Raw genomic sequence first — 132,419 nt, 5'->3', positions numbered from 1 at the left:
ACACAAAGACAACAAATCAGGCTTTGTGAAGCGTGAATGTGGTTAAATTGTGCAAGAGGGTTTACCATTTTGATGATCTCAAGGGACGGAGGTGCATGTGCATGCATAGCGCTCTGAGCAGTGGATTCCAGGTCATCAAAGTAAGGCTGACAGGTGTCCAGGAGTTTTTCCACTGCAGTAGCAAGAGCCTCTTTGTCTATATAACTCTGTCTGTCAGAACACACACAGCAACAGTGAAACAGCAGAAAGATTAGGGTGAAATAAGTGTGTTACAGTGGGCTGGGGTCCTACCCATTGACAAGGTCGTGGAGCAGGTCATCGGCAGCTTTCATGCAGTATAGTGCTGCTCTAGTGTACAATGCTACAAGGTTGCTCACTGGTGACAAAGAAATGCACACTAGATTAACCGAGTACACTTACGTTATGTCAAGAATGACAAGAGGAAGAGTTGTACTGTTCTAAGTATGATTTCAGCTCCTGATTCATTGTCATTGTTCACACATTAAGATAAGACAAAATATGACTTTATTGATCCCACCATGGGGAAATTTCAGAGTTAGCAACAAAAAAATACAGGACACAAAGTGCAGAAAAAACAGGCAGAAATATACATGAGGTCAATATAAAATATAAAGGGAAAAACCTGCTATTTATATAAATATTCATACAAATTTAAAAATGATTTACATATTTAAACATAGTTGCACATGCACACGGTGTGATAAGGATATTAAACCTGTTGCTGTCCGTTTTTTTTTTTTCGTCTGCTCCTCAATCTACTATGACAAGAAGTAACACAAGTGATAAAGCACATTTTTTGTGTGATCATTTAAAGAATGCAAAGTGGTACACTGTGGAATCCTACACCCCATAGTGTGCTACTTTAACCTGGTGGGATGGGACAGGAGGTTAAAGTGTGTTGCTGGAAACAGATTACAATGATAAAATAAAAATAATACCAAAGGAAGAATCTGGACCACTGGCTCTATCAGTGCTGCAGGGTTGGGATGTTCCTGAAATGTTATGTTTGGCTCGAAGATGCCCCCACATTGAGGAGGTGTTGTCATTGTATGCCAGCTTTAGCTGGCACAGCGAACATTGTACCTGCAGACAAAGAAAAACACTGAAATATGACCCTGAGCAGGATTGAGCAGGATTAAGCAGTCAGAAAAAATGATTGATCAGTCAATTTAAAAGCAAGAAATGTTCGCACTGATGAATCAGATGTTGATTTGGCACATACACAAAAAGAAATCCCTCTTGGGGCCCCCTGACAGTCATATGGCTCAATAATATAACTCAAAAATGCAATAATGTCATGCATCAGCCAACAATGGGCTGATACAGGATACAAAAGACATGTAAGAGTAAAAAAAGCTGGATTTCAAACTTTACATGATGGCCCTCATGATAGGTAAAGTAATACTTGTGATAATGCAGGTAGTACAATGAATTCACTTTAATACAGGAGGCAGTTGTATATTTATACCAGCAGGTGGCAGTACTCGCTCAGTTATACACCAAACTGCAACATTGGCAGGTTTAGCAGCCTCTTAGGACATACAAATTTTAAGTAAAATTCTGTTAGCTTAAGTTTCTAAAACAGTTGACATGTCACCAATCTGGCAACAAAGCACGTTTATGAAATAGCATCAGTTGATGGTGTTGTCATGGTCAGATACAGGAGAATAAACTGGACCAAGCAGAGTCCAAACCAAAGCCTTGCTGGAAGTGAGATACATATATGAAAACTTAGACACTGGTGGCTGAACCAGAGCGAAAACAAACTGGTATCCGCTGTCACTGCTAGACTAGATCAGACCAATCTGCTGAAAAGGCCATTTTCAAGAAACCCTTTTAGAGACAAAAGAGAAATAGCTGAGAACCAAAGACCTACACCCAAATTAGATTCATTAAGTCTTAAAGACCTGGCACCTTCCAAATGATTTTTTCCTGTATATTTAACTTTTCCTATAAGTGATTTATCTCCGTTTATTATATTATCCTCTGGATTTTTTAGACAAAAGCATTTTCCTGTATTTAATTTGCTGATCATGTAGATGTTCATAAATGCTCAGAGTATATCCAAAGGGTAATTTATCAAAACAGAGAAAACTGAGGAAAACAGGACTTTTTCAGTAAAAGTACATTCATTAACTGAACATAAAAACAAGTGTCTTCAAGCGCTATTCATTAAACTACATAGGTTTTAGTGGTGAATCAATGCTGCGGAACAGGGGTTCCCAAAGTGGGGTACGTGTACCCCCAGGGGTACTTGGAGGAAGCCCAGGGGGCACATTAAATAAGTCATCATGTACTGAAAACAAAATAAACAATGAGAATTAATGCTGAAATATAAAACGTAATAAATGCATTCATATAATAAACCTTACACTCCTGACCTTATGTAATTTCAATATTTTTATTTTCTATATTATTATTATTGTCTGTCATCTTGGTTAAGCTTTGGTAACATTTTAAGAACATTTCTGTATTATATTAATCAAGATGAGCTTATTTGAGTAATTAAGTAATTATTTTTTGTTGATGAAAGGTTCATTTATTCATTCATGACTATTTAATACATTTTTCTTAATCAAAGAGGGCACTTTTCAGTTTATATTTTGCACAAAAATTGCTTAGAAAGATTTATTTTTAATATATTAAAGTTAAATATATGTTTGTTTACAAAGTTCTGAAATAAGATAAAGAAGTGGTAAATGATAAGATGAGGCATAATATTGTTAAAATTGCACTTAAAAAAAACTTCAGGTTGTTCATGTTCTTCATATTTTTGTAAAGAATAGTTTGTAGATGTAAACATTTTCATAATGTAATTTTACTTTTTTCACTCTAAAACGCAGAGGAAAGTTTGGAGTTGACATAATTTACAGGTTATTACCCCGCCCCCCAAAGGGGAGGCAAGGGGTGTTGTTTTTGGTTTTGTTTATTTGTTTATTAACACTCTAGCAGCAAAACTATTGATTGAATTCATATCAAATTTGGTTTATAGATTGCCAGTGACCCAGAAGAGATGTGACTACATTTTGGGAAAAGTAGGTCAAAATTCACATTTTTTATGAATTTTTTAAAAATCTTTTGTCCTCTCCCATTTACTTATAATAGGTGAAATTTCACGTCTATAAAAACTTCAATTTTGTTTCAATTTATTCCAAACTTGGCACATATATAGAGACAGTTGATATGCTGACATCAGCACAGGCATAGACATGATGACATCAGCTGATCGATGCCAAAATAAGCTACAATACGTGAGAGGGGAGGGGCTTGTTGTTTACCTGGTACCACTTATGGTATTACGAGTATTTTAGTTACCTGGCCCACTTGAGATTACATTGGTCTGTATGTGGCCCCTGAACTAAAATGAGTTTGATGCCCCTGATCTATATAGTGTTTTTAAGGCAAATGTTACATTCGTTAGAGGTATTTTAACCATATCACAGAACATACTTACCTCATTGGGGGACACCTTTTTGAAATAGACCCATGCTTGTGATTTCTGCTTTCCACTCCTACTCTCCATCCCAGAGGAGTGGGTGGGTTGCAGCTGCCTTGACTGGGTGCTTCCCTCCATATGACTGACGCCACATGGTCCCACCAATGCAACGACAGCCTGTAAAGTGTTGTCCACACCTGGCATAGTAAAAGACACTGCATTAACAATGTAGCCGCCATGCCTTATGGAAAACAACAGGAAGAAAAAGATACGTTTAATCTTCAGTGTTTTCCTTTTCAATATACAAGTACCAAGAAGCTGTGACAGGATGGATGTGGGGGATTTTACAAAGGGTGCTTCTATCTTCATGTGGTAGATGGTGGATGAAGCCTTGTGTAGCTCTTGAAGCTTGTTGGAGCTTGTGACAAACATGATTGCCACACATTTATACAGACTAAATGTCAAAACTTCATAATTTTTCAAGGACTGGTGACAATTTCCAAGCCTGTGTACAGCCTTTCCAGGGGCTATATGTAATATTTCCACTTTTAAATACTGAAAAATAATTAAAACCAAAAAAAAAAATTACCATTAAAGTATTTAAAATAAAGACCTCTGAAGGTACACATAAGATGTTACTGTATTGGATCATACTGACATGAACTGAATATTTTTCACACCGACAAGCCGACAGATTAATGTGACCACTAGAGGGAGAACTGAGTCACTCTTCTGATCTCCCATGGTGATGAAAACACTTTGAATTGCCTTGTGTGTGAATGGTGCTATATAAATAAATTTGCCTTGCCTTGCCTTTGAGCAAAGCATCAGATAGTGACAAAATGGGATGAGAACTGCTAAGAAAAAACTATTAGAGTCAAATACAGACGCAAAGTGATCAAATCTAGAAGCACTGCTGTTGTTTTCACCCCTGGGATACAGCTGTAAATGAAAAGAATGGAGTTTGATGTTGAAATGGAAGTGTTTCTTTTACACAATTGAGTTTGATTATGAGGCTCATGAAGGTATAAAGTTATTGTGTGATGTTATTAACTTTGGTAACTTCACTGTTTGTCGATCCTCGGTTCAGACTAAACTGTGACAGTTCTGACCTTGTTTAGATGATTCCAAACAGATCTTCAGTGCAACTACTGACAGCACAAACTGTAAAATGGAGGTGATTTGTGGTTTTACTGTGGCTGTTTTCTGTCTGTAAAACAGAGCTAAGCTAACAGAGTTACAATGTAAACTATCAGCTGATGTAGTACGTGAAGATTATAAAACAGTGTTATTTTGATTGACTGTCAGCTATGAGTTTCTTGTTTGAAAAACAAAAGTTCTAGGCTATATTTTATTCAGTGAATGACAGTCTGTAGATATGTGGCATTGATTTGTTGGTGGTTTTGTAGTTCTAAATGTGTTCTGGTCAGGGCGGATCAAGAAAATTTTACATGGGGTGGCAGGAGGTCTTGGCAGGGTGGCATGGGAACTGTCATATCAGTACCTGGACTTTTGTATGTTTTGTCTGTCTTGTGTGTCATTTCCTGTTTTATTTTGTTCAATCCTCCTCTTGTGTCATGTCTGGTGTCTTTGCTTCCTCTCCCTGATTGTTTCACCTGTGTTGATTACCTGTCTCCGCCCTGATTTGTTCCACCTGTGTCTCATTGTCTTCCCTCCCTTCTGTGTATATAAGCCCTGTGTTTCCCCCTGTCCTGTGCCAGTTTGTATTCCTCCCTAGTGGTGTGTCTACCTACCAGCGTTTCGCTGATCCTGTTTGTCCGTCTGCCTGTTTGTTCCTGACCCGGATTGTTCCTCGTTTTTTTCTGAGCCTGCCTGACCCCCTCATCGGTACTTCTGCCTGATTCTGCCACACTGGTGTTCGACCTTTTGCCCGGATTCACGGTTAGTGCTTTTGCTTATCCCCTATGTACCGTTGCCTGAATATTAGACTTCCCGTGTATGACCTGGTCTGTCCCCTGACACTTCTCTGCTCGTTCCTAGTCGGGTTCCCCTCGTGTGCTCCCGACCCGGGCAGAGAGTTCCCTTTACTGGATTCGGACGTCGTGACGAATCCACACAACCTAACCTGCGAGGATTCATTCAAGAAACCTTTTTGTGAACTGTCTTTCCTGTCCGTGTTAAATAAACACTCATTAACTGTATTCCTGTCTGTGGGTTGTGCATTTGGGTCCAAACCTTGTGTCACTGGTTCTAACAGGAACGTCCTCAGTGCGGTATGCTCATCCCTCAGTTTTTTTTCTCCAAAATACTAGTAATGATGTTACTTTTTCTTTTCCTTGCAGCCTGCAAGTGTCAAGATGTGAACATTTCAGGGTTAAAATGTATTTTTCTCACTGTATTAGTTATTTTCCCAGTTTGCCAGTAAAGATGTAACTGGCTTTAACTGTTCAGGCTTATTACTACAATATTGATCACACTGTCACTAAAACTTCACCTCCTAAGACCCAGGAGATGTCAGCAAAGTACAAGCTTTTTTTGTTTTTTATTAAATAAGTACCTATATTGGAAACATCATGATGCAACAGTTTTTTTCAGATGCAGTTTTGTACATTTTTATGGAATGTCATTTGTGGTGGACAGTTGTGTTTTTTTTTTTTTTTTTTTTTTTTTTTATAAAGTTGTGAAACTCTTGACCACAAATGTGGACAGAAAACCCATAGCTGGGTCTTAGGAGGTTAAAGACTCTGTTTCCAGACACACACTGTGTGTGTGCAGCACAGCTGACTCAATCATTATACAGGCTCTGTGCGTTTTATGCAGGGGCATAGCTAAGTATTGAAGGGGTCCAGATTGTTTTTCTAATTATAATTTTTGAGTGAATTCACCTTTTATGTCAATACATTGAGAGGCTTTTGGGAATAATGCTGATTTGTTTTTTAGAACATAAAGTTGGGGGGGGGGGGGGGGTCACAAATTGTATTTGACTATAGTGTCTGTTGGTAGCTCAGTCAAACACTTAGTAAACACTTGTGTGTTAGCCACAAGGCTAGCTCTGTGACATGGTTAATCTGTTTTATTTGGAACATTGTTTCAGTCCTAAACTAAGGGCTTTGGAAGGTGAGACTGAAATGGTTCTGTATGGAGTTGAATGTTCATGCCGGGGCCTGGATACTAAACTGTCCTTCCGGAACAAGACCATTCGAACAGTAGAATACTGTGAATGCACAAGGCTGAAGCAGCCAGAGCTGAACTGCTAATGCAGAATAATGAAGATGGTGAATGACTGAAGGAATTTATGAAAATGACTGAATACTTTGTGGAAAACCTAGTGCAAATGTATATTATTGGGACACGTTTTAGAACACCGTTCTGTGAGTAACACTTAGGAGCTCCGGAGTCAAATAGAGGCATGGAAGCAGGAGTCAGACATCCAAAGTTAGGTTTCATTTTCGTTTTCACATCAGTTACTACAAACGGACTTTATGAAGTTTGTTGTCTCGTTTCAAACGTCACTTTGCACATGTTGCCATCTTGACAAAAGAAATGCAGAGTTGTAAAGAGGATCCGCTCTTCAGTCATTAGCCTCTGAACGCCTTGGCCGTAGTTATGCCCTTACGACAGTAGGTGCTAGTGCTCATGGGAAGCAGAGTCTTTGTCCCTTAAAAACACTACTGATTCTGGCCGAAGGTGTCGCTGCAATCCACTTTAAACAAATTCTCTGTACAGGACCTTTAAAGTGTGTTGTTGCGTTAAGATTACAAACGTTAAATACAACTATACCAAAGGAAGGGCCTGCAGCACCGGCTTGATCAGTGTTGAGGGGTTTGGATGCTCCAGCATTTTCATGTTTGGCTCGAATGTGCCTCAGCATTGAAGAGGTGTTGTCGTTGTACGCCAATTCTTGACCACACAGCAAACATTTTACCTAAAAATAAAAAAAAACAAAAAAACATTGAAATATGATGATGAGCAAGAGTAAGCAGTCAAGACAATAATATAATCATGAAGAATAGCAGTAATAATAAATGGCAATAAATGTTAATATGTGGCATACTTTCTGGTTATGGTTGAGTTTCCTATTTAACAGCAGCTTTTGTGTAAAGTATTCAGGACAATTTTTATTACATTACCAGGAAAACCAAGTAATATGTTGAGGACTTGCTTGTTCCTTTCCTGTCTTGTTATGGATAAATATGTTGCCAAGTAAAATACTTTTACTTAGTCAGATGACATGTTCACATAAAATGAGACGAATAACCGTATACATCCATGATTCTTAAACATTACCATCCATGAAATTTTCATTAAAATGAATGTTAAACATTAAAATATTTTTTGACTGAGTCAAACAAAAAATAGAACATTATATCTAAGAGCATTTTTTGATGTTACCACCTTGTTATTTTGACATCTATAGTAACAATACAATAACACATTTAGTGATTGGGGGTAGCATATATGGTTCATTTTCACTGTCACTTCACAGTGCAAATGCTCCAGACTTGAAACTAGGGACTGGCCAGCTGGAGTCTTTGGGTGGAATGTGTCTGTGTGGGTTTTCTCTGGGTACTCTGGCTTACTCCCACAGTCCAACACCATGTACCTTAAATTGCCCCTATAACTACTGCACACAATGATTTTCCCAACCATTTTAAGCCTGAAGTGCATCACTAACATTCTGCTTCCTCCTAGGTCAAATGACTGTAGAATCAATGTGGGGTGCATAATGATTACAGTTGGCTGAGTTTTTAGCAAGTCTATTACAGCTCTTTTAAATACTGTTCATTTATTATCTGCTGTAGCTTTTGCATCATGTTGTTGACAGATATGATAATAACTGCAATTTCCCAGTTTGGGATAAATAAAGTCCATCCATCCATCTGTCTTCTCACAAGAGACAACACTCCTGTGTCTTTGACAAAGGTGCTGATGCAAACACCAATAGAGTTTTGGAGAGAACAATGAATGCTGCCAGCTTTCACTTTTCAGTTGTGGTCTACATTATCAGAATCACCACAGTTTATTAATTGCAGGGGAAATTATTGTGTGATATAGTTTCTCTGTGTGTTACATGGATGTATAATTTGGAATTTGAAGTGATAGTATACAATGTACATTATAGCAATTAACATGGTTAACAATTAATAATTATACACCCATGTAAATGACAGTAACAAAATGTTGTAAATGTATATTGATATATAATGCCTTTATTTTTTATGTTCGATTTTTCAACAAAATATAGCCTTTTCATTTTTAACAGTGCCTCTGTGCTTCATCTTCAAACTATGATGACAAGTAACTTTGAGCAAAACACTGGTGTAGACACAGGCAATACAAACATATTACATGTTAATACAAACATATTATGATTGTATATTGACAGCTGAAAAGTGTGTTTGGCGTTCAACAAAACAGAAACATTTGGTGATATGTTAATATGATAAAACTTCAGTAAAGGTAAGAGAAAAAATGCTCACGAAAACCCACGACTTTTACTGTGCCACCAGTGATAATAATATCCAATGTGAGATGATCTCTGATTTAGACAAATTGGCAACATTTTTTTTTTTTACATGAAAATAGAGTCCTCCACTTAAACCGTTAATAAACAGGGAATAAGGGTGTATTCACACCAGGAAAGTCCGATAGTCCACTTGCTTTAGTCAGGACCAAATGTGTTTTTTTTTTTTTTTTTTTTTTTTGTGCGGTTCAGTTTCACATTGTACATTTTTGTAAGTGGACCAAAATCTGTAAAAAAACACAAAACAAAAAAAACATGTGCTGAGGTCGTTCAGCCATTGGACAGAAATGAGCAGTGTCGATTAAAGTGCTCAGTCCAAAGTGAAAGGAGAGAATCATGGACATTTTGCGTGCTGTTTTTATTATCGTCATAGCAATATGTTTTTTACAGATGCAGACGTTAGCTCAAATGTTTGCGCAACGTCAGGTTTACAGTATTGTCGAACTCATTTCTCAAAGACAAAGACACAGACAGACGTCTACGGAGGACAGCGCTCATGTGCACACATGTTGTGACTGTTGTTCTTATTCACGCAAGACGTAACAGGTATGTAGTGTATCAAAATACTGTTCTCCAAAAGCATTAGTGCTCCGTACTGCTTACCTATGTGCATCTATCCTATAGCACCGTTCAGTTTAGCCAGGGACAGAATTTCTCAATGCAGGTTAAGTTTGCTATGGGTGATAAAGTCGTTTATTATTTTTCTTTTCAAGCACAACAGACAAATCTAACTGAAGTTCTGAAAATGAAATGTCCGCATGTGACTCTTTTGCATAAGCACTAGTGATGGGACTTTTGGTTCTTTGAAGGGTGCCGTTCAATCAGGAGCCGTTCATTTCAAAGAGCCGTTCAAGAGATTCCATTCGTTCATGAACGTCACATCACTAGCGGTCGACAGAACACCGGGCTGCTTTCACACCTCAAACGAACCGCACCAGGGTTCGTATGGTACCGCGCCGAGACCACCTCTTCAGCTGGGTCTCGGTTCGCTTGTTTGGTCCGGAACAGTGTTCGGTGGTTTTTATTCACACCAGCCCAAAAGGTCCGAACCAAGGGAGCAAACGAACTTTAGTCCGTTTTAAACGGACCAAACAAGGCAGGCGTGAGAACACCCTAGTCTGACCTGACCTTATACTATCTGGAAACTTTTAGCCCAGACGGAAAACAGTGTTTATCCCATAATACCTGCAGTCACAAATGACTTAATTTCATCCTACTTGACGTGCTTAAATATATGTACTGTATTTTTACCTTACTGAGGTTTTTTAATTCCCTGAAGTGTTGCCAAACGGGCGATCTCCTTTTTCCGTCTCCTTCCTTGTTCTCCATCCGTCTCCTTGTGCACTCATCTCCTAGGATTACTTCCAGAATCTGCCGCTGTCCTCAGTCGTTCCCTCATTTAGGTGGTGAGCCTTCAGACACAGACCGGACAGATGGGGCGTGCTTGTGCGAGTCAACTCAGAGAGACAACTGAGCGCCGCTGTTTGTAAAGACTCTGGTGGCGCTCGCCGGAGTAGGATTTTGCTCAGGATGCACAGTTCCTCCTAGCAGCACCCAAGTTAAGGCAGAGGGTTGGGTTTACACTTGATGGGCGTGTGAAGCTTCAGACGTCATTTACAAAAACTGACTCAAATGTTGTCTTGGACTTCTAGCAGGCTGCGCTGCAGGGGCCTCATGTATAAAGCGTGCGTACGCACAAAAACCTGGCGTACGCCCTTTTCCACGCTCATGTTCAGATGTATAAAGACTGAAATGACCGTGGAAATGTGCGGTCCTTCACGCCAAGTCCACAGCTGGCGTACGCATGTTTCTAGTGCTTTGGAACCATTGGCGACACTTAGAGGTGACACTGGGAAACTGTTAATAATGTGAAAAAGGTTATTCCTCCGATTGGTGTGCACATCGGAGATACACAGAAGAACAATGAACACACCGGCACGTCATCCTACTGTCAGAGCAGCACATCCACCACCAGAACCAATTAGACCCTGTATCTATCAATGCCAATCCTGCCCGGATGGACATTCAGCAACAGCCATATAAAGAGACAAGGACATAAAATTCATTGGTTGATAAATATAGTGTTCATGTCTGTGAGAACATTTATTAGTCGGTCCAGTCGCTCATTGACTCCACCGATTGTCCTCACGATGTCCTCTGGTGACTCGGGTCAGTACAGACCCATGCCGGTCAGACGGGCATCAGCAGTGGGCTGTGGTGGACCGGAGGACCGGCTAACGCTGGGGAGTCAACAAGAAACCTTTGTGACAGGAGGATGGTACTGCGTCTGACCGTCTTCTGCCTCATTGTTGGAAAATAATAATTTGAGTGATTAAACATGAGTCAAAGTCATTGATTTCCTCTTTGATATCCTGACATGATCACACATGAACCTTTATCTAGTTTGTCTGTGATCAGACTGTTGTATGACCCGTAGAATGAACTAATGTGTGAGATACACAAATACTAAATATATATTCATCTTGGGGGTGATCCGCATCAGCCCTGTAAGAAAAGTGTCACAATATCAGCGACTCTTTCCTCAAACGGTCTCAGTTCGTCTCTTTTCTCCTTCCGCCTGTTTCGGCCTCCGCTTCCACCTTGACGTCATCGTCTGATCCTGCAGACAGGGGAATCCCAGAGGGAATCCCACCTGCAGACCCCGTTTATACTGATTTGCATATTTAAATGTGGGCGTGGAGAGGGAGGAGTCAGGTACTTCAACATATGCGCTCAATTCCACACTGATTGGGATGAATAAAGGAAGTGTACTTGGATTCGGGCGTACGCACAGTTTTATACATCTGGATTTTTTTGTGCGTTCGGACTTTTCTGGATTTGGGCGTACGGCGGGTTTCAGTATGAAATCCACGCAAGTCTTTGTACATGAGGCCTTATAAGGCTTTATAATTTGACATGAGGCTTATAACATGAGGCTTTATAGTTTATTACTAATGTGCAATCATTTATAACTGTTTTTACAGCTGTTTTATAGTTATTGTTATTATATTCTTATTTCCTTTTTCATATTTAATTTTTCTTATATGGGTATATACAGTGCTGTGCTGCTACTGGAACCGGAGCCTTTAGTTTCCCAGAGAGTTCATTTTCAGTATTTGCTGATTATTTGCATAATACTTCATTTTTCTGCTTCACTTTTATTATATTTTACTTTTATATTTACCCCCCCACACACACACACACTTGTCCATGTTTAATAATAACAATAAGAACAACAACAACAGGTGCTTCCAGGTACAACAAACCCAACCCTTTACACATACTGTAGCTTATTTTGGCATCAATCCAGCTGATGTCATCATGTCTATGCATGTACTGATGTCAGCATATCAGTTGCCTCTATATGTGTGCCAAGTTTGAAGTAAATTGAAACACAATTGATGTTTTTATAAACATTTGAAATTTTGCCCATTATCAGTAAATGGGAGAAGAAAAATATTTTATTTATTTATTTATTTATTTCATTTAAAAATTTGAACTTTGACCTACTTCTCCCTAAATGTAATCACATCTATTCTAGGTCACTGGCAATCTATAAACCAAATTTGGTATAAATTGCTGCTACAGACATGTGAATTTTCACCCATTGTAAGTAATTGTGTGTGTGTGTGTGTGTGGGGGGTGAATTCAACCAATAGTTTTGCTGCTACAGATCTCTGAAATGTTGCCCATTAGAAGTACATTGAAAAAAAAAAATTAAATTCATTAAAAAATTTTACCTTTGACCTACTTTCCCAAAATGTAATCACATCTATTCTGGGCCACTGGCAATCTATAAACCCAATTTGGTATGAATTCATCCAATAGTTTTGCTGCTAGAGTGTTAACAAACAAACCGAACCAAAAATACCCCTTGCCTCCCCTTCACGGGGTGGGGTAATAATTAAATTAATGGCAATACATTGTACGTGTATAACACTTTTTAAGACACTCAAAGAAGCTGTATCAAAAATGACAAAGGTTACATGTTTCTGGAGGATTGCCATGTGTCTGCTTACTAAAATGAAGCTTCACCACAGCTGCTGTGAAGCACAGACCCACATGTGTCCTGCCTAGTCCTGCCTCGCGCCGGAGTAATCCCGACAGCAACCCAACTAGGGCAAAACAGAGGGATGTCACAAAACAGGCCAGGTCATACACGGGAGAGCAAAACAGAAAGCAACAGGACATGAGGGACCGGCTTAACTCACGGTCAAAATCCTGGCGAGGGTCAAAACACACAGGTAATCGTTGGAGGCTGAGGTATCAAAGGGAGTAGGCAGAATCAGAAGTCAGATAAACGAACCAGGTCACAAACAGACGAGCAGGCAGATCAGGAACGGGCAGAATCGGTGGTCGGTAGACAAAACGGGTCACAATGGGCAGACAGACTGACAGAGACTGATCCAAAAACGCTGGTGAGTAAGCACACGAGTGTAGCAAACAAACTGGCATAGAAACAGGGGAAGACACAGGGTTTAAATACACAAGAGGGCGGGAAGACAATTAGACACAGGTGGAACACATCAGGGTGGAGTCAGGTAATCAGGAACAGGTGACACAATCAAGGAGGGGAAGTAAAGACACCAGACATGACACATGAGGGAAACTTAACAAAATAAAACAGGAAATGACAGACAAAACAGAAAAGACAGGCAAAATCCAGACACTGTCTGGAAGCCGACATGACATGGGAAAAGGACAAATGTGGATGTAGATATTTTTCTAATTGACTGAATTGGGTTTGGCTTTGAGATGCTTTTAAGGAACATTATTATACTTTTGGTACCTTTTAAAATAATGGTGATGTTTTATATGTAGGTTCTTATCAGTTTTAAGTTCGTTTTTAGTACTGACTTTCATTGTACTTATGTATATTTGTGTGGATGTGTGGTTGTGATTTCCATTTTGTGTAAGTACTGCTGCTGCTGCTGCTGCTGTCTTGGCCAAGACACTCGTGAAAAAGAGATTTTTAATCTCAATGAGCTTTTTTCCTGGTTAAATAAAGGTTATAATAATAATAATAATAATAATAATAATAATAATAATAATAATAATAATGAACTTGGTGGTCTTTTGTTTGTTTTTTTATTAGTTTGAGGGACAGGAATTTACATTTTTGCACCTCAATAGAGCAATCAGCCCAATAAATTATATTTTAAAGATACAAATACACTGGACAAAATGTATTCTACATATAACTACTGAAAAGTGTCCTTACCACAACAGGGGCTGTTAAAAAAAAAAAAAAAAAAAAAAAACGGCCTAAAGGTGCATCTGACCTGACTGGGACCTTTTTGAAAAACAGAGCCTGGAAGTCTACACAGTGACTGACTGACTGACCTGCGCACTGTCATAGTGGACCAGCACATCTGGGTTTATCCCACCATAGATGCTGCTCCTCAGACTACTGTAACCCCCTAAGTAGCAGTAGGTGGGCTGCTCCAGGTAGACTTTAGTTCTACATCTAACCTCACAGAACAACCAGACAAGTCAGATCTGGGTCTGCTACACTATCTGCCTCAGGATGAAGGACTTCTTGTCAGATAGCTCACACAGGGTCAGTGAAAGCAGCAGCAAACAGACTCATAAACAGTTTATACTACAGTTTATATATCTTATTCACATGTAGCTTTATTTCTAGGTTGCATCTTAAAAAATGCATTTTAAAATGTTGTACAATGGCAATAATCTAACGTATTCTGTTTTAAAAGCTTGCAACATCAGGCATCTTTTGCTGTTTACAATGGTTTAACTGTATTGTTATTGTTTTAATACATATTTTTTTTAACTTCCCGTATTTGTTTCTGAAAACATGCCTCATACAGAGGTAAAATAAAAAGAAAAGGAGCCATTTAAGGCTGTAGTGTCATTCAAAAAGTAAACTGTATGAATTAAATATGATTACTCAACATTGTGGTCATTCCTATTAATGAAGCTAAAATAATGGTGGCTTGGAAAAATGCTATTTTGTTTTCAAGTAATTTTTTTTTATTTAATAAAATTAAAAGTCTGATTGTGTGTACTTATTCCAAAGACAATGTTTAATGTACATAAAAATGTTTTTATTAACATTTGTCATTTCTTTTAGAACAAAACACAATGGTTTAAGAAAACGTGTTAGAAAAAATACCTTACAAAATATTTGCAAACCCACACAACCCTTTTGAACCTAGAGCATCATCAACATATTTAACAAAACAAATGGCAGCAAACAGAAGAGCTCAGTATTAAGTAACATTATAAGTAGTATTTTCACTTCACCTGACAGTCAAATGTTTACATTGTGAACACGCTCCAATGAAAAGCAAGACTTTGACTTTAATTCAAATGAAACTGTATTACAACCAACAGTTTCACAGTGCCCAAAGTCATATGAAGTGCTCTAAGGTCAGGAACATTTAAAACCAACTGTTTATCCATAAAACTTGGTACAAGACTCACAAAACAACTGGACCTTATACCTGAGGGATTCATCTTGAACATCTCTTCAACATCATCATCTTTTCTGAAACAGGTGTATTCCAGATACAGATGTCCTTCTCCTATGTCAGATCACTCTGCTGTCTGATAACAGGAGCTGCTGCAGAAAGTCTGTAGCAGTGCAGCAGGACGGTTCATCAGTCCCTAGTAAGAGCAGTGTCTGATAGTTGGCCTTGGGAACCTCACACAAGATCCTGTAAACCAGATCCCAAGAACACATACATGCATGAGTCTGACAGCGTATATTACACCAACAGAGAAATAAACAGATAGACAGAAGTCCACTTACCATTCATATATGTCTTCTGTGTCAGGGTTAGGGTCCACTTGGACCCACTTACCAATAGACCACATTCTGACCATGTTGCTTTGAGGAACACCTTGGATGTTTCTGTCAGATTCTGCATGGCGGACCAGAACATCTTCGTAACACAGGAAGAAACTGAAACCCATCAAGGCAACAGTTAGAACAGATGTGATACCAGACAAAAAGTGTTTTATCTGCTGTCAAAGCTACAAGCTAAAGAGCTCTTAGATTAACTCACTACTCTGTGTTGTTGTCACTCTCTCCACACTGCTCTTTATCCGTCTGCAGCTCCATTTCGTACTCAAGTCTCTGTACATTCCAGCGCATGCGTTTGTACAGTCCTGTGTTGACCCGGGCCAGGTATGGCGTTGGCTTACAATAACGGAACGTGGTCACCCTGATCTGGCCTAGGCAGAACTGGCCGATGTAGAAGTGAGACACACTGGTAGAATGATAGGATGAAACTGTGAGCACGGAACTGACAACTGCCTTCCCATTGTTGAATAAACATATTTCTTTCATGTACTGAGATGTTACTGAAAATGTGGCAGAAGTATGAACATGCAAATCCTATGAGGAAATAAAGGAAGTCACTCCTTCAGTCTTGGTGGAGGCACAGGTTCCATTTCACTTTAAATTACTCTGAGCAGAAGGCTATTTTACCATAGTATTAAACATATTAATCATAGAAAAATCCTTTAGAAAAATACGTATTAAGTATTATAATACTCATCTCATGTTCCATATTTCATGTCAGTATTTAATGGACTTTTTTCCCCCAAAATGTTATTATCAAACAAATGTATCAAAATGTATCAAACATGCAGCACAGCATTATATTGCTCTGTCATCATTTTTAGAAACATGGAGTTTTGCATTACAAGCAGACATAAGGACAATAATGAACAAACAGCATCTGTAACAGATGAATAAACATAGTCCAACCTGTTGAAAATGTCTTTGATAAATATAATAGACAGTGCAAGATTCAAAGTGCATCAAATTGAACACATGTACATAAAAGTGCCTAAATACACAAGAAATATCAAACAAAATTAGGAACCAGTGTCCACATCCACTGGTTATTTCAATTTCAGTTCCAGATGCCCTTGAACATTTGCTGTTTACCCTTCCATGTACAGGTGATCTTTACTAACAAGACTTCACAACACATGCATGATCCAAAGAATGGCACTTTTCCAAAATAATGCTGTCCATTATTTGGCAGCAATCACGCTGAGGTAAATAAACTAATTATTATTACTTATTTTTAACTGTTTACTTAATTTCTGTGTAAACCCATTCACTTCCTGGCACCTGCCAAATGAGCGTGTAGATCCTTAAACTTTTGGCAACAGGTAACATGAGGCTGTGCTCAGAGTGAAAATATTTTCCACAGGTAACAAAGTTTTATCCTGTTCTGCCTGTCACACCTATGTTTACTGCTGCCCACCTCTGTGTTTTACACAAGAATTAAATTATGAAGCAAAACACTAAAATGCAGGTAGAGTTTGGCTGAACATTAAAATCAAAGGCTTATTACATGTCAACACACATATTACCATCTGATAAGCACAACCACCACTGTTTAGTCTAACAAACACAAAGCTGAATGTCCTTATCTAGGTGTCTGAGTTTGTGTGTGTGTGTGTGTGTGTGTGTGTGTGTGTGTGTGTGTGTGTGTGTGCGTGTGTATACCATTTCAGCTCACTCTCATCCAAGCACAGCACGCCATAGCTGGTGTAGGTCAACACAAGATTCTCCAACTTGTCACACAGCTGCTGAGAAAGGTCCAACAGCTGCACATGCTTCACACACACATTCAGCAAAAAATAGTATACTGTGGATCTAAATAAAGACCAAATACCTCACACACCAGCTATTAAGGTAAATTATTGTATGAATAACAGTGTTTATTACTAATACAGTAATCATGTAAGACAAAAAAGAGACAATGTATGACAAACCATAGCTGTTTCTCAAAGTCAAGGGTCCTTCCTTGGCAGTCACTTCCTTTAAGGTGTGACAACCCCTGCCGTCCTGCCTGTAGGGCGGACCTGTTAATCAGGGTCACCTGGGCCAAGTGTCCCTGCCCTATAAATTGGGCTGCCTCTCATGCTTCTCTCTCTCTGCTTGCTGCTCTCTGCTGCTTCTCCTTCCCTCCCTTTGTCCCCAGATGCCTTGAGACCCTGGCGCATATGGGTGAGGTCACGGACCTTCTTTGCCATAAGGACAACTTCAAATTATCAAGTTGATATATAATGTTCAAATAGTCTACTTTTGTAAATAAATGACATCTATTATTGTAACTCCTTGTGTCTTCTCTACCTTGTTGTGGTCCCCATGAGCCAGGAGGCATAACAAAGGTTACTTCCTTCATAGGTCATAACAGTGTCCTTCCTACCTTACAGTATACAAAGGAATGGACCAGTCTAGCAAAATACTGACCCCAGTTCAGAGGTTCAGTGATACACTCATGACAGCAGTATTTGACATAACACTAATTAATACATTTAAACAGAAAATAACAAGGATAGAGAAGCATTCTGCTGCAACAGAAAACAAACTTATCTTAATTTTAGCCTATATGTTGATCTTTCAAATTCAATTATTTTTTTCACAATTGTTACACTCTTAATCAATGCTTATTTTATTGTATGACTTACTGTTTAGTTCTAGAGTGTTTTTTTTATTATTTTACTCCATTTTACTATGGTTCTATTTTCTTCTGGATGTTATGTATTTATACACACATTAAACAACTTTTATTTATGAAGCGTGCTGTATAATAAAAATAAACTAGCCTTGTCTTGCTTAATAAGATAAGTAAATAATTAGATATAGATGTATTTTGTACTCGTGAAGGAACTGGCTCTTTATTCTTATTACTGAGGTTTTATTTGCAGTTGAGGTTGGCTCTTTCAACAGCATTTCTAAAAGACTCGCGCAAAGAATTGCGGAGGCTTCAACAGCACAGAGGATCCACATGAGCAATCTTTAAAATTCTCCAAACCAAGGACTCAGATCCAGGATATTGTAGCAGTTATCCAGTGAAATCTGAAGACATAGCATCATGTAAATGAATCCTGGAAGGACCCCTCCTTGATTCTGAGAAACACCCCATGCTGTTCTGAAATCTGGATGAGATTTAATTCCTTGAAAACATTTACCCTTGCGTAGGCGTCAGTGGACAGAGGTGTGCACACATGCACAGTGCTTCGAGCAGAGGACTCCAGGTGAATAAAATAAGGCTGACAGGTGTACAGGAAACTTTGCAGTGCAGCAGTAAGAGACTCTTTGTCAAAATGGCTCTGTCTGCCAGAACACAGAAACAGTGAGACAGCAGAATAACAGGTGAAGTTGGGGCCTAACTGTGGACTAGGCTCCTACCCATTCACGAGGCAGTTATGCAGGTCATCGGCTTTTCTCATGAGGACCTGGAGTATCGACTGTTTTGACTGGACGCTGCTCTCCATCCCTTTGACCTCCATGGAGCTGCAGTCGTTTAAGTTACAGCTGCGGGACGTACAGTCACCACATGGTGGCGCCAGTGCAGCGTTAGCCAGTATTACCAGTGGGTCGTCCACCTCTGACAAAGTAATGGATAATGTACAGGGGTTGGACAAAATAATGGAAACGCCTTAAAAAATCAACAAAATATAATTTAATATGGTGTAGGTCCGCCTTTTGCGGCAATTACAGCCTCAATTCTCCGAGGTATTGATTCATACAACTTGTGAATTGTTTCCAAAGGAATTTTAAGCCATTCTTCAGTTAGAATACCCTCCAACTCTTTTAGAGACGATGGCGGTGGAAATCGACGTCTTACTTGAATCTCTAAAACTGACCATAAATGCTCAATAATGTTGAGGTCTGGGGACTGTGCCGGCCATATGAGATGCTCAACTTCATTAGAATGTTCCTCATGCCATTCTTTAACAGTTCTAGCTGTATGGATTGGGGCATTATCATCTTGAGGTGAAGGTGTTTCCATTATTTTGTCCAACCCCTGTATTTACAAAGTGGCTGTCAAACCTTATAAAAAGTAAAGGAACGTAAGGATATATTGTCCTTTTATTTAACGTTTTTCTTTTTCAGATATTTAGAGACATATCTCACGATGCTGTGGCTTGTTTGTGGTGATTGTATTTATTTTACTAAATGAATATTACCAGATATAATGTAAGAGTAAATGTTATCTCGAAATGTTGTCATGGTCTGACCTGTCTGGGGGTCGTTTGGGAGCTCCTCTCCACAGCAGATCTCCTCTCCACAGCAGATCTCCCTCACCTCCAGACAAACCTCGGATCCTGATGTTGAGTTTGAGGTGAGCTGGACCTCCACCTGACCTTCATTATCTGTCATCCCTCCTGCTGTCGGTTACATGTTTTTTCATTAAAACACATTTTTTTAAACTTCGGTTGAAAGCTAAACGTTACATTAGTGATTATTTATAGACCGCTGAACTTTCCACAGTAACTTTTTTTTTTATATTAATGCTAATGAATGCTGAAGCTAATTTAGCGACGCTAGCAACCGGCGCTATATTTTGACTGAAAAACAAGCTACAAACAACTACAGATGATTAGATTAATATGTAAATTGTTTTATGAAATCTTTACAACGTTTATTACAATACAGCCTCACCAATATGAAGTTATTTTTGAGGAAGTGGCTGAAATATCTGCAGTAAAAGTCCAAGTTAACAGTTTTCATCCGGGACTCCTAGTTTTTAGGACCATTCGCACCGGGGGCGGGGCTACGTCCTGCGTCACTGATGTGCTTGATGCGGGTCTCTGCCGGTTGGGTGTCATAACCCGGTTATCCCCTGACCTTTAACCCTAAAGCCCGGGCGAAGCACGTATGGCATAATGCCCTGAAAAATAAAAGTCCTGTTTTCTTCCTTAACATGTGAAAGGTCAAAGGTTGGGGGCCCGCAGAAACAACAACGAGCATTAAAAATGTTTAAAGTTAAATTTTCAAATAAAAAAAATATGTGTGTTCTATTTGTTGTTGTGTTTGAAGTGTAGAAGTTACAGTAGTCGTTTTAAAGCTATACCGTATGATGTGGCATTTTTACACTTTTCTTTTGTCATCTTAAAATGCTCCTAATAAGTGTGTGTCAAACTAAAATGTAAAAGAAATCCACCAGGTATTGAAACTCAAAAATGTTTAATTTTCATATATTTCTGATAAAAGTCTGACCAATCATTTTAGTTGGTCCGAATAAAATATTTGGCCGAACCTGACTGAGCCTCCTGTCAATCATCCATTATGGCCGTCCAGCATCCGATCCATTATCACCGTCTCACATCCGATATGTGTCCCTCTGAATCTGACGCTTCACTGGTGCTGCTTCTCCTGTCACTGACCACAGCTACTGTCTAGGATGTGTTTGGATAGAACTGACATGCACATGTGGAAGGGAAAAAACGGATTTATTAACAGAAACAACAACTGAGGGGCACAAACGGGAGTCTGATGAATGAAGGATGGAGATAAAAGTCCGGAAGTCAGCTGTACTGGACTGAACAGGTCTGCATAAAGCTCAGCTTTTATGACGGTGGGACTCATACAGGTGCATGTACATGGTGTCACACAATGTAAGATGATGTAGGATGATAATTGTATGGACTATGAAACCTCAAATGTCCACAGAAAATTCGTGGAGTTCACAGTGCACGCGCCCATCCCCTGGGCACTGCAGTGAAAACACTGACCCAGTACTGCACAGACCAGGTCTACTGATGGAACAGGGGTCGCGGGCCCGCGGCAGGTGGATGATGCATCTGATTACTGAGGGAGGGGTCCGCGGACACGCCAAAACGGACCAGACCTCCACCTCTGCTTCCTCCTCCGTTTCCATCGCGCATCAGGTGAGAGGAGGAGAGAGGAGGAGGAGCCTCAGAGCTCAGGCAGAGGGAAGGGGGCAGGGCTTTGGAGGGAGGCGGGTTGTTCATGTTCAAACTTTTACTAAGTGCTGTGAGAAATGCCACATCGGTAGGTATAGCTTTAATGCATTTTTGTGCTCTCCGATGATTTCAGTTAAATTGAGCTAGCTAGCTAAATGTTACGGAGCCCCTTTGGTGACTTTAGAAAACAACAAATAATGCGTGTTAGTAATACGAGTTACTAATGCGTGGCCATGGGTTACTTATCTTGTGGCCACACATTAGCGTAGCACACAGATTTGATGTTCTTACCAACATGGAACACCTCCATTTCATTTCATTTTATTTTAGCCTTGTAATGAACAACCGTGACATACTTTAGACACTTGTGGTAAGGCATGGGGTTTTAATATGGGGCCTTAGTAAGACATGGCCACGCATTACTTATCTCGTGGCTATGCATTAGTAACTCGTGGCCATGCGTTACTTATCTCGAGGCCGGCCACACATTACTAACATGTAGCCACGCATTACTAACTCCTGGCCACACATAATTCGTAGCCACGCATTAGTATTTTTTTCCTCACGTCACCAAAGGGGCTCTGTAAAATGTAGCTAAAAGTGGTGACAATTTCAACTAGCAAAATTGTAAAGCATGTTTAGCTAAAAAGAGAGAAAGCTGTTGTTTCCTTTCTCCTTAGCATTTTTTTTTTTTCTAAAGACACTATAGCAATTATTTAGGGAATATATAAGAACCTCTGCTCTAACTGTTTTACATATTGTTTCATTGCATAATTGCCTATGTTGCATTTTTGGCCAAATTGTGATATCTGCATAACGTTACTGTCCTACCACTTCTATTTTGCATCATGGGCTATGTCCCGAAAGGCAATTATACTATGAGTCTAACGATATGGACTAATTGTGACATTCTAAGCCAATATTGTTTTCTGATAGACAATACAGATGTTTTCTCTTTTAATTTTCTTTTGTATCATTTATTCCCCCTTTTGTACCAAGAAGCGAAGAAATCTACATTAAAATAAATCATGCTGTTTTTAAGTCATTCAGGCCTTCATCATACTATCCTTGACTGAAATTGAGTCCTAAAATATTATGAATCAATCAGTGAATGTCAGTCAGGAAAGCTGATGTTCACCAATATTGATGTTAGGTCACGATGTCTGTAAATTCCTAGTTACCTCCGCCAAGGAGGTTATGTTTTTGCCAGGGTTTGTTTGTTTGTCTGTCCGTTAGTGTGCAACATAACTCAAAAAGTTATGGACAGATTTGGATGAAATTTTCAGGGTTTGTTGGAAGTGGGATAAGGAAGAAATGATTAAATTTTGGTGGTGATCGGGGGTGGGGGGGCCCACGGGGGGGGCACTGATCGTTAGTGTGCAACATAACTCAAAAAGTTATGGACAGATTTGGATGAAATTTTCAGGGTTTGTTGGAAGTGGGATAAGGAAGAAATGATTAAATTTTGGTGGTGATCGGGGTGGGGGGGCCCACGGGGGGGGCCACTGATCAGCCTTGGCGGAGGTCTGCGCTCTCCGAGTGCTTCTAGTTTAATATAGCCATAGCTTATGCAGGACATTTTCTGTTTGTCTCAACTGTGGTTTTACATCAACATTAACATTTTAATAGTGAAATTTCTGTGGGATATTAAGCTCTGTATATAGATAGAAAAGGTAGCGGCAGTGGATATGCCTGATAAGATGACTGCACATCTTATCTTATTGCATGTCTAATTGCATGTATAGCAGCCATTCTTTATCAAACAACATGTTTGCCAATCTTCAATATCAGTGTTATCAGAAAAGGTTGGCATAAGAGACACTGTTGTCAGTTGTTTACTCTCATCTCTTTTTCTGCTCACACCTTTAACTTCACAATCAATAACTCACTGCTTTTCATCTAACGTCTTGAGAATACAGATTTTCATTATTTCATGGATAAAAGATGCGTTGTAGGTATACAGCAGCAGCATACTCTCTGTTCCTGCCACTCTCTTATCTTTTGGTGAGAGGCAAATTTTCATCATGCAAATAGTTTATGCAAACGCAGCCCAGTTCGTGACACCCACTCACACTACTATAACATCACCTGAGAAAACTATTGGTTTTCAACTCTACTAATCTTCTTTTCATTCCCTCCCACACATCGACTCAGACTTACATTATTACTGTATTATCTATTAGTTTTCCATGAACAAATGCCGTGACACAACTGAAAGACTCAACATAAATATCCAGATCCTTTATTCAAATAAAAGCACTAATACCATACTGTAAAAATACTGCAAAAATACAAGTAAAGGTTTGACATCCAAAGCCAGTATATGTCACAAAAGGGAAAATGAGGACTCAAATGCACAGTACTGAAGGGAAAAAATAACAAGTTTATTTAACAAAAAATGAAAACCAGACAACGAAAAACCTAATACAAAAACTAAAGTAGAGTCCATAGGAAAAAAACATACAAAACCTGAGTCAGAGTCCGTGGATGAATATGATCAAATGTCCGGGCTATGGAAAGGAGTGAGGAGTAATGGACCAGCGCTGCATGGCTGCAAACCAAAGCCTTAAATAGGCTGAAGGTAATTGGCTGCAGCCATGCAGCGCCAGCAGGTGAATCTGATGATGAAAATGAAAAGGTGGAGCTGAGGGTCGCACAGGTCCATAACCAAAAGGGAGGAGCAAAGAGTCACAAGCACAGATCCTGACAGTATAAGTATCAGCAAAATATAGTTTAAATATGAAAATTAAAACTAGTCATTGTGGAATACATTGGTTCCTGTCAGTGTTTCACTATTATATGATGTTTCTGGATTCATATTACATAATGTATTTGCTGTATTTCACATCTATATGAGTTTTCTTTTAAGCTCACTTCAACTAGATTTTGTGCTTCTGAATAAGTTTAATCTACAAAAGTGTTTCCCAAACTTCCACTGTCAAAACAATATTGAACTACACTGACTTTGTTGAAATGTCAGATGCTTCAATGTTATAATGACAACAACTACTTGTAAAACTGACAAGTCGCCAGTATTATTGTCTTTTATATTGTTTTTATGTTTCCACCTTGTAACATGATTTATGTTCTTATTTGTCTTTGCATCTTTTACATGGTTTTCATTTGACTGCATCTTTTACAGTGTTTTCATTTTGTTTTTCTTTATAAATTTTTCTAGAGAAATGTCATATTCTATAGGAAAAGTAAATTGGATCATATTCCTGCCATGTATTTCAGTCTACCAACTGCTAACTTGATAACAGCTCTACGACTGATTTTGGGTCCAGACCTAAATACTCTCTAATATTGTCATATATTTATAGTCAACTTTTCATGAGCTCAGAAAAACAGTCTTGTTTTAATCTTTGGTACAATGTATTTCCAGCAAATCCATAAGGGCTTTTTAAAGAATGTACCTAGTTTAAGATGGAGGAGAATTTTCTTAACCCATAAAGAAACACTTCACACTTTCATAATCCAATTTCCACTGGGTAGGAAAAGAATGAAAATCTGTTAGTCTGAAAACTAAAGCTGTCAGACAAATGAAGTGGAGTATGAAGTACAGCCTTTGCCTCTGAGGGGAACAATGCTCATGCTCTATACAGTTTACCAAGGAGGCACTGAGGATTATTATGAATGTTAAGGCTGTCGTTCTTCACTGTTTGTGGTATGTTTGTGTCAGTTGGTCTGAATTGTCCACATGCAGGCTGAAGCATTGCTGTCTTCTCACCTATTAACATATCTTTGGTTTGCTTCCATCTGATCTTCAAAACTAGCCTACCTCCTATAACTATAACTATAACTATAACTATAACCAACTGCCTGACAAAAAAGTGCAGGTATTTGCTTTCTTTAGACCTAGGCTGTGTTAAAAGCTTGAAGCACTGTTGTTTTCACCACTGGACACAGCTCTAAATTAAAAGCATGGAGTTTTATGCTGAAATCACAATGTTACTTCTAGACAGGTGAGTTTGTTCATGAAGCTTATTTAATGTTATTATCTGAGTCTGAGTTATGTCTAAGTGTGTCATTTCATGGTTCTAACTAAACTGTTCTGACCAGTTCTGACCTTGTTTGGATGATTACATGGGTCTCTATTGCAGCTACTATCACAAAGTGTACAGAAAACTGAGGAGATGTGTAGTTTTACTGTTGTCGTTTTCTGTCTAAAAGTTAAGCTAATAGAGAATGAAACCAAAACTCTTCAGTAAAATTAGTGCAATTTTAACAATATTTTACTTGTTCCTAAATGTTTTGTGCATTTATAGAGTTGCTGTGATCTGTAAGTTGTAATGCACATGTGTAAATGAGAAGCTAAGACCTAATTATTAAAATTGCACACATTTTTCTTAAGAAATTTCAGGTTCATTGTTGTTCATGTTATTCCCATTTTCTAAAGGATAGTTTGTAGTTGCAAACATTTTCATAATGTAATTTTACATTTTTAATTACCCCGCTCCCCAAAGGCGAAGCAAGGGGTATTGTTTTTGGTTTGGTTTTTTTGTTTGTTAACATTCTAGCAGTAAAATTATAGATTGAATTCATACCAAATTGGGTTTCTAGATTACCAGTGACCCAGAATAGATCTGATTACATTTTGGGAACAGTAGGTCTGAGTAAAAAATTTTTTATGAATTTCTAAAATCTTTTAATCCCCATTTACTTATAATGGCCGAAATTTCACATGTCTGTTGCAGCAAAGCTATTGGGTGAATTCATACTAAATTTGGTTTATAGATTGCCAGTGACCCAGAATAGATGTCATTATATTTTGGGAAAGGTAGGTCAAACTTAATATTTTTTATGAATTTTTAAAAATCTTTTTTTCCCCCATTTACTTATAATGGGCAACATTTCACATGTCTGTAGCAGCAAAACTATTGGTTGAATTCATACCAAATTGGGTTTATAGATTGCCAGTGACCCAGAATAGATTTGGTTACATTTTGGGAAAAGTAAGTCAAAGCTCACATTTTTTTATGAATTTTTTTTTTTTTTTTTAATTTCTTCTCCCATTCACTTATAATGGGTGAAATTTCAAATATCTATAAAACATCAATTTTGTTTCAATTTACTTCAGACTTGGCACATATATAGAGGCAATTGATATGCTGACATCAGCACACATATAGACATGATGACATCAGCTGGATGGATGCCAAAATAAGCTACAATATGTAGGAGGGGTGGAGTTTGTTGTGCTTGGCACCATTTAGTTTTAACTTTTTTCACTGGAGTTATCATTATTTACAAGTTATTATGTTATTATTTCACTGCTCTGGCCCATTTGAAATCAAATAGGACTGTATGTTGCCCCTAAACTAAAATGAGTTGAACACCTCTGTTTTAACCCTTAAAGACCCAAACATCCTCCTTTACCCTAAACCATCTACTGAGCTAAACTGTTTAATTCCTGGTAATTTGTTGAACACCTCTGTTTTAACCCTTAAAGACCCAAACATCCTCCTTTACCCTAAACCATCTACTGAGCTAAACTGTTTAATTCCTGTTGATCCACTAATCCTATCAATCCATGTCAATAATTGGTGTAAAATACAGTTCTTTATCTTGTCATGGTCATCAGATATGACCATATTTGGTCGTTCAGAGGCTCCGTAGTTACCGTGGAAACACCGTTATCTTCTCCAACATTGATTCACTAGTAAAACCCATGGAGTTGGATCAGTGACAGTGGATTGACACACTGGGTTTATGTTCATATTTTGCATAAAAAGTCCCTTTTTCTTCAGTTTTCTCTGTTTCTGATATAAAAACCCTCAACTTTAATCTGAGCTTTTATGAACATCTACATGATCAATAAATTAAATATAGGAAAATACCTGATGTTCACTGAAAAAAAAAAAAACACAAAATACAGAGGATCATGTCATAATAAATTGTGATCAATGACTTCAGAAAACTTAAATATATAGAAAACCATATATTGGAAGTGCCACTCCAGTAACACTGGGTCTTTATGGGTTAAAGTTTCATTAATATTTTGAACATTTTTCTTCGCATATTTGAGGCACATTGAGGTTGTACAGCCTTTAGTATGTATTTCCCCTCAGGTTTGATGAGGGTCAGTCTTTACATTCAACAGTTGGTTGGCTAGTTGACGACAGTTGACAACGGTTGTTACTGCGGAGTCACATGACATATCCGGGCGCGCCCCCGCCGCCCAGCCCTGGACCAATGACTGCCCTAGCGGCGGGGACGCGCGCGGTGACTGGTGTACAAGTGTTTAGTGAGCGGCTCCGTAGTCAGTTAACCGCAGCAGTTTGGATGAGGAGAAACGCTCTGTGCACTCAGCACGTCGACCACAAAGCCCAACCACGTTTTTTGTGGGACTTTTGACGGGACATTCACCGTATATGTCCCCCTCCTGTTGCTGTTGGGACTTCAGGAGCGGCTTATGAAGGGCTGACAGGCGGCTTTTTTGTGGCATGTGATACGGACAAGAGACTGAGGCGTGTTCACGATACACGGATGTGACCGGAGGAAACACAGACAAGGGGCTTTCTCTCATTTGTCTTTGGGTGTGCGTTCTCCGTGGATGTGGATGAAGGACGTGACGGAGCAGCTCTGCCAGTGGTGGGTTTTAGGGAGCTCTTGCTAGCTGTTGAATGGAATGAACACCCCGAGAAAAAAAAGCAACAATATCCACAAAGGAGCCCAGTGGATGTGCTCGGATGCTCTGATGCATTCGTATGTCTCTTTATAAATGTGTGTAATGCATTTTACTGTTTAAAGTGAGGGCTAAGGTTGGTTAAAACACAAACTCATTGGGAGAGGATCAATTCAGGCGCGGTCAGACAAGCCAACAATGCGGATTACCCATTGACTGTTTGCCTTTGTGTCAACAGACTGGATAAAGTTGAGATAACGCCTGCTGTAAGAATAGCCCTTCTTTACAAATTATCCCATTTTCTCATCCGAGAAAGGAGGCGATACGTTGATCTGAGGGATAAACCCCACATGTGCACAGGTTGTTGGTGAAACTGCACAGACTGACAACAGAGCAACAGGGACAACGATGGCAAACGACTCTGTTCAAGTAAGTTGATGAAGCTGATCTGCATCCTGCAAAACACAGGCTCATTTAGAGGAGCCCTCATGTCCTGCTGACAAACCCTTTGTCATGTGTAGGATCTTTAGGGGCCCCAACCACAGAGGTCTTCTTGAATTTCACATGGTAATGACCCCCAGATACATTCTTCAAGCCAGTGTTCCAGCATATTCACAGTTTGAACTCTTATAATTAAACAGATGAGGTGCTATCCACATTATTTTGAATGGACTTAAGTTAGGAAGATTTTAACTAGTAGCTTTTTAAAGATGAAGGAATTTCACACCGAAAATGCTTTGATGACACTTAAAAACAACAGGTTAAAGGATGTTAAATGTTAAAAGTCCATTTTGATGACAAGTGGGACAAAGTAATTGTTTGAAATAACCTCCCTAAATGACTACAAGTGAAGGAAAATGACTTAACTTTTTTGATCTGCTCAGAGACAACAAATTTACCTGCTCAATATATAATAAAGTAATAAAAATTCACTTATAATTTAACAGTGCTTTGCAGTAGTGACTGTTAATACATGAATAAAAAAAAGTACCAGATTATGAAGTCACTGAACTGTGTTAACTCATGAAGACCCAGTGTTACTTTTGTGGCAGTTTCCAAATATATTTTTCTTTAGATTTGACCTTACTTAAGTGATTTATCACCATTTATTATAATATTTTCCTCTGTATTTTGTGTTTTTCAATGAATATCATGCATTTTTCTATATTTAATTCACTGATCATGTAGAACTTAGATTAAAGTTGGGGGTTATTATATCAGAAACAGAGAAAACTGAAGAAAAAGTGTCTTTTTCAATCCAATCTCTCATTAACTGAACATAAACCCAGAGTCTCCATCCACTGTCATTGATCCAACTCTGTGTTTTACTGGTGAATCAATGTTGTAGAAGATGACTGAGTTTCCACGTTCACTACGGAGCCTCTGAACGTCCAAATGGGTCATATCTGATGACCATGAAAAGATGAATAACTGTATGTTACACCAATTATTTACATGGATTGATAGGATTAGTGGATCACAAGTTATTAAATGTTTAGATCAGTGGATGGTTTTAGTCGCCAGTTGCTGTTTGGGTTTTTAGGGGTTAATTGTGGATTGGATATTTCTTCTCCAAGACCTGTGGTGGCCCCTCACACCTCACTTTGAGGAACCACCAACCACTCACCTCAATTAGAAATGGATAGTTTGTCACTAATCAATAATGTATAGATGGGACACGTTCCGTTTTTGGATTGGGCTTGTGCAGAGCTCTGTCACGTTGGTGTTATACTGTAAAATCTTGTTACCCATGATGTGTTGTGGGTGTTTTGGTTCTATGGAGGGTTCTTCAATGTGCTATTTTGGAGATGCACAGGGTAAGAGCATTTGTTAGAAAACACACATAACCCAAGCACTTGTCTGATTTGGTGTTACTTGTTCATGAAGGCATTAGCAAGCAAGGAGGCGTCTTTGCATTTTAAAGAAAGTATGTGTTCTGATACATATACATGGTTCCCTGATGCTACCGTGAGTCTTAGTTCACTTACAACAAACACTGAGGTAAAGGCTGAAACTGGAATATTATGTGCATGTAAACATAGACATTGTTTCAGTGGAGCCTCTGACATTTAACTCCAAGTTGTATATCTATCAACTGACATGCAAGTGTGGAGTTGCATGTGCGTCTGAAATACAGGTGCCGGGACTGTCATGCAGGTATATCAGGTGAATTTGTCTCCTCACATGTTCTGCGGGTATACCATCTTGTTAACTTTTTAGGGACTCTGATGTCATTTGACGGAGAAGTAATTGCTGCCAGTGCAACACTAGACACATGCATGAGTATATCAAATAATTAGAAGTAGTTTAGTAGGGAACAGGTGCATGTAGACATGAAGTGGTGACAACTACAGCATGAAGACAATCTGCTGATCAAGAATATAGTGGTATCAGAAAATGCAGACTAAATGCTGACAGTCTTTCTTTTCTACTACTCTCCTTTGTTTTGTTTTGTTTTTTTCCCATATTTATTTCTGCTTTTGTGACATGTGAGAATTGTGCTTCTCATGTTCCCTTGACTTGTCGTGTGCTGTCAGCGTAGTTCGTTGTATGCTATTCAGTCAGTTACGAAGCAAACTCATTACTTAACATGAAGGTATAAAGCGGCGTTTATTTGAGGTTTGTTAAATATTTGTCTTCTGGTGTGTTCGCAGCTAGAGCCTGGTCAGAAATTCAACATTCATTTCTGTCTTGTCTGTGTTGCACAATGTGTCTGCTGACTGTTTTATCTTTATCTTATCCTTTTCCTCTTTTAATTTGTGTCAGGAAGTTCAGCATGTGTCAGTAGTAAAATAAGCCAAAGCATGTGTTTAATTATGCAGCTGAAATGCAACATGTTATCAGACTGCTTTTAAAAGCTTTGTGCATGGTTAGTTTGCCACTTCAACCAAGCCTAATTCTATCCTCGGCGCCTTTATGTCCCCACGCCTGACAATATAGTTTCTTAACAGATGTAAACTGTGGATGATGTACAGCTTGCATTACATGGTTTAAATCTGACTACACATTGATGCGGGATTATCTATTCGAAGCCGAAAGCTACCTCTCATGATTGTGAATTCCTAAAAAATATTGTTCATCTGTAGTTGTAAGAAGACAGTCATCAATGCCTTGAATATTTTTTTCCATGTACAGTACTATTACTGTGTTGTTTTTGGCCAAACCCTCAGGAGGATCATGGACAATGGGGAGAGTTGTTAAAGGGAACAGGGGAGGCAGCGATGAACAGAGATCAAGGTCTCCCTTTGGTCTTTGTTGTAAGGGTGAAAAAGGGAGAAGGAACTCCCAGTGACTGCTGGGCTAAAACACTGGAAACCATTATTCCCTGCTATGTCCAGAGGACTTTGCATCAGAGTCTTGATACAGGAAGAGAAAGAAGTGAGTCACGCATTCATGTTTGTTGTATTTTTGATAAGCATCAATGATCATTGATTAAAAGAAGACCTGGTTGATCTGGCCAAAACATCATATGACAGGCTTTTGAGGTAGAATCACAGTCCATGATCTGAGTCATAATTTCCACACTCCTTATAAAATGTAGGCGAGGTACATCCCAACTAAAACTGGTCTAGTTTTCTCTGGTTTCTGGAGGCTCAGACTGTGTGTGGTAGCTTTTTGTTGGTGTTGTTGTCTGGCTGGGGTCTCTGCTTGTTTGCACAATTTTGAATTGATATTTTAACAATATTGACAATATCTATATGACATAAACACTAAAGACTAGGGAAGGGCATTTTTAAAATCTTTCTTTAAGTTGAATAATCAAACCAATTTATGGAGATTAGTCAAGATGTCATCATCAAAACACAATCTCGTTATAATAATAACTAGCACGTTGACTTGTGGGGATCCACTGGTTTAGATGTGGTAGCTTTTATGCTGTGGTGTATTCGTGCCACATTTGTCCAGCAGTCACCGCCAAAGCGTTCTGGGCATAGCAACATGATTGTAAAGCTACTGTATTCCAAAATTACTAATATCTCCTAAAATATTGGTCCTATCAACTTGCCATTTTCGCTACTGTCTTCCTTGACCAAAAATACATTAGAGTGCCAAACTGGAGCAGTCAGCTCTTTCCAGATTTTGTTTGATTCCTGAGACACACACACACAGAGGCCACTTGGCTTTATAATGTAGATAATCATAATAATGATAATGAATAACAATAATTATAATAAAAAATAAACTAACCAGCCACTCCTTGTTTGGTTGTGGTACCAAGTATTCCATTTTAATTTTTGCATCTCTACGAACCAAAATATTAGTTTAGAGTCCTCAAAGTATTGCTATGAACAAACTGAAATAAGCTCACTAGCCTGGTGACCCCTGCCAGCAACATTAATGCTGCAGACCTATAGGTTAGTGCAACATCTACTACAATTTTCTGTCTAAAATACCAGAAATACAGTGGAATGCGCCATTTAAAATGAAATGGGACAAACTGTACAATCCCTCTGGAAAGTACCTCATTGGACAAATTGAGATCAGTCATGACATAAAATTGTGAAAGTGCTCAGCCTGAATTTGCTCTAAATTAAGGCGACATGCTTAAACTAAAGCTGCTGGTACTGAATTTCATCAAGGAACAAACCTTTGCTTGTAGTTTACTGCTCATCTACATTTTTCTACTCTTCGCAATTTTACACTATTTCACACAATCTCAAATTCTAAAATCAAGAAATTAAATGTACACAAGCTGTTAACGCATGCACTATGTACTGACCAAGATGAGATTTACTCCTGTCAGATATTGATATTTAGTATCAAATGATATTTTTGCCATAGGAGTATATCCTTTTTAATTCAGAGATGAACTCCTCTGAGAATAATGCCTATTTTTCAGTGCAAATCTGAACACTGAAAATGGCGAACGAGTGAGTATAGTTGAGTATATTATTCTGTAGTTTCATCATTGCAAATATGAGGCAGACAGTGGAGCTCTACACCCTTCCCATGGCATGCCATTTGCCCCCCCCCCCCACACACACACACACAGGAAGGCAATATTAAACAGCCCCAATAGAGGTCTGAACCGAACTGCGTCACACTTCCTCATAAAGGTTAGAGGGCAGACGAGAATGGAATTGGGAGGGGAGGAGCTGTGACACTTTTCTGTATATGCTGGCGTTTCTGTGATGGGTTTCACTTATGTGACATATTTTGCCCAGACTAAGTTCAAGAGAAAGACCCATACACGCTTCAGTGCCTCCACAAAATGTTCCTGAACACAAATGGTTGCTTGCCGAACTCACGCACAGATATAACAACTGACACACATACAGTCAGACACTCAAGGGAATGCATAGGAGTACTTCCCATAAGTCTTACCGTGACGTAAGGAGACAGTTATGCACACAAAGTAGGCTTTTCTCAGCACTGCCCTGTGGCCATGTAGGCAGACAGAATCCACAATAGTGCATCAAAAAACAGCAGAGCATCAGGAGAGTTAATATTCTCTGTTTTTTTTTTTTGTCAGGATTTTCAGCTTAAAACAATATGGTTGAATGGGACGTTGCACTCCCTATCGTGACAGAATCTCTCACATGAATAAAGCTATAATTGGGCTTGTAAACACATGATCATAACCTCCTATTGATGCAGCTGACTGTCTGCTTTATTCTGTCTGACGTTAACAGTTGGACAGTTCTTAAGAACATAGTCGCTCTGTGTATAATGGATTTACAAGCAACTGAATAATCAAGAGAAAATAAAAGTCATTACAACTACACTGTGCTTACCTGCAATGTGGGCAAATGAAACAATTTAGAGACAAAATGTATTAAATGAATACAATAACAAATAAACTTTTTGCCCATGTCAGAAAAAAATATTCAGATATATCATATATCTCCCTTCTGACAAAATATTTTGAGTAATTTTTTATCCATATAACCCAGCCCTGTGTCTCATTGTGTACTTCCATGACTTGGTGATTGCAAAGCACAGCTGTAGTTGGATCAGTACTAGTCTGACAGGAGCTGTTCAGATGTGGGCAAGGTCTGCTAGAGCCTGAGGGCGGAGGGTAGAGGGAAGGGGAGGTCTAAAGGGCAATATGCTTATGATGGGGCTCTACAGCCGTGGCCTTACAATAGCTTGTATTGTCTAACCCCAGCAGCCTAGATCACATTCAGTTCACTGTGAGTTCATTTTCCTCATCCTGGTCAGAGCGTGTTGGTGACCACACCCTCACCACCCAACCAACCAGCAAACCACCAACCCAGCTGCCCTACCCCAGGCTGGGTAGCACTGTGAGGCTGTTTAGGCTGAGGTGCCATTTGTGTTTGAGTCTAAACTGAAATCCCTTGTGTATTTAAAGCCTTTGAGGCAGTATTAACACAGCCTACGCTTCATGGTTGGTATGAGCCCCAGCAGCTGTTGGAAGCGGACATTTCTCTCCACGGGTTTTTGCCTCCTTTCTTTATCTCTCTTTCACATCTCGCCTTTCTGCTGTGCAAACATCCTATAATTCTCATGACCTCATGGTGTTGTACCCCTGCATTCCAGCTTCAGATGGACCCCTCCTTCCTCCTGAACATACACAAACACACACATACACAGAGGCCAGTACCGTGAACTCACACACTGTCATGACGTCACCTCGTACTCTTGACCAGTGATCCTTTCCAGCCCTGTGTATGAGCACTGGACCGACTGGAAAAAACCAACAGGATGGACAGGAGCAAGTAGGTCAGGGAGGGTTAGTCAGCCAAAGCATAACTGTGACACTTTACTGTTGTTTTCACTTTTCATCCTATGAGGTAAAGTAAGTTGGCCATGCTGAAGTAGCCTCCCTGTGTTTGTATCAATGCACATAACTTACCTCCCCTTTTCACCAGTGTTTTAGCCTCAGGATTTTATTCTGGAACAGCATTAATTGCTTCACTTTTACTCTCACATGGGCCCTGTCCTGACTTGTCAACACCAGCAGCCTTGTATTCTGACATACCTTGACCCGTGACCCCTCCTCATTATGGCAGTGCCCAGGGCCCCCAGGCCACATCCATTGATCCCATTCCTGCCCCATCGCTCAGCGCTGCTGTGTTGTTTAAACAGCCTCTCCGTTTGGTTAACGATCTCTGGAGCTGCTACAGGCTGTTGTATGAAGTGATGGCTCGATGTGATGAAAAATGATCTGATTTGTTTAAAGCAGAAATCTGACAAACCTTAAAGCAACACAATGTACAGAATTTGATGTTCTCGCAGTAAACCAGCTTTCCATTGCCGGTATCTTTTATCAGCTAACTCTGAAGACTAGAAATACTAAGGGCCTGATTTACTAAAGGTTTGCGCATATAAATACGTCCACAAACTTGACTTCATATGCAAAAACACATTGAAGTTTATCTACTAAATGGATGTTCCCAGGGTTGCGTCTCTCAAATGGACAAAATAGCTTGCGCAACCCATTTAGCGTGTTTGCCTTGATGAATATGTAATATGGGTATTTCTGCCAGAATGCACAAAATTATTGGGAGGAGTAGATCCAAATATTTATTTAGTATGCAAAATGTGATTTACCAAACCTGAAACTGACTGAGGTGGCTGATTTTACATCTATATTTAGGACGTCTGAAAGGCAGGTTTAAACTGGCACAGCATCGCACAAAACTGGCTGCAGTTGTCGTGGCGAGAAGGTGGCATAGGCACAACCAAAGACAACACAGAGTACGAATCTTTTCTGCTCACATCAACATTTTTGGCATGACGGATGAAAAAATAATTGAGATGTATGGCCTACCCAGTAATGCCATTTTAGAACTTCTAGATGAACAATGGGATGATTTGAGGTCAGTCACAAAGAGGAGTCATGCAATACCTTCAATGATAAAACTCCTCACAATGTTACACTTATGTGTGTCTGGATCATTCCTGCATGCTGTTGCCCTTAGTGCTGGCATAGCAGATTTCGAGCATAATGTCTCCATGACGATAACCCGTAGCACACGCAAAATCCTCATTTAAATAGAGTGGTCTCCAAGACCAGGCCTGTTGTCATTTACGCAGGCAGTCTTAGTTGATCACCTGTGACACGCAAATCAATAGCACGCACATGTTTTAGCGCAAGCAAGTAAACTTGCACCTGTTATTTGCGATCTTAGTAAGTCACGCCCTAAGACTACTATGATTAAATTTGTAATAATATGCCATTTATTTAACAATTTGCACTACATCATTTGCCCTTCAATGGGGTTCCTCATGACCTGTTATAAACAAAGTGTCGTTAATAATTTTTTTTCCAATTCACGTCAAAGCTTTGCAAATAAAATCCACCATAAACCAATCACATGCTTTCAGTTCTGGCTTTTAAAGGTCAAAGATGTTATTTAGTAAAATGAAATCACTGTATGAACACAGGGCATTATGCTCTCATCTCTGGGAGAGCTTATGTCTTTGGGGGGAAATGTGCTCTTCCTCTGATAGGACAAGTATTTAAGGATACAGAAGTTGAAGCAGAATGAAAAAACACCATTTTTAATCTTGGTGTCAAACATTTTTTCCTCATAGCTGAAAATAAGTTTATTTTTTTCCTACTCTGCCATGCTTTACATGTATACCTTCATCCTTTTACACACACTATTAGTAATTCAAGCTTGGTGAATTTCTCCACAGCAGGGGGTCAGCTGGTTAACGGTGGTTGGACAAAGCGGTATATCATCCAACTTAATGGGATAAACTATGCACGGGTCTTAGGAGCTCATACTTGAAATCAGAAGGCACAAGTGTGGATATGTGTTAGACCAATCAGGCACCTTAAGTGTTTCCTTTTATATTAAGTCCCTTTTTTTTGTCCTCATAAATTGATGATGTTTTTATCCTATGAGACAGAGGGAGTCACACTGGACACAACACAGCTGCTATCTTTTTTTTTTAGCATGTAATAAATTGTAATCCCACTCTCTAGTGAAAGAAAATATAAAGCCATCAGACAGCCGTCTCAGCCAATGTTTCCAGTGGGTACAAAGATGATCTTGACTTTTAAAACAGTTTGTAGAATATTAGAAAGAAAGGTTCATGATTTTGCACCATTTCTTGGGATAATGTCCAAAGCTGGGGTGAGCAAATAGTGGAAGCAAGTAGCAAAAATTAGACTGACAGAGAAAGCTGTTGGTGGTGGAGGAATGCAGTTTTATCTTATTGCATGTCCACAGAACATACCAAAATGGACATATGATTGACAACTTAATAAGTGGTACATTAATGCAGTGAACAAATAACCTGTAATAAAGTAAAGGCATCAAGGACTAAAGTTGTACAATCTGCTGCATGATAAGGTCAGAGCTGTTAAGCCAGTCAGTAGGAGCTGTTAGTAACACTTTATTTGTGCAGATGACTAAGATTTATTGCATTACCCAGAGAATATTTCCTAATCTTGTAGTTCAGTCTTTTTCTTTTAGATATGTGATTTCCATGGCGTGCACATTGTTTTGTAGTGCATTACGCCAAGCCACTTGAACAGCGGCACTGTCATTTACCAAGCATATTCTTCAGTGAGGGTGAAGCTGTGGATGTTTCTAGCAAAAAACGTAGTTGCAAATAAAACCAAAGAAAGTGGCAGCTATTGTCCAAAATCTAGTTACCAGTGGCAACCGTGCACATTTGTGTATGAATGGCAGGTCTGTGGCTAAGCTTCACAGCACCGGTGTGACGTGCAGAAGGTTTAACACGGTCACTTGTATGTACAGACATAGTAATGCACATGTAGCAGTGTCAAACAAGCAGCTAGAGACTTATAAGAGGGTTAAATCTAACCTCTTGTAGTTTTTCTTGTTTCTGGTGCTGTGTCAGAGTCCTCCTTACATTTTCAGCCTCTGTAGTGCAACCTGACCAAAGTTACTGTGATGAATGCTTCTGCACCAGCAACAGTCATGAATGTAAAATGATCTACCATGTTGCCCTTCTGTTATCTTGCTCCCCCTTCTCCTCCCACTATTTCTCCCTCCTTCCTGTCCAGGCTGCACACCAGCTGCTGCCCCCTACTCCTCCTCCTACTCCTCCTCCTCCTCCTTCTCTTCCACCTCCTTGTTTTCATCCCCTTCTCTTTCCATTTGTTTTCTTGTTTGGCTACAGTTGAACCTCAAGAGCATATCCTCCAGTGGAGATGATTAGAACGTTTTAAGAACTTTTTAATAAGAAGTGTTACTGCTGCTAACCAGCCTAGAACCAACTCTGCAGCCTAAACATGATAAGCTTGCTAAATAATTTCACACTTCAAACCATTACTGTCTGCACTCTTGGAGACCCCAGCCTGCTGAAGACTGTTGGAGAATATGTCACTAATAGAACTGTATTGTTGTTTTAAGCTTTGGTTCAGTTAAATAAATAATACATTTTAGCCAATATTTGACATTTCATTTGATAAGATCATGCTTTTCATTATAACACATGTAGTCTTTGATACGTGTGGTCTGTTTTTGTGCGTCATCCACAAAGGGTGTGACTTATGAGATATAAATAGGCTGTGGGAGTTATTAAAGTCTCCCCACAAACAATCCCTCTCATTAGACCAACTTGGAGATCAAGTTACACTGATAACATTTGGCCTACTGGGAAGTTCACCAGCCTGGACTGAAAACAAAGGTCTGGATGGATGCTTAGTCAAATCATTAAAAAGAATGTGTTAGTTATTTAGCACATATACTGTATCATAATTGTGACACTTCTGCTAAGTATGAAGAAGGCAAAGAAATGGGTGGTCAAATCAAAAAGTGAACGTGAAAAATGTTTAGTGAGTTAGCAACTGTGGATCCAGAATGCAGAAAATGTGTGATTTTCATAGAGTATGTGATAAAATAAAGGAATCAAGTGAGCTAACTGCAATAAATTGCTAAAATAGTTATCTACTAATGCCGTAGTTCTACTTTGTAACACACTTAAACAGGGCGTCTTGCCAAACACAAATAGTGTTTGCAAACCTTTGCAGGTTCAGACAGGCTTGGTTGTAAATAAATGTCATCTGGTAACACTATTACACAATAGCACACAGGTGTATGTTGGGACAGTTCCATCTCTTTTAGTTTTTTTTCAATGAAATATGAGCTACCCTCAGTCATTTATCAGTCTGTCACTGTGATATCTGGCTGACTCGACTCCTGCTTGTTCCAGTGTTGGTGAGTCTGAACACAGAAGGAGACCTGGACCAGTAGACAGCTGAGGGCAAGCCAGAGACGGGTGTTTAGTGGTGTGTTACCTGGAGGCAGGGCTGTCATAGAAACAGCTGGCAACAGGATGAAGTCAGTGTTTACTACCTAATGATCTGCAAACACACACCTGGCTATTGCCACCAACATGACTCTGTATAAGGAGAAGTAGGTGTCTTCTGTTGCATCAGAGCTGAGATGGAGTTTTCTCCTCCTGGCGTACAGGGCTGCACATGTCAATTCATGTTTTTAATGAGAGAGGACAATTAACTAAGTGTAGGCAGGAAAATTATATTTGAGTGTGTAATTTGTAAATGAATTGTGATGCTTTTGCTTTGCCATTTCATTATACTATTGCTTGCATAAAGCTGTGATTACCCAATGAGGCCCTAACCTTCCCATCATCCCCAAATACATTATATAACTGATCCAAAGTCGCCCAAACATGACCTTTAACTCATCTGAATTTTAATATCGTTTGGAAGGTCTCTACCTCACTTGTTTATAATACTTTATACTTGGCTCCTAAAAATAACTAACACTTCATTTGAAGCCGAACCTTTTTAATTTTCTGTCTAAAGCGCTTGCACAAAGCTGAAAGCTTTTAACAATATTAAACAAGGACATTTTGACAGATTTATCCGATTAACGTTGAATAATGCAACAGATTAATTTTAACATGAAAACAGCTGCTTGTTTATTATACTCAAAAAGTTAACCAAGAGAGCATTAGGTAGCTGAAATATTATTAACATTCAAAGCTGTCATGATTGTGTGCTTCATTGCAAAGCTATAGATGGCAAACTGTTGTGCCAAAAGCAATTACAGACGTAGTATTACACAATCCAGTTTTGTAATGTTCCCCCTGCTGTGACCATAGAACTGAACTTGTTTCTACAGGTAAACACACTCAGACCTGCTGCACTGGTCTCTACCATCACCACACCTGAGCTCACATGTTGTAACTGCAAATACTGCGACACAAACACACAGAAACTCACACACTCTGCATTGAATCCCCAAGGGAGTACTTTCAGCACATTAGCATGCACTTTCATGCCCCATTTTTCTCTGTTAGATTCACCTTAAGTGTCCTCAGTGTCCCGAGGGTCCTCTCAAAAACAAATGTGATGTACCAGTTTCTGTTTTTCTACCCAAATGGTCACATTTGCAATTATTCCATTTTTCACAGAGATCCAAGCATACATTTGAACATTTTTTTTTTTTTAACATTTTACTACCACTCAGACAGCTGTTTTTGTTTTCCTTATTTTATGGTTAATTGTTGCTTGTATGAATAATGCGTTTAGATTTGAAGAGTTTAATGTATATTGGAATGAACATCAGTCAATCCTTTTTATACTGCTTTTTAATGTTCCTATTATGTTCTGCCATTGTGTTGTTTGGTCCAGTTCCGTCTTTTCTCCAAGACAAAAACATGTCAATGATAGCATGGACTGCTGTGAGGTAGATGATAAATTTCAAATTGTAGAGACACTGTGAGTTTTTCTACAGTGATGATCTTGATACAATGTGGGATGAACTTGCATATCTCTGACAGTATTATATGACATGACTAGTTAGTTTTGAGTTATAATTAGTTAGGTTTTAATGATTTATGACAGTGGTTTATGACCAGGTATGTATATAGTTAGCCTGTACTTTGTGATTTATGCTAATTATCATCATGTCAAACAAAAGTGGTGAATACTGTAAAAATTATGCTTTCCAAACCCTAGTGCAGTAGAAGTAATACAGGGTGACACAAAAAAACGGGAACTTTTTAACAATCCAATAAAACCAAGAGTGATGGAAGAAAAATATTTTATTCATAGTAATTGAAACCTTAAAACATGCCATTTAAGAAACAATGATGGAATTTTCATTTCTTAAAAATTACTTCCTGTAGATGGCGTTCTCCTGTACGAATGCATTCTTGAAATCTGCTGTTGAGATTCCTCATTGACCGCTGCAACATCTCAGCTGGGATACTGTGAATTTCATCCTGAATTCTCTGTTTTAACTCATCCAGAGTTCTTGGTCGAGTCGTGTACACTTTACTCTTGAGATAGCCCCGCAAGAAAAAATCACAAACGGACAAATCTGGCGATCTAGGGGGCCAGGGAACGTTACCGAATCTTGAGATCACACGGTTACTGAAAATTCTCGTACAGCCGCCAATGGTAACTAAAATCGGGGTTTGTGCTCAAGGTCACTGTCTCGCAGTGCTGCCACTTGCTCATGTCTGCCAATACGCACTTCAAAAACTCCCGTTTTTTTGGGTCACCCTGTAATTTTTAAAAAATGAAAATTCCATCATTGTTTCTTAAATGGCGTGTTTTAAGGTTTCAGTTACTATGAATAAAATATTTTTCTTCCATCACTCTTGGTTTAATTGGATTGTTAAAAAGTTCCCATTTTTTTGTGTCACCCTGTATATGGTGCTTTGAGCTAATAGCTAATACTTTATTGCAACACTGCTTCTTTGTACAAATCTGAGCATGGCTAGCTTGGCTCTAGATGCTTATTTTGACTAAAATCAAGATTCCAGTCATGTCAGTTTCACTGTTGATGAAAACGTAGATGCTAATCTGCAAATTAGCTTATGTTCCAATCGTGTATTACTGTAAGATAATTGCATCTTTTCCCAGATGTCATCAAATGTTCTCCTAATGTTAACAATAGTCTTGCAGTACTACAGAGTGGATTTCTTAACTGTTGATGGTTGAGATTAGTGACATTTGGTGAGTTGGGTGATTTCAACCGTTGGTTTTGACGTTTTAAGAGAGACGAGAAACATCAAAATGCATGTGTTTGGTCCAAGGCAGACTGTAGAGTTGCTGTAAATGAGCCTCTCCTGTCGCAAAATCTGAATCTATCAATTGTCTTTCAGAATGATCCTTCTGTTAATATTTTCTTATCAGGTGGTATCATTATTTGCTAGTATATGGGTAAGATGTAACAGATCAGTACAAAAGTCATCTGATTGTTATAAAACTAACAGTTTTCACCAAAAGTTTATGATATTCAGGGAATAGAGCCACTTTTTCTATAGGATTCCATTCACACAGATCAGCCTCTGGTCTTTCCAGAAATTCTGCATCTGTGATGTGGTTACACCTGAAGATTGGAGTCTGTACATGTTTGGTTTTAGTTAACATACAAATTCATATTGACACTATAGAACAGATTATACAGACAGTATGTGACACTATACAGGGCATAAAAACATAACTTCCCTGAGAGGAAATGCAGTTCCATCGTCTTGTGATGAAGGAAAAACCACAGAACACATGCCTCCAGAGAAGAACACAGTGCCATGTAGCTTAGCGTGTCCCCCTGGTGAAATGCTCTCTTGATAGTTTGGGTTTTACCTTCTTCATATTAACAACTCCTCCTCTAAAAATGGAAGGAACTTTTATCTGAATATGCTCTTGATTTTTGTGTTTTTGACATTTCATCCATAGTAGAAACACAAAAATACTCCCTTTCTCTAACTCTAACACAACAAATTATACCCCCATTTCCACCTACAAAAACGCTATACACCATCTTCTCTTGCTGTATTAATGTGAACTGGCAGATTACCAGAATGTGGCAGACCGGCACTTTGCGAGTAGCTGCAAGATTTCAGTTTGTCTCATTGGGAATGTTTGGTCTGAACTGGGCTTAACACATCAGCCCAGAATCTCCCATAGGTTCTCAGTAGGGTCGAATTTTGGTAACTGTAAAGGCCATAGCATTTGACAGCCGTCACTGAACCCTTTAGCTCTATAGATTGGGGCATTGTCATCCTGGAAGTACTGTACAACGGAACAGCCTGTCACATGCTCTTGCTTTGTGTTTTTTTTGTTTTGGTTCATTCTGTGTTTGTTGGTGTTGTGTGTCTGTGTGTCTAGTCATCAGACAGCTTAATGTGCTTATCTCTGCAGCTAAACCCACTGCTTCACCACCACTTCATCTTTTCTTACACACACCCTCACATTTATACAAACACATGTCATGGTCCATGTGTCTGTGCCTATACTTAACTACAGAAACACTCCATGAGCACATATCTCTACTAGACTCGTCACAATAATTACACAACTGCCTTATCACGGTTGTTTGAACTAACCAAAATTATTTTACATAATTGTAATGATCATAGAGATGCAACCATATGAAAATTTCATATCATGGTTATTGTGACCAAAATTATCACGGTTATCATTATTATCTCAGTATTGTGGAAATGTGATCAAAATGTTCAGAAAGTACTTATACACACACTGAAATAATTTAACCAAGTTTTATTTTGAAAAAAAAAACAACAACAAATAAAATAACATACACAATGTATTTTCTGTTGGCAGAAACATTAAAATATTAACATAAGAAGTTGTGCAAATTGTAGATAAAATAGTTTTCTTAACATTCATTGCTTATGTATAAGATCTAGCCTTACAGATTTCAGAAGAACTGGTACAGAGAGGACACTTTGACTCGTTAGTGGACCTTAGGTAGAAATCAAATGTGCATACACTAATATATTAAACAAAGCGCTGTCCATGTGGCTGCCTTCTGCCATTTTTTCAGAGGCCAAACATTGCAAACTGTGCATGTGTGCCTCCAGTGTTGCTGCTTCTCCAGGAAAGGAGCAGTATCACCATGAGTTTTTCAAAGCACAGTAATTAAACACAGTTTTAATGATAATTACAATCTGAAACAGCAATACTGACTTTTGAGAATTTTACCGCGTAATATATATACCGGTAATCGTTATATCCCTAAATGATCATTTCCTGTCACCTGTATAAAAACAGCTGCATGAAACTAACAGAAATGTCATAGAATCATCTGTATTTCCATTTCATTTCTGTGTTAAGCTTTGACTGTCAGTGTTTTTCATGACATCATTTCATGACTAATAATGTTTCAGCTAAAGGATTTGTTTATTTCAAATCTGCTTTTCAGTAGTTGTTTTCACTGCCTAAAAGACAAATCAAAATGCACTTTTTATTTCTATTCCAGTATTCAGTGTCTATGAGTGAGTCTTCATTGTTCTGGATGTGTATAAATTATTATTTGACATAGTTATTTTTTGTGACACTTAATCTTTACTCAAATGTAATTTTTGTGCTAAAACAGAATTCTGCTAAGGCCCCACAGTCCTGTAATTTAATCATTTGGCAATTTTATGCACAATGTGATGTGAAGTACAAACTCTGCCACTTTGTTTGGATTTGCTCCAAATTTTAAAGGGTTAGTCTTACTCTTAATTAGTGCTGGGCAGCGATTTAAAATTTTTAATCGCATGGATTTCTGTGATTAATCACAATTAATCGCATAGTTATATGGAGGGGGGGGTTGCCGGCATCAACAGCATGTATTGCCTTTAAGTGATATTTCAGACTCGAAGTACTCCGGTGATAAAAAAAAAAAAAAAATTCCACATTGCAGTGTTTCCAAACAACTTTGGCCTTATCAACCCCACCATCTGAAGACATTTAAAATGAAAATGTCCATGGAACAGATCGGTACTTTTCTCCATGTTTATGTCCCCACCAGTTTATTTCCGGTTGTGAGTGACTGACAGGAGTCTTAAGCCCACTAATAAGTACTAATACTAATAAACCCAATAATATGTGATGTTGAGTTGTTAAAAGCAAGCAAAGGGGGCCCTCTAGTGGTCAGAATAAGTTGCACTAACGTATGTTTTGTATTTGCGGTGTTACCGTAGCCAGTTCGGACATAAGAAGGAACTAACAGACACGTTTCTTTCACTCTGTATGGCCCGAAAATCATTTGCCTGTGAGTATTTTATGTTCAGCTGTTGTAAGAATGAATAGTATCAAATATCTCTGATGTGAACCTTTGTTGCTGGATAAAAAGACATTGTAAATCTTAAATTAATCTATAAATGCTAATCATTAGCGTGTCTATGGATTTTCCCATTCAAGTTAGCATCGAGCTAGCGATCTTTTTCCCATTCATTTAAATGTATAATGCCATGTAAATGTACTAAGGCAATGAACATAACTGAGACATATTTTATATGTATGTTGCAGTTTTACAGTGAGTCTCAAAAGATTTGGAGAGAAGTTTTCGGCGTTCGGCTTTCCTTGGGAAACCTGTTGTCTATCAGCCGAGCTAATCGCTACACGCACACAAGCAGGGGCAGGATAATATGAGTTATAATAAAATGGCATTAACGTAAGATAAAAAAAAATTGGTGGCGTTATTTAATGAATGCGTTACCGTGGTAATAGCGCGTTAACTTGCCCAGCCCTACTCTTAATATGTTTTGAACAAGCTTACTGATAAATAGACCATAGCAGAGGTAATGGTGTGAAATGCTTAATTTACAGTTACCCACTTAAATCATTAACTTAGACATCCTCTAATAACATTTGCGTCTATTTATTATTCATTCTGCCCTGGATGATTAAAGTTGCTCATTCTCTTATGCCTCTTGGTTACTGCTGTTTAACTGTGAACCCATGGCCCCCGTCTTCCTCCACCCTCCTCTTTCTCCGCTTTTCCACTTTCACACCCAACCATATTGACTTAGTTTGGAGTTGCAGGATGTCTAGAGGCTGAAGTCAGAAGTGTGTTAAAAAAGACAATATTATGATGGTGATAATGAAGTGCAATATGCTGGTGAGGGTCAAATATGGTTAAAAACAGCGCAGGGTTTCCAGGAGAGCACCTTTTGGAATTAGAAACAGATTGGGATGTGTCAGAAGGCAATTCAGAGTGCAGTTCTCTATTGTGTGTCGTCTACAGCAGGAGGACGGGGCCAAATGTGCTCTCAGTGAACTCTCAAGCACAAGCTCTGCCTCTCATCCTCCTCCTCCTTCCCCTCATGTGTCTGATGTCTGTGTGTTTGGCAGTGAGTCTGGCCTCCCAGCATGCTCTCACATGCTCTTTTATCCATCAATGGCCTCTGGCACCACGGGCCCACCCTCCCTTCCTCCTCCACCTGCTTCTTTATCATTTTTTGGCCGACCATCTCTCTTCTACCCCCTTCCTCCCTCCCTGTCCTTTCTGTCTCTGTCTCTCTGGCTGTCCACCTCCTCTCTGTCTCTCGTGTTTTTTCCCTGCTCTGAGGCTTTTTTGGCCTTCGTATGCCTCATGAGGAAGGGTGGTGGCAGGCTCTCTCCTCCTCCTCCTCCTCCTCTCTGTACTTGCATCACTCCTTCTGTTGGAGGACTGTCAGCAGGGCAAACTGAGATGGCTCCAAACAAAATGCAAATCAGAGTTGATATTTTCCCCTGAAAGGGTTTTTTTAATATTATCAATGGGAGTAGCTTTGAGTTCACTGAATACAGGAAGGTTTGTGTTCCAATAAAATGTGTATATTTTAGTTACCCTACTTTTATATTGTCTGATTGAATATTGTAGCCCATTTGTAAACTCATTGCTCATGTTTTTAGCCAGTTAATGTGCAGTTTCTCACATATTTCTAACTTGACTGACAATTTGTTTAAACAATATTTTTATTGAACTTTGGTATACATATTAAACATTCAGCATTCATTTGTATAGTGTTGTTTTGAAATCTTCAGTGTAAAGGAAATAAATGGACAAATAAATGTTACATGGGATAAATAAAAATATCATGGATATTCAAATACAAATATATATGGTACTCTAATTTTTATACTTTATACCAACAATTTGTTTAGAGGGTTGCATTAGTATTATTACCTCCGCCAAGGAATGGTGGAGGTTGTGTTTTCATCGGTTTGTCTGTCTGTTAGCAAGCACTCAAAAAGTTACGGATGGATTTGGATGAAATTTTCAGGAAATGTTGATACTGGCATAAGGAACAAATGATTAAATTTTGGTGGTGATTGGGGGGAGGGGCTGATCTGCCTTTGCAGAAGTCTGTGCTCTCTGAGTGCTTTTCTACTAGCGTGCTATACCATGGGGATCCATGGGTTCTAGATGTGGTAGTTTTTATGCTGTTGTGTATTTGTGCATGATGTACCGCATTTGTCCAGCAGTCACCACCAAAGCATTCTGGCCATAGCAATGTGATTGTAAGGCTATTGTATAACAAAATTTCTAATATCTCCCAAATTATTGGTCATATCAACTTGCCGTTTTCACTAGTCTCTTCTGTGACCAAAAATACGTAAGTATCCCAAACTGTAGCAGACAGCTCTTTACGGATTTTGTGTGAATCCGTGGACACATACATGCATGCACATAGAGGGCACTTGGCTTTTACAATATAGATTCGTATTAGCAGGCCTGATGAGGTGCTAACAGAAGAAAGAATAAATTAAAACTAAGAGGTCTTTGGGTTAAGACCATCCATGGCCTTCTAGTCAGAGTATTTTACTACAGATACAAATAAATATGGCATTAGGCTAATGCTTAAGAAATGGGACATGACAACATCAACACATCAAACAAATGTGTTGTTACAGAGAATAAATCATGGATTTCTCTGAATTTCTACATCTTTGGAAAAATGTGATATGATGTATCTACAGAAGTCATAAAAATACCATATGTAGACCATAATGCAGACCAAGCAACTTTTTAAACTATTTTAGTGTGGAAATGTTGCATATTGTAGGTTTAACGCCATTATATGCAGTCTGCCATGGAAGCATGTAAAGAACACAGTTCATTTCAGTACAAACTGAGCAAGCCTCTTGTGTGTTTCCTGTCTTACTCATGAACACATAATGATATCCCTTGGTAGTAGAGTGTGCTCTGAAGGACACAGCCAATTATCTAACAGGTATGCTGCTATACCAGTGAATAGTAAAGTCTCCCATTGAAGGACAGATGTTCACTGGAACATTTTAGTGGGGCTTTTGCAACTTTACCTGACAGTCAGTTTATAAATGCCATGTAAGTTAGTAAAACTGCACTTACTATATGGTTTGATTGTGGATATTAGAATGGTGACCAGGACAGTGAGATGGGAAACGAGGTCATGCTGAGCAGGAGTTAAGGAACATTTTGGTTCATGGTCATTGCCCTCATTCACTCTACTGCTTAGCCTGCACTGTTACAGGGATGAGCAAACCTCACATTCATGCCCACTCTCAACTGTATCTGTGTTGGATCTAAAGCATTTATATATAGGTCACATTACATTTTTACCTGACAGCCCTTTTCGAACAGTTCTTTGCATATATTGCTTAAAATCCCCTTCACACCCTGATTACAACCAATTAATGAAATGCTCTAACAAAAAATTAAAAAAAATGTAGTCACCTGTGGAACGGACTGGACTGAAAAAACACCATCCAATCATTTTAACCGGCTGATTGAAATGATTGAATGGTGATATGTCTATCAAACTCGACTTCCATTTGTCCCTCCCCCCTCTGCGCATACCCCTCTTCGTGCATGAATTGTGTGTTCTCAGAGGTTTGGAGCACTTGTACAGGAAACGAAGCCAGAGCCAGAGCTTGGCTATATTAGATATACAGTACAGGCCAAAAGTTTGGACACACCTTCTCATTCTTTGCATTTTCTTTATTTTCATGAGTATTTACATTGTAGATTCTCACTGAAGGCATCAAAACTATGAATGAACACATGTGGAATTATGTACTTAACAAAAAAGTGTGAAATAACTGAAAACATATCTTATATTCTAGTTTCTTCAAAGTAGCCACCCTTTGCTCTGATGACTGTTTTGCACACTCTTGGCATTCTCTTGATGAGCATCAAGAGGTAGTCACCTGAAATGGTTTCCTAACAGTCTTGAAGAAGTTTCCAGAGATGCTTAGTACTTGTTGGCCCTTTTGCCTTCACTCTGCGGTCCAGCTCACCCCAAACCATCTCGATTGGGTTCAGGTCCGGTGACTGTGGAGGCCAGGTCATCTGGCGCAGCACTCCATCACTCTCCTTCTTGGTCAAATATCCCTCACACAGCCTGGAGGTGTGTTTGGGGTCATTGTCCTGTTGAAACATAAATGATGGTCCAACTAAACGCAAACCGGATGGAATGGCATGTCACTTCAGGATGCTGTGGTAGCCATGCTGATTCAGGTTGCCTTCAGTCTTGAATAAATCCCCAACAGCGTCACCAGCAAAGCACCCCCACACCATCACACCTCCCCCTCCATGCTTCACGGTGGGAACCAGGCATGTAGCATCCATCCGTTCACCTTTTCTGCGTCGCACAAAGACACGGCGGTTGGATCCAAAGATCTCAAATTTGGACTCATCAGACCAAAGCACAGATTTCCACTGGTCTAAGGTCCATTCCTTGGGTTTCTTGGCCCAAATAAATCTCTTCTGTTTGTTGCCTCTCCTGAGCAGTGGTTTCCTAGCAGCTATTTGACCATGAAGGCCTGATTCACGCAGTCTCCTCTTAACAGTTGTTGTAGAGATGTGTCTGCTGCTAGAGCTCTGTGTGGCATTCATCTGGTCTCTAATCTGAGCTGCTGTTAATTTGCGATTTCTGAGGCTGGTGACTCAGATGAACTTATCTTCAGCATCAGAGGTGACTCTTGGTCTTCCTTTCCTAGGGTGGTCCTCATGTGAGCCAGTTTCGTTGGAGCGCTTGATGGTTTTTGCGACTGCACTTGGGGACACATTCAAAGTTTTTGAAATTTTCTAGACTGACTGACCTTCATTTCTTAAAGTAATGATGGCCACTCGTTTGTCTTTACTTAGCTGATTGGTTCTCGCCATAATATGCATTCTAACAGTTGTCCAATAGGGCTGTCAGCTGTGCATCAACCTGACTTCTGCACAACACAACTGATGGTCCCAACCCCATCAATAAGGCAAGAAATTCCACTAAGTAACCCTGACAAGGCACAGCTATAAGTGAAAACCATTTCAGGTGACTACCTCTTGATGCTCATCAAGAGAATGCCAAGAGTGTGCAAGGCAGTCATCAGAGCAAAGGGTGGCTACTTTGAAGAAACTAGAATATAAGAGATGTTTTCAGTAATTTCACACTTTTTTGTTAAGTACATAATTCCACATGTGTTCATTCATAGTTTTGATGCCTTCAGTGAGAATCTACAATGTAAATACTCATGAAAATAAAGAAAATGCAAAGAATGAGAAGGTGTGTCCAAACTTTTGGCCTGTACTGTATTAGGATGGAAAGTTAACAGACTGTTTTTGTTACTAACATAAATCACTAAGGAATGTAATGTTAGTTCGATAGGTATGAATTGGGGCTGTTCTGTAAGAGCGGGGGTGTTGGAGGAGACCGAATGAGGTACACATGGATCCGCAAGCCGGAGCCGGGCAAATTGATGCTGTGCAGCGCTTGTCAACCCTTGGGAACAAGCATTGAGCTTGCCAGTACTCTGAAGGCATGGCTTCGGGGGGATAAGGGGTTTGGACTTTTGAATTGTGTATTTTCAAAATGTGTAGCTTGCTTGAACCGTTTTTACAATATCTCCTATGCCACCTGTCATGCAACACAGAACATTACAACTCGGTTTCTTGGCCATTTTCCACACTCATGTTTTCTTGGTTTGTTTATTTTTCTGGATCAACCTGGTGACGTCCACTCATGTCGTCATGGTCCACTTAGAAAAGCCAAGCTTTACTTGGTGTCCATTGGGAACGAAATTTTTGGTGCCCGAACGCTCTGACTTTTGGTGTGAACATGTTGGCCGGTTAGAGATTGCGTGTGGAAACCAGCACCGGCGTGGTTCTCTGACGGTCTACAGTATATGCCTGGTTCTACACTGTTTCTTTTCCATTCTATATGGATTTCAGATCGTTTGCTTCAGTAACGTAGGCAGAGAGGGGAGGGAGGGAGGAGGTTGTGTTATGATGCCTAAACAATAGCCAAGTTGGTTAACTAGTGGCTAACAACTTGTAATAAAATTTTGTACATCACATTACTTCAAAGTCATTGTTTTTTGGAGTTTTTTTTTGCAGCGGTGCTGAGAATTCAGCAGCAGCACGGCGCTGTTGCTGAGTGTATATAGGGGAAACCCTGCGTTTATACTCGTGTGACTCTATTGCTTTGCTGCTACTCTGTCTTTATATCTGCTTTTCATTTACCTTTCCTTTCCCTACTTCCCTTTCTCCTCCCTCCTCCCATCCTACTCTCCTGCCAGGTTGGCTGTTGTCACCACTCAAGCGTTTAAGGAATGCCTCCAGATGTTTTCTTTATATGACTCAGCCACACACACTTCCATAGACACATTTCCTTTTCAATCCACATAAACATGAAACAGAAATCGTTTTGACTTCAGGTGGAAGTCTGTACATAACCTTTGCTCTTAGTTGTGCAGTGAACAGATCCAGGAGTACTTGTAGTCACTTCCTATTTGCATGGAAGGACAAAATACAAACTGACATCAGATCAGCACTTCACAGCAGTTCAGCCATGCAGGCCAATCTCCATCCACTCAGTTAACACACAGAGAAAAATGCAGTGATACTGTGGTCAGTGCAGCTCTACTGTGCTGTCTTTCCTTGTATATCATGTAGGAGATACTCAAGACAGAGGTATCTGGGGCACTTACACTCACTGACAGAGTGAAGATAAGGCCTCCACGGTATCAGGAGGATCTGCAATATGTAATAATATTATTCATTGCAGATTCTAAAACCATAAGATCTCTTTTAAATCATCATATTTCTTAGCTTATTGAATTCTTTTCTAAGTGGTGTGTACTGAGCAGAGTAATCTACACCTAACCAGTCATTGTTAGCCATAGCTTTGCTTTAAAATTATTATGCTGTTAACATACACCTCAAACACAACTGTTTAACATATATCAGTTTTTATAACTTCTCTCCTGAAGCCAAAATGATTCTAAACAAAATAAATGCTTTTATTTTTTTTTACCAACAGGGTTTAAATCAACTGCATTTTCCACTTCATTTTCTCTTTCAGTCATTGTGCTACCTAACTTAACAGTAGTCAATCTTTACTGCAACGTTACTGAAAATCAACACAAATTACACTATATGAATGAGACCAAATCAGTGTATTCAGACAAGTTTACCAGGCTCTTTATTTCTTTCCCTCTTATTCTCTAAAGCAAACCATATGCACACCCCAAAGTCTCCAAAACTAGAAAAATAAGCTTTAATAGAGAATGCTGCACTGGGTTAAGAGCAAAAAAGTGTATAAAACCATAATATATTATATGCCAAAAAAAAAAAAAGAAAGTTGCTCATCAAGGAGAGAACTGGGCTGAATGAAACCAAAAAAAGACATGACATTATTTTTTTGGTTTCCAACAGAATGCATGGCAGCCTTTCATACTAAATTTAATGTTATAAGAACTCTGAAAAATATGTACAAACCAACACCAATTAGTGTGAGTGTAACTGACAGTCTGGCTCACAGGATGTACGCCGTTGGAATAATCCTGCCACAGGACAATTATTTTGGTCGGCATTCTTCTCCCTTCTACTCACTGCACGTTACAGTTTTTCCAAGCTCCTTTTACTGTTTGAAAAATAATCTTTGAGCTGAAAATGGCAAGAAACACATCTTCTTTATGAGTATGATCCACATACTTCGCAAACTGTGTCAGTTGTGTCAGCTGCACCTAAAGGTGTTTTCACACTGGGTATCCAAGTCCGTATCAGAGTACATTGGACCCCGAAGTCCTCTTAATTTTATCATTGTGAATGCAAACGTTCTGTGCACAAGTACCATACCAGAGTCCAGCTGAGAAGGTAGTTCTGGGTAAGGACTGCGTGGATTCCAGTACGGTATGTTGCCGTGAAAGCGATCCGTACCCGAGACCGGAAGTGGCCTAATCACCACTCCGATTATAGAAATGACGTAATCACTACAAGACCATAGACGGCGCTCCTGTTGTCTCCTGACAAAGCATTGGATCCGCACAGCACAGGCTTGCCTTATTGACCAAACCACTCGGTGATATATCGGGGACAACGAAGGTCGCTCTTCTTCATTTTGCCTCAAACAGGCTAACAGATAGAATAGTATTGCCTGCCTTGTCGCCATTGTAGACAAATAAACAGAACAGTCGCTCAGTTGACGACGCAAGGGTTTGTATTCTTCTGACTTCTGCGTTTGTTGGATAGCGACACAATTCCTTCCACATCGCCACCTTCTGTTTCAGCCCTGTAACAGCCACTCCTACCTGGGCACGGACCGCGGTACATGCATATGAATGCAACATCTGTAGGAAAGGTCTCCGCATATCCGGGTACGGCACAGATCCGGATACGCAGTGTGAAAACACCTTTAATCACCACCCAAGATGAGGATGATTTGTATGTCATAAAATATAAACCATCTAAACAACCCAGAGAGTTTTTACTCCTTATCACAGTCTGATAGTAGTTCAGCCAGATCTACCTGCAATGTTGTCACAGCCTTAATGTGAGACTACATGTTAGCTGGGGCTTCATCTGATTGTAAAAATGCTGTGAATATGTGGCCTGTGTGTCCAGAGTTCTACCTGTGCACACTCTGAGTGTACATGTATGTATTAAGAGTGATATTTCTTACTCGACAGCACGTCATAGTCTTTTTTTAATGTGTTTATTTAGTATGTGTTGTAAGTGAAAATGCTTGTCATTTCTTTTGCCAACATCTGCGTGACATCTTACAGTTGGACAACTGCTTCTGTTCAACCACTGAAACGACTATTGATTATCACATTCTTCATCTTTAGGCTGTTAAATGCATCAGCAAAGTAGAGAGGCTGCCCACTGACTGAAAGATATGCTCGTTTCCGTTGAAGATCTATAAATACAAGTGTACTTTTTTTGGGTTACATTTTTCATTTTTATTTAAAGTGGCTCTTTAAGTCATGGTGTATGACATGACTGTTTCCCTGAACCATATGATGCCCACAGTGAATTTACACACACTGAGGTATAACTTTTGGGGGTGTGGGGTTTCTATTGTATGCTATGCATTGATTTTAGAATATTATACAGCAGGTAAGAATTAGAGTATATGGTTGATCTTTTTGTTGATGCCTTGATGCTCTTTGTAACACCACAGGAGAGTATACAGGGTGTCCCATAAGTCTCCATACATAGGAGACATAATACATTCCATACATATATGGTTCTAACATGTATTTCTTTATATTTCTTCTTTATAGTTCTTCAGCAGACACGCATTGAAATGTGTTCCCGACAAAATGGCAGTCATATAGAGCATATTATATAAATAAAAATGGTTTATGTCAAGAAACGTTTATTTTTCCTATGTATGGAGACTTATGGGACACCCTGTATATTCAGTATAACAGTATTTTTTATCTTCTATTTAGAATAAATGTTTTGATAACAATTATAACAAACTGATAGCTAATGAACACCAGTCGACGGGGGTGGGACCTTTCTGTGTGGAGTTTGCATATTCTCCCCGTGTCTGTGTGGGTTCTCTCCGGGTACTCCAGCTTCCTCCCACCATCCAAAGACATGCACTGATAGGTTAATTGGTTAATCTAAATTGCCCATAGGTGTGAATGTGAGAGTAATTGTTTGTCTCTATATGTTCAGCCCTGCGATGAACTGGCGAAATGTCCAGGGTGTACCCCGCCTTCGCCCATAAGTAGCTGGGATAGGATCCAAGCGACCCCCGTGACCCTAGTGAGGATAAAGTGGGTTTAGATAATGAATGAATGAATGATAGCTAATGAAACTTAATTTGCCTCCAATATGTATCTAGAGCAGCCCAATATGATCTCAAATGGATCGGACCACTAAAATAATAACATAATAACCTGTCAATAATGTCAACTCCAAACATTTCTCCATGTTTTAGAGAGAAAATAGTAAAATTACATAATGAAAATGTTTACATCTACAAACTATCCTTTAAAAAATTGTGAATGACTTGAACAACCTTAAATTTCTTAAGAAAAATAAGTGTTATTTTAACAATATTATGTCTCAGCTTATCATGTACACATGCAGATCACGGTGGATCTACAAAGGCAGAAAACGGTAACAGACATAATATTGTTAAAATTCCACGTACTTCTCTTAAGACAGTTCAAGTTGTTTATATTTGTTCAGGTAATTCACATTTTTTGTGAAAGGATAGTTTGTAAATGTAAACATTACCCCCCCAGAGGACGGAGGTGTATAGATATACCAGGTATTCTATCTGTCCTTCTGTCTGAGATTTTTGTCCAACCCATTTCTCGTACACTATTCACCCGATTCTTTTCAAATTTCACACACATCTTCTTCACGTGTGCCTTTCTCTCAATTTTTGCATTTTTCCAAATTTTTTGAAAAGATTGAAAGTCAAGTCTCAAAATTCATTCCTGAATAGGCAGGATATCAGTGAGCAGGAAGGGCAAAGTGTTGTGTGACCCGGCGGAGATGTTGGTAAACTCCACTTACTTTTTCACTTGTTTGTGTTTTTTTTTTTTTTTTGTAATTTTACAGTAAAACAAAGAGAAAATTTTGAGTTTTCTTTATAGGTTATTAAGGTACATTTGATATATGATGTATTTTACTCATGTGACCTACTTGAGATCATACTGCACTATATGTGGCCCCTGAATGACCTTTAACTGTTAATATCTCAGTGTAATTTTTGCATTTCACAGACTCATCCCATGGGCTGAATAGGACCTTTTAGTGGGCAGATTTTGGCCCACAGGTCATATGTTTGACACTCAAGTTTTGTATATCTGAGACAAACATGTCTGTTGATTGTAAAATAATTGCAAATCTGTGGAACTGCCTTTCCTCTTTCACCTGTCTATGTTTAAAGGGCACACAGACACCACCAGTCTGTTTTTTTACCAATGGAGATTGATTACACCAGTGAGTTTTGTTTATAGGGAAGTCATTGAGAGCATCTTGACTTAACCTAGATTATCCCTCCTGCCACAGTGGATTGTTTGGCCAAAATAAACGGCTGTTTTTTCTGCCAGTATGGACCTTATGAAGAAGACATGGAGTCATTATTAAAAATGTGGACATGTCATACACCCAGTCTACGTTTATATTCCCCACCTGGATTGTTTTAAACTATTACTGGAAAAGTTTACATCTGTGCTCTCTCCGTTCTGCAGAATAGTAACTTTTTTTTTCGCGAATGACAGGTCTGGGATTGTCACTGACTCAGCAGGACAGTGATTGGACAGTGATTGATAGGTTTCTGGGCTGGTCACTGAGCATGTCAGCAGAAAATGGTGATTGACAGACCTGCCGTGTTGAACGTCCCCCACCTGCTGATGAGGAAGAGTGTTGTGAATGCCAGTGAAAGCAGAGGCACTGTTTGCTCTGTCCTTTGCCTTCTGTCATACGTCAGTAATGTTGGATAGGGAGTCATTCCACCCTGACCAGACTGTTTACATTCCCACCTGGAGATGTTTGTCATTTAAACATGACTCTCTCTCTGTTTCTTAGCTCTTTTTGTCCAAACATTTGATCTGTTTTGAAGATTACTGTTTAATATGTCGCTCGCTGTGTCTGTTCTCGACAGAAATTATTGTAGTAAAGTCTGTTTACTTTTTACCTGTTAAATTTCCCACATTTTACATATCTTTCTATCTTCTTCCACAACGGAATATAATATTTAAAATGTTAATGTTTGAGTTTGACCTACATTGGATGTTATATTATTACTTTTGATATCAGAACAGTTATGGAAGTGTTCCAATTGCGTTTTCTGAAGACCCTGGTATGTAAAATGACTAACCAAAGTGACTGAATTTACAATAGTCCAAACCATTTTTACTGCCATTTCTGCACTGCTTTGTAGTATTATCTTGAATAAGTAAACCAGCCATTTGAAAAATATTTTGTTGACGTTACTGACAATGGAAAATACACTTACACACACCAGTAACCGAAGGGTTGGCGGTTTGAATCCCAATCTGTCCATGTGCTGTTGTGTCCTTGGGCAAGACACTTTACCCTCCTTGCCTCCAGTGTTGCTACTCACACTGGTGTATGAATGTGTATGAATGTTTGGTGGTGGTCGGAGGGGCCGTAGGCGCGAATTGGCAGCCACACTTCCGTCAGTCTGCCCCAGGGCAGCTGTGGCTACATATGTAGTTTACCACCACCAGAGGGGGAATGTGAGAGTGAATGAATAATGGATCCTCTGTACGCGCTTTGAGTATGCATTCATAGAAAAGCGCTATATAAATCTAATCCATTATTATTATTATTAGTAGTAGTAGTAGTAGTAGTAGTAGTAGTAGTAGTACATTAGGCCAAATCAATGTGTATAGACAGGGTTACCAGGCTCTTGAAGAAGCTTTAATAATGAGTACTGCACTAGGTTAAAAACAAAATAGTAATGGAAGCAATAATGGATACTTTAAAGTTCCATTCAGTGTTCTTGCATGAGTTGATCCTCTGATAAGTTTGAGAAGCTGAAGGGCCAAAATAACAAGGACAAGGCAGACTGTCATCTTACATTGTGCAGATTAGGTTTTATAGCAGATATTTTTGAGTGAATTAATGCTAACGTGAAGGCCTTTGTGTAAACTCAAACAAAACGTCACTTATTAGAAGCTGTCGTATACCACAATGACACTTAATGCGTCTAACACACAAAAACAGCAGTTATTAGTATTTAATGTGCCATTTATGATGACGTTAAGAGGATTAAATACATATTTTTTGAGGAAAAATTACATCCCATTGTATTTCCGTAGTGGTTTTGTGTGTTTCAGCAATAAGGCTGTTGAGAATCAAATACTAATACCCATATTTTGCATAACAAAACAGCAATGCTCTGATATGTGTTGTCCAGAGAGACAGGAAAAGAAACTCAGAAATGTTTTCAAAGGAATACTCAACAATGACATTTTATGCATTGGCTGTGAAATATATACAGAGCAGTTTTGTTTTGTTGGTGTGTTTTTCTTTTCTGTCCTCCTCTGATGTTTAAGTAGCCTTCAGGACAACCCTGTCTCTCCCTCTGGTGCATGTATTTGTTACAGTAGTTCCTAAACAGTCAGTCAGTTGAATGAGTTTGGCACTCAGGTTTGTCCTGTCACTGAAAAATTGAATAGAGTTCAAAGAATAGAGTTTCCTCCACAACTGCCAAGATGTCAGAGTGAAGTGGCCAGTCTGTGAAAACAATAGGCTTTGACAAATAATTTATAATGACGTTATATAGGCAGGCAATTAAAAACAATAGATCCAGCTGCACTGAGGTTGGACAAGGATGATCTAAAATGAGTGGAGTCACTGCTTGTTTTGCTTGATTTTCCTTTTAATATGGATTAGTCAGACTGCAGTCTAAACCTGAATCTTCATCACAAAGGTTTACAAAATAATGAACAACTAGGCCATTCAGTCAGGGGGGGATATGAAGAGGAAGGAAAAAGGGTGAAGAGAAGAGAGGAGGACAGTCAAGGAGTCAGAGGAGGTGATGTAGGAAGGCCCTGTAAGTGTTGGACATGTCTACGGGGGTGAGAGGTCAAACACTGCCCTCATTCCCACCAGTGTGTTTGTGTTATGTGGGTGTGTTTATGGAGGGTCAGGTCACTCTGCCCTGGTTTTAGTGATTGTAGACATTTTCTTTGTCCCATTGTGTGCTCTTTTATTCTCCCCTCCACCCCTTCATGCTTTCTACCACTTCTTACTGGTGTATGATGCATTATAGTGTGGAAACCATGTTCCCATGATTCTGGTTAATACTTGTGACAGGCTTGATACAGCACAAAATGAAGAGGTGGAATTAGTTGAATCCAAACTGTCTGCGTTCCAAGTTGCTGCATCAGTATGGTGTGTGACACTGACATGGTTTTCTTGGACCTTTAAATTGAACAAGCCAGAATGTCTGATCTGGAAAAGGGCCTGTTTAGTTAAAGTTAAGTCACTTTATTGTCCCTGAGGGGAAGTTCAGTTTCTGTATTGTACCCATCCTAAAGCACAAACAGCCCCTAACATTAATACTTACCACATTAGGAGCAGTGAGATGCCACTGAAGGCATTCTGGGATCAACTCCAGATTTGTGTCAGTACCCTGGTCAAGGGTACTGAGAGGAGAATTAACCAACCCATACCTGGTATGATGGTGGGGGAAACTGGAGCACCCAGAAGAAACCTGCATGGGTCCAAGAATACAAGCAACCTCAGCGCAGAAAGGCCCCATTTTGACTCAGAATGTAATACATAACCTTAGAGCTGTAAGATTTAGGTGCTAATCACTAGATTATGGAAGACACACAGCTTTACTACTTTAACAGCTGAAGAAATGTCAGTGTTTTTCTTTTTTCCTCCATACTTGGAAATCTGAGGGGCTTTGTCAGTAACTGCTTCTTTCCTTCTTGGTGGTTTTATTGGGGCACACTTGTTGCAGTTTGAGTATGCAGTCTCCCTCTGCCCCATTTTCATCTCCGTTGTCCCATGCTTGTTTGTCTGCTCCAACCCTGCGACCCTCTCAGCTGTGCCTCATTCGTCTCTCTCCTCCCTCTCTTCCTGTCCTCACGCTGCCTTGTCTTTGTTTGCCTCGGCTGTCTGTCGCTCTCTCTAGCGACTTCTCTTGCCGTCTTGGTCATGAGCATGACTGAGCAAACTGCCTTTCGCTGTTGCCAGTGTATTATTTTTTTCCCTGACTCTGTTACAGATGGTCCACTTGCTATTTATTGCCCATTTGTGTTCAAGTAATACTACACTGCTCCAATCAGACATGTACTGTACCCTTATTGTTTTTACTGTTTTTACATATAGCAGCATTTGCCTTGATGACTTATAGTCTCATAAGTGCTTTTCCAACCTTTAGGGCCTTGTGGACCAACCTTTCCCTTGAAAGAGGGAAAAGGTTTTCATTTCCCTATCTTTCCTCTTCTTCTCTGCTCTGCACTCAGACTGTTGGACAAGAAAAGGAAATGGTAATAGCCCAGCAGCTCGGTCTGTTTCAGCAGAATAACATGTGGCCCCTGTGGCAGTGGAACATGTCTACAGGAAGTGATCTTCAACTTGCTGTAAATCCATGTGGGAAATCACTTTGCAGACTCATGCATCTGTCTCTGCTGATATGTGTGTGGGTCAGTAGTTTTACCAAGTAAAGAATCTGAGTACTTCTTCCACCACTAATTCCACACTGTAAAAGTACTATATATAAGCACTGTAAGTTATACTTCAAAACCTCTCTTTAGTAAAAGTTCAAAGACCACACTGTGAAGATATTTCACAAGTATTAGTTTTGCATTCAGAAATTTCATGTATTTATATACAATCAGTAAATGTAAAAAACAAAACAAAACAAAAAACAAAGAAAAGTAAAAGTTACTGTCCTGTAAATTGTCTCTGTGAAGGTTTTTTTTTTTTATTAAATATTTTGGTTATCATATTAACAGGGTGGCTGTATTTTAGTGCTGTAGATATATTACTATATATCACATATAGTAATAATTCATATTCTATAAAATCATATGTATGAAGTTGATGTCCTGTGAGAGCTTCATATTTTTAAAAAGTAAACATTTCATGGTAGTTCATTTAGTTTAAAAAGGTTAAATGTAGTATTGATATTCTCGACTCTCAATATTAGGGGGAAGTTGTGTATGAGAACACAGTTAAGACTACTTATAAAGTATAAATAATGTCAAGTATATATGTATTATTGTATCAAGGTTTCTTCAAGCAAAAACTCATAGTCAATTACTTTTATACTGGTCACATTACCAGTATGTCTTAGAATCCTCACATGCTGTGTCAGTTAATCATTTAAAACCACAAATCACCTTCACTTTCTGTACAGTTTTGTGTTGCCAATAGCTGCGCTGTAGTTGAGTAGAAATAAATGTGTTTTATGTACATTTAGTGCCTCAAATTGTACTTCAGTGAAAGCAGTTGTTTATATTCAGCCACTGATGTTTGTATGTTGGTGTGAAAGACCTCAGCGGCTTTCCCTTTGCTAAATATAAACTGCCTTTGACAGTGTTTGTATATCATCCATCTCAGTCATGGTCTGTATGTAATTATGGAATGCTGTAAAATATAGATTTTATACAGATTTCATTCTTTAAAATATAAAAGCCTGACTGTGACAGTTTATTGTCAGTATGAACAAATCCTTTCTGAACATAAATTTGTACAAATGAATGGCTTTGTGATGTAGCTATCGATTCTTTTTGAAGCTGAGTATTCTACCAAATATTTCAGAGATTAATCAAGTAATTGGATTTCATCATCGAAAGCCGTCATCGAGACTCATTGTTATAGACTACAACAAATGCATAGCCCATGTTCTAACCAGCACTGTTGCGTTTCTCAGTTAGCAATCACATTAAATCAGCTAATGTTAGGTTACTGTTGACTGGAAGATGGGCATTTACCTTGAGCTGGCTTCGGATGTGTACTCACACACATTGCATGAGATTCTCAGTTTTTTTAAGTTTGGAGTGATCCCAGACTTGGGACATCTTTTGCCTTTTCCGGATGGTCTCCTTGCTCTCTTCCATGGCACCAACTTTTAACTTTTTGACTCTGTTGCGTGCATCACTGTTTACTGTCTGTGTAAAACATGATCCCCGGGGCGGAACGCAAGTGACTAGGCTACTTAAACAAAATTGATAATTAATTTTATTTAAAGATCTTTTGTACTCTAATTACTCAAGTACTCGTTGCAGCTCTAGATGGAAATGTCAGATTTTGGACAGTCACTAAACATTCATGCTTCCAGATGTGGGTAGTCTTTTTCTCCTGTGTCCTTACTGATTGTAGAGAAGAACTAAACATACCATTTATCTATTTTTTTTTTCAATCCAGAACTGGTTCTTGTCTCTTCCTCTTCTGTCTCATTCCTCGTGTATTATTAGCTCTGACTTTTAGCTCAGTCAGTCCTTCCTCTGTTCAGACATAATGCTCTTTGTGTTTTTTGTCATCAGCTGTAAACAATGAAACTGAATTTTATTTTTGTAGAGCTCTAAAAGACCAGACAAATTACACCCTGCACAATAACACAGTCCATGAGGCTGAGCTCAGCACCCCCACCCACATCCACCCATGAGACGCGTCCTCATGTTTCACCAGAGTGAGTGTCATTTTGTGTGTCTGCATATCTATCTATCTCTCTCTTTTTTTTTTTTTTACATCTCATGCACGCTTGCTCATCCACGCCTTTCCGTGACCTCTGTGTGGACATTATCTGTGCACTGCGTGGTTATCAGTGGGAAAACTCCAGGCCTGGTCTGCATAGTGAACACGCACACTTTGTACCATGTTCACTCTTGTCTCACTCTGTCCAGCCCTAGGCTCCTCCACGTTGCTCACACAGTCTGATTGAATTAGCCTCGCTTGGCGCCGTTATCTATTGAATTAGCCCGTCATTACTTCCCCGGACACCGCCGCCGAATGTTCCTCCCTAGGCCAGTTCACTAATGAGCTGCACGAGATGACTCACTCTGGCCCGGTAGCTGTTGCCTTCTTTGTGGTATTGCACCGGATAAACAACTGTATGATGACAATTTTCAGTATTTTACTGAATGATGCCTTCGACTTTTATGAGTCAACTCAACAGATTGCTGATCAGTGACAGCTTGGTGATTATCTGCATCATATACAGATCAATAGATTGTCCAACTTCTGGGCAGGAACTGACAGGAAGTATACTACAGCCAGTTGGCCAGGTGACAAAACTTCAGGAAGTAAACAGGGGATATTTCTACCTTCACCACATTATGCAGTTAGTGTCTCTTGATAACTGTTGATACCATATCCCTGGTTTATTTTACCATATTTCCTCAAATTGTGACCAAGGACTTTATTTACCTTAGTTGCAGAAGTTATTACCCCTGTTTTTTTAAGGAAAAGTTGTAGAAGTAAGACTTCCTCTGTTTAATACTAGAAATGGTTATATATAGTATGAATCTTTATTTTCATCTGTTCCTGTTTGCAATGTTAAAAGTCACAGCCCCAAATGTGTGATCAGTTTGGTTTGCAGATTCCTGAATGGGTCACACTAAGTAATTCTACATCCTAAAAAGTATAAACTACCCATTTTTCCTGAGTGCTGATGTTGACTTGTTTCAGGCAAAGTGCGGTTTTGTTTTACATATATCCTTAAAAATGCAGTATATAGAGTTGATGTTACTATATTTAACAGTGATTTAGTCAGAAGCTGGATGAGACGAGAGGGAGCAGAACAACGGAAATGACCTCTTGAAAGCAGTGACTGATGCTGGAAGTGGAAGGCAAAAGGCTAAACATTTCTTAAGTGTCTTTTTCTTCAGCTGGTGTCGATCTTATGCAGTTTTTTTTTGTCTTGTCAGTGTATGTTTCATCGATATTTTACACTTAAAATCTTGCTATAGAATGACTGCTAGCAACTCATTTGTAAATTGTTGGAGTTCATGCTGTGGCTCTGATGGTGTGTCACAGTAATTACATAATCATGTGATTGTGAGTATTTGAACTGACCTCAGTCATTTTGCATAAATGTTAGTTTCCATTCCCCTGTAAAAAAAAATTGGCCAAATGAAACAACAGAAAAGCATATTTTTTCACCGTTTGATGCATCTGTTAATGGCACCTGAGTGGGAAACTGGTTTATCTCAAGGTGCTTAAGTTGTAATCTTCAATCAATGGCATTCTGCAGATCATCAGTTGACATTAGTACAGGTTTAGTTCATATGTCCCAGTGTTCAATGCCAGTATATACACTAACTCTTCTTCACAAGATGGATGTGTGTCATTATTAACTATTACCACCTACATACTATAATAGCTCCATAAAATGAACAGACAAACTGTAAATTGCAATCATTGTTATGACAATTAATTATGAGTTAAAATTTCCTGATCATGGCAGCCCTAGCCTCTGGTTGTCTCGCACGATCATTTCACATTAGTTGGAGTCACATTTCATTTCTTATCTTCACTCACACAGATCAGTTGAGGAGCAGAGAGATGAGTCACTTTCATGAGAAGAGAGATTAACCACAAACATCCCAGACTTCATGCACATAACTAGTCCACTTTCTGACTGCACAGTGAAACTTTTCACCAACCTGCACTTTTTTCTCAGTATCAGCAGGTGTAGATTCATGAATTTCTGTGTAGTCTTCATATTTTTTCACTGTCTCATTGCATACCTCCACCATATTCATTAGAGACATAAAAGATTCATGTCAAAGCCCATCATCAAGGACTTCCTGCATTTTGTCATTTTTGGTGATAACACTGGCTGCTGTCTTCCTCTTCAGAGGCCCAAACACACAGGTGTAAAGATTACCAAAGTAATTTACTCAACTAAAAGTAGTTATATTTGGTGACTTAAGTTTAAAAAAAAAAGTGCAAAAAATATATACAGGGTGGGGAAGCAAAATTTACAATATTTTGAGGCAGGGATTGAAAGACAGTGTATGACCAATTAGTTTATTGAAAATCATGAGAATTTATTTGCCACAAGAAAATTTACATAATAGAAAATGTTTTTATTTTATGTGTCCTCCTTCTCTCTCAATAACTGCCTTCACACGCTTCCTGAAACTTGCGCAAGTGTTCCTCAAATATTTGGGTGACAACTTCTCCCATTCTTCTTTAATAGTATCTTCCAGGCTTTCTTGTAATAGTTTTGCTCATAGTCATTCTCTTCTTTACATTATAAACAGTCTTTATGGACACTCCAACTATTTTTGAAATCTCCTTTGGTGTGACGAGTGCATTCAGCAAATCACACACTCTTTGACGTTTGCTTTCCTGATTACTCATATGGGCAAAAGTTTCTGAAAAGGTATGGATAATAGTGTTAGGTATGATTATGACATCAATATATGTTTGGTTTCAAAACAATTGATGTAGTGCCTGCTGAGAAAAAACAACTAAATGTTCATTGTAAATTTTGCTTCCCCACCCTGTATAAAGTGAATTATTAAAGATTTAGTGCAGTTAAAAGTTTAAAATTTGATATATTCATATTTTCTGATTATATGAAATATGAACTTTAATCCTTTTCCAGTCCTAAATGGCACAGTATACATCAGGTTTGAGGTCAAATAAATAAAGAAATATTTGAGACAGGATAATACTAATGTCTGTCATGAGGGTGTAGTTTTGAGATTAAAAAAGCAAAACTATGTGCAGTACCACCAGATTTACACAAAACATTTATGGACATATGTAAAATTCTCTTGTGCAGAATGCATTTGGACTTTTTTCAACCAACTTCACGTCTCTGGGCAAACAAAGGTCATCATAAATAACGCCAAAGTTTTTCTTCATCATCATCTTCAGCCTTGGTGATTGGAATTTTTGTTCATTAGGTCTCATATATCATGTTTTAACTTCTGTTGCATTTCATCTCGACTGCCTGACATGGAATGAGCAGCTGACTCTGTCTTGGTGCAGGAGATCAAGTCGTTTCGTGGCACATACAGGAGTTCATGGCGATTTTTTTCTTTTCTTTTCTTTTCTTTTCTTTAAAATTATTACTCTGTACCAGAGACTGAATTGAAATGAACTAAGTAAAATAACTCCAAATAAAGATACTATAAGTTAAAGTTAAACTATAATTCTTAAAGTAGAATTGTACCACACGAAGTCTACTTTGTCAAGTCTAATTTGTTACTTTCATTCCTGAACAAGCATCAGTCAAACTGTCAGCGAACTCTATCATTAATTCTCTGATAGTTTGTTTTGTTTTTTTTTATCAGCTGCCTGCAGTGTAGTGCTGTCATCTGAATTAGCCATTCTCGCACCTGTGCATTAGGCTACCCATTAAATATTAAATATTTATAGAATTAAATATGACAAGAATTTTGACATATCACCTTCGTAGTATTTGATGATTTCAGCAAAAAAAAGAAAAAGTGATGGGATTTGTTATGCAGTCTGACAGATTATAAGACAATACTAAGTTTAGGGCTTATGGTACCCTGTGCAGCTTACAAAGACATATAACCATATTTTCAGATGTCCCATAGGCGTTGTATAGGGTAAAGCGACTCCCTGCTAGGTCTGGAGGTGTGGGGCTGAAGGAAATACAAGGTTGAGCAAAGAGCAGAAATTCATCCCATCCTTCTTCTCTGGCTTTGATCCAATGCTTAGAAAACGCATCCTTCCGTTGTTTCCGTACCGAAGATTGTCAGCGGTGTAAGTGAGAGCAGAGTGAGAGTCGTCACAAAGTAAGTCGGATATAATTAAGAGGCGAGAACAAGAAGACGAGGAAGACATGGCGTTTTAGAATCGAGAATGATTTAGGAGGATTACGGAGGATGTGTCGGTGTGTAGAGTCTCTGTCCCTCTTTTTCTCACTCTCCACTGACAGCAGCAGAATCGGGGAGGAAACAGGAAAGGCCTGAGCAGCTTGGTGTTGGGACGGATATCCTCTCTCAGAGGCGTTCCCCCTCCTCCCTCACTTAACTCACGGTCTCTTTATCTGTTTTTATCGTCTCCCCCTCAAAAACACACATTTTGCTCTCAGTGTGGCACTAGCTCAGGAGTGTACCAAAGCTTTCTGCATCTCTCTCTGGGTTTTGGGTCGTCGTATCTGGGTGAACTATGTGTTGGCATGGAGACGAGGAGGATGAGGACAGCTTGGAGGTGAAGTGTTGTTTGTTTGCGTTGTGTGTTCCTGTAATAGTGAGTGAGTGGTTATGATTTCAAGTGATTAACTCCTGCTGTGTTCCTGATTGTGTGTCTGGCTGATGTTCTCTCGTCTCTAAATCTCTCAGCGAGCAAGTTTTAGTTCTGCTAGTTGTGATTTTTGCAAAGACAAGTTTACCACGCTTGCGTCGAAGCAAAGGAGGCAGGAAAAACTTTTATCAAGAGTTTCCCATTCGGGTAGTTGCACTCCAGGCTTGAAAAAAGTGTTTGTCCTTTCAGGTTAAAGACTACATAGCAAGGACTGGATATTGTTCAAAAACATTCCATAGCAGTACTAATACTGATACTGTAGCTTTGATACTGACCCCTAAATGATATTTTTCTGTACAAATGTTCCATTTTAACAAAATAAATTACAATAAACATACAGTACAAATCTTAGTTTCATGTGTCAGCACCTTAGTAGTTTTCCACTAAAGATAGTTTTATCACATAAAAAATAATTTCCTTTATTCATGCTGTAGCTAACTGTTACTTTCAGTGCCCATTAATCTCCAGATTATTTTCTTCATTAATGGATTGTTTAGTCTTCAAAATGTCAAACAATGGAGTGACTGTATCTCAAACCCAAGATGTCGTCCTCAGATTATAACCCAAAGATATATTCAGTTGATGAATGGAAACCAGAATGTAATAGAATTTTACAACTGAATCACTCAAATTACTCAAACTAATTATCGATTAATAACATATTTATTCATTAATAAAGATAAGTTGCCTTAATTATGGCAGCTCATCTGTTTCCCACAACTTGAACTGGTCTGTTCACATGTTCTCAGCAGTAAGAATGTGTAAAAGCCATGTCTGCATACACTTATGAGACTTACTTCTTATACTAATAATTGGAAGTTTGGTATCAAACGACATTTTTCTATCCTCAATAGTCTCGCTCAGTCATCACCAGGCAGTAACTGACCATAATACGGCTGAGGTGCAGAACCAGAACCAGCTCTGGCCACCACCTTGCTACCACCAGCTAAAGTAATGTAAAATCAATGTCAAAGTCAATGTGGAGAGCATCAATACATGCTAAATGACTTTTCCCAGATCTGATGGTTGCAGCTGGTCAGTAGTAGACTTATTTAGCAAGTTTTGTTGCTTATTTACCATTTTCTTTTCCTAGTTTTTGTATATGGTAATAGCAGTTCTCCAAAATTCCAATTTCTATGGAACATCACACTCACCACCTGTGTGCCCTAAGACTTTCTCGGACTAGTCTAAATTTATGTGACAATGAATCCATGTTTCCTGGAGCAGAACCCTCAAATCCCACATCCACCCACCGCAACCACAGGGCTTAAGCTGCCCAGAAACCTAGGGAATACCCCGATAACATTTCTCACACAGTGGAGAAGGGCTCAATTCTGCCATGAACATGAAAGAGGACAATGGAGAACACCAGGTCATGGGAGAGCTTTGTAACTGACTCTGATATTTGTACACAGTTTGAGTTTTGGCAAGCACAGCTTTTCCTGAAACTGGCATCTCTAATGGTATTCAGTAAATATATGGAAGTCGTGTAAACAGGTTCAGTGTTGCAGATTTGTTTTGGGATATTGTAAACACTGGTTGAAGAAGATTTTTGTCATTCCTCTCTGCTCCTCCTGCCTCCTTTCCCATCCTCCAGCTTCCTTTTCTAGCATTTTCATTTTTGCTCAGCTTCGCTCTTTTCCTCTACTCCCCTTACTTTCGTCTCCCCCCTCTATCTCTTTCCTCCCATTACTGCCTGTCTTATCACACTCACCATCTCTTCCTCTTAAGTCTGCCTCACATTTAACACCTCCCTTTACCGGGAATAAGCTGGAAATAATAGTCACGTATTCTGATGAAACACTGTGTTCTCTCCATAATAGTCTAATTCTTTTGCTTTCTTCCCTCTTTTCCTTCCTTTTTTCTCAACCCTCCCACTACGTCTGACCCATCCAGAGTGACCCAGGTGGGCTGTCGGTTCTAGAGCAGCTTGGCCTGGACCAGAACTCCGATTTCTCTGACTCCAGTGTACAGCAGCTTCTGGATGAGCAGCGTGAAAGGATCCGAAGGGAGATCCGCAAGGAGCTGAAGATCAAGGAGGGTGCAGAGAACCTACGCAGAGCAACCACTGACAAGAGGAACGCTCAACAGGTCAACCAGATTCATGATTATCTCCCAGCTCAGTGTTTACTATTAACCTAAAGTCTAGTCTACACACACATAGGTCTGTTTTAAAAGGGAGTTTTTTCTCATTCTTTCAAAAAGAAAATTCAATCTCCACAGGCAAAAAAAAACTGCATACCTTTGTGTAAACATACAAAATATCCTAATAGCAAGGTTAGGGGCGGAATATTTTTATTTATCAATTCAATAATTTCTGTAAAGCCTTGTTAGGTGACTTTGTTGTGATTTTGGGCTCTATAAATAAAATTGAATTGAACTGAATTACAACTGTTTCATATAAAGTAGTGATAACGATGCACATATTACATGCCAAAAATAAAGTTTTCTCATACTCTAACAGTTTCCAACTAGTGTCAGCCTAGGATGGTTTTTCTACAAGGTTTCAGTCACCTGAAACTGCACTCGTGTGAATGAAAGGACAAAAAAGGCTTAGAAACTACCTGTAAATGTGTGCATACAGATATTTTGCCTGTTTGATTTGTTTAAGATCTGTATTTTTGTTGAACAGTATCAACATGATCAATATCAACAGGGAGGGTCAGAGATTTACCAAGAAAACATATCGAAAGTTTATGGGAGAGCATATCTAAAATGTTCTTGTCCATAGCAGACAAAACATCAGTGACCACCAAGGCAGGGTTTGATGATAAGATCGGGGAAACATGGAAATTTTACATCACTGCCACAACCAGGAAACCAGTGTAATGACTGTTATTTGGAAAAGTCTTTAGTGAGTCAGACAGAAGATACTTCACTTGAACTTGGTGGAGCGGCTCGTAAATCATGTTCTCTTTTTTTGTTTTCACTTTTGGAATGAAACTAATATGTTTTTAAACCACAAGCAGCATTTTTGGCACTTTGAGGAAATTATGTACTGTAGTTATATTTAGATTCAGATCAGATTTAGATCACTTTACTGTCATTCAGGCAAATTACATCAGAGATGCACTGCAGAACGAAATGACAATGCAGGGTGAGCAGTAAAAACACATAGTTAAAAACACAGAAAAAAGAAGTTATAAAATACTGGTGTGGTAGTGCAGTGAGTGAAATAAATATATGCAAAACGAGAGAATAAATAGGTAATTATTGCACAAATAAGTAAAAAATTATACGCAATTTTTCAGAGGTAATTACACATCCTCTGTTTACAGTCTATTCATATCACTGCTGAACTTACTACTAAATGCTACCAAAGTTTAGAGCTTTATTCTAGGGCATAAATAATTAAACAGATTACTTGTTAAATCCTGTACAGTACAAGAGAAAACATAAGCATAAATAAACTATAAATAAAAATGTCTCTCTGTGTCCAGGTGGACAGTCAGCTGCGGAGTTCAAACCGCAGACTGGATGATCTGCACGCTCAACTGCAGGAACTGGACGCTCACATTGTGGTGAAAGGAGGGGATGAGAATAAAGGTATGTTTAAGAGGAATTCACTCCTGTTTTCATCCCCCTCCCCCTGACATGTGGCCAGATATAATGCCAGATATAAGAATTTTTTGATTTGTAATTCACTGGTCTTTCTGTCTTATCTTGTTTTCTTTTTCTATTCCAATTATCACTACCTGCTATAACCACTGGCACAGTGGAAAAATTCATGTGAAATTAAGAAATATTAGATTCTAAATGATCTTTTTAATTTTAAATTAAAATGATCATTTAGTTCCTTAATATAGAGGTATGTAAATAATTAACTAAATGAGGCTATTCACAGGTGTTTGTCACAGATCTGATGACTAATAGCCTAATTTTAATCCTTTATGACAATAATTACATTAACTTTCAAACATTCTTAGACACTTTGAGATCAAGACTGTGAAGGGTTTACCCCCACTCTGAGTACGGTGATGATTTGTGAGACATCAATAGTCCAGGGACAGTCTTCTCTGCAGATCCACTTGCCAGTCTGAAAGGGTTAGGTGTGGGTTTTGTATTGCTGTTCTACCTGAAAGGGCCCCTAAAAAACAATGAGTATCACTTCAAGTCTGGACCATATCACTACACTTACATTTTCACTACTTTACCTTGACGTGATGTATCCCTTTCTTTCTGTGAACTGAAGCCATTTAAGCGTTTGTTATTTATATCTGACAATAACAGCAATTATGTGGTAAAGTTAGGGTTCTATGTTTTTTTAAGCTAATCTGGTGTTTTTGGATACTATGGATCCAAATGGAGTAGTATGACAGCTAGGAAATGAATGAGGTTTGACACCCAGTGAAGGGAGGGGGAGCCACACACCTCTGATTTGAAGGTATTAATATTGGATTTCTCTTTTACTTAAGCAAATTGTATGATGTAGAGCAGGGCTGTCCATCTCAGGCGCTGTCCATACAAAGATGGTTTCGGTCGTATCCGCAAAAGTTTTGTATCGGATGGGCTTTTTGTCCACACAAAACCGGCATTTTCAGTCACTGAACCTGCAGCTTTTTGAAACGAAGTCCCAGAGTAGATAAATTTGAAAATGGCGGTTTTGCATCTTTGTCTATGCAACCAAACTGCAACTTTTCTAAAACGATGATGTCATAGCCCCACCTCTCTAACCTTCCACCTAACCTTTGGTGGACTACGGATTAGTGCTCGTGCTACAACAGTTTTTGAGTTTATTGGAAATATTAAATCAAAATCTTGGGCTACTCTTTCATTACAATGAGCAACAAACAACCATAGCTAACAATATTCACTACATGCTCTTGGATCTACCGCAGAGAGTTGTTGTTGTTTTTCTTCTTCTTTTGTAGTCTATGGTTTGTATACAGCGTGCAAGCTTTATGTGCGTGCTCCTGCTCCATGTCATCTTCTCTATTTTTTGCGAGGGCATTACAACGCCACATACAGGCCTGGCATTTGGATTACATCGTTTTCAGTCATTTTCAATGGTTTCGTGTGGATGCAGATATTTCCTGAGATGACTCTGTGTTTACGGAGCACTTTTTTGAAAACGACAAAGAAAAAGATCGGCCAGGACAAGATGCAGTTTTGTGTGGACGTGGCTTCATTGTAGTTCAGGGGCCACATTCAGCCCAATTTGATCTCAAGTGGGTGGAACCAGTAAAGTAACAGCACAAAAACCTCGGAAAATGTGACAACTCCAAATTTTCTCTTTGTTTTAGTGATAAAAAAGGCAAATTGCTTTCTGAAAATGTTTATATTTACAAAGTATCCTCTCCAAAAAAGAAAAAGGTGGAACAACCTGAAATTTCTTAAGAACTATATTATGTCTCATCTTAGCATTTACACATATGGATTACACTTCACAGATCACAGTGGATCAACAAAAGCACAAGACATTTTAGTAACAGGCATAACATTGTTAGAACTGCACTTATTTTTCTTGAGAAATTTCAGGTTGTTCATAGGTTATTCCCAATTTTTGTGAAAGGATAGTTTGTAAATGTAAACATCTTCATTATGACAAAAATTTGGAGTTGTCATTATTTATATTTTTTATGCCATCACTGTACTGGTCTGACCGCTGGAGTTTAAATTGGGTTTTATGTAGCTGTTGAAAACCCTTAGCTGTTAATATCTTTGGTGTAATTTTTGCTCTTCGTAAATTCACTCTGCAGGCAGGATCGAACCCTTTGGTGGGTCGAATTTGGCCCATGGACTGTATGTTTGACGCCCCTGGTGTAGAGTTATCCCAAATCCAAATGGTTGACAATACATCACCATCAGCTGGAAGGCTCATAATGACTTTCTTAATTTACTTTTCTTAAATCATCCACTGTATTGCCACCTTTCTAGTGTCATAGGGCTATGAATGTGTGATGTGACCAACTTATCACATCTGTTCTGTTATTACAGCATGTTTACTCCATAATAGGCGAAGACAGAAAATCAGGAGTGCAATAATATTATCTGAAACTCCCCAAACAGTATTCTCTCTCCAGGCCTCTCTATGTGAACTCTTGTCTTGTTCCTTTTTATATCATGTCCAACCTTCCCCATTGCTCCACAGATGAGTGTCCTCAGTCTCCCGGGGCCGAGAGCCGAACGTCAGCCCACAAAGAACGCATCGCTGCCCTGGAGAGGCAGCTCAACATCGAGCTCAAAGTCAAACAAGGAGTGGAGAATATGATCCCCATCTACGCTAATGGGTCCACCAAGGTATACAACATCTGTTAAATCCATGCCACATATACACACTGCTCAGGAACACACAATTCCATTTTGTTTCAAAAATATTTAATTACCTCATTTCGGTTTCTGTAAAGGACATGCCTGTTTGTAGGATACAGTACGAACACAATGTACTCATCCTCCATTTTGCTGACGATAACAGCATTTACCTTCATGATCCATAATTTTGCTGACTCAGGTTTGTACTTAATGTATATAGCTGATGACAAACACAAACCCTGAGCCTGCCCCGTCTCATGATTACTTCACCATTCCCCTCCCCCTCTTTTATTGTTTGCAGCATCTCTTTCACCTTCTCATGTGACCTTACTCTCATGCAACCACATCCCTTTTTTATTTTACTGCTCCAAGCCCAGAGAAATTAACCCGCAAGAATTTGTAGGCATTTAATTTCCTACTTGTAAACTGCTCATACTGGACCTGATCTTTAAAGGTCCAGATTTCAAGGGATGAAATTTCAGAAATATATTTATAACTATATTTTCTTTAGTGTATATTCACATCAAAATATTGATCATGGTATTTTTGTTACCTTAGAATGAGTTCTCCTCTCCATTTTCTTCATTCTTCTTTGTGTTCTTTGTCTACTTCTTTTTCTGTGTCTTCTTCATGTCCTTTTTTTCTTCTCTTTCTCTTTCTCCTTCTCCTTCCTCTTCCTCCTCCTCCTTCAGACTACCAACTAGTCACCTTTTTTTGTGTTTGAGTGTGAACCGCAGTTAATATTCTCTTGATAAAATAATCCCACCAACAGACAAAACAAACAGGGCTTTTAGGCAGCCACCATAGGGGATGGTGGGGGGGGTGAAGGGAGTGGTACTGAATTGGTCGCCCCTTATAATTTGCACACTGAACCTTTTCTTTCAACCATTTTTACTTTTCAAATTTCCCTTATTGTATCATTTTCTTCTACCTCATTCAGGATAAGAAGATGCTGCAGACAGCCCAGCAGATGCTGCAGGACAGTAAGACTAAAATTGACATCATCCGTATGCAAATCCGCAAGGCTGTACAGGCCACAGAGCACAATGACGACACACCGGGTAGGTTTAATTTTACATGCTACTTGCAGAGATGTAATTTAAGTTACGGAATGATGCACTGTGAAACACGTTGAGCTGTATAGTGATGTAAATCTAGAAAAATATTAAAGTCCAATCCCAATTCACCCCTTGGCCATCCCCCTTACCCCGACCCCTCCATCTTGCGTGTTCATGTGAAGGGGTAGGGGAGTCCCGATTCTCGATGAGTCGAAGGGGAAGGGCTAAGGGGGAGGAATGTTTGGCCCTCAAAGCAGAGATTTTTCAGGACCACACTACAAACAGAGGGGTATGAGAAATCTCCCATAATTCTGTTTGAATCATCAGCATGGAGGTAAACACAGCAAAAAAGGGCAGCAGTGTGATGAAAGAAACACACAAATGTACGTATTTTCTTCATAAATGACTTAATCATTTGATCGACCATGTAATAGCGTTTCAATGTGTTATGGATCGCATTTCTGCGGTTTGCGGTTGATAGCCGAAAAAGATGCCCAAAGCCCATGCAACAGAGACAGTTACAGCTGCTGAGGAAATGGTGAATTATTTTGCAAACAAAGTTGTTGCATCTGTTTATAGCAGCATCGATAACTGCTGATGACGTAACAAGTCTCGAAGGGTTGTCCCATTTCACAGGGGAATGTTTCAACCCTGACCCCTTGCAACTCCCTTTCAAGGGGTAGTGCCAAGTGCAAGGGCCAAGGGGTAGGGGTAAGGGGGAGGGCCAAGGGGTGATTGGGGATTGGGCCTAGGTTTTACACAGGTGGGTTTCATATCTGTATCGGCAGATTTGCTCCAGTCTTTTTTCTCATGTGGTTTATGACTACAGGCAGCTGCCACTGACATGTGTTTTTGCACTCTGGCTTTCTGCGCGGTTTTATTTTCTCTCCGTATGATACAGTGTTTTACTGCCTGTTTATTGATCTGTGTATGCTACTGTGTTGTTGCTGTCTGGAGCTCCTGTGCAGAACAGTGTGTTCACATGTCTTTGCCTTCTCGGTCTGTTTGAGGAAGAGCAAAGGACAGATGGGCTTAAAATACAGAGGACTGATACTGTGTTGAGTGTGAATGGCAGATTGTCATACTTTATGAAGACATAATGTTATTGTGTCATAGGAAAAAGGCCCAAATGCAGACTAAGGGACAGATAGACATACAGGCAGGGTTAATGAATATGTCACCTAAAACCAAAACAAAGCTAAGTAGGAGGTAGAGATGGACTGGTTTACAAATGATCAGTAACAGCAAAAATGATAACAAAAAAATAATAATATAAGCCACACCCACAATCAACTCGATGTTTGTCAGTTTAATCATCGGTGTTCCAGATGTGTTTTACTGATTTAGTTAGTTAGGGATTCATCATTTCGATTTGGATGTTCAGTTCAATCATTGAGCAAAAAATGGTACACGTCTACCAGGGTGACGCTGGGCGATTAACTGACTAGTTGTTGTCATCATAAGGGTGTGACTATACACTTTGACCCTCAGGTATTCAAAGCACTTGAGGTTCCAAAAACAAAAGCAAGTGCAGCAGACAGGCTTCAGATAGCAACAGGGAAGACGGATTACACTGTGGAACTAGTCAAAGAAAACAGGTGAGCATCATACACAAATACAAACCATGATAAGACCAGAGGCAAGTAAAAAGGAACAGGCAATACAGTACATAGGGGCAGGAAATGAAAAAAAAGATTTCAGAAAAAAAAAAAAACAGAAATATGGTCAAAATATAGGTCTCTATGATGCAAGTTATTACATTTGAGGATTAAGACTTGTTTGTATTAAAGCTGTATTAAAGTGATGGAGACATGACTATGTGTGTTTGGGGGTGGACAAATAGAACTAGAGATTTAAAGCCTGTAAAATGGCCCACCTGGCACATTATTACAATCAATCAAATTCACACACAGAGGGACACACAAATAAAATTACCCTGCAACAAAGGAAGCGGCATGTACAAAAGTCTCTTTCACACACATATTACAGTTGTATGGTGATGTGTATAAAAGCAGTACAGAAACAGGGTCTTAGCAGGTGTTTGCAATTTTGAATCGAATATTTTGCACAAAATATGCACTGTAAGCACGCATTCTGTTTCAACTGCACTTTAAAGGTGCAATTATATGAACAAATAAGAACTCGCAGACTGTGTCAGGGTGATCAATTCAGGGCAGGTGCACAGGAGTGTAAAGGGCAATATGTGTTATGGACCATTACAGCCCCTCCACCAAAACGTCCACCTCTAGTCATCAGTCTGCAGTTTTCCAGGCAAAGTGTAGCAGGGACTGATGGGAGGGGGAAAACTAAAAAACAGATTTTAAGGTTGCTGTATTCCCTTTGGGGCCATCTGTTTCTTTCTGCTTATATCAGACTGAGAGCCGATGGCTGTGAGCAGAGTGGGTGTCTTTTAAGGCAAAGAAGATAATGGCTGTTTGGAAGGATTGTTTAAGGGCCTTTTAAGGCCATATTTTATGGCCCTCTATCTCCTTATTGACATAAATCATAAAGCTGAAATCCTTTATCTTTGTATGTAATGCATTTTGGTTTCACAAATTCTCAACTATGTTTAAGCACAAATATGGAGCAAGTTTTCATGATAGATTGTATGCCTGTCTGTATGTGGCTTAAGACTAAAACTAGTGGTAAAAAGAAACTTGTTATCTGAAATTGAAATAAAAAAAAGCAGTTATAAAGGCAGAAGAGAAATGATAGAGTAATGCAACACAAGCAAAAATAGAATATAAATGCACGTGAAATAATTTTTATTTTTAATGTCTCCCAATGTTTCATGTCGCACAAGATTAAAATTGACCTTTTTAATAAATGCTGTTCAAAAAACTGCTTATGCAACTAAAACTAAAATCAAAAAAAGATTAAGTACAAATCCAATGAAAATTTCTCATTAGTCTGACCTACACTTACCTGCTCTGTTGGTATTTTATTACCTGTACTGGTAACAAATATAATTTGTGCTTTCATTTTGACAGTTAATTTTTTTCCTCTCTTATTCCGTGTCCAACATTCAGTCAAAACCTCGGTCTCCTGGTTCTAGGCCTGTCTTCTTTCCACACACACAGAGCTGTGTGTATAGTGTACACAGACAGACAGTCTCCAGGCACCACACCCGCTGGAGGGGTCATCTAGCAGGGCCTGGGCTCCAGGCAGAGCACCTTATTAGGAGATAAAAGCATCCACATCCATCTCCTCCACAGCCCCCACTTTTCCCTTTCTTTCTGCTTCAGTCTCACACAGTGTTTTGAACAGCTCATAAGTCATAAAAATCATATTTAATGACTCCTCGCTGCCCTGTTGTCCTTTTCCTCACTAACCTAACATTTGAAAGTCAAATGAATCTTTTGAAATGAAGCTCATTCATTGCTCTGTATTATCTCAAACATTGTGACGTCTTCCAGGTATTTGTGCCGCTACTATGCCATTAAAATCACCACTCGGATATAATCATCCATCATGAGTGCTGCTCTGTGGCTGACCTGTCTGTGTCTCTCAGTGAGGGAGCGCGTGTGCGTGTGCGTGTGCGTGTGCGTGTGCGTGTGCGTGTGCGTGTGTGTGTGTGTGTGTGTGTGTGTGTGTGTGTGTGTTTAGTTTAATTGAGAGTAGTGCACCTAATTTTCTGCTTTAATCTGTTTTATCATGATCAGGGGTTTCCATTTCAGGGTTGCAATGAATAATTGTTAGTGTTTCATTACAGCCTCTTCTGCATCTTGAAGAGGCAATTAGCTTTGAATGAAGAATAACTAAAAATGAAAGTGTATAGCTTGTCAAATAGTGAACATCCTTGAATTTTGTGTATGTATTCAGTGAGAATTGTAGCCTATTTTTCTTTAGTTAATCTAGTCAAAAAGCATGTGAAGAAGAATTAATTTTCAACTATTTGTAATGATTCCAAAATGTTTTTTTGTTATATTTCTCACTTTTTCATCAGATGGGTGGTCCAAAAAATGTCTTTTTCTATTATTATTATTATTATTATTATTATTTAAAAAAAAACAACAACTACTGATTTCTATATCTTAGCATTTAAAAATGAGCACTATTTGGAAACAAAGGTTGGGGGTGAAGTTAATGTTGAGAAGACAGGCATTGCTCACCTCCCTCCAGGCACCGCTAATGCTTTGTCTGTCTTACTCTTGTGTAATGCATGACATGCATTAAGGCATTACCCTAAGTTAGTATGCCCTAGAGAGTTACCTACAACAAACTGATGCCAAAACATCAGACTATAGTCTCAACAGCAGCTGCCAGGATAAAATTATCACTGAATAAAAGATGAAAGGATGTTAAAATAGCATCTAATGCAATGCCTTATGCTGGTGTATAATATAATTTTTCTGCCACTGCTACAGGTAACCAGGACCTGTGTGGGGTCGAGCTGCGCATTGAAGAGCTGAGGCATCACTACAGGGTGGAGCATGCTGTCGCTGAGGGGGCTAAAAATGTTCTTCGGCTTCTGGGGGCCAGTAAGGTCCAGGACAAGAAAGCCCTGTCAGAGGTTAGACTAAACAATCACACAAACCACACAGAGATCCTTCTTTAGAGACGCCCACACACACATATCATATAACATTAAAGGGGTCTATGTAGGATTTATATTCCAAACTCTCAACAGCAGGGTGAAGTTACATACCAGAACACACTTATGACTACCAAAACTGTCATCTTTCCACAGACTGTATCACTCACTGAGAAAAGTATAAAGCTCATTGTTCACACACACCTGTATGATGGTATCATCAAGTTTTCTTCTCCAAAATAAAATTCCTAGACGTTATTTTGACAGTCAAAATAACACTGTGTCTTTTAATTTGCATTTGGTACATCAGCTGATGGTTTACATTATAGCTCTGTTAGCTTTGGTTTGTTTTTAGACTGAAAACAGCCACAATAAAACCAAAAATCACCCGTTTTTAATACAGTTTGTGTTTTCAGGAGGAACACTAAAGTTCTGTTTGGAATCGAACAAGGTCAAAACTGTCACAGTTTAGTCTGAACCATGAATCAACAAACATCACATAATAACTTTGTACCTTCATAAGCCTCATAATAAAACTCACCTGTGTGGTAGAAACACTGCAATTTCAGCATCAAACTACATTCTTTTCATTTAGTGTGTTCAGTGGTGAAAATGACAGCAGAGGTTCTAGTTTTTGTCACTTTGTCACATTATTTGACTATAAAAGTTGTTTCTTAGTGGTTCTCATCCCATCTCCTCACTATCTGATGCTTTGGTCAAAGGTCAAAGGTCAATGGTGCTAGTTTTCCTCACCATGGAAGGCATAGTGACTCATTACTTCCTCTAGTGGTCACAAAATCTGATGAAATGTATTCAGTTCATATCCTAACAATTGATACACTGGTGTCTTTGGCATAACTTCACAGCTATTTATTCTAAACACTCAAATGATAATTTTAGGTAATTTTTAATATTGCAAAATAGAAATACTGCATATAGCCTTTTAACTGATGTGTTTGGGTTAGGTTCCATTAGGACATGTTAATTTATGCTGCATCTGTCATGGTTCAAACACATATAGAATATCTGAATATTAGAATATTCTCTTACATCACTTTCACTTAAAGCATGAGTGATTTTGTCTTGAGTGTGATCATCTTTCACTTCATTAGTTGAACATCGATCCATCATTTATACTTGCAGAACAGCTTCGACTACTGAGCACCATGGAATCTTACTAAAAAACACATTTACCCTATAAAACTCACCTATACTGCAGTTAAAACTTTTATCCCACACACCCCATTCCTTAGTCATGAAACATTATAAGCAAATCTCAAATCATGAACTCTAATGAAGTTAAGTGTGAAAATGTGATTAAAGTGAGCTAGGGGGACCAGCTTATATGGGCTTTTAGACTCAATTTCTTACCATTTTAAAGTTAGATTTTGGATGTAGACCTGGCAGTGCGTATAAATCTGCTCTGTGTCTCTGCTCTGCAGGCTCAGTCTCGTCTAAGCGAGGCGTCTCAGAGATTGGACCTGCTGAGGGACTCGTTGGACCAGCGTCTGGCGGAGCTGCCAGAGGACCATCCCAAGTCCAGCGTCATCAAAGAGGAGCTGGTCCTGGCTTCGTCACCTGCCTTCAGCTCTCGCCATGGTGCACCCTATCTCCACAACCAGTACAGCACCCTTAACAAGCCCTCACCTCTGACTGGTATGTTCCAAATAGTATGATAATGCAGGCCAGAATCAAAGCAAATGCATTGTACAGTATGAGTTTAGAAGAGAGAAATGAGAAAAGAAGTCACAAATATTTGCATGATCTTCACATTAACAACCTCAGATCTTCTGCAAATAATCTGCATAGACATACAACTGCTCAAACACAAACACTTATTGCACAATTACAAAATGAACCAGCTAAAGAAGTAAATTAGAAAAGTAATCGGAGAGCGCAGACCTCCACCAAGGCAGATCACCCCCCCACCCCACCCCAATCACCACCACAATGTAATCATGTGTTCCTTGTGCCAGTATCAACATTTCATGAAAATTTCATGAAAATCCGTCCATAACTTTTTTAATTATCTTGCTAACAGACAAACAAACAAACAGACAAACCCCGATGAAAACATAACCTCCTTGGTGGAGGCCATAAAAATATATTACCTTCACAACACAGTAACCAGTAAAACAATGGAGGTATTGGTACTGACATGTTCATCAGCTGCCGGTGCTTAACTCAACCTATGACTGAGTTTGGTTTTATAAACTTTTCCTGTGCTGAAACATTAACATGGCATATGTCACTTTGTTGTTAACGGTAGGTTTAAGTGGCAGCAATAAGTTTAAGACAGCAAAAACATAATTTCAAAACACTTTAATGTGCTCTAAAAATTATGGGTAGATGTCTTTTTATTTGCCTGTTTTTAATTATTTCTAGTGTAAGGGTGTTTGCTTTGCTATGATACAGAAGAATAGGAATTACGACCCATGTGTGTTCAATTATCCCATTCAGCTCTGCATGATGGGTTCTGTTCATCTCAAAAGAATCCATTTATGGCTATTTGTGGAAGCATGTGTGCATTAGGCTAATGCACACAGTTCAACAATATATGTAAGACAGCAATATAATACCATGCAACTGGTATAGATTTATAGTCTGGACTTGAGACCAATTTATTTATTTCAGCTCCAGTGACTGAAATCTATGGTTAAACATGCCTAAACTGTTTGCGTTTGTCTTCAGGTACCTTACAGGTGCAGCTGCTGGGCTGTGTGGGTCTGTTGGAGGTGGTCCCAGGACGCAATAGAGGCATAGCAGTTATGCTGCCATGTTACAGCCCTGGAGACACCAGGTCCTTCATGAGGGGCAGCAAAGGACTTTATGGACGTAGCGGCTCAGTCAGCGGAAAGACGCCTAGCAAAACAGACGAACTCTGCTGTAAGTGTCCATATATGGTAACAATATCTTAAACACAATATCAGAATTCTCACAATTAACAAGATAATGTCATTTATTAAGTTTCATTCATTTCAGGCTCACTTTTAAATGTGTTTTTGAGAGAATTTTTTATTTATCACATGACTTAGATAACCCACTTGGCACTCCACAACAAGGCCTAAGCCAGTCAAGTAAATTTCAAACCAAATTACCTGATTGGGAAATGATTGAAAAACAGTTTTTATACATATGTTTTTCTGGAGGTGATGGTTAAACTTGCTAAAGAGTGAAATAAGATACGTCCTTTTTTTATTATTAAGTACAAGTAAATAAAACAATTTGCATGAGAGCTAATAAAAATGTACTTTTTTCATTTCTGACCAACTTACTCAAATTATCAGTAGGAGAGAGCATTAAGACTAAACCCTGTTAGTAAAACTAAAAACAAATCAATAGCCACCAACATGAAATGTGCAGCTTCTTCAGAATGTCAGAGCATACCCAGCTAGTGTGTCACATTTCGTGAGTTGTCTAATGTATCCTTGCATTAAAGTCTAACACTTAAAAAAAAAGTCTTATATTTAAATCTGTTGAAACCTGCAGAGACCCTGTCTATTCATGGGGAGTTGAGCAGTCATAGTGATGTTACTTAAACTGCAGCATCAGCAAACTAAGCATTTCATAAGTAAATACACTGAGTAGGCAATTTACTAACAGCTTTTTAGTTTGTGCACTTTTCTGCAGAGCTTCAAGAGACATTAATGAAATGCCTCAATCAATACTTCCATTGTTGCATATTCTGTTAGTAGCTTTTATTTTACACAGCTCACTGCTCTCACAGGTCAACAAATTTCTTGCACACTGTTTTCGCCTCATGTATTTACTGTACATATCTGTGTATCAATAACTTCTATTAAGGAAATATAATTGCTTTGTGTGTAGCTGAGGTGAGTGCAGTATTAAAGCTGGATAACACAGTGGTTGGACAGACAGCGTGGAGGACAGTGGGAGAACAGGCCTGGGACCAGACCTTCACTCTGGAGCTGGAGAGGGTCTGTACACACAAGAACTCCTACAACTCATAAAGGTAACCAGAGCCATCAGAAAAACAGGGTGTGACTAGATTTGTGTGTGTTTTTAGGCGAGGGAGATGGAGATCGCTGTTTACTGGAAAGACTACCGCTCTCTGTGTGCTCTGAAGTACGTGAAGCTGGAAGAGTTCCTCGACAACCAGAAACACAGAGTTCAGCTGGAGCTGGAGCCTCAGGGCCTACTGCTGGCTGAGGTACACACCAACACACACATTTGACTATCACTAAATTACTCACAGCGATGGAAAAAATAGAAAAAGGAACCGCTACACATAAAGCTGCAAACAGATGTCCATGCTATATGAGTGCTATAAATACACACAGATATTCAGATGTGTGCACCTGCCTACACACAAGCTGTCACACACACCTGTGCTGAAAAACATCACTTTGATATTTCGCACTTGAAAGCTGCAGCTGCTTCAGTGTGCTATGTTAAAATGAAATCTGTGTGTGTCTGTGCTTTCATGCTTTGTGTGTGTTTTCCAGGTGACCTTCTTTAACCCTGTCATTGAGAGAGTTCCTCGCCTCCAGAGACAGAAGAAGGTGTTTTCTAAGCAGCAAGGTGAGAAAGATAAACGGAAAAATATGACAACATGAAGGGTAACTTTTCATTCTCTACATAAAGTTATGTATCAACAAGCTGACCAGAGACCACTTGTTCCTCTGGCAGCCTCTATTTTTATTTAAACAGCACCCCCTAGTGGTAAATAGTTTTGTATGAAAATCTTATCTGAGTATGAACCACTGTTGCTCATAAAGTTGGAATAAAATATCTTTACCTCTTCTGATGAAATAATTGTGATAGTGTGATTTATTCTTGATTGATTAGGAGTAACTGTCACTCAGTATGTAAATCATTGCACCAGGTCAAAGGGCATTACTGATGTGTACAATTAGGAATAAATAGGAAAGAGGAATGTGTCTGAAAACAAAATTATTCCAACTGTATAGACAACAGTGTATGTAGAGCACTTACTAAAAGTGTTAAACAGAGCTCTTAAAATAAGACAAAAATCAAGCATATTAGAAAAGAAATTACCTTTCAGCTAATTGTAATTCAAGTGTTCTGAGAGGATGCAAGACTCTCTATTCAGCTTATTATGTGTCTGTGCTTGGTGAAATTAGACCATAGCAGGCTGTGTTGGATAACCTCCATAGCAAAGGTAAAACTGTGTCATCATCAGTAACTATGAACTAAATCTACTGTGTCAGCTGTTAATATCTTTTGACGTCCACTAAAGTCTGTTGGTTAAAACACTGTGACACACTGCCTGTCTCACCTCTGTGTGTGTTCAGGCCTTATGTTGATAGGTCCCTGGTCACTATGGTGATGGAACAGACATCCATAAATAGTGTCAGACGCAGATCATACAACTGTGAGCAGAAGGATTTTAATATGATATTGTCCATGAGTTACCAGCCTATTCATTATAGTTTAGAATAACTTAAAGAAGTGATAATTTGCTTTTTTAAATGGAATTATGGATTTAAAACATTTCCCTGTGGCCTACAGGGTGGGGAAGCAAAATTTACAATGAACATTTAGTTGTTTTTCCTCAGCAGGCCCTATGTCAATTGTTTTGAAACCAAACATATATTGATGTCATAATCATACCTAACACTATTATCCATACCTTTTCAGAAACTTTTGCCCATATGAATAATCAGGAAAGCAAACGTCAGAGTGTGTGATTTGCTGAATGCACTCGTCACACCAAAGGAGATTTCAAAAATAGTTGGAGTGTCCATAAAGACTGTTTATAATGTAAAGAAGAGAATGACTATGAGCAAAACTATTACGAGAAAGTCTGGAAGCGGAGGAAGCAACAAAAAACGTACCAAAACTTTTATTAAAGCTCTCAAATCCAAAATCCTAAAGGATCCAACCAAATCCATGAGAAAAATGGCAATTGAACTTGAGGTAGACAACAAGACCGTTAGATATGCAGTAAAATATGATTTGAAGTTAAAATTTTACACAAGAACACCAAAACACTTGTTGACAACAGCAACAAATCCAACTTTAGCAATTTTTGGGAATCATGTTTATGGCCGCCTTCTAGCCCAGATCTAAACCCTCTGGATTCTGCTATTTGGGGCGTTTTAGAACATGCTACCAATAGAACATCACACAGCAATGTCGACTTTCTTAAAGATACTATTAAAGAAGAATGGGAGAAGTTGTCTCCCGAATATTTGAGGAACACTTGCGCAAGTTTCCGGAAGCGTGTGAAGGCAATTATTGAGAAACAAGGAGGACACATAGAATAAAAACATTTTCTATTATGTAAATTTTCTTGTGGCAAATAAATTCTCGTGACTTTCAATAAACTAATTGGTCATACACTGTCTTTCAATCCCTGCCTCAAAATATTGTAAATTTTGCTTCCCCACCCTGTACATAAACTGTAAATGCTATGCTTGGGTCTGAATTCTTCATTAATTCAACTCCACAGGTCCATCTTCAACCCTATTACTGACTGACACCAGAAAGGTCATTTTGAGAGCTGGCCCTTTAAATGCAAATGAGCCACTTCACACCCCACCTCTCAGTGACAGTTATATGTAACTAACTTTAAGTGTGCATTTGCGTTTCCAGGAAAGGCATTCCTCCGGGCTCGACAGATGAACGTAGATATCGGGACATGGGTGAGGTTGCTTCGAAACGCCATTCCTACAGTCAACAACTCAGGAACCTACAGTCCCAACGCACACAGCCTAACACTCAACACTGGGTGAGACATGCACACATTCACAAAATACACACAACAATTGTACACAAATGCACTGATTCATACATGGAGATTGTCACATTTTGCATCAGTAGAACCTAAATCTGAGCATCTGTTTGTGATGTTTGATAGCCGTCAGTCAGTCTTTGCTATCAAACTCAGCAGCATTCCTGGAACCTTTTTTCCTTGTGTTTTCCTGGTGAAGGATAAAGCACAAGTTGCTTTCTCTGCCCCTATGTTTAACAACCCTTCTGTGTTTTTGTGTGTGTCCATTTGTCTGTCTGCATCACCACGGTGGTTTGTGTGTGCGTCTGTGTGGATTTTTCAGGGAGATCTCTGTGGAGAAGTTGAGTCTGGACAGCGACTCTCCAATAAGAGGCGATTACAAGAGAGACGTGGAAACACACACTCCGGTGAGACAGACAGAAGGATAGAGAGGGAGTGTGAGGAGGTGGTGTCTGGATCTACTGTAGTAAATCCACGTAGTAACAGAACAGAGTCACTGCTTGGTGTTAAAACGTAACACCTCAATTATGCCCTTGTGAGTAAAAATAGTTATGAGGCCATAGTGATAAGTTTAGACATTGTGAGGCTACACATCCTTATTTTCATTATATTTTTGAGTTTTCCATCCATCCGTCACATTCCAAATTCAACGTTACAGGAACACTTTGAGGCAGTCTCTTGGAATCAATTTTCCACCTTATCTCTGGGATGAGCAGATGTTACTGATACTATAATTTAATGGTCAGAAGTCACTGTGACCTCATAAAACATATTTACGGCCATGAGTCAAGAGTTTTGCAGTAATGATGAGAAAATTTCACATAAACATGTAACGTAAAAAGATGAAGTGATGGCATTTTTCATATTTCAAAGGTCAAAGATGAGCTAAACTTCAACATGATAATGTTCTGTCTCTTTAGTGGATGCTGTGTTTCTCACTGAGGTCATACGTATCAATATACTGACAACTTCCGCTTTCCATTTTACTATGCATGAACCTATTGTGAAATGCTTTAAAATCACAGATTAGTTGATAACCAGTGCTGAGAGGTTGTTTGTTTTTTGTTTTTTTTTTTTTTTTTTGTCCCTTTCTTGTACCATGGAAAATCTAGAAATCTTAACTGTTTCTCTCATGTTTCTTTTGGGTTTTTTTTTTCTTTTTTTAATATTATAAATTACAGGATGAAAAAATTACGAAAAAGTTCACATTTTTGTTTAGCGCAATTAAAACTAACAAATTAATAATAAAAACATTACAAAATAATTATAGATTGTGGTTGTGATGGAAAATAATAATGAAAACAAGGCTAAATGTGCACAATGAGTCCAGTAAAGGTTATTCAGTAGCGGACAAAAAAGATGCCACCTTTAAATGAGCCCAAATTGTATAAATTTACTGAACGGCATGTTAAGGTTACAGGTTATCCATAGGAAAATTTGGTCTCTGCACAACACAAAAATATCAACCACTGCCTTCAGTCAGATGACTCTTACTTGATGACTCTTATTCCAAAAAATCTTACCAAGATAATTTTCACTTGTTCCATTGACAGATTTTTGGGTTGAATTAAGCAAAAAAATCTTGAATTAAGCAAAAAAAAATCTGCCAATGGAACCAGTGAAAATTATCCTGGTAAGATTTCTTGAAAAAAGTTTTTCAAGATCTATTGTCTAAAAATAAGTTCTTATATCTTACTGAAAAGTTACTCTTTTGGTGATTATGATTTATTTTGAGTGTGATGAGATATTTTGACTAGAAAGGAGAAAAATACACTTGGTAGGATTTAGATTTTTTCCAGTGTACCAAAAAGAAATGTAGACTTTTCTTTGGAGCATGTATATTTATTTAAGTTGATCTGACTCTTTTTCAGGGATAGCATGCCTCAACCTGTGGTTAAACCTACAAATGAACCACACATTCTGAATGCACTATATACAAGTCCAGTGACTCCTCGTAAAACTGGAATAATCTAAATATATCCTATGTTTTAGTTGAAGAATCTTGTATATGTTTTTTTTTTTTTTAAGTGTAATTCAGAATATCCAAACAGAATATGCAGTTTACATGACACTTGACTCACTGACTTTTGTCATATTCAAAATAATAGTGAAACATTAGTGTGCAAGCTAATGTACTACATCAACACTGGCCTCTTTTATAATATTGCAGTCTTTAACACTGCTGCCCAATTAGCAGCCAGAAAAAAAACTCAATTAGGCCCTGGAACACCAAACAGCATTGTCTGAAATTATTACTTTCATTGTTTTCCCATAATTTCCCACCATACATTAACATTCTTTATGCCTACAAAGGTCATATCTAAACACAGGTGACACATTGACCTGTAAAGACTTGTATGAAACCTTGTTGACAACAGAAAGTGACTTGAATGACTGTAAAGGTTCACTTTGACTAATAACTACAGAAGAATGGAAACTGACATGTGGAAAACATGTACCTGACAGAGTGAGTCCGTTTGTCATGTTCAAACTGTTGCCATAAAACCACGTCTTGTCATCTGTCCTGTGTCCTCTTGTCTTTCTGTCTCTGTCTATATGACTCTGTGTGTTTTCCTCTGTGTCTCCTTCCTCGTATGTCCCCCATCAGGACCGACTGCAAGTCATTGAGCCTTTCTCCCCCCCAGACCTCACCCCCGAGTGCCCCGTTCAAACCCCATCTGTCAGCAGGTACAACCACACGCAGAAACATGACGTCCTTATACTTTTATTTGGTATATTCTGTTGTTTTTCTATCATTCCTAGAATATTTTAGGCTACAAGCATGAGTAAATTAGATTGTCACTCACAGCTCCATTTCTCATTATGTTGTATTTGTCGGTTTGTTTATCATATTATAGTTTAGTCTGGTAGTTTTACTAAAATGACGACCGTCTTTCCTGCTCACTGTGTCCATTCGTCTTCAGTAAGCAGAAGAAAGGTCCTCTGTCCCTCCAGGACTTCAGGCTCATAGCTGTGCTCGGCAGAGGACACTTTGGGAAGGTACACTCTCATTAATGGGGCTTTTTGAAATGACGGTACTATTTTGTCACTTTCACGTTACTGAACAAACACAGTCACAAGGGAGCCAGTCTGAACCTGTCCGTCTGTCTCCAGGTGTTGTTGTCAGAATACAAGAAAACAGGAACAATGTACGCCATCAAGGCACTAAAGAAAGGGGATATCGTTGCTCGGGATGAGGTCGAAAGGTGGGTTTTTCTGTGTTTATCACCAAACATTCTCCTGTTTTTATTTTTTAAATTGAGCTTTCTACTCTGTCATTTCATTTTAGTATAGTTCTAATTTATTTCATGTGCTGCTGTGTCTTGAATAACCATGATCACAGATTATCTGTGGGTTGAGTGTGGGTGTCTCATCTACTAAAATATATGCTGTGTAATTAGGTGTATACATCTTTTATTTATTTATTTTTTCTCTTCCTTTTCCAGTCTGATGTGCGAGAAGCGCATCTTTGAGATCGTCAATATGTCTCACCATCCATTCCTGGTCAACCTCTTTGCATGTTTCCAGACGCCAGAGCATGTGTGTTTTGTTATGGAGTACACAGCTGGAGGTGACCTGATGATGCACATTCACACAGACGTCTTCACAGAACCACGAGCTGTGTACGTAACGTGGACATTGTAAAGTGAATGTGAGGGGGACAGAGGAAGCCAAAGGGAGAATGAAACATTTTTTTTATGTTGTTCATTTTTGTTTTATCAGGTGTGGTAAGTCTGTAAAAACACATGTGCACAGGTTTGGGACATGTTAAAGGGGATATATGTAGTATTTCTACTTTAGGGCTGCACGATTAATCAATTTTAAATTAAAATCAGATTTTTTTAATTTGGATGATTTTTAAAAAACAGAAAACGTCAAATCGATTTCATCTCTTTCGTATCTCCAGGCCACGCGCCTCTGGGCTACCATAGGCTCCTCCTCCTCCTAACTGTGAGAGCGGGTTAGCCAATAACCAATACTTTGGAATTTCTTAAGTGAATTTAGTAAATATGTAAATGAATAAATCTGCATGAACCGTAAAACAAACCTAGGCAGGAGCAGATTGTACCTTTTTAGGACAGATTTTCCCTCAAATTCATTAACCATCAATATGTGCAGGATTGTATGAATGTGCTATTGGTGGTGCTTTATTAATCTATCTGTAATTGGAAATGATTCTGCTACTGAATTAATGACAAATTGTTGTTCAGTACATAGTATAAAAACATATTACTTATTACAGAATAACTTATTAGTAAGTTTGTAAAATCATACAAAAACATTACAAATCATTCCATTAGTTTAATGAGTCATAACAGTGGTTCAACCACACGTCACTGATGACGTGAAAATCACATTTGACACATGTTCATTGCAGAAATCTAATAATAATAATCCTTTGGTTTGTCTTCAGGTTTTATGCAGCCTGTGTGGTTCTAGGACTTCAGTTTCTCCACGACCATAAGATTGTGTACAGGTGAGTGAAACATGGTGGATGTATTTATTATTTTCTTTTACTTTGTTATTGATTGATTGATTGACGAAGTTCATACCTGGCCAGACAAACATATGAAAATTACGCTATTACATGTTTTAGTTTTGGTCAAACACATGAATAAAGTTTTTTTTTTTTTCCTCCTATTCATTTTGTACTACAGTTTTTGTCAGTAGTATAAATATAAGTCTTCTTAAACTGTCATTTGGTGTCATATATAACATATCTGACTTCTCTCTTTCAGAGACCTGAAGCTCGACAACCTGCTGCTAGACACAGATGGTTATGTAAAAATCGCTGACTTCGGACTGTGTAAAGAAGGTAAACATATTTACTCACATGAGAGTTAGGTTTAGGGTGCATTCATTTGATTTTTCAGATATACAGGGGTTGGACAAAATAATGGAAACACCTTCACCTCAAGATAATAATGCCCCAATCCATACAGCTAGAATTGTTAAAGAATGGCATGAGGAACATTCTAATGAAGTTGAGCATCTCGTATGGCCGGCACAGTCCCCAGACCTCAACATTATTGAGCATTTATGGTCAGTTTTAGAGATTCAAGTAAGACGTCGATTTCCACCGCCATCGTCTCTAAAAGAGTTGGAGGGTATTCTAACTGAAGAATGGCTTAAAATTCCTTTGGAAACAATTCACAAGTTGTATGAATCAATACCTCGGAGAATTGAGGCTGTAATTGCCGCAAAAGGCGGACCTACACCATATTAAATTATATTTTGTTGATGTTTTAAGGTGTTTCCATTATTTTGTCCAACCCCTGTATAATGGGATCTTTTTCTCTTACCACATCATCACAACATCATCATCTCTTCAGGAATGGGTTATGGAGACAGGACCAGCACTTTCTGTGGGACTCCAGAGTTTTTGGCCCCTGAGGTCCTAACAGACACATCGTACACCAGAGCTGTAGACTGGTGGGGGCTGGGGGTCCTCATCTATGAAATGTTGGTGGGAGAGGTGAGAATTAATACATAATTAATACTAATTAATACTCTTAGATTTTGAATGGATGATAGACCAAAAAAAAGATGTAAAGAAATAGTTATAAAAATACAGTAATGAATCAGTTGAACCATTTGCTATGATCCATTGCTTTGTTCTTGTAATAATGGGTATTTTAATGTAAAATTACTGTATTAATCTAGAAGGGATGTATATGTACTGTTCAGATAGTATTAAAATATGACAAAAGTAAGCATTACTGACACATTTTCTGTGATTAAAGTGTCGACCTGCATCACAAGTGTTGTTTTTTTTTCTGTTGTGTGTGTGTAGTCTCCGTTCCCAGGAGACGATGAGGAGGAGGTGTTTGACAGCATTGTGAATGATGAAGTCCGCTACCCACGCTTCCTCACCACTGAAGCTATTGGCATCATGAGAAGAGTACGAACACACACACATGCTCTTATCCATCGTCATCACTCTTGAACAATGCACAACTCTGGTTCTATATATGACACACTTATTCACACTCATTAGACACCCAGCATTTACTCAGTCACAGACATAACTGCGCACTGTGGCCTAATTTGCCATTTTTGTGTGTGTTTTTACATCAGCTGTTACGGAGGAACCCAGAGAGGCGACTGGGTTCTGGTGAGAAGGATGCAGAGGAGGTGAAGAAGCAGCCATTTTTCAGGGTGAGGACACATTTCCATCTTTCTTTACATTTGAGGGAAATTAAAACCAGCCCCATGGTCTGGATCAGGGGTGTCGAACTCATTTCAGTTCAGAGGCCACATACAGCCCAATATGATCTGAAGTGGGCCGGACCAGTAAAATACTAACCTATAAATAATGTCCACTCCAAAGTTTTCTCTATGTTTTGAGTGAAAAATTAAAATTACGGGATGAAAATGTTTACATCTACAAATTATCTGTTTAAAAAATGTGAATAACATGAACAACCATGAAAAAACTGAAATTTCTAAAGGGAAAAAAGTGGAATTTTAACAATATTATGTCTCAGCTTCTCATTTGCACATTTACATTACAATGTACAGATCACAATGGGTCTACCAATACAGAAAACATTTAGTAACAGGCAGAATGCTGATAAAATTTCACATACTTTTCTTAAGACTTTTCAGGTTGTTCATATTTGTTCAGGTTATTCACATTGCTTGTAAAAAGATAGTTTGTAAATGTAAAGGTTTTCATGAAATTTTACGTTTTTATGCTAAAACAAACTAAACTAAATTTGCCTGTATGTGGCCACCAGGGCTGGGTGATTTAACTATGTATATATATATTATTTCTTTTTGTTTATCAATATCAATATAACTTTTCCTTGATCAAAATATGAGACATGTTCGATACAATTTTGATAGAATTCATTCGTCCATGTTTTGACAGAAATAAGAACAGCCAATCATAATTAAGTAGCGCCGCACTGAACCAATCACGCTGAAGCCTTCCTTGTGAAGTTAGGCTGATGCACACAGCACAAGTGTAAGAGCAGCCGCAGCACACACACTAATGTTTGGGCTGCAGTGGGAGGTAATGAGTGTTCCCTAGGGAGAAAACATGACAGAGAACTTGGGTGACTGGGTTACTGAAAAGTAGGGTGTGAACCGTTTCGGTACCGGTGTACAACAGAGGCATAGAAGCTGGGAATCGGACGTTCAAAGCATGTTAAGTTCCGTTTTCAGTTTACGCCAGTTATGTCAGCTAAGGAACACACCCCCTTGTATATACCCCCAGTATTGTTTGGTGAAGATGGTCTGTTTTGTTTGTGTTCTCTTTTAAAACTTGAGATCTTTTTCCTGTTGGTCAGACTTTTAGTTAGGTTTTAAATATACATGCCTGTTTTATTGATCTGAAACAATTGTATAATATTCTTTAGCACATCTGTCTTGTTCAAGCTCTGACAGAAAATAAATCATATTTATATCAAAAATAACCTTCTGATGTCTTCACAACTACAGTCTACTCTCGTTATACCGCCAACTTCCGTTCATGGCCAAATTGGCGGTATGGCGAAAATGGCGTTACAATGGGTTGCGTCCATAATGTGCATGTCTTTACTATATGATGTCTATGCTGCCTCTGTTAACCCGTTCTAATTGCGACTCTAAATAAATCTTGATTCTGTTATGTTTTAAGGGATCATTTAAAGTGGGGAAACATTTTAAGCATTATTATACCGTGTCGGGAAACGACACCCCATCATCTTGAGGCTTTGGCTTAATCCCACGTCCTCTTCCCGACATCCTGACCTATTGAGTGTTCTGCGATAAATGAACGGTGGCCGTTCCGTAGACCTACTCGTAGCTTGTCGCGATCAGCGTCTGGCGCGTTTGTTTCAGTGCATTGTTAAAATTTATGTGTACTCGATGGCAATCACGCTGGCGGTATAACGGTCGGGAAATCAATGGTATAAGTGTTGTTTGTGCATGGAACTGGGCTGGCGGATGGCAATAGGCGGAAATGGCGGTAGCTAATGGAATAATGCATTGGGGATTTTTGTGCAATGGTTTTGGTCGGCGATGAGCGAAAATGGTGGTATAACGGCGGGCGGTTTAACGAGAGTAGACTGTAACTTATGAGTAACAGAAAATTTAAGATCAACAAAAATAGTGATTTGATTTATATCGTGAAACATATGAATATCGTCCGATATGGAAAAAAATTATTGTGATATGATTTTTTTCCATATTGCCTAGCCCTAGTGGCCACTGAACTAAAATGACTTTAACGTCCTTGATTGTTAATATCTTCAGCGTAATTTTTGTATTTCACTAATTCATCCCGTGGGCTGGATTGGATCCTTTGACTGGCTGGTTTTGGCCCACGGACCGCAGGTTTGACACCTGTGATCTAGATTCTTTAAGTTTTAATTTCCTTTTCTTTGTCTTGTTTACCTCCAGAATGTGGACTGGGAGGCCCTGCTCCAAAGGAAAGTGCCCCCGCCCTTCGTTCCCTCCATCGGCGGCAAGGAGGACGTCAGCAACTTTGATGAGGAGTTCACCACCGAACCACCGACCCTCACGCCGCCACGTGAGCCGCGCATGCTCTCCCGCAAAGACCAGGAGAGCTTCAGAGACTTTGACTATGTCTCTGACCTCTGCTAGTGGGCCAGGAGCTCGCAGACCTCAAGGAATGTTTGACTTACGAAGGCTTCAGAACGTCTGTTTGGAGCAGATTGATCGTCACGTCTGACTGTTTGTCTACGTTACTTACACTGTGAATGAATGCGCAGACTGAAGTGTTTTGTGTGACTGTGAAGACTGTGGAAAATAAAATATCATGTTAAAAAAACAACAACTTTAAATTGAAGAAACAAAAGGTAAATGTGCGACATTCGATGCACCCCCTGTCCAATCATTGTAGACATAATGTGTTTTTTAACGAACATTAGCCTTTAAAACACTTCTCCTTTGTGTCACCTGTGCAGCTGTGAAGGAGGAGCTCGCTGTATCTTCGTACTGTTTGGGAACCGATCGACGGTCTCTCATACCGATGCCTTACATTTGTACTTGTACTGATTCACAGAGGACCATCTTGTTTTTTATTTTGTGGCCCTTTGTGTACAGCAGCACCTCCATGAAAGATTTGTACTGGGAAACAACCTTAGCATTCAAGCAAAGTGTGAGAGGACTACAGGGTGAAGAACCACTGTGTTGTTTTTATTGCAGTTAATTCTACCAAAAGCTCTGTGACAACTTCTACCAATTAATTTGTTGTTTGGGTTTTAATCTTTGTGATTTAAATCCCACAATAGCAACTTAAAATTATACATTTGGCCTTAAACAGAATTATTATTGAGATGTAATTAGTTCTCAAGCAGACACTGAACCATCAGCACTAATATGACATGGAGGTTATTATTTGATTTAAACTGAAGAAATCATAACACTAAAACTACACAGGAAGCATCAGAAAACAGTTTTACAGACACAAAGTAAGCAGATGATATATCTGTCTGGTTTTCAGAATTTAATCCACCTCAGTGGAATAAATCTGTAATCGGTTTCAGTTTCCATCATCTGTTCCAGTAAAAACTGGCCGATATCTTAGAAAAGCTTCGTCAACAACCAAACATGGATCATTAGTCTTTTATCCAATCAGAGTTTACTGCTGTCACGTTGCTGCACTCCCTTGACAATACATTTCACAATAAATAATATCATTCGAAGGAAGTTGATCAAATGGAAAAAGTATGAACTACTAGTGTAAGTTGTAGTAGCCCATAAAGTTGAGGACCATCACCATCTCTGAGAACAGGAGGGTTTTGTTGTGAAGCTGTATGTACGGTGGTGTGGATTTGACTTATTTTATGTACAACAATACAAAACCCTGTGTGTGTGTATGATGTATTTTATAAAAAACAAAACAAAACTGGAGTGAATATGACGATGTCTGTGTGTTTGTGTACGATCCTGATTCAGTCCAGGGAAGAGTCACTGACTTTAGACCAGGGGTGTCAAACATGCGGCCCGGGGGCCAAATCCGGCCCGCCAAAGGGTCCAATCTGGCTGGCGGGATGAATTTGTGAAATGCAAAAATTACACTGAAGATAATAACAATCAGTGGTGTCAAAATCCTTTTAATTCAGGTTCCACATACACACACATACAGTCCAATTAGATTTCAAGTGGGTCAGAACCAGTAAAATATTATCAGAATAACCTATAAATAATGACAACCCCAAATTTTCTCTTTGTTTTTTGGTGTAAAAAAAGTATAATTACATAAAAATGTTTACATTACCAAACTATACTTTTACAAAAAAATGTGAATAACCTGAACAAATATGAACAAAAGGAAATGTCTTAAGGAAAGTAAATGCAATTTGACCAATATTCTGCCTGTTACTAAATGTTTTGTAATTGTAATGCACATGTGTAAATGATAAACTGATAAACTGAGGCATAATATTGTTAAAATTGCACTTGTTTTTCTTAAGACAATTTAAGTGGTTTGTGTTATTCAGATTTTTAAGGAAACTTTGTAGATGTAAACCTGATCATAATATCATTTTACTTTTTTCACTGTTATTATTTTACTGGTCCGGCCCACTGGAGATCAAATTGGGGCGAATGTGGACCCTGAACTAAAATGAGTTTGACACCCCTGTTTTAGACCACACAAAATTTTGGAAAATGTAAAATCAAGTCAAAACATCTGAATATTACGAACTGAAAATGAAGTCGTTTAAGACTAAACAGATTCATCTGACACAAGCTAATCATGTCATCTTAATATAAAGGTACAGTAAAGGAAACAGTGGAGAAGTTATTAGTTTGACTCCTGATTGTGTATCTGTGGAAGAAAATTTCTATTTGGTTTTTAGAGCAACTTTCATAAGCATATGTACTTATTCTGTGAAATGTGCACAAACCTGACTTTGTACTTATAGTAATGCGTCATTTTGATCTCTATAAATCTACAAATGCTTCTTTTCAGATTAAGTGCATAATGATTGGTGTCAAGGTAGGAAAATATGACATCTAAATCTATGAAAAACACTGACTTCACATCACTTTTATAGGATCGGATTGCTTAAAGGGGTCATATTTTGCTAAACTCACTTTATTTATGTATGTATTTGGACCCTAATAGTTCATGAAGTTTGAATTTGAACCCTCCAGGTGCTGCAAAGCTATCTTTATATTTATTTTGGCAAAGAATAGAGTTGATTTCTACAACCTGTTTCAATTCCTGCTTAATTTGTTACGTCTATAACTAGTTACATCATGACATTTGCACATACAAGGTCAAGACTTCTGGCAAATATGTCTCTAAGTACGACAGAATTGTTTGTCAGCAGCGACGGTAGTAGTCCATACTGAAAGTATGTCCAAACTCTGAGCCGATTACCTAAAATGTTCAGTTGTTGGTTGTATTAACAAACACAAGTGGTTGAACAGGACAGAGCAGCACGGTCAACAGCCCGGAGGGGGCGGGATGTGAAGTGGCTCATGTGCATTTAAAGGGCCAGCGCTCAAAACGACCTTTCTGATGTCATTACTCAGAAATAGGGTTGAAGATGGACCAGTGGAGTTGAATTAATGAAGAATTCAGACCCAAGCATAGCATTTACAATTTATGTAGACCACAGGGAAATGTTTTAAAATGTATAATTCCATTTAAAAAACAAAAAATCACTCCTTTAACAAACACCTCATTCATCATAATTTCAGCTCAAACACACGTTGATTTCCAATATATTCCTGAGCTCTTATAAATGAACTGGAATTAATTGGGGTTCAGGTTTGGCTGGATGGTCCTGTTGTCGTAAGGGGGATGTACTTTATATGAAAATAACTTTTACCTCAAATGGCACTTGCTTAAGTTTAATAAAAGGAGTGAGCAAATTTAGTTAAATTCAGTGTTTTGTAGCAAATGAAATAGTTCGGACCACAGTTCTCAAATGTACTAAAGACATGTTATGTGACACACTGAAGACTTACAGCCCAGTGTTCTAGCATTTTTGAGACGCCTGCATGTGTCTTTGTTTATATGCAACAATCTAAGTGATTTCAACAGTATGAAGACTTATTTTGAACAAACAAATATATCAATACACAAATTAATCTTGATTGAAAAATCCACCTTTAGCAGTTATTACAGTGTTTACACACACCTGGCATTTTACTTTATCTGCTATCAAATTTGCCAGAAGTGTTGTTGGCTTGTCAGATATTAATTTCTAACTTTGAAAACTAGTTTATAAACCAATAACCCTCCAGCCAAGTGTTTTATCTATAAACAAGTGTTCAGAGAACGCAAACCTCCGCCAAGCACCCCAAACGGTGTGCATGTGTGGATCAACTATTTCTTTTTAAATTAAACATTTTCAAGGTTGTTCCATTCAGCAGAAGAAGTTGAAGCTTGGTACCAGTCGTGTATGTCAAATTATATTAAATTCCAATCAATATTTGTTGAGTTATAATGAAAAATGTGTCGGAAATGGGATTTTCAATGTTAAATTGAAATGTCCACAGAGTCCACATTCCACAGTGGATGTTGACAATTTTGTGCCAGATACAAGATATTGTTATAAGCTACGGGTGGATCAAATTGGAGGCTAATCTGAGTTGTTTTGAATTTTTTATGAATTTTCAAAAATTGCTCAATGATGAGAGATAGGAAAATGTAAGATTTTGTGACCTTGCTGTGACCTTGAACTTTGGCCTACTTGGCCCAAAATTTAATGGGTTGGTCCCAGGGCCTAGGCCTATCTGTGGGTACAATTTGGTAAAGATGGTTGGAATAGTTTTCCCGTGAAGTTGCTAACAAACAAACACGCAAAGCAAAGCGATCACAATACGTCCTGGTGGAGGTAATAAAGATTGATTGATTGATTGATTGATTGATACTGAAACGTGACAACTCTTGTTTCATCCAACTATTTTTTTATAATTGTTGAATAGTAGCAACTCTAAAAACTATGTAAAACAAGAAAAGCACTCGGAGAGCGCAGACCTCCGCCAAGACAGATCTGTCATCCCACCCCCGATCACTACCAAAATTTAATCATTTCTTCCTTGTGCCAGTAGCAACATTTCCTGAAAATTTCATGAAAATCCGTCCTTAACTTTTTGAGTTATCCTGCTAACAAACAAACACGCAAACACACAAAGCAAAGCGATCACAATACCTCCTGGCGGAGGGAATAACCCTTGTAGAGTTTATATGTTTCACGTCTTGTTGCTGGTGAAGATGTTAAAGTATGAAGTGGATTGGAATGGAAACCATGCCTCATATACTCACCTGCAACAATGCTGAACCATCAAACTGTCTTTTAGTTTTTTTCATGCATCTGCACTCAGTCATGGTCTACAGCAGGGGTTCCCAAAGTGGGGTATGTGTACCCCCAGGGGTACTCGGAAGAAGCCCAGGGGGTACTTGAAATTTTTTAGGAAAAATACATTAAACAAATCATCATATACTGAATACAAAATAAATAATGAGAATTAATGCTGGAATATAAAACACAATAATTACATTCATATAATAGTTTTATTGTCAGTCATCTTGTTTAAGCTTTGGTAACATTTTAAGAACATTTCTATTTAATATTATTCAAAATTAGTTTATTTGAGTAGCTAAGTAATTATTTTTTGTGGATGAAAGGTTCATTTATTAATTAATGATCAATTTATTTATTTTTCTTATCAATGAAAGAGGGCTTTTTTCAGTTTATATTTTGCACACAAATTACTAAAAAAAAAAGTGTTATTTTTTTATGTATTACAGGTCAGTATATGTTGCCGTAAATATTAACAGACACCTTTGGCACAGGAACAAATTTTGCCAAATATTTTAAAAATCAAAAATGCTGAAGAGAGTTGGGAGTACTTGGCTAAAAAGGTATATTTCAGTGGGTACTCCACTGTAAAAAGTTTGAGAACTACTGGTCTACAGGATATTAAACCTGCATATTTATAATAAATTAGCGTGTTCTCCAAACCTGTTGCAAACACAAATTTCTGTGACATAGCTACATTTCATCCAAAATTTGCCTAATATGACAGTTTGATGCACCAATATCGAGACATTTATATTATTTGTTCGGTCTAAATAAATCCTGATGCTGTTACATTTGTTAGTTTGTTTCTCATAAATGAAAGAACATGCATGAGTCTCAAAAAATATACCAGGTCTTACTGCAGGCTGCAAATGCAAAACACACATTGTCAAATTATTATTTTTTAAATCAAAAGATCCTATGAATGTCCTAATGTCAGAAAATGTGAAGTAAATGTACAGTAATTTCCTCAAAAATGCACAAAGTAGCAGAATATGGGAATACTCATGTACAAGTGGGCAACTTGAGTAAATGTGCAGATGCATTCCACAGCTGCATGATCTTTTTGCAGGTGTTTTACTGACTAAATTTTGCTGACTTTATTATTATATTAAAGAAAACAGGAGGGCATTTGAAAGGTAAGTGGAAGAACAGTGATAACAATTAATGATGGGCCAAAGACTGACAGGGGCTTACAAAGTAGAACAGTCAATTTTTTAAATGTAAAAATGAATCTATCACCATAAAATAATAATTGTTTCACAAGGTAATGAGGAACATTTGTTCCTTTACATTAGTTTTGTTTTGATTCGGGAAAAAAAATTTAAATCCAGTCAGTCTCCATCATGTGTAGGTGGCATTGTTCTGTTAAGTGTGAAAGTGGAGGGAGCACTGAAAGACAGCACCACTAATACCAGTGCAGATGATGAGGAAGACGCATACAGTAGTGGAAAAAAGTTTTTGGATACCCTGGAAACTGTGTGTGATTTATTGCATTAAGCAGTCCCTCAAGGAATTCGCAATGTTGCGATTGCAACTATTAACGCAAATTCAGCTAATCACCGCAAATTCTGCGCGGTGCTGCAATTTCGTCTAATCACTGCGAATTTTCCGCAAATTTGACAAATCACCTTAGCCCCCTTTCGCCCACCCATGTCTACGTGACATGTACGTCATCACGTTCACTTCCTTGTTGACGGTTGAGAAGATGAAGACGTGCGATTCACAACACTCGTATTTACCGACAAATATCACTGCCAAAGTTCGTGCAAGTCAGTTTCCAGATGTGTTACACAAAAGTGGAAGTATACTATTCTGCACTGCCTGCAATACTGTGGTGGAACACGAACAAAAGTGGCTGCTCCACAGACACTTTTCAACCACAAAACATGCAGGAGAACGGCTGAAACTGGAAGAGGACAGACGAGACAAGTCCCAATGACAGAGGCTGTTGGATCCAGAACAACAGCAGGAGCTGAAAGGGTCAAGGTTAGCGCAGATATACTCTATAAGGCAACAGAAGAGAAGAAGAAAGAACCTGTGGAGGCATGCTTTCCTTTCTGTGGATTGTGCGTGTGTGTGTGTGTGCGTGTGTGTGTGTGTGTGTGTGTGTGTGTGTGTGTATGTGTGTGTGTGCATGTAACCCATCTAACCCTAAATATACTACTATATCATTAAGGAAGCAAAAGTCATGTGTTGTGTTGTATAAATGTGAGATGGGGGTGGGATTTAATCAGTTTTCTTCTACCCACTCCTTTTTGAGCAGAACATGTTGAATTTATTTTGTTATTACTAGTGTACATGGCAATTGTTATTTTGTCTTGATCATTTTTATTGATGTACTTGCTCTGATATTAGTTCTTTGTACACAAAAATGTTTAAATTTTTCTTCTGCTCAAAACAAATAAATGAATGAATGAAAAAAAGCCTGTTTTGTTTAAAATCATTGCTTCCTGGTGCTTTTTAAGGCTAAAAACTCAAAAAGTCTGTTCTAGGTAATGTGCAAATGCCCATGTTCCTGTGACTTTAATAAAAGAAGCCTCAAATCATCGCAACTTTCACCGCAATTTTTTGGAAAAGCTGCCACAAAATCAGGCATTTTAGGCAGCAATAATAAACAAAAAATCCTGCAAAATCCTGGAGGGACTGATTAATAACGTACTGCATGTATTTGGATGAAAGTGATGTGGTTCTACATTGTATTTGTTTATATAAATTATTTATTACAAAGAATGTTTGTTATAACTGTGTAACAGCACAACAGGAAAGAGAAAAACTAAGGATCAGGCTCTCAGGTTGTGTGACCCTATGATCTCATTGGCTGATGTTCTGTGACGCTCCGCTCTGATTGGTTGACGTTCTGGGACGCTCCGCTCTGATTGGCTGGTGTTCTGTGACGCTGCGTTCTCATTGGCTGAGGTTCTGTGACGCTGCGCTCTCATTGGCTGGCGTTCTGTGACGCTCCGCTCTGATTGGCTGACGTTCTGTGACGCTGTGCTCTGATTGACTGGCATTCTGTGACGCTCCGCTCTGATTGGCTGGCGTTCTGTGACGCTCCGCTCTGATTGGCTGACGTACTGTGACGCTGTGCTCTGATTGGCTGGCATTCTGTGACGCTCCGCTCTGATTGGCTGGCGTTATGTGACGCTCCGCTCTGATTGGCTGGCGTTCTGTGACGCTGCATTCTCATTGGCTGGCGTTCTGTGACGCTGCGTTCTCATTGGCTGAGGTTCTGTGACGCTGCGCTCTGATTGGCTGGCGTTCTGTGACGCTGCGCTCTGATTGGCTGGCGTTCTGTGACGCTGCGTTCTCATTGGCTGAGGTTCTGTGATGCTGCGCTCTGATTGGCTGGCGTTCTGTGACGCTCCGCTCTGATTGGCTGGCGTTCTGTGATGCTACGTTCTCATTGGCTGGGGTTCTGTGACGCTGCGCTCTCATTGGCTAGCGTTCTGTGACGCTCCACTCTGATTGGCTGACGTTCTGTGACGCTGTGCTCTGATTGGCTGGCATTCTGTGACGCTCCGCTCTGATTGGCTGACGTTCTGTGACGCTGCGCTCTCATTGGCTGAGGTTCTGTGACGCTCCGCTCTGATTGGCTGGCGTTCTGTGACGCTGCGCTCTGATTGGCTAGCGTTCTGTGACTCTGCGTTCTCATTGGCTGAGGTTCTGTGACGCTGCGCTCTCATTGGCTGGCGTTCTGTGACGCTGCGCTCTCATTGGCTGGCGTTCTGTGACGCTGCGCTCTGATTGGCTGGCGTTCTGTGACGCTGCGCTCTCATTGGCTGACGTTCTGTGACGCTGCGCTCTCATTGGCTGGCGTTTTGTGACGCTCCGCTCTGATTGGCTGGCGTTCTGTGACGCTGCGTTCTCATTGGCTGACGTTTTTTGATGCTCCGCTCTGATTGGCTGGCGTTTTGTGATGCTCCTCTCTCATTGGCTGCTCAAAACAAATAAATGAATGAATGAAAAAAAGCCTGTTTTGTTTAAAATCATTGCTTCCTGGTGCTTTTTAAGGCTAAAAACTCAGAAAAGACTGTTCTATGTAATTTGCAAATGCCCATGTTCCTGTGACTTTAATAAAAGAAGCTTCAAATCATTGCAACATTCACCGCAATTTTTTGGAAATGCTGCCGCAAAATTAGGCATTTTGGCCGCAACAATCAAAAAAAAAAAATCTCGCGAAATCCTGGAGGGACTGATTAAGAATTGCTGTTAAGTCATTGAACTCTGTGAAGTTTTGTTCCATTCTCCAAACCCACATGCTCCCTTCTGCACATACTCTGTTCCATTAAGGTCAAAAATGGATGTTTCAGAAAAAATCTACGACATGACATGTTGTAACTGTCAGGAATGTAGTTTGTAATGTTTGTTGTTGTTAATAAGAAGCAAACCAAAAAAAATAAAATCCTTTGCATTTGTTTGTGTCCGTCTGCAGCCACACCCATTGAATACAGAAAAGATTTTTACACAAATATTTCATGATAATATTTGAGATTGCGTGAAATTTTATAGGTGCCTGGAAATGTTCTTTGCCTACTATAATAACAAAATCAATAAATCCATTGTAAGTAGTTTATTTATCCATGCCTGCACAGGATGGTACTTTTAGGGTTTGCATGGTCTGGGGCAGTAAAATGTTGGGGCCCAAAGTTGTATTTTTTACAGGGCGCCATAAGAGGGAGAAAAGGGATGATGATTCTAATGCCCATGACTGACAGGGGCTCTAGAAAATAGTACAACATTAGTAATTGTTTTTAGGCAATGGCCACTGCCACAGTACTGTGGCACGAAATATAGGTTTGTCTATTGCTGCAGAGCCAATCAAATGTTAGCATTTGTACTGTGACAATAACCAGTAAAAACATTTTGTTGCCACACATCCAGTCATGAATACTATTACATGAACTCATTAGCCTCTTGTGGCCACAGTACTGTGGTGATATATGGTGTATACGCCCAATACACACAACAACAAAATGATGTCAATCCACAAAAGTGTAACATCATTTCAGCCTTTTGTCCTCATGACACCGCGTTGTCAGTACCTGAAACAGTATTTTTGGAGAACAGGTCCCTGAGTGGAAAAATCCAAGAGGATCTAGCTGCAGAAGCTGGAAAGCAGAGATCCACACCTCCACTTCCATTCACAACACGTGACCACTTCTCCATTAGGTTTAGGCTTAGGTTTCATCTTAGGTTTAGGATTAGGGTTCGGTTTAGGCTTAGGTTTAGGGTTGGGGTTAGTCTTAGATTTAGGCTTAGGTTTAGGGTTAGGTTTAGGGTTAAGGTCAGGGTTAGGTTTAGGTTTAGGCTTAGGGTTTGACTTAGGTTAGGGGTTAGCGTGAGGTTTAGGTTTAGGCTTAGGGTGCCGTTTCTATGGAAGTGGAGCTCACATAAATGGAGCTCCAGTTCCTCCAGCCTTCTGCTGCTAGAATCATCTTGAAAAACCTCACAAAGCTACCCTCTCATTGCCGTATGGATAGGCAAAACACCACTTTTTTGGGAAACAATGAGGCCATAGTACCACGTGACCAGAAGAAGAAAACCCCAGACCTCATGCACATGCTCACTGCATTTTTCTGTGAGTTTAGGAGATAATTCACCCTAACCCTAAACCTAAGCCTAAACCTAAGCCTAGCCCTAGCTCCACTTACGTGAGCTCCACTTCTGGAGAAATGTCACCCTAACCTTAAGCCTAAAGCCTAAACCTACACTTAAGCCTAAACCTAATCCTAAATGGAGGTCACGTGTTGTGAATGGAAGTGGAGGTGTGGAACTCTACTCTCCATCTTCCGCAGCTGTATCCTATCAGATTTTAGTGTATGCTGTGGCTGTGGCTGTGTACAGCGCCACATATAGGTGTGGCATACGTATTACACTGTTTTAACCCAGTTTTCCTGCGTCCATGTGACCCAGACATTTCTTGAAATGGTACATACATGGATGTGAAATTTTTAGAATCCGCAAAAGAAAAATACCATGATGATATCTGGATGTAGCCTCCAGTAACAGGTACCCTAGCCTTTTCCTGTAACCAGATAGACACATGGCATATACAATGCTTATTGCCACAGTACTGAGGCAGCAGGGTGACAGGCTACCATCCTACACATGATATAATGAGGGGGCTGATTGGCTTGTTTTTTGTTTGTTTGTTTGTTTGTTTTTAGATAAGATAAGATAAGATAAGATAAGATAAGATAAGATAAGATAAGATAAGATAAGATAAGATAAGACTTTCTTGATCCCACCATGGGGAAACTGCAGTGTTCACAGTAGCAAAATTCAGAAAATAAAGTGCAGAAGGCAGGCCGATCACTCATGTATTTTATTTGTATTTGTATATCAATAGGGAAACCCTACTACTGCTATCAATAAAGTAATTATTAAAGAATCCTTGCACCTTTCTCATCAATCTCGCATGAAATTGTGAAATCTATTGTAAGCAGAATATTGAGGTGTTATATTTTAGGATTTGCATTGGAGTGTTATGCTTAAAGTTGTGTTTTTTTCACGGGCCCCCTGATAATTGGTGATGAAAATAATTATTAGCTGCAGCCCTGGTCCTCCAATCGTTGGCGTGTGCCCGTGTACGTGTCCGTGCGTGCGTATCCGTCCACGCAGTGTGTTCGTGTGCTGCTGCCGACCAGAGAGGGGAGTCGAGAGCTCTGCTGGGAACTACATGGTGCTCAATTTTTCAAGATGTCGTCGTTGGAACAGAGACTCTCGCGAATCGAGGAGAAACTAAAGCAGGAAAATGAAGAAGCTCGCCGGAGAATCGACCTCAACATCGACATGAGTCCGCAGCGATCACGTCCCAGGCCAAGTGAGTGTCCACCGTTGGGGACCGGGGCGTCGGTAACAGCCAGAATAGCGGGGGGGAAATATCGAAGAGGCGGAGGGAGGGAAGGAGCAGAGGTGTTGTGCTGCTCTTAGCTACTACAAGCTAGCAGGCTAGCTACATAAACAAACACCGACTCTGCTTCGTCGGCTGGTTTTATTGTGAAGTCGTTCACACAACAAGTGAGCTTATATCTACAGTGACCAAGCCTAACTGTTTAAAACTGAACCGCTGTCATTAAATAATACGCCGACACTGAAGTCCCCGATCTGTTTTGATCCTGTCCTGTCAAACATGCTAGGCTAACAGGCTAGCGCTTTGAGTGATAGTCGGTGGCAGGCCCAGCGTGATGCAGTTTTGGGTCAGTTTATTAAATTAGACGGTCATGCCATTTATCCGCAGCTTATCCGCATTTTAATGTGTCCATTAACCGGTGACATGGTGTTGATTTATTCGCCAGGAAGCGTTTTTATTACTAGTTTTGACCCTTGACTGTAGACATGCTAATTCGTGCAGGCTATCAGATTGTTCTTGCTAGCGTACAGCAGACGTCAACTAGCTCAATTCTTAAACTGTCAACGTGTAAATTGGACTTTTTTTTTTTTTTTTTTTTTAATTTCGGTAACAACTGGCCTTCCAGTCACTGAGTAAAACCTTTCACAGTTTACGGTGGAGTCGGTACTTTGGTGTGGGCTGGGCCCTTGAACCCGTCTGAAGCAGAAAACTGAGCTACTGTAATAGAGCAGAGAAGTCTACAACACGACCCACCGAGGAAAAACACAGTGGGAGAAATCAAAAGAAACGAATCTCATGTCCTTCCAATGTGACAGCATTTCGTAACTCCAGTAATTTATGAGACGAGAGGCTGCAGAGCACTCTTTCCTATAGATCACCGTCCTGTCCATATCAGGTTCAGAAACACTCACCTGCTTTATCATGCTCTCTTCTTTCCAACATGTTTTGTGGAGTTACATTTTCCTGGTAAGGAAAATGTCACAGTGTAACAGAGTGGACTGTGGGAGAAGGTTGGTGGTATTCTGTACTTTACTTTCCTGTCAGCAAATCCTAGCAAAGCAAGGAACATGAATTCGAATCAACAGTGACAAGATCTGGCTGTTAATGAAGACAGAGCCTGATCACACCTGTATGTAACACACTCAGACACTAGGAATGCAGGGATATATGTGGACCTGTGGGTCTGAATCAGTGGAATACATATGGTATCATATTATATTATTTAAATGAATGCAGTAAACCTGCAGTAAAAGGAGAGCATTGATAGATTTGTCTGTTTGTTAAATTTTTGTGAAAGATATTAACTGTGATTTTCTACACTTATTATGACTTTAGAGACTATTGCATAGTCTTAAACTTGAATTTGTGAGTTCTGAATTGTCACAAACATTATATTTCTTTAAATTATGCACCTGTATGTCCATTTCCTTTGCATGAAAGTCCATAGTTATCACATAACAAAGTCTCAACCCTACCACTGAACCTAGTGTTTTTTAAACTTCATACTTGCTCTAATGGTTTGGCAAAATGTAAGAATTTTAATTTATTAATAATCTTTATTTGTCAGTAGCCTATATTGTATATATGGACATGCAACACACACTGAAATTGATTGTCTGCTTTTACCCCATCACTAGCTAAACATGTAGGATCTGACCACACACACGACCTACTAGGAGCAGTGGGCTGTCACGTCAGGTGTACGGGAAGCAAAAGGTGGAGAAAGTGCCTTGTGCAAGGGCACATCAGCCAACAAGATAAACATTTCCTGCAACCTCCATTTCTACAGCAACCACCAGCAACCTATACTTACTTTTAGATTTACCTGTACCTGTTTGAAAGGAACTGATGATTTATCTTGTGTTAGGAGTTCAGGTTGTTAAAACTGATCACAAAGAACCTAAAAAGAATGATATATATGTGCCTTTTCATATCACCTGTAGGTACAAACACATCAGATTCTGGTGCCTTAAACACTCATTAGAGCACCAAAATGTATATGTTTGATTATAGTCTGGATTATTTAAAAAGAAAAACAAAGACGGAACAATGCTCCGTATTTCTTAGCCATTTTACAGGTTACATTCAGCAGTATATATCATACGTTTCTGGATAAGAGCCACAGACAGTGTAGGGAATTCTGGAAATATTTAAGAAGTGATTATTATAATAGTTTTCAGCTTCGGTTAGGATTTGTTGACAGTTGAAAAACTGGATTCGCAACACCTTTATATGTGACAAGTAGTGTCTGTCAACAAGAACAAGTTATTTGTTTTTTTTTTTCTGATTTTAATTATGTGCCTGTGTGAATGTGTGTGTGATTGCCTCAGTGGTACAGTGCAGTAATGTGCGTGTGTGTGTATATTTTCTTTCCTCCGTCTAGTCATCGTGATCCAACTCAGTCCTGCTCCAGCCCCTTCCCAGCGTGCAGGTATCATTCAATCCATCGCTCTCTCTGCCACTGCACCTTTCTACCCCCTTCCCCATGTCACATCCCACCCCCAGCTCCCTTCCCTCATCCTCTTTTTATCACCATTATATCAGACACCTGTGCATCCTGTTTTCTTCCTCTGTATCGAAAGCCTTTATTAGGTTCTCACCTCCCCAACTTTCCTCACTTTTGACCTTTTAACACTGTTAAAAACATTGTTTTTAAAAATGTTGATTTAATTTTTTATCTAAAAAGAATAGACTAAGTAAAAACAAGATGTAGGGTCATTTCAAGGGAACATGCACATCTAGGACAAAAATCTAAGTTTCTCTTATCCTATTCTGTATGCACTCATTATCTTATTACTGTGATGTATAATACATGCTTGTATTAAAAATATTTGACCTGTTTTCTAGACACATTGGTCCTTACATCATAAAAGGACCAAGAATTGAAACTGTGTCACTATACCCATTGAAACCATGTTATTTTAACTCTGTGTCAATGAGTCTAAAAGTTTCCAATATATTTTCCTAAATTTTGATATCAGTGTAGCTTAATATGTTATTTAACACATCATCATCAAATTCAGTTGAATTTCCTGCGGGAACCGCATGTTAAGCACTTTGGCGTAAACCATGTTAAAATCAGTGACATTTTGATGAAAGCATGTTACCGAGCACATTTTAAAATATTTTTGGTCAAAAATGTTATTTTATGCAACCATCATCCTTACTATGTTTAAGTACTTACAAATACCTACTGAAATATGTAACACACATTGATATAGGTTGTCTGTGTACAAAGTTAGAGCCCATTGAACACCGTGTCACTGCTTGACCTTACCCTGTAACTTATTTTAGACCTGCCTGTAAAAGCCAGTATAGGGATGTATTGAGCCAGACTGACCAGTGATTACATCATCTTCATTATGATATTGGATGCAGTAATTTATGTTAGCACCAGTTGACAAAGTGTACTTGTGTTTCACTGACACAGAATAACCATATATCTTGTAGGCCCAAATATCAGAACATTTCAGTCATCAGTATAAAGTACAATATAACTTTTCTTGCCTCAGGTTACTTGTATTCATCAGTAGTCACTTTTCCATTGACCCTCAAATTACGTGAATATAACTTGCGCATAAAAATTTGCCTAATGTAAAATGACAATTTCGCCAAAACTGTTGTTTTTTGATTTAAAGTTTTTGCGCTGGCAAGAGGTGGTTTTCGGGCATAGCACAAATGGTATATCACACAAAACTACAACGGAAAGACCTTTTTTCGCAACTAGAGTCACATGAATAAAAAAACAAAACAAAACAAAAAAAAAACGGATGTTGACAGATGTTACAATAAGTAAAGAAGAAGAGTTTTAACAGAAACATGGTGCAGTATGTGTGGACACACCAGGAAACTGAATCATTTTTTAATTTAGTACAGGATAGAGGGGTAATATGTAATAATAATAATAATAATAATAATTAATAATTTTGAATATATCTGTAAATCAACATGATAATTACATTTGTCGTCATGTTTATGGCATGACCTCTTGAGTCATCTCGCGATACAAATCATCGCATTTGTGATTTAATGGAAAAACTGACATTACGCACTTCTGTTTTTTCGACATTTAGTAAATATTTGTAAAGTTTTGTGCATATGTCCAATGGAAAAGCAACTACTGGCAACACTTTCCATTTCGTCAATATTGTGCATTTTTAGTGACACACTACTTGTATTAAAAATTGTTTTGTTTTTTTTTCTATTTTAGTTGGCTTATTTTTATATATCTATAATTTGTCCGTACTGTTACAATTTGCATTTACTGTTTTTTAAATGATTATTTGGTTCCTATTTTATATTATTAATGGTCTCTACAAGCAGCATATAGCACCAGAACATCACCATACCTCATGTCTGTGTAAATTTAATTCATTTCAAGCTCCCAAACTTTTGACCCATACTTTGTTTCACCCTCACAGACACAGTTTCTTGCTTTCTTGCACTGTGTCTCTCACTAACTTTTGGTTATTCTACAACTAAATAATACGTTTCAAAGCGTTGATCTGTGTTTCTGAAACTGGTCCTTGGCCAGCGCTCATATTTCAGCCCCATAGTTATTTGCACCTCCGCTCAAATCACATCCTCTCTCCATGTTTCCAGCCCCACTCCTCTCTTTGTCTGTATGTGTCTGTGCCAGTGGCAGGGCAGTGTTGGTGTGTGTTGATATTGACGGTGTAAGTGTGTGGACGTGTGTCAGATAATTAACCCTCGTTTTGCTGGAGGCAGAGAATCACGGTGCATGTGGCTTCTGTGCACGGCACGATGTTTTGGGTTGTGTTTTTGTTTGACACAGTCTCTAATTGAGCATCCCCCTGGTCCATCTGCAGGAGTGCTGTGAACACTCTTGGCTTCTGTCTTTCTATGCCTTCATCCCTTTGACAACTTAAGACTCGCCTTCTTGTCCAAGACTGACTGACTGACTGTCTGATTTCCAGCTTATTCTGTGCTGTGCGGTTTTGGCTGAATTTCTCCACTCTGTTTCTCACACCAGACTGTTTGATGTTGTCCAGTATTTATCTTTTTGCATCCCCTCCTCCTCCTTCCTTTTTGCAGCGGCACTGTTTGAGCAGGAGGCGGTGCAGCAGTGCCTGCGAGTATGTGTGTTTCTGAGTTTCCCCTCGTCCTCGCTCTGCCTGCCCGTTTATCCTCCAATCCGTCCATCTGGAGCCAGCCGAATTATGGAGATGCGATCTGTGCCAAAGACTGCCTGAGTCTTCCTTCCTCTCCACACTAACCTCTCGTCCCTCTCTACTAACTGATTCTCTTTTTATAGGCCGATCCATCCACAGGTGACTCATGGATACAAACACCCTCTGGCACTCTCAGAGGAACTGCCAAACTGCTACAACAACTACAATAATAATGAGAATCAGAGCAGCTAGAAATGTTTTGCCACCTTCAGTCACAAAGCTATGAATGAAAAATTTATGTTAAGTCAAAATGTAAAAAAATTAGCCATCGGGAGCTCGTCTAGGAACATCATGATCCCATAGCTGTTTTTTTTTTTTTTTTTAGATTTTGGGTTTTGTTTTTCTAGCTCCAGTCTTATGTTCCATTGGTTACGATAAAACCTGGACCAAAAATAAAAATCTGGGAACGTGGCCATATCTTTAAAAATAGATTCAACAAAGACACAAATATAAGACGATCAAACAGGTTGTAACCAAATTTCCAAATGAATGTAATTTATTTATAAGAGGAAAAGGTTAAAGGTGACTATCATGCTCAGCTTTCCTGTGTGTTGTGGAAATGCTTTGAGTTAGTTCACAGCTGATTTAAATGTTAGACTGCTCAAAGATTTCAGCCGTGGACAGTTTTATTTGAAATGGAAAAAGCTAGTGACTAGTGCAGTTCAAATAAAACCCAAATTTTTTTTTGAAAAGAATAAGGTGATATCCGCATACAGTACATCCTGAGCTGTGGGCTAACCCTGTCCTGCCTCTTTGCCTCAGAATGGTGTTGCTCTTGCACTGAAATAACAGTCCTGTTTGTTTTAATATTGGGGTGGGACATCAGTGAAACAAAAACAAATCCTTTACCGGGGGCGGGGATTTATATGCTGGTAAAATGCTGTGCAGAATTGAGATAAGAGAAAGAACTCTTTGACCTTTCTGAGGGCATTTTCTCTTGATGCCTCATGGGAAATCATTTTCATTGAGCTGTAAATCAAATAGTTTTCTTGTCAGAAACTTGAATTCAGTGAGCGCACAAAAATCTGAAGATGAAGAGTGTAGAGAGGAAATCTAATGATGTAATACCACAAAAAACTAATATCATCTCTGTCTTTGTTGAATGAATCACTAAAATAACAGAATTAGTGATTGCATGAATTGTCATGGACATCTTACACCTTGTGGTGTGTTAGTGTGAAAGGCACCGTCCTCTCCTTCAGTCTAGTGTCTGTCACTGACGTGTCATATCCCTCCACCTCAGCGCTCCAGCTGCCCCTGGCCAACGATGGAGGCAGCCGCTCTTCGTCTTCAGAGAGCTCGCCTCAGCACCATCCCTACCCCAGCCGCCCTCGACACATGCTCACCCTGCCCACACCTCCATATGGCCTACAGAAGAGCTTAGAGAAGTATGTGCATTTTCAGACACACACTGGTGTTTATCTGATCAATGCGAAGAGTTAGAGCATGACTCTGTGCAGATGCTATTAGTACACATACTTCAGCTACATGTAAACCTAAAAACACACATTGTTGATTGGGATTTTTTTTAACATTCTTTCTCACTCTGCCTTTGTGTGTGTTTCTTTCCTCACAGTGCAGAGATTGATCAGAAATTGCAAGAGATCATGAAACAGACGGGTTATCTGAAGATCGACGGTCAGGTAGGCTGTGCATGCGAAAAAATGTGCAGTTGCTGATGTCTGGAATTCAAAAACTGATAATCAGTGTGTGTGATTTTACCATTTTGCATAAGTATTATACATATGTGAATGTTATTTTTGTCAGCATGTGAAAAGCAACAATATTTTCATTTCCACGGGACCTTTTTGTGATTAAAAAAAAATTATGTGTCATTATTTTACGCATAAGATGTAACTAATAACTAATATGTTTCACATATAAAATGCTATCAGTACCAAATACCTGATCACTCACTAAACAGAGACTGAAGTTAAATAGAGGTTATGGTCACACAGATTGCAGCCTAAAATTCTGTTCTATTCTAAAAATACAGCACAAACTAGAAACCAGAAAGTATTATTGGAATAACATTTATTTAGTGGTAATAGTAAGAAGAAGTAAGAGTTAAAGACTTTCCTTTTAACATAACTCCTCTGTTTGACCATTGTAACATCCAAATATCGTCATCTGTGTTCACAGTATATAAAGCTTGTTGTGGTATAGTGTAGGTCAGGTTAATCCACTTCTTTTAAGTGTCTGTGAACAGAACAGCCTTCCTCTGCATATTTTTCTCTGATTGTAAGTTAGAGTTACGTGTCTACCTAGATGACCGTAAGAGGCCGATGGTGTGGCCTCGTCCAGTTTTACACTGACTGGTCATTTGTCTGCTCATTGTTCGGTGCTGTGATGCATTATGATTGACGTTGTCATTCATAATTTGGAGGATGCTTGAGGGTGTGACTCATCATTATGCCAAATGGTTTCTACTTTCTCTCATTAGCCCAGATGCTGTCGCATTGTCACTCAATGAGAAACCCCTCACAGCTTCTCAGTCACCCCTGATTGGATTTTTATCGAAGCAGAGAAATGATTAATCTGCCGACTGACGTTGTACTCTGATGCGGCCCCGACGGAACAGCCTTATTCCACATCAAAACATTTCTAACACCCACAGGGATTTTCTGATGCCTTTACATATGCTTAGTAACAGTCTGTCCTCATTAATTTTATCTGGGGGAGTTTATGTTTCAGTTGTAGACAGTAGAAATCTCATCAGTTTTCTCTGAAGTTGTGTTTTCTTAGCATCTTTTCATCTTTGTCTGTGCACAGCGGTATCCAGCTGAGGTTACAGACCTGATCAGTGAGGGGGAGATCGGCAGCGGCACCTGTGGACAGGTATTCAAAGTGCGCTTCAAGAAGACATGCCACGTCATCGCTGTCAAAGTAAGAAAGTGTTCAAATCATATCTGGGGTTGTGTTGATGAGGCTTCCGAAAGAATAGTTAGCACCTTTAAAAGCGACCTGTCACAGCAACTTTTTTTTTTATCTGTGCTGAATTGTATAGTTCTTCTGTACATAAATGCTTCTGCTCAAAGCCTTCGAAGGGTTGACACTGTCTACCATGCTTTTATGATGTTCATTATTTATACTCCTGGGTAGGATGACCTGCTCTGACCACCAAAAGGATCAGCCATTGGTACATGTTTTTATACAAGACAATATTTGACATCCAGCCTTTCTACATTTGTGCAATAATTGCACAGAGAAATTCTGATACTTATCTTCTCCATACAAATGATCATTTGTTGTTTTCTGTGCTATATGCCTGTACAGAACTGGGTAAAGGGCTTTTGTTCACTCTGCACCTTATGCACGGAATGTGCTGCAGAAAGACTGGAAACTAACAGAGTTAATTTCATTGGACGCTTTTAAATCCCGACTCAGAGTTCTTGCATTTGTTTTTCTTAATCTTCTTATGACATTATTACTTATTGATTTATTTTTAAATGCATTTGTTATTTGCGTAATCTTGTAACTGTGGTTTGTATTTGCTCCTGCCTATCTTGGCCTGGACTCCCCTGTAAAAGAGGTTCTTAATTTCAATAGGAAAAAAGTTTAAAGTAATAAAATGAAGAAGAAACATGACAAAATTATTAAAATGCAAGAGGAAGTCGATACTCTTTACAGCTCTCGTAGCGTTACAGCATACTAGTTTTTCCTTTTTCTGTTTTGTCTGTTGTAGTGTAACAACACAGTGGCAGTAATAACCCCATGTACCAACCTCTTACTTAAGAGATGACTTAATTATTGTCATCCAGGCTGTTTAACAATTAGCCAGCTAGTCTGCTCACCACAGGAGTCTTTGTATTGTAAATGGTTTGTTTATATAAATGCGCTCCCAGCATGTGATGGCTCCAAACGGTTCGTCTTTTGTAACAACTTACACAACTCTTAAACTTTTCCGGTGTGTGTCTCTAGCAAATGCGCAGAACAGGAAACAAAGATGAGAACAAGAGAATCCTTATGGACCTGGACGTGGTGCTGAAGAGTCACGACTGCCCATACATTATCCAGTGTTACGGCGCCATAGTTACCAACGTGAGTTTGCCAAAACACATGAAAGACAGCAAATTAACAGAACAGTTGTAGTCCATTGATTTATTTACATTGAAGTAAAATTTGGAAAATCATTCAGGGCTGGCCATCAGTCACAGTAATGTCAAGTAAAAGAAAATAAAAAATTCAAGACATAAGTACTTAATAAAAAAGACATGATTTATTTCCAAGAGGGAAAAGAATCAATTGACACCGGCACAAGTAGATGAACAGCTTTACATTTCAAGTTCTCTGAACAGTTTCTGCTGTTTCTTTGAACACTACAGTATGAAGTTTGTCGTCATATCAACATCTAATCTTGCTCTTTTGTCTTGAAGTGAACTAGTAAAAGTTGTATTTTCCTGTACAGACGGATGTATTCATTGCCATGGAGCTGATGGGAACATGTGCTGAGAAGCTAAAGAAGAGAATTCAGGGCCCCATTCCAGAGAGAATCCTAGGAAAAATGACAGTGGCAGTAAGTGGGGATAAAAACAGATGTAAACTTACCTCACTGAATTATTTACTTCTTACCCTCTTCTTCGTTGTGTCCCATTTCAGATAGTAAAGGCGTTGTTGTACCTAAAAGAGAAACATGGTGTCATCCACCGGGACGTCAAACCTTCCAACATCCTCCTGGACGCTAAAGGTCAGATTAAACTCTGTGACTTTGGCATCAGCGGACGCCTCGTTGACTCCAAGGCAAAGACCCGCAGCGCTGGCTGTGCTGCCTACATGGCGGTGAGTCCAAACCCCCGCACACAAAACAGTAGTAGTGACGGACACATGTTATCGCTGTCTGTCGCCTATAGACATTAACCCCACAGAATTATTGGATATTGAAGGAGTAGAAGCAGGACCTGTCAGACATTCAACAGTGTTTATGTTTTTGTGCTCTTGTAGCCAGAGAGAATAGACCCTCCAGACCCCACTAAACCTGACTATGACATCCGAGCAGACGTGTGGAGCCTCGGCATCTCTCTGGTAAAACATTGTCTCATGTTATAATTTTTAATGAACAATTGCTTTTGTCTGCTGCATTTAGCAAGCTTTGACAAGTCTTACAAAAAAGATTGGATCAGTTACAGTTACTCCTTTAAATAACTTTTTGGGAAATATTTATATTGATCACACTGCAATAGAACCGAAAAGTACTAATGCAAATTATGGAGCCCAGTCAGAATTTATCAGCACTCACTCAGCTAGGGTTTCATGATGTTGTGTGAGGGCTAACTGGACATCTCATCAAAAATACAGTGGTGGACTGAATTATGAGAAATCATCAATATACTTTATAACCCATATAATAGAGGCATCATAAGGAGATATAGCTCATTTTCCTACAAAAAACAACTTGGCCCTCTTTCACCCACAGTGTCACACAATCCTTCTGTGTGTGTCCTTGTCGGGTGTGATTGTGGTTAAACTGATTGTGATGGTGAGTCTTAGGACACAGCTGTGTGGTTCTGTTGAATGTACAAGGCCTGTCCTACTCATTAAGGAAATATTTAAGTTAAAAGTGGGTGTTCGCTTCATTTGGTATTTGTTGTACTCAGAACAACCATTTGCATGTTTCATGAACATTAGGAAATTAAATTATGTTTTGGAGGCAAAAAAAAATGGGCCAATATTTTCAGATCTGTCAGGCGTTCTAATAATTTTGGACACCACTGTAGCTACTTCTAGAAGTGATAAATTTAAATGGTTTCTGTTACTGTTACTTTCATCTTATATGTGAAAGTGCAAGTTCAACAAGATCTGGCATGAACACCACATTGCAGTGCTTGGCCTAAGCCTGTTGAACCTATTGGGCAAAGTCATTCATAATGGTCTTACAGAGGTCTTCTCTTACACTGAAGTTCCCAAAACTGACAGAAATCTTGATTACAATATGACGCAAGATAACAGTGAGGCAGTGTGGTTAAATGTTAACTCCGAGCCATAGCAGACCTACTACCATCTTTGCAGTTTAAGAGTGAAAGTGTTTGTACAGTTACATTTTTCCTCTGCGTTTACAAGCAGCACGATCAGATATGAGCAGGTCTTGGTCTTACAGGTGGAGCTGGCCACAGGACAGTTTCCCTACAAAAACTGTAAGACAGACTTTGAGGTCCTGACCAAAGTACTGCAGGAAGATCCTCCGCTGCTGCCTCTCAGCATGGGCTTCTCCCTCGACTTCCAGTCCTTCGTCAAAGACTGGTGAGTGGCATACCCATGAACTATGGTCGTATAAAAGGAAACCCTACATTCATCTTGCAAATCCATATATTGCCGTATGTTTTTCCCACAGCCTCACAAAGGATCACAGAAAAAGGCCAAAATACCACCAGCTTCTCGTACGTGTTCACTCTAAATGAGTATTAAATATTGTTAGATTCGCCAGAATTTGCTTCTTGTCAAGTAAAGCCTAAAATGTCTCCCTGTAACTTTATGGTTTCGTGTGTCTCCCTCATCCAGGAGCATAGTTTCATCCGGCGTTACGAGGTGCTGGACGTGGACGTGGCCGGTTGGTTCCAGGCTGTGATGGATCGCACCGAGTCGCCTCGCAGCAGCCAGTGTTACAGCCACCAGCACCAGCTCCACTCACTCTTCAGTAGGTAGCCTAGCATCGCCCAGCCCAGCCTGGCTTAGCTTAGCCGTACGCTAGTCTAGCCTAGCTTTAGCCTTGCCAAGCCCAGACTTAGCTATGTCTGTCCTAGTCTAGCCCAGCGTTAGCAGCTAAGCCTACCGTTAGACCCAGCCCACATGTCCATCTGTCCACCGGAGAACCTTAGGAGCCCACAGAGGAGGGAGAGGCGGAGACTCAATGGAGGACTCCGACTGCACAGATGGAGTAACGGACTGATGGATGGATGGATGACATAGGTGGTTCTGTTGAGAGGTGTGTTGAATCTGGACAGGCAGACATGGGATGGAAGCAACAGAGGAATATGTGCACTGTTGTTAGCCTCACTCATTCACACCCTTGTATGTTTCGTCACACTTTCAGATCGTCTATGTCTTGTTTCTACATTTCCACCACTTATCATGAATCTTTCAGCTACATGTCTGTGTGCAGCATTGATCCAAGCCGCTGGATTGGTCAAACAGAGTAGTCACTACACACTGGAACAAATCATCTACTACATTAGCAAACATGGATCTCACTTGTACATAAATGTTATGAAAAGACACAAAATGTCCTGTGCAATTATGATTCTATGATTCAGGTGTTTCTACTATCACACATTCTCAGGCTGTATCATGGTGTGTGTGTGTGTGTGTGTGTCTGTCTGTCTGTCTGTCTGTCTGTCTGTCTGTGTGAGTGTGTACAAGTCAAGACACAGTCACTGATTTGTTTAATTTATTTCTAAGCAGGAATATGTTTTTTGTTTGTTGGTTATTCACCTTCACACTACGGCTCTAACACACACAAGAATGGTTTAATCTGCCGACTGTGCTTCATTTTTATCTTTAAAGATTATAACTCATTAATTTGCTTATGAATTGTGTTTAGAATATCCATTATTTTATTCAGAAGCTGCATAATTGGAAAAACTGAATGAAAATGATTTACAAAAAAATTAGTTTAGTAGAAAGACATTGATGTTGTATGTTTTTTTTTTTTTGGTCAGAGTGACTTACTGCAGAATGTTGTAAGTGATGGAGGCTATTCTGATTAGGAAAAAGTAATGGGAGTGAAAGGCAAAGAAAGTAAAAGAAAGCCGACCAGGGCGGTTGTACTCGTGTGGTGGAATAGTTGGACGATTTGACAGAATGTTTGGAAGCAAAAATGGGAGCATTGTGTTATCTTTCATGGAGAAGACAAAGAACGGAAACTTGTACAAAGAACTGAAATGGATTAGATCCTTTTACCTGTGGAGCATTTCTTTACTTCACACTCTTTGTCTACCTCTTCTCTGGTCCACCTCTCAGTCTGTGTCATGTATGGCTCCACTGGTACAGACCAAAGGCAGTATGTAGTTCATTGTCAGTGGAGGCTGAGATTTAGATCTGCTCCGTTAAGACATTAAGAAAACACAAAGATGTCCCGACTATGTTTTTAGGACCTGGATCAGGGGTCTCACAACTGCAAATAAGTCACTTGTTCCATCCTTTGCATAATTGGCTTTTTTCTTCAGAATTTAGCACCTGCAGCAGAATTTGGTAAACACAACAGTGGTCCTGGTTTTCGATAGAACAGGGGTAGTTTAATATGTCCTGTCTTGTAAGAAAGCCATTATCAGTTAGCTAAATGTGTGAAACAGCATTCAAAACCTGTCAAGTTCAAGGTGTGATTCTCTATTGAGACTTAACACCCTGTTCCCACGTCTGGATGAATTTGAGACCCCTGATCTTTAAGTTCAACAAAATGACCTTGAGTGTGTCTTTATGATCCCAACAAACTGTGGTGGGTGTGTCAAACAGCTTTGTGCAGATGTAGTGTAGGAGACTGGTAGCACTGCCCCCCCTCTTGCAGGGTCACAGCCAAAGCCTGCTAGATGTACAGACTCAAACCTCCCACACTCCATCACGCACCAAACCAAATCACCGCTAGACACAGAGACCTGAGGAGTGGCGAGCCAAGAAAGGGGGAAAATGTTAAGTGTCAAGAGTGTGGGCGACCAAGGTATGTTGTAAAGATGGAAGAAAAGATGAGTGGAAATGACATGAAAAAGAGTGGAGAGGACTGTGTGAGGCGAGAAAGAAGTTGAGCAGAAATGAGAAAGTAGGATGGGAAGATTCAGAAAAGTCAAACAGACTGGAGTTAGTGTGGACAAAAGGAAGTTCATGTGTGAGGAAAAGGGAAGGTTTCACAGGACTGCCATGCTTTGAGGAGAAGTGGTTCTTGTAAAAAGCTTTCATGGTGTTTTACCGACCTATCAGTTCTGATTTTAGCAAGTGAATTAGCGTTTGTGTTGATGTTAATTGTTCTGTTCAAACTATGTTATTTATTTACATTGCCACTGCTGCTACTTTATATTGCTTTAGACGCTGCTGTCACTTCTTTTCCCCAAAGGACAAATATTTTATTTTATTTTTTTTCCTTTTAAGCCAAATAACTGAAATAATGCAATGTCTACACGTGTTACCAAATACATAAGTCTGAAGGCAAAAGCAAGTGAGGGATGTGAAGATGGAATAGAAGAGAAAGTGCAGGGAGGTGAAGAACACACAAAATGTACTAACTCACAAATTATAAACACACCTCACCTCAAATGTGTTTTATGTGTAATGGAAGTAGTTAATCACTTGTATCACATTATCACACTACAACTCTGTACAGTGTAGATAAGATCACAGCGGATGTCTGTCTGTCCAGATGCTTTTTTGTCACATCCATCCTTTGCTCTGTCCATCCATCCCTCCATGTGTCCAGGTCACCTGCAAGCTTGACAACCTTGACAGTTCACACCAAAGGTGTCCACGACTCGACAGAAATACGAAAGAGCATTGTTGTTATTGTTATGACTGTTGTTATTGACTTTATAATTGATTACTCTCAGCTACGATATATATGAAATCTCTCTATAGCTAGTAGGAGAGGGGTGTAGGGGGGGCGCTGTAGTGTTGCAGTGCCTGTGTGTGTGTGTCATATACTGTACAGAGGGAGACTGGTGCACTAACACACAGCCACAGCTAAGCAATAAACGGAGCCGGTCTGTCCTGCTCAGTCAAACTAACCAAGAACCCGTGTCACAAAGCAAGTTGAGTTAAAGGAAAGATTCCCTAGTGTTGAACAGAGCCTGCAGTGGCAAACATTTGAATACAGAAATCCATACTAAAGAGCCAGTGTTGGCCACTGGAACCATTCCCTCTGAGGATATGACAGGCTCAAATTAAGCTCAATAAACAAACAGGTTTGTAGTTACACATGATTATACACTAAGGAAAACACAATTAGGAATTCTACAATACACTACTACTGAAAGATCGCCTTAAATCTTATACTGCAGTCCTGTAAAGTGTATCTGTTATTGGTTAATATGGATTGTCTTCTTTCATAGATGTTTATCACATGAGACGTGAAGTAAAAACAAGTAGTCAGCACATCGACATAATCAGAGCCACGAGTAAAGTACATAAGATGACATTGAACAAAAATGCATACAGGGTTTACCAGGTTAATGCAACTCCGGAAAGTGACCATACACCATTTAACAAGCATAAAATGGAAGTGATAATGATGTAATAGTCAGGTCTTCTCAAAGGGCAGGTTTTCATTCATCCATTTTCCAAACCTTTAATCCCTTGGAGGGGTATGGGCTGTAGGTGGGCTACACCCTGGATGTGTTGTCAGTTCACCGCACAACCAGTTTCCACTGATGTAGTTTGAAATAAGCTCCAAAAACAATTAATCCTTCACATCCCACAATGCATCTTTCCTCAGACCTCTTGAGCTCTTAATGCCTTTTTCTCCCTCTACATCTCCCTCTACATGTTGTGGTAAATCTTAGTGATAATCCTGGTAATGTCGCCAGTGTAAGACTTACAAATGGTTGTAAACATACTTTGAATCTGATTCTTAAATTTAATCTTCTTCACTTCAGGTAGCTACGATCTGGTCCAGCTGAAAGGGAGGACACTTCATTATACTTTAATATCGAGCCCAAATAGGGATGAGATGTTTTTGTGACACGGGCCCCTGAGTAGATGCGATGGCGAGCCGCCCCGCTCCGTTAGCTCAGCCTTTGTCAGATTTTAATCTTGAGCTGGAGTTTAAATTGAAGCCACGGTTTATCACATCAAATTCCCACCGTTGTTTGTCACCTGGGGTCTGACCCCACTGCTCAGCCTCCTCTTGTAGATATAAACCCTGATCTGGTGCTTTAGCATCCGTCAGCTGTACTGATCCACCAGCACAGCCTGAGGTGGTGCAGAAATGGTGCAGAAAAAAACAAATCAGCGAATGAAACCCACCTCTCACTACTATGTGCACTGTCAAACTTTGGCTCTGTGTGTATGTCTCAGCTCAAAGCACGAAGCTAGACCCAGTCTCCCACTGTCAAACTTTTATGTATTAAGCTGTTGTATGTTTTTTTGGGTTTTTTTTGTCTTTTTTAACAAACACACGCACACATTCGCTCTGTTGATATTGTGTGCATTTCCAAACACCTGATTGGGTGACGGTGCCACACTTCACCTCTGTGAAACAAACCTGATCAGGTCTAGGTGTGTATCCGATTGAAACAAAATGTCTGTCGGCGTGTGTGTGTGCATGTTGAGGAAACAAACATCCAATCACTAAACTACACACACACACCAAATGTATAAAGTCATCCCATCCAACACAACAATGCTGGCTACTGCCAACAGCGGCTTTATCTGTATATTAGCTTGTCCGGTGCAAGGCCAGACCAGCAGTGTGTAAAAACAGAATAAAGCTAGTTCTTAGTGTGTACCTGCGCTGCGTCTCGGCAACCGAGAGGAGGCGTGTGTGTGCGTGTGTGTATTGTAACCCCATCTGTAAGTAAACCAAATATCATTTTCACTATGCAGTCATTCAATCCATGTCAGCTTGCTTTGACGGGGAGAGAAAAGACTTCTGTACATACACAGACATACGTGCGAACTGGACTTAGCAACAGTATGAGAGGATTATTTTTGGGGTGTTTTTTTTTTTTTTGTTTGTTTTTTATTTTCCGAGCCCCCTCCCTGTGTGATTAACATCACCGCCTTCAGCTAGTTCACCCTAACAACGAGAGAAAAAAATGAAAGAGAGAGCAAGAGTTATGTGTTGAATGAGCTGACAAATATTTAAGGATTGTATTGGGGTCTGGGAGGGTCTGGGGTTAGATGGGGTTTGTAGTTTTGGGGAGATGCAGATCAATGCTGTAAAGTATATCAATTGCATGTTATTGTCACCGCTGTAACTGCCATTGTTTTGTTTATTTGTTGTGTTTAGTTTTTTTTATTTTTTTTTTTCTCAAGACAACGGTCGGTTGGGGCGGGGATGCACAAAACTTTATCCTTATTTATGATTTTTACACATATAGTCTGTATTGTTTTTGTTTGCAAAAATGTTGAATTATTGTGACACACTTTTGCCTTTTTTTTTTTTGTCTTTTGTCATTTTGCAATATATTTTGGACCCGTCACTAGTTGTCACAGAGGAGCTGTATCTGTATTAGAAGACAGTGTTTGTTTGTTTGTTTGTTTGTTTGTTTGTTTCAACGTCCTGTTTCTCCTCGTGTGTCTTTGTTTTCAGTAAGCCGTGCGAGTGTGGCGAGTGTGTGTTTATTCGTCTACCAAAAGTCTTTATTGATGGTGATTATTATTAGCTTTTATTCTTGTCCATTGTCTTGTTTTTTATTATAATGATTGCTACGATTACTGTTTTTATTATCTTTATTATTATTATTATTATTATTATTATTATTTTGTTGTTTTTATTATTATTCAGGGCAAAGATGACACCAAATTGAACAAAGAAATAAATGGGTGATCCCTGATGGCGCTAAGAGGTGGAGCTATCGTTTTACTTACATACGCTGTAGTGTGTGTCCACCTGATCTAAAGCAACCACCACATAAGGAAAACCTCTGAGCTGAAAGTCTAATAGTATTTTTTATTATTACTTTTATTATATATTTTTTCTTTTGATCAGATATCATGATCAATTTATTTCTTGTTACCCCTGTTCGGGTCATAAATTGTGTGCTGTTATTTTATCCCACTCACCCTTTATGCCCATTGCTTTTGGAGTTTGTTTTTTTATTCTATATTATTTTATTATTATTTTTTATTCTTTCTGGTTTGTCTGATGCTGTAGTAGTGAGCTGATTGGTCAAATACCAGAGTTTTTTTGTTTGTTTGTTTTGTTTTTTTTTTTCTTCCTCTAATGCTGAGACTGTTGTGACTGATGTTGCACTCGCGATGGGTTTTATTTTGCTTTTTTGTTAATTTTTTTTTGTTTTGTTTTGTGTTGCTGATTGAGAGGAGCATATTGGGTGTGAAAATGTGCAAACTTTTTATTTACCTTATTTTCTGTAAGTCGCAGCAGTTATTTTATCAATCATAGATCTGTGACACAGAGCAAGAAAATGATTCAACAGTGTATTTTTTTCACTGATATTTATTTATTTTTCATTTTTATCTTTTTTTTGGTTTGTTTTTTTGTTTATATGTATTGCTTTTTTTTGTGGAGGGCAAACAGGACTCAAGTAGGGGAGTAGTCTGTCATTGGCATTTTATCATTGTGTACAAAAGCATCTATCACACTAATGCTTCACAGGTTAAAATAGAAACTACAGGCTTTACTGTGACTGTCAGATTTGTTATTTTCACTGTTTTGTCTTTCAGAAAAGTCCCGACAAACAAAGGGTTTTAACGCTGAGTAAAAACACAGCATGATGTATCCGAACTCTAGTAGTCATAGTTCAGCTTGTATTTTTTGAGACTCGAACAGTTTTGCATCAGTAAATACTGAACGCCAGCCGCGATCCTAAATCCGACCAGATATGTTTTATGTTGTTTCATCTGTGAAACTCTAGCAGCTCATGGGCTGATTGGCTTGTTTATTAACCCGTACTCTTCCCTGTTAACAAAGTGGGACACCTGCTTGGAAATATCATTACAGTTTGTTAGACGGTTGCTTGGTTTTAATAAACGCTGTTCTCAGTCCAGATTGCATGACTTGCTAGTTCGCGGGTGGGTGGAGGATCAGTTTTAAGGCTTCTTGTATGTACAACACCATGGATATATTGTCTTGACAGTTGTATCAATTGACATAGCTTTACTGCCTGTTTTTTTTTTCTTTTGTTTGTCTTTTTTTTTTTTTCTTGTTGTTGTTGATGTTGTTTTTGGCTGTATTTTATTATTTTATTTCCCCCACCCCAAGTCTCATTTCAAACAGAATAAATGCCATTATATTGTGAATACCTCAGGATTTTTTTGGAGAAAAAAAACAATAAAACACTTAAAAATCAAATAAATAAATAAATAAATAAATAAAAACTCATAAAAAGTTTCTTTGTCATCATGGTATTTTTTTTATATAATTTCATGAACCTATTGTGTTTAATGCTTTGGGTACATTTGAATTTAACATCTCATGGATTTGGTCTCAGTGGTGAACAATATGTTACATAAAGACACAAAACTGATTATGACAGTTATATAAAGTGTAGCAGTGATATAAAATGAAACAGTTATGTAAAGTGTAGCAGCGATATAAAGTGAAACAGTTATATAAAGTGTAACAGTTATATAAAGTAGCAGTGATACAAAGTGAAACTTATATGAAGTGTAGCAGTGATATAAAGTGAAACAGTGATTTAAATGTAACAGTTATGTTAGCAATCTACGGTGGTTTGGAAAGTGGGTGTAGTTCAACTACATAAGGTGCTTGGATATTTTAAAGTCTCTTCGTATCAGTCCTAATGTGGTCATGACTGAGACAGAGACCGAGACCCCCCGACCACTCAGTGATGAGTTGTACAGTCTGATGGTCGGGGGGATGGCAGAGTTCCTGAGCCTGCTGGTGGAGCAGGTCACAGACAGCAGCCTGGGGCTGAACACACTCCTCTGCCTGCTCACTGTCCTGTGCAGAGGATGCTGGGGGTTGTCCAGGATGGACACAATCTTCTCCAGGGTCCTTCTCTCTGCTGCTGACACCAGGGAGACTAGCTCTGTTCCCACCACTGAGCCAGCTCTCCTCACCAGTCTGTCCAGTCGTGCAGTGTCCCTTTTTTTTAAAAATGCTGCCTCCAACAGATGACAGCATAAAAGAGAACACTGGACACGACCGACTGGCAAAACATCAGCAGCAGTTTCTCGCAGATGTTGAAGGACCCCAGTCTCCTCAGGAAGTACAGATGACTCTGTCCTTTCCTGTAGATGCTGAAGTTTTACATGTGATGCAGAGGTGTATAACTCCAAAAGTGTATAACTCCAGGAAAACTCATTAGATATAATAGAACCATACTAGATATCTGTAGCAAATGTGAGAAGGAAAAAGGTAAATTTTTCCAAAGTATTTGCCAATGTACTGAAATATAAACATTTTTCCAAGAAGTGAAACAATGCCTCCAAAACATGTACCTTCAGTCTCTCAACTTTTTATATTAGATTTAGATGATATTAGATTTATACTCAGATAATTTGAAGAATAAAAAGACAAATCTTTGTAGAATTAAGCTTATTATTAGCAGAGTAATAGCCCTCTCATTGAAAACACCAGAAGACCATGAGAAAGCAGAAGGTTGTCCAAGTTGTCTACAACTCTCACGTCAGAGAAAAAATACCAATACAAGAAAACATCATCACAATTTCCATCATGTAATATGTGTCATGATGGAAGTTCCTGGGAACGTGTAAACAGTAAACCTCTGTGGTAACCAAATATTGAAGCACAAAACCTCCTTTCTGAAACCTTAAAATAACTTGTTTTTTGCAGAATGCTACTTATAAAAAGTAATATAGTCCACAAACTGTGTATTACTTATGGGTTTTGCTACCAAATAGCATTACGGAAGAAAATAGCAAGTTATTTTTTGTTGTTGTTTGCATTTTTCAGCCTGATTTGATTACATTTTCCAGAACTTTGAGGTGCAGTGGAATTGCAAACCACATAGATTACCAGGAACATAAATTCCTGGAAATAAAAGTTCCTGATGTGTGTGTGTTCAGACCTGATGTTGACCGGTCACTATGGTGATGGAACACACATCCAGAAGTGTCATCACAGTCACTAAGATGACAAAAGTGTACTTACAAAGACTTTCATATAATATTATCAGTCAGTCATAAGTTCACTCTCCATAGTTTTAACTCATTTGACTAAAGGGAACAGACATCTCCTATGAAACCCTGTGAGATGATTAACCTCAGTGAGAACACACTAAAAACAGATGCAGATGGTGAGGGAACAAACAGAACAAGAAAATGGAACTGTCTCACGCAGGATCAGAATAAAGACACGTTAAACACAGGTTTAAACAGTGACACATTATAAACAGATGGAGAAGAAAGAAAACGGGTGGTTGTGTATATGAGGGTCGACTGAGGGTGAGACCAGGGGCAGGCGACCAGGTGTGAGCAAGAAAATGATTTGGAAAAACACAAGGGCACAACCTACAAAGATAAGTATCCAAAAAATAAATTCTAAAATAAGCCAGGGCAATATGGAGCTGTTTTTAGTTTCAACATAATTAACATCATTGTTGTAACCCTCAAAGACCTGACCAGGCACCATTGATCCAAAGCATCTACTGATCTAAAATCTTAAATAACCTCTAAACCACTAATCCTATCAATTCATATAAATAATTCAGGTAAAAGTCACCTTTTAATCATCATTAGAAATGACCCATGTGGACGTTCAGAGGCTCTATAGTGAAACACTCTTCAACAACACTAATTCACCAGTAAAACCCATGGAGTCGGATCAATGACAATGGATGGAGATACTTATTTTATGCTCAGTTAATGAGGTATTTTGATATTAAAAAAAAAAAAAAAAGTCCTTCATTTTCTCATGTCTGAGGAACCTTTGAATTTACTCAGAGAACATCTATGATCAGTAAATTAAATATGGGAAAATACTTTATATTCAGTAATGCAAAATGCAGAGGCCTATATTGTAAAAAAAAAAAAAAAAAAAAAAAGAAAGAAAAAAAAAAACAGTGATAAATCACAGAAAACATTAAAGGTAGACAAAAATTCATTTGGAAGGCCTCTTTTCTTCAGTTTCCTCTGTTCTAATACAATAACCTTGTATGAACATTTATATGATCAGTAAATTAAATATAGGAAAATACCAGATTTTCACTGAAAAATGTGAAATGTAGTGGATAATATTATGATAAATGAGGATAAATCACTAATGAAAGGGTAAGTACGGAGAAAACCCAGAAAAAACTAGGTTTTTAAGGTTAAATAACTTTCTTCTCTTTCTGTGAAAATAGTTTTTAGAATAGTTTTGGATAATTTGTATATTACTGAAATAAGTGAACAGAATGGCTCACCGCTGTGGCTGTGGCCTGCTGGGAGCCGGGGTTTGGAGCACAGCTTGGGTCGGAGTTCTGTAAACGAAACTGGTTCCATATATGGATCTTGAAACTGGTTTCAAGTACGGAACCATCTTCCCTCTGCCAAATAATAATAATGGTGTTATTTAAGGTGAAACAGACACATTACAGTGGCACTTCACAATCACTCCATTGTGGTGAATGAGGCGATGTCTGTCCATCACCACTAATATTACTTCCTGTCTGGACCAGGTCTGGACACGCCTCTTATCTAACCATGCCTCCACGTCAAAAAGAGGTCAGAATGTTTTGCAACCACAGAAAAGTTTTGGAACCGCAGAAGCATTTTGTAAAAGCAACAAACAGGTTTGTAGGTGCATTTTTAAAAAGAAGTATGTATTTCTAATCCAACAGAGTGGAAGTGGTGCTGGGTCTTCTTCTTGGTGATTATCCACAGGTGCTCTTTGGAAACTTGTGGTGTGTCTGGCTATTCAGGGTCAAAAAAATCCGCATGAGCATGCTAGATTTCAAAAAATATTCCCAGGCACTCTGTAGGATTTGTGTAAAAATAAAATACCTTTATTACTTCATGGCAATCTTTTAAAATACAGCCAATGCGTTGCGACCTCTGGTCTTCATCAGGGCTTTTTTCACTAGTATATTTCTGTTGTACAAAACTTCACTTGCACTTACACTACTTCACGTCCGTTCACAATGTTATCTGGCCTCATCTTGACACCATACATTTGGAACTGAAAAATACAGCATTGAATTTTATGATCAACACCATTTGACAAGACTCCCCCATGACTGTCAGTGTCTTCTGTGGTCTGGATTGAACCCCTCAGAGGGCCAGTTTTGGCCCGTGGGCCGTATGTTTGACACCCCTGATCTAGTGCAGTATGCTGTTTTTGCACACATAGAGTTCTTTGCCATCTTTTTGTAAGTATACATATAATTGTACTGCACATATTGCTCTGGAGTCTAAAATTTACAATAAGCCATATTTGACTGATTGAAATATCTCAAAAGAAAAATCTCAATTCAACAAGTTTTAGTTTCTTTGGTTTTCATTATATTTTGTATATTATTAACAGTGTAAACCTGAAGATACAGATGTAAAAATGTTTCATAAATTAGCAGACTATCAGGTCCATGTGGGCTAGCTCACACAGAACCCAGATTGTAATTTCTTGTTTTGTCCACAGCATGGTGCACTGTTCCTTCACATGTACTTGTGTGTTTATCCTGAGTCGAATCACTTCAGGTTATGCTCTATACATAGAAGAAACCTACAGGGGTTGGACAAAATAATGGAAACACCTTAAAAAATCAACAAAATATAATTTAATATGGTGTAGGTCCGCCTTTTGCGGCAATTACAGCCTCAATACTCCGAGGTATTGATTCATACAACTTGTGAATTGTTTCCAAAGGAATTTTAAGCCATTCTTCAGTTAGAATACCCTCCAACTCTTTTAGAGACGATGGCGGTGGAAATCGACGTCTTACTTGAATCTCTAAAACTGACCATAAATGCTCAATAATGTTGAGGTCTGGGGACTGTGCCGGCCATACGAGGTGCTCAACTTCATTAGAATGTTCCTCATGCCATTCTTTAACAATTCTAGCTGTATGGATTGGGGCATTATCATCTTGAGGTGAAGGTGTTTCCATTATTTTGTCCAACCCCTGTACATTGTGTGTTACAACCTATTTTACTTTTTATGTGAAGCAATAGGGGTGACTGATGGATTTGGGTTAGAAGTATGTTGGTGAAACATGAAAACTGGACTGTTTGTGTGTTTTTGTTTTTTTTTTCTTGTTTAAGGATGATGTGTTCAAGCCTGCCACAATAAAAAAAAAAAAATCTTATGTGTCTTCCTGTTTTGGCCTCTGCACTTTCCCCCACCGCAGTTACATGACCTAACATGACTTGACATGACTGGCCAGCTTCTGCTCCCTGTTGAAAAAACATACACAGCAGCAGCAAATGTTGAAGATTTCAGCTACATTTAGTAACTTGAAACTGTTTTTTATTCAGGCTGCGTTACAGTAATATAACTTTTTTATGTGTATGCCATGCAGAAAAGGGCCATGATCACCTTTCACTGGGGGGTATTATGAGGGGTGGGAGACTGAGGCGAGCTGTGTGATAGTGGTGTAACAACAGACTGTACCCTGAGGCTGCAAAAATGGGCTGATGAGTGAAAGAAGTTGGTCCTGCAGTTTATTAAGACACAAAACATATCACTAATAAAGTACATTTATATACAAGTGTTAGGGAGCAAAATCCAGTGATATGTTTTACGCACTGTACTGACTTCATGTGTAAGAAGAGATGGATCGGAGGTAGTATGTTAATGCTTTTGTGTCTGGATCAGGATGTATGAAACATGAGCTCACGTCCAACAAGTTTGTTTTCATTCTTACCAACAGAATAATGGACAGTTTGTTTCACTTTGAAACAGGAAACTGTGCAGGATTAAAAAATCATCTGTAGTTTATATTAACATTTGCACACATCCTATAATGGGCCGTGGCATCGCTGTGTTTCATTCACGTTGCGACATGCAGAGCTGACTCTTCTATCAGTCCACCTTTAATGTGTGACAGTTCTGAGACAACAGGAGGACCAGGGCTTGGAGTAATGACAGGGTTAGAAAGGAAACTTTACACCGCTGCAATACACAACAATAGACCACACCTCCCTCAAGCTCTCTGCTCTGCACTCTACTAGCTTTCTGATTTGCTTTTTCTCCTCCTTTTTGTTTCTCTGTCTCCTCACTCTGACCATATATGGTAGGAAATTACATGAAAAGCTCATTGGTTGAAGGGAGACAGTGCAGGTAGACGTTTGTCCTTGTTTGGGATGTATTGCGACCACACCCTTCGCTGCATTTGTACAGTGGTGGAAAAAAAAGGTTTTGGACACACCATGCATTTGTGATGTACTGCATTAAGAATCACTTCAAAGTCATTGAACTCTACCAAGTATTGTTCTATTCTCCAACCGCACATGCTCCCTTCTGCACATGCTCTGTTCCATCAAAGTCAAAACTGGATGTTTCAGCAAAATAATGGAACACTTCTAAGACATGAAACGTTGAAACTATCAAGAAGTAGGTTCTGTTGTTTTTTTTCTGGTTAACAATAAACAAAAAAAGGGATTTGTTTGTGACTGTCTGATGCAGCCACACTTTATGAAACACAAAAAAATTCTGTGAATTTTTCATGATATTTGAGATTGTTTAACATTTTCAGGGTGTCTGAAAAGTTTGTTTCCACCTCTATGCTACATTTTAATTGACATCAGTAACTGATCCAGTAACAACTATCCCGAACATTGTTTTAGTCTCCTGCATTTTATTTCCCTGCACAGCCAGTTGTATGCTTTATATCATATTTCCAACTTGGAAACATCAGCAGTGACACACCCCTGCTCCTGTTGCAGGACAAGACCAGACCCTGTCTGATATTATTTGATATGATGCAACGTAAAACAACAACAATATATGAAGAGGTGGAAACACTCCTGCGTGGAAACATGAGTTGTGACTTTTCATATAAAGTGAAATTGTTGAAATGCACTGATAAAGGGTTTATATGTTTAGGGTTATACATGTAAAGTACTGCACAAAGCTTTTTTGCAGGTTTGTAGAGAGAGTGCATGTTTATTTCTCAGTCTCTTTTCTTCAGATCCAATATGAAAGTGCAGGAAATAAATGCACAGTATTAAAACACAAAAAAACCTGAACTAAATGGCTTCAATAGGGTAATGTCAGTATTTAGTTTTTTTTATTATATAAACCTCTGCATTTGCATTTTTCACTGAAAATCAAGTATGTTTCCATATTTAACCCTTTCATGCACAAATTATGAGAACCTTAATCAAAATTTTTTCCTGAGTGTTTTTATTCCTCTTTAGGCATGAAAAAAACAATGCAACTGAAAATTTTCTTCTGAAAAATAAATAAAAAGAAATAAATAAAATAAAAATAATTGGAAAAAAATAGTAAAAATACATAAAAAAATAATAATGAAAAAAAAAATTTCTTATGAACCTATTTTCATGAAGTTGCAAAAATGTGCACTCAGCTGGACACCACACATTTAATTTTTGATGTACAGAAACATGTATTTAGTGATAAATTGTGTGAAAACTATGGGGAGGGCTTGTAATTCTGGGGGTTTATGATCAGGAGAGATCTACATAATGTTACCGATTCATGTCAGAAAAGATATGTAGTGTCTTAAAACTTTAATAAAGATATGTTTAAAAAAACAACAACAACGAAAAGAGCAACAAAATCCATGAATATACAAGAGAACAGCTGTAGAATAGCTGTCCACTGTAGTGACCACTATGCATGAAAGGGTTAATGTACTGATCATATCTGAGTTCAAAGATTATTATATCAGAACAGAGATAACTGGAAAAAGGGACTCTTCCAACACATTATATCGTTAACTAAACATAAAACAAACGTGACAATGAATGTGAATCAATGTTTCAGAAAATTATGGTCTTTCCATGTTTTATATACTATTATATCCTCCTGAGACCCAGCAATGCATTATTGTCCTTTGTAGGAGACAAAAGTTTGACAGTTTTACTTAATAAATGCTGTCCATT

At 38.9% G+C, this 132,419-nt stretch overlaps 4 protein-coding genes across 9 annotated transcripts in view; 2 read left to right on the top strand and 2 right to left on the bottom strand.

Annotated features, from left to right (window-relative positions):
- LOC115421154 (UPF0575 protein C19orf67 homolog) overlaps positions 1 to 10,474 on the bottom strand; it is a 20,635-nt gene extending 10,161 nt beyond the window's left edge. The window contains exons 1-6 of one of the 3 annotated variants that reach the window (XM_030136898.1): positions 10,194 to 10,474; positions 7,199 to 7,343; positions 3,476 to 3,654; positions 960 to 1,104; positions 292 to 376; positions 66 to 210 (exon numbers count right to left, since the gene is read on the bottom strand). In XM_030136898.1, the coding sequence (XP_029992758.1) occupies positions 66 to 210; positions 292 to 376; positions 960 to 1,104; positions 3,476 to 3,654; positions 7,199 to 7,343; positions 10,194 to 10,271 (777 nt within the window). In that variant the 5' untranslated portion in view covers positions 10,272 to 10,474. Of the gene's footprint in view, positions 1 to 65; positions 211 to 291; positions 377 to 959; positions 1,105 to 3,475; positions 5,060 to 7,198; positions 7,344 to 10,193 lie in introns of those variants that run through there. The other 2 variants (XM_030136904.1, XM_030136891.1) reach the window with 2 other exon arrangements.
- Positions 10,475 to 15,401: 4,927 nt separating this feature from the next.
- Positions 15,402 to 20,097, bottom strand: c1h19orf67 (chromosome 1 C19orf67 homolog). Its single transcript, XM_030131859.1, has 7 exons — positions 19,956 to 20,097; positions 19,123 to 19,321; positions 18,903 to 19,047; positions 17,434 to 17,540; positions 15,971 to 16,177; positions 15,715 to 15,867; positions 15,402 to 15,619 (listed from the first exon to the last, which is right to left on the bottom strand). Exons 1-7 carry the CDS (start codon positions 20,095 to 20,097, stop codon positions 15,493 to 15,495), a joined length of 1,080 nt encoding a protein of 359 aa, XP_029987719.1. The 3' UTR covers positions 15,402 to 15,492.
- A 7,775-nt stretch (positions 20,098 to 27,872) lies between these two features.
- Positions 27,873 to 95,342, top strand: pkn1a (protein kinase N1a). 3 transcript variants are annotated; one of them, XM_030141054.1, is made up of 23 exons: positions 27,873 to 28,701; positions 68,808 to 69,002; positions 70,352 to 70,457; positions 73,003 to 73,151; positions 74,104 to 74,224; positions 78,589 to 78,734; positions 80,198 to 80,411; positions 81,447 to 81,641; positions 82,584 to 82,693; positions 82,783 to 82,926; positions 83,222 to 83,297; positions 85,335 to 85,470; positions 85,796 to 85,880; positions 88,082 to 88,161; positions 88,398 to 88,473; positions 88,588 to 88,679; positions 88,920 to 89,096; positions 89,888 to 89,950; positions 90,213 to 90,289; positions 90,807 to 90,949; positions 91,268 to 91,375; positions 91,552 to 91,632; positions 93,862 to 95,342. In XM_030141054.1, exons 1-23 carry the CDS (start codon positions 28,681 to 28,683, stop codon positions 94,063 to 94,065), a joined length of 2,799 nt encoding a protein of 932 aa, XP_029996914.1. In that variant the 5' UTR covers positions 27,873 to 28,680; the 3' UTR covers positions 94,066 to 95,342. The 3 variants fall into 3 exon arrangements, with proteins under 3 accessions (XP_029996914.1, XP_029996921.1, XP_029996906.1); XM_030141046.1 differs by lacking the exon at positions 27,873 to 28,701 and adding an exon at positions 66,674 to 66,818; XM_030141061.1 differs by lacking the exons at positions 27,873 to 28,701; positions 85,796 to 85,880; positions 88,082 to 88,161 and adding an exon at positions 66,673 to 66,818.
- Positions 95,343 to 105,429: 10,087 nt separating this feature from the next.
- map2k7 (mitogen-activated protein kinase kinase 7) lies at positions 105,430 to 122,525 on the top strand. 2 transcript variants are annotated; one of them, XM_030136828.1, is made up of 12 exons: positions 105,430 to 105,573; positions 107,987 to 108,034; positions 112,039 to 112,183; positions 112,372 to 112,438; positions 113,568 to 113,681; positions 114,717 to 114,836; positions 115,204 to 115,311; positions 115,395 to 115,574; positions 115,737 to 115,817; positions 116,890 to 117,032; positions 117,124 to 117,169; positions 117,291 to 122,525. In XM_030136828.1, the coding sequence occupies exons 1-12, from the start codon at positions 105,450 to 105,452 to the stop codon at positions 117,432 to 117,434; spliced, it is 1,320 nt and encodes a 439-aa protein (XP_029992688.1). In that variant the 5' UTR covers positions 105,430 to 105,449; the 3' UTR covers positions 117,435 to 122,525. The 2 variants fall into 2 exon arrangements, with proteins under 2 accessions (XP_029992688.1, XP_029992698.1); XM_030136838.1 differs by lacking the exon at positions 107,987 to 108,034.
- Positions 122,526 to 132,419: the final 9,894 nt, after the last annotated feature.

This window comes from Sphaeramia orbicularis, chromosome 1 (genome assembly GCF_902148855.1).
Source record: "Sphaeramia orbicularis chromosome 1, fSphaOr1.1, whole genome shotgun sequence".
Classification (NCBI taxonomy): Eukaryota; Metazoa; Chordata; class Actinopteri; order Kurtiformes; family Apogonidae; genus Sphaeramia; species Sphaeramia orbicularis.
This window is presented reverse-complemented; position numbering and strand designations above follow the sequence as displayed.

What these genes read in the sequence shown, in the direction of transcription:
- c1h19orf67 (XM_030131859.1), bottom strand. Translation starts at nt 20,097, where the DNA reads ATGACAGATAATGAAGGTCAGGTGGAGGTCCAGCTCACCTCAAACTCA. An exon ending in CATAACTGCCTCGTGAATGG is followed by an intron (nt 19,048 to 19,122) that starts GTAGGAGCCTAG and finishes GTGTTCTGGCAG; the next exon opens with ACAGAGCCATTTTGACAAAG. An exon ending in CCACTGACGCCTACGCAAGG is followed by an intron (nt 17,541 to 18,902) that starts GTAAATGTTTTC and finishes GTGTGTGTGAAG; the next exon opens with CATGTGCAGCTGTTGGACCT.
- pkn1a (XM_030141046.1), top strand. Translation starts at nt 66,777, where the DNA reads ATGTGTTGGCATGGAGACGAGGAGGATGAGGACAGCTTGGAG. An exon ending in ACAAGAAAGCCCTGTCAGAG is followed by an intron (nt 78,735 to 80,197) that starts GTTAGACTAAAC and finishes TCTGCTCTGCAG; the next exon opens with GCTCAGTCTCGTCTAAGCGA. An exon ending in AGCCTAACACTCAACACTGG is followed by an intron (nt 85,471 to 85,795) that starts GTGAGACATGCA and finishes TGGATTTTTCAG; the next exon opens with GGAGATCTCTGTGGAGAAGT.
- map2k7 (XM_030136828.1), top strand. Translation starts at nt 105,450, where the DNA reads ATGTCGTCGTTGGAACAGAGACTCTCGCGAATCGAGGAGAAACTAAAG. An exon ending in GCGATCACGTCCCAGGCCAA is followed by an intron (nt 105,574 to 107,986) that starts GTGAGTGTCCAC and finishes TCCTCCGTCTAG; the next exon opens with TCATCGTGATCCAACTCAGT. An exon ending in CTACAGAAGAGCTTAGAGAA is followed by an intron (nt 112,184 to 112,371) that starts GTATGTGCATTT and finishes CTTTCCTCACAG; the next exon opens with TGCAGAGATTGATCAGAAAT.